Source organism: Chelonia mydas, chromosome 10 (genome assembly GCF_015237465.2).
Source record: "Chelonia mydas isolate rCheMyd1 chromosome 10, rCheMyd1.pri.v2, whole genome shotgun sequence".
Lineage (NCBI taxonomy): Eukaryota > Metazoa > Chordata > Testudines > Cheloniidae > Chelonia > Chelonia mydas.
This window is the reverse complement of record NC_051250.2, coordinates 50,415,553-50,559,731: the sequence shown is the minus strand read 5'-3', so window position 1 is coordinate 50,559,731 and position 144,179 is coordinate 50,415,553. Positions and strand designations below refer to the sequence as shown.

The 144,179-nt window shown below is 43.1% G+C and overlaps 2 protein-coding genes across 2 annotated transcripts in view; both read right to left on the bottom strand.

The window, feature by feature from the left end:
- Window positions 1–28,363: 28,363 nt before the first annotated feature.
- DAPK2 (death associated protein kinase 2) lies at window positions 28,364–113,343 on the bottom strand. Its single transcript, XM_037910753.2, is given in 11 exon segments — window positions 28,364–30,291; window positions 31,383–31,428; window positions 33,729–33,881; window positions 39,559–39,585; window positions 40,225–40,273; window positions 41,639–41,768; window positions 46,477–46,615; window positions 61,933–62,154; window positions 103,846–103,862; window positions 103,864–103,944; window positions 113,177–113,343. Coding segments are annotated over 10 exon segments (1,494 nt in total). The 5' UTR covers window positions 103,924–103,944; window positions 113,177–113,343; the 3' UTR covers window positions 28,364–29,640.
- Window positions 113,344–125,371: 12,028 nt separating this feature from the next.
- TBC1D2B (TBC1 domain family member 2B) overlaps window positions 125,372–144,179 on the bottom strand; it is a 64,052-nt gene continuing 45,244 nt past the window's right edge. Inside the window, exons 7-13 of the mRNA XM_037910886.2 lie at window positions 143,581–143,691; window positions 138,815–139,008; window positions 137,569–138,063; window positions 132,575–132,692; window positions 132,085–132,270; window positions 130,703–130,824; window positions 125,372–127,567 (exon numbers count right to left, since the gene is read on the bottom strand). Of these exons, the coding sequence (XP_037766814.1) occupies window positions 127,372–127,567; window positions 130,703–130,824; window positions 132,085–132,270; window positions 132,575–132,692; window positions 137,569–138,063; window positions 138,815–139,008; window positions 143,581–143,691 (1,422 nt within the window). The 3' untranslated portion in view covers window positions 125,372–127,371. The remainder of the gene's footprint in view (window positions 127,568–130,702; window positions 130,825–132,084; window positions 132,271–132,574; window positions 132,693–137,568; window positions 138,064–138,814; window positions 139,009–143,580; window positions 143,692–144,179) is intronic.

Here is a 144,179-nt window from a genome sequence, read left to right as displayed (position 1 = left end):
TCAGGAAGCTGCAACCAGGGACTTTCTTCCCTGACCAGAAGATCACCCTATGGGAAGTCGAAATGTCCATTGTGATCCTGGGAGACCCGCCTACCCCTTAATGCCATGGCTTATGAAGCCATACATGGGGCAACTTGACAGCAGCAAGTAGCAGTTCAACAACAGTCTGAACAAGTGCCGAGTGAGTGTGCTTTGGGCCATTTAAAGGCCCACTGGCGCTGCCTCAGTGGGAAGCTGGACCTGGCCGATGACAATATTCCTATGCTTATAGCCGCATGCTGTATGCTCCATAATATTTGTGAAGGGAAGGGTGAAAGCTTCACTCAGGGCTGGACCACAGAGGCTCAGCGCCTGGAGGCTGAATTTGAACAGCCAGAGGCCAGGGCTATTAGAGGGACACAGCATGGGGCCATAAGGATCAGGGATGCCTTGAGGCACCAATTTGATGCTGAAAGCCACTAATATTTGTTGCTATGCTTGGGAGTGCAGTGCTTGTAATGCTAGGAGGTGACTAGTGCACATGACGCAATATGTGGGTTTAACATAATTGTATGTTGCTTTGCAGTTCTCTTTTTGCTTTCAATTAATAGAATAAAGATTGCTTTCAAACCAACACAATTCTTTTATTAAAAGACAACAACTTTAGGAGAGAGTCAAACATAAAAAAACCATCAGCAGTGAGGGGGATGGGGGGAAGGGAAGGTCCCAGGAGGAGGAGGGGTCCCGGGACGGCTAAAGATTTGTGTGTGTCCAGGGATTATATCCAACCTTCTCCTTTGGAGTACAATGCAGTGGGTACTGTACTTTTGCAGGGCCAAATTGCAGAGGGATAGGTGTTGAGTGCAATGGGTAGTGGGAGTCTGCAGTGCTGGACTGTGAGGAGGGAGGAGTGGAATGCCGCAGGTATAGACTAGAGTCAGGAGGTTGATAAGAGTGTGCTGGTGGTGTGTGTGGGGTGCTTGGGAAAGAGTTTTGTGACAGCGGCTGCATGGGAGGGTGGGTGCGAAGCTGCTTGGTTTGAAGAGCTAGTATCGCCTGGAGCGTGTCCACTTGGTGCTCTATAACCTTTAAGAGCTGCTCCGTGGCTTCATTCTGGCATGCCGCATTCTCCTTTCGGTCCCTCTTCTTGCTGTCCCACCACTCCTTCAATTTCTGTTTCTCGGCGGCGGAGTGCATCATAACCTCACGGAGAAAGTCCTCCTTAGTTCTTCTTGGTCACTTTCTAATTCTGCGCAGCCGTTCCACCGCCAATAACAAAAAGGGAGGCTGGGCTCCCAAGGACATCTCTGTGAAGTTTAAACACAACATTTTACAGAAGCAGTATTGTTTACAACACAGACAGCACTGATTCAGTGATTGAAAACACAGCCAGTACTCACACACCTGTCACTAACTGACTGACCCCAGGCAAGCGCACATGAGCCACAAGACCCCCAAAATGGTGAGTAGCCACAGGGGCAGGATAAATCGCTCTTCCCAGACCCTGCTGTACACTGGGCACGTGGCTCCTGGGGAGAGCCAGCACTGTAGCGGGGGCCTGATAATCCTTCCTGTTCCCACACTTTCCACAGGAGGTGATCATTATGGAAGATATCTCGCTGCTGAGGGTAAGCAGGGAATCAAGGGAGGGTCTTCTCCAAGCCTGCAGCTTCTACCCTGGCCCCTATGCGGCTGGCCTGTGTGCAGCAATGGTCCCCCCCACCCCATGATGGCACAATGGCGCGGGAAAGTTATCGTTAATGGGGCAAGAAACAAAGCAGCTCTGCCGAAGAACATGCAACAGCAGATTGCCCAGTATCTCCATGAGAGTTTCCTGGAGATCTCTGAGGGAGATTCCCGTGAAGTGAGGGAGTCAATCAACAGCCTGTTCCGCCGCTCAGATTAGGCACGCGGCGGGAGACAAGCCTGCTTTCTGCAACCCTCCTGCCCCCAACAACTCGCTTCAGCGATTCCCAAAATCAGATCCACTTACCAGAGGCCTCCTCTCCTGTTTGCACTTCACCAATCTCTGACAGCTGTGACTGGCTAGCCTCCTCCAGGGTAGAAAAGAGCTCCTGGCTGCATGCATCTCTGACCTATGAGTCATCCTCTGCCTCTGGGGCCCCCTCCCCATCCTCATCCAAGATTTCCTCCTCCTGGCTCAGTCCACTCTCAACAGGCATTCAAGCCACCAAAGTATTCACAGTGGTCTTCACAGTGGAGGTGGGGTCACTGCCAAGTATCACGTCCAGCTCTTTGTAGAACCGGCAGCTCATGGGCGCAGCATTGTAGCAGCGGTTTGACTCCCACACCTTGTGGTAGGCATTCCGCAGCTCCTTCACTTTGACCCTATATTGCAAGGTGTCCCGGTCATGGCCCTTTTCTGTCATGCATCGTGAACTCTGTCCATAGGTATCATAATTCCTACAGCTGGGACTGGACAGCTCTCTCTCTCCAAATGCTGATGAGGTCCAGCAGCTCGGCATTGCTCCAAGTGGGAGATCGCCTGGTGCGTGGAGTAGGCATGGCCACTTGGAAAGATGCACTGACACCACTGCACGCATCACCGAGCAAACAGGAAGGGGACTTTCAAAATTCCAAAGGAATTTACGGGGTGGGGATGACGGTTGCTCACATGAGGGCAGGGCAGTTGAGTTCAAATCCAAGGCCAGAGAGGAGAGAACAGGCATTGTGGGACACCTCCCAGAGGCCAGTTGCAGCACTGTAATCGACCACGGTGTCTGCACTGGCACCACAGCGCTGTAGCCATGGCACAGAAAGCTCTACGCCTCTCGTTGGATGGAGCTTTTTTTAAAGCACTACAACTGCCCAGTTTCTGCGCACTGAGTGGCTTGGCAGTGTGTACACCTCGGGAGTTACAACGCAGAAAGCTACTTTACTGCACAGAAACTTGCCAGTGTAGACAGGGCCTCAGGCTGCAGGGAAGTTAAGAGTTCTGCCTGGAGCTAGGACATCCACTAGGAGCAGAGCTCCTGTACAAAACTCGGCGGGGGATGGGGGAGGGCTAGATCCCCCCCAGAGACAACCTGGGTTGATTAGAACTTTACACATCTAGCACAATATACTGGACAGAATTTGCAGATGCTATGGGGGAGGATGAGAAGGAATCCAAAGAACCTCTATCACAATCTCAGTATAGGATTATTCTGACACTTGTGCGCTAGCATTTTTTCACGGCCAGTAAGAATACATCCCATTTTTGCCTCTCTCTAGCCTTGAAGTTTTTTACCCTATATTATGGGGAGGAGAAAGCTGCTGAGAGCATTTATTGTTAAATCTATTATGGGATGTTGGCCCCCTCAGTCTGGAAGTCCTTTCTCAAACTGAAGCCTCCATCATGCAAGAGCAACAAATAAAGACACTAGTCAAAGGTGCACCACTAAAACGGCAACACTCAAGCCAAGGGCACATAATACTTCATCGATATGCTGTGAACCACAAGCAAAAGCCACATATAAATGTTATCACAGCAGCCAGCTGCCCTAAGAACGCAACCTCATGGACAAAGTCAAACTTTGGGGTTTTGAAAAGAAAAACAAATGCCAGCTGCTCTCTCTTTTTAATGAATGCTGAAATTCTCCTCTATGAGTTCTGAATGCTGGTGAGCATCTGCCTGCTCATCGCTGATCTGTCTAATCTAAGTATTTAGACAGATTACCATGGTGACGAGTTGAATGTGTGTTTCCCACCACTGGGACCACTTAGGGTCAGGGATTATTATGGCCATTATTACAACCCTTCTAATGGCTCCAGCAGATGGGAGGACAACAGTTCCAGGGCTGATGTTTCTGAAAACAATAGAAAGGTACCAGGCTGAAGAAGGTGCCTCTCCTATCACCTGACTATTGAATCGAAGTTGGGGCAAGGTCCTGCCCCCAGTCCCTGGTAATGATGATCTTATTCCTCTGGTAACAAATGGTCCATGTAGCCCAGTAGCCTGTCTTCCGACAGTAGCCAGTGCCAGGTGGGCAGCTATGTCAGAGGTCTCCATTGAAGAAGTGCATGTTGGAGAGCCCTTCCTCCTTTCCATGTGGATGCCTCTCCATCTCAGCTCAACCTCAGAGCTAACAGCCAGAGAGGCCTAATTGTTCTTTGGTGTCAGCCAGCCACCAAAGAATCCCTCCCTCCCATCACCCAGGGGAACTACACTGAGCATATTCAGTCAAGAGGCAAAGAGAGTCAGGTTCAATATCTGCAAGAGAGCAGGTAAGGCCAGAACTGAATTACGCAGCCATGGGCGTGTGGGAAAGAACCCAGGTTGCTGAATCCTGGAGCCTCATGGAGTTTCTGCAGGATACACAGCAGTGGAAGTTACTGTGGACTGGATAGCTCTAGATGTGAGCAGTGACAACAGCCAACCCAGGGAAAAAAGAACAAAAAAATCCTCCAGAAACCTCAGATCATAGCAGGTTAAAAAGCCTTTTAATTCATCTTTAATTACAAAGAGGGCTGTAACTGATTAACAAACCGAAGCATGAGAGGCTTCCACAGCAAGCTGCCCCTTTTAATAGCTCCACGCTCCACTGCACTTTAAATTAACAGACTACATTCCATGGGGGATGTTATAGCTTTGCTATTTCTGTCATGTTCCGTTCCTTTTCTTTCAATGCAAAACTGTCAGAAGAGACTAAAAGACCCGAAGAACATAGGAATGGCCATACTGGGTCAGACCAAAGATCCATCCAGCCCAGTATCCTGTCTACCGACAGTGGCCAATGCCAAGTGCCCCAGAGGGAGTGAACCTAACAGGTAATGACCAAGTGATCTCTTGATGCCATCCACCTCCACCCTCTGACAAACAGAGGCTAGGGACACCATTCCTTACCCATCCTGGCTAATAGCCATTAATGGACTTAACCTCCATGAATTTATCTAGTTCTCTTTTAAACCCTGTTACAGTCCTAGCCTTCACAACCTCCTCAGGCAAGGAGTTCCACAGATTGACTGTGCGCTGAGTGAAAAAGAACTTCCTTTTATTTGTTTTAAACCTGCTGCCCATTAATTTCATTTGGTGGCCCCTAGTTCTTATATTATGGGAGCAAGTAAATAACTTTTCCTTATTCACTTTCTCCACACCACTCATGATTTTATAGACCTCTATCATATCCCCCATTAGTCTCCTCTTTTCAAGCTGAAAAGTCCTAGCCTCTTGAATCTCTCCTCATAGGGGACCCGTTCCAAACCCCTAATCATTTTAGTTGCCCTTTTCTGAACCTTTTCTAATGCCAGTATATCTTTTTTGAGATGGGGGAGACCACATCTGTACGCGGTATTCAAGATGTGGGCATACCATGGATTTATATAAGGGCAATAAGATATTCTCTGTCTTATTCGCCGTCCCTTTTTTAATGATTCCTAACATCCTGTTTGTTTTTTTGACTGCCACTGCAGACTGCATGGACGTCTTCAGAGAACTATCCACGATGACTCCAAGATCTTTCTCCTGATTAGTTGTAGCTAAATTAGCCCCCATCATATTGTATGTATAGCTGGGGTTATTTTTTCCAATGTGCATTACTTTACATTTATCCACATCAAATTTAATTTCCCATTTTGTTGCCCAATCACTTAGTTTTGTGAGATCTTTTTGAAGTTCTTCACAGTCTGCTTTCGTCTTAACTATCTTGATCAGTTTAGTATCATCTGCAAATTTTGCCACCTCAGTGTTTACCCCTTTCTCCAGATCATTTATGAATAAATTGAATAGGATTGGTCCTAGGACTGACTCTTGGGGAACACCATGAGTTACCCCTCTCCATTCTGTAAATTTACCATTTATTCCTACCCTTTGTTCCCTGTCTTTTAACCAGTTCTCAATCCATGACAGGATCTTCCCTCTTATCTCATGACAACTTAATTTACTGTAATAGCCTTTGGTGAGGGACCTTGTCAAAGGCTTTCTGGAAATCTAGTAAGCCATGATCTCCCCCTTACAGAAACCATGTTGACTTTTGCGCAACAATTTATGTTCTTCTATGTGTCTGACAATTTTATTCTTTACTATTTCAACCCTGTTAGTTTTCCTCTTTTTAAAAAAAAAATATATGAGAAGGTTGTTGCAACAGTGAGTTTTATTTGTTGGGCCATCATGCAGTAGTTTGCTCTAATGTAATACCAGCTATTAATTATTAGTACCTCTAACTTCAGTGGACTCAGTCACAAGCCATTCTACATGGAGGCTACGTCCGAGATCCAGCATCAGAACAGACAGAATTATTTCAGGTTTTTCCTTGGTCTATGTCACCTTTAGGTTTTCTCTGTACTTCTGAAAAGTGGCACTTATTTGAGTGGTTTATCAGAATTATCCTTCCCTGTAGAGAGCACTGGAGTGAGTGCTCTTAAGGAGGAAAAGCAATATTTTCTTCATCGTTAAGAAAAGTTATTCTCTCATTTGTATTTATAAGAATCCTATGGGTTTCAGAGTAGCAGCCGTGTTAGTCTGTATTCGCAAAAAGAAAAGGAGTACTTGTGGCACCTTAGAGACTAACAAATTTATTTGAGCATAAGCTTTCGTGAGCTACAGCTCATTTCATCGGATGCACCCGATGAAGTGAGCTGTAGCTCACGAAAGCTTATGCTCAAATAAATTTGTTAGTCTCTAAGGTGCCAGAAGTACTCCTTTTCTTTTTAAGAATCCTACAGAAGTTTGAAACTCAATTCTACTTCCAAAACAAAGGGTTCGGTGATTTGTTGGATAATGAGCAGATAGCTTGCAGCTAGAATGAACAGATGTGTTGCTGTTGACAGATTTTATTTTTAAAGGAACAAAGGTCACTGAAATGTTGGTTTTTGGTTTTTGAGTTTGGTTTTTTTAAAGGAAAAAACACAGTTACACAGGACTTTAAAAACAGATGCAAGAAAATCAGAGGTAGATCAAATTTGGGGCTATCTGGCCTTGAGAACATCCCTTTAGGCTGAACTTTAAGAGAAAAGTGTAAATTTAAGGAATGCCCACAGCCGTTAATGTGCTTAACTCTTTAACCTCACTCTGCTCCCTGAAGATTGCTCTCTGAAGAGTCACTCAGAAACCTCTCTTTCCACTCTTCCTGCAGTGGATCAGTGCTGACCACAAAAAACAGCACAGGAAGTGAAAGCTGATGGTAAATAGATAAATTCATCTCCTCCTGCTGAGTCATTTTTACAAACTGTTTTATCTTTCATGAAATAATATGGGTGCCTCCCCTCATTTTATGAAAATCTCAGATGTTACTTTTGCTTGAAGTACTCAAAGATATCTTCTGTGGCCCCCCCATGCTACTGTATGTAGTCTATATTGTTAGAGGAACATACTACCTACGTTCAAAAGAACATGAAATCTTCTTTGTAGGAACAGAGAGATGCTGGTTTTGAGGGTGTCATAAATATAAAGGGAAGGGTAAACCCCTTTAAAATCCCTCCTGGCCAGAGGAAATCTCCTCTCACCTGTAAAGGGTTAAGAAGCTAAAGGTAACCTCGCTGGCACCTGACCAAAATGACCAATGAGGAGACAAGATACTTTCAAAAGCTGGGAGGAGGGAGAGAAACAAAGGGTATGTGTGTCTATCTATATTCTGTCTTTGCCAGGGATAGACCAGGAATGAAGCCTTAGAACTTTTAGTAAGTAATCTAGCTAGGTACGTGTTAGATTATGATTTCTTTAAATGGCTGAGAAAAAGAATTGTGCTGAATAGAATAACTATTTCTGTCTGTGTATCTTTTTTGTAACTTAAGGTTTTTGCCTAGAGGGATTCTCTATGTTTTGAATCTAATTACCCTGTAAGGTATCTACCATCCTGACTTTACAGGGGGGATCTTTTTTTTATTTCTATTTACTTCTATTTCTATTAAAAGTCTTTTTGTAAGAAAACTGAATGCTTTTTCATTGTTCTCAGATCCAAGGGTTTGGGTCTGTGGTCACCTACGCAAATTGGTGAGGCTTTTTATCCAACATTTCCCTGGAAAGGGGGGGGTGCAAGTGTTGGGAGGATTGTTCATTGTTCTTAAGATCCAAGGGTCTGGGTCTGTAGTCACCTAGGCAAATTGGTGAGGCTTTTTACCAAACCTTGTCCAGGAAGTGGGGTGCAAGGTTTTGGGAAGTATTTTGGGGGGAAAGACGTGTCCAAACAGCTCTTCCCCAGTAGTCAGTATTTGTTTGGTGGTGGTAGCGGCCAATCCAAGGACAAAGGGTGGAATATTTTGTACCTTGGGGAAGTTTTGACCTAAGCTGGTAAAGATAAGCTTAGGAGGTTTTTCATGCAGGTCCTCACATCTGTACCCTAGAGTTCAGAGTGGGGGAGGAACCTTGACAGAGGGTGTTGAGGTTTCAGGCCCTTGGTGTGCATTTCTAATTATGCCATTAGCATATTGAAAAAAATTGCCCTGCCTCTTTAAGTATGTTAAATACCGCAAGGAAAAAGAGAGAGAGATGATTATAGAAACTGATTATAAGTGTGCCTTGCAGCTTGTGTTTGAAAAACGGCTCAAGCTTAATATATGTATAATAAGAATATAGTTCAATCTAATGTGCAGATTAAAAAAAAACAGTCGAAAGAGTAATTAACAGATTATTTGCTCTGAGATATTTAAAGGGACATTCAGTGTTTTCCTCTGTTTTTAATACCTTCTTAGATGCGTGAAATTATGTTTTCTTTAGTACTTGATGGCTCAGAGATTAGTCTCAGAAAAGAGAGTTTTCCCCCACACTTAAAAAGGCCCCATCTCTTGTTTCTGAATAAAGCTACATTTATTACCCCAGGAAGAGTAAGACGGGGTCAAAGGAGATGCACTAGCTGACAGCACTTTCCTAAAAAGTCTCAAAACTCAAAGGAAGTTTTGTGCAGGAAGTTTTCAAGTGAGGGTCACAGACCACATTTACATTAATAGTTTATATCAAGGGTCAACTTGCAGCAAGTCAAGAGAACCCCAGCTGCCTCTCATCACTACCTCCTATATGAACACTAAGGAAAGTCTAATATGAAAAAAGTTCAGTAATTTAAAAAACAAACCAACCACACATGCCACCCACAGAATGGAGGATCAGGTCCAATGCACAGTACAGGACTTAGCAAATGGGAGACCACGGTTCAATTCCCTGCTTTGCCAGAGACTACCTGCATGAATGTGGGCAAATCACTTACTCTTTCTCAATTTCCCATCTGTAAAGCAGGGGTAATAGCACATTACTACCTTACAGGGGTGTTGGGAGGATAAATACACTAAAAGATGGCAAAGTGATCATATTCTACAATAATGGTGACCATATAAATTCCAAAGACCATATGAACAGGGATACAGTAAGAACTACCATATATGAAGTGTAGTTGGTGCCTGTGAACTTTTTCCAGTCTTCCTCTCACTGGCTAAAATGTGTCACTTAAAGACCTTGGGGGTGAGTTTGACCCAGCAAACAGCACCTGAATTTCAGTTTCATGTTTTGGCAGATTTCATAACAAGAATTCAAGAGAAGCTTTACTTTGGTTTTGTCTCCTCTGACACCTAGAGCAACCCTTGGATTAAATCACTCAGGTTTAATGGCACCTAATCCCAAAATAAAGCCAGCTGCGACTATAGGAAGGCCACAATCTGCTTGGCGCACCAACACAGTTTACACAGGAAAGGGTGTGTGTGAGGGGAACTTACTGGGGACTGACCCACATACAGGCTCTCACCAGGGCCAATTTCCAGTTAGGCACATTAGGCATGTGCCTGGGGCACCGGTGTTCTAGGGGCACCTAAAAATTCAAAGTTTGCTGTGCATGGTTCCCAGAAGGGTGCGGGGCCGGCAGAAGGGGAGACAGCCTCATGCAGCCCTGCTGGAGTGCTCCTGCCAGCAGGGAAAGCAAAAGAGCCCCCTGTGTAGGGTTGCCAACTTTCTAACAGCAGAAAACCGAACACCTTTGCCCTGCCCCGCCCCTTCTCTGAGGCCCCATCCCTCACTCCCTCCATCTCCCCCACCATTACTCACCATTATTTTCACTGGGCTGGGGCAGGCCGCTGAGGTGTAGGAGGGGGTGAGGCTCCGGCTAGGATCAGAAATGAGGGGTTCAGGGTTTGGGAGAGGGCTCCGGGCTGGGGAAGGGGTGAGGTGCAGGAAGGGAGGAGGGTTCTGGCTGGAGGTGCGGGCTCTGGAGTAGTGCCGGGGATGAGAGGTTTGGGGTGCAGGAGGGGGTTGGGAGGTGGGGGCCGAGGGGTTCGGAGTGTGGGAGGAGGCTCCGGGATTGTGGTGTGGGAGGTGATATGAGCTCTAGGTTGGGGGTGCTGGCTCCAAGGTGGGGAAATGAAGGGTTTGGAGTGCAGGAGGGGACTCCGGGCTGGGGAACGGGGTTGGGGCATGGGCTCTGGGAGGGAGTTTGGGTGCAGGGGGGCTCAGGGCTAGGGCAGTGGGGTGGGGTGAAGGAGGGGGCTTCTGGCATGGGCTCTGGGCGGTGCTTACCTCAGGCAGCTCCCGGAAGTGGCCGGCATGTCCAGCTCCTAGACGGAGGGGTGGCCAGTGGACTCTGTGCACTGCCCCGTCCGCAAGCACCGCCCCTGCAGCTCCCATTGGTTGCGGTTCCTGGCCAATGGGAGCTGTGGAGCCAGCGCTCAGAGGGGCAGCACATAGAGCCCCCGTGGCTTCCCCTACACCTAGGAGCCAGAGGGATATGCCAGCTGCTTCCTGGCATCTGAGCAGAGCTGGGTAGGGAGCCTGCCAGCCCTACTGCACTGCCAACCAGATTTTTAACAGCCTAGTCAGGGGTGCTGACTGGAGCCATCAGGGTCCCTTTTCGACCAGGTGTTCTGGTCAAAAACCAGACACTTGGCAACCCTACCCCTGTGGCAGGAGAAGAGCTCAGCAGCCCAGTGCAGGACGCCCTGCCAGGCAAGTGGGTCCTGAGGGAACCCGGCCTGGATAGGACCTGCTCCTGCTCCAGCCTGTCTGATCACGCCACTCCCAGCAGACACAGTCACCTCCCACAGGGGCCGGTGAGTGCAGCTGGTGGGTAGGGCATGGGAGAGTGGGGGATTTGTGGAGGAACTGGGGGGGTTGTGGGGGAGATGTGTGTGTGCTGAGGTGCTGGGCAGTGGGGGAGGCTGTGTGGGGCACTGGACAGTTGTGGTGATAGGGCTGTGCAGGAGGTGCTGGTTGGGGGGTGGGGGTGTTAGGGTTGCCAGTTCTGGTTTGATGTATTTCTGGAGGTTTCATTGCATCATATAATATTTAATTGAATATTAATCTTTAATTGCTGGAGAGAGTTGGCAACCCTACGTGCTATGCAGGACGCTGTGCAGTTGTGGTGGCGGGTTCTCTGGCCTGGGTAGCCGGGGGCGCTGAAAATGCTGTGCCTAGCCCTGGCTCTCACTGGAGAGAAATCAACGTTTAGCAATAGAAAAACAACCTTCTCTTCTGCTTCCCCTTTTCAGCCAAGGAATTTAAAGTAATTTTTACTAACCTCAAACTTAGGAATGGACTAAAACATGCAAGGAAAATCCTGATGTCCTTCTCTGCTGTCACTCCCACTTCCAGCCATTTTATCTCCACAGAGCTTTCTTTAGACTCCTCCTCCTTGCTTTGCTTTCTCTCTCCCTTTTTATTTTCTCTTATTGCCTCTTTCCCCTCCTGAACCTCTATCTAGTTTTCCCTCCCACAGCGTCTTCTCCTTCTTGTCACCACTCAGGTCAGCAGCACCCAGCCTAGTTCACCTCAAAGGCTGTATCTGTGGCTTAGCCTGTTTTAATCCTTGGGGAAAATCATTTGGAGTTTATTTGCAGCGTTTTGAAGACACTCAAATGAGCGCAGTCAGCAAGTGCCAGCAATATCATATTTCAGACGACTACGCTTAATTGTGATGTAGACAGGCTCAGCCACTCCCCTCCAAAACTCTTCATTTACTAATCAGCTACTTTATCCTTTAGAGCAGTGCTTCTCAAGCTATCTGATGTGAGGGACCAGCAATTTTTTTTTCCAGTGTGCGCACAGACCGGCAGCCGATGGCTCGCGGACCGGCACCAATCCGTGGACCACCACTTCAAGTAGCACTGCTTTAGACCACTCTCTAATGAGATGATTCGAACAACCTGTGACTCCTTGCCATCCTGGCTGAACTGATAATGAGGCTCAGCTGCCTTTCCGAAGACCCACGCAAGCTCCAGAAGGATGTGTAAAACCTAGCTAGGATAATGCAGACTCTTCAAGTCCCTAGTGCCAGCTGCTGGCTTTCAATCCATTGCTGAGTACTCAGAGACAGCACTGATGACAGGGACTTACCCCAGAATACACTATGAAGAGGGATAAGGGTTCACTTGCTGAATCCCAAAGGACTTTTTTTCTTAGAAGTCCATTAAGAGAAAGAAGCGACCAGCTTACACATCTCAGCCAAAAAGGAGGACTTAGCTCTCACCCAGTGAATCCTTATTACAAGGAGACTAAATGGCCTCAATTTTTAACAGAAGAGACTTGATCTTCTGTAGATACTGAGCATTAAGACCCAGACAACCATGAACACTATGTTTGAGCCTGACTGACCCATGCTGGGGAAGGCCGCTTGATGGAAAGAGAAGAGGCTATTTATTGCATGGGAGAATTACTTGGGGGGAAAGGGCATAGTAATCCACTGCCTGAATTCCTCCACACTCAGGATATGTCAACACAGCAAAGAGAAACCAGCAGCTGGCCTGTGCCAGCCAATGGCTGCAGAGCCGTTTCATTGATGTGCAGACTTCTGGGCTGGGGATGGCGTCTGAGCTCTGGGACCCTCCCACCCTGCAGGGTCCTAGAGGCTGGAATCCAGCACAAGCCCAGAAGTCTGCACAGCAATGAAACAGCCCCAGAGCCCAAGTTGGCTGGCACAGGCCAGCTACGGATGTCTAGTTGTGGTGTAGAGATATCCTCAGTGCCACTGACACACATGCACAAACCACTGCCATGTCCTTCAAATCAGGATCAGCCAATTCTCCAGAAGTTTCCCCAGCATGTGATTTGAAAGTGGATATATTTATAAACAGGACTGAGTGCCCAGTTACTTATGGCTCAGCATGTGTAACTGCTCTTCTTTCCCCACAGAATCAAAAGCCATTCATATTAAAATGCCAACTAGATAAACAGATGTTGCAAGCTGATGCAATGACCTACAATGAAGTAATTTAACTAGAAGAACATTAATTGCAGGCAGTACTTGAAATCAGCAAAACCACTGGGCTTCCTTAAAAGTTGTAACAGGACCCAAATGAGAGATCTAAATCAGTTTGTACAGCTCACCCTGGAAACGGTTCAAACATTTCCTATCACTTCAGGCAGATAACTCCATTTGCAATGCAGATTACACTGATTTTGCTTAAGTAGCTGCAGAAGGCTGGATGATCTACTGCATAATTCATCTCTCCTAATGTCATGCATGTTAAATCAACTAGCTCAGTGATGCAGACTCTTAGAAGGGCCTGTGAACCAATTCTGACTTTAACTCCCCTCCCCCCCACCATTTTGAAAGAACTAGGAAAGGGAACAACACCTAATCTATCCAATACCCACCACTGACTCATTGCTACAATACTGATGGACCAACAGGGAATAGCATATTATTTCATAGGAAGCAGTCATGGAAATTGAAATGGTTTGTGAAAGAGTGGAAAAAGTACATATGTAAATATGTAATTAAAACATGCATTACCTCTTCTCTCACATACACAAAATTAAGTAGCTTTCCTGACCACATCCAAATGTAAACAGTATTAACTTTTGAAAAGTCACTTACACCAAGATATGATCAATGTGTTCATGCAGGGCTCAGAGCTAGTAATAACAGAGCTTTCACTTATTTAAAGGATGCAGACTGAAAAATGTATCTGAGGATGTGAAGGATTTCCTGATGCCCCACACCTTAGTGGTCACATTCCAGTCCCAGTTCCACTCTCTTGGTCCTTGGGTTGGCAGGAGCTAGGTGCATGCTGGAGGGAACATGTGCGGTGCCTGGGAGGAAGAAGCATGCCTTGCATCATGTCACAATGATTCTGCTCTCCAATTTAAGTGTATCTCTGGTTATCCCCCTGCACATGCTAAAGGGTGGGGGGTGACTGTACCTTTTTTGTTTGCTTGTTTTTCTGACTCACGCAGCACTGCTGTGCTGTCTCCAACACACTTCCACTTCAGCCTGTCGTGTCCAGTGCCCTAGGTCCCCACAACTCCCCCAGCCAGCCAGCCAGCTGCTGGACTGCATTGGTGCCAGGCACCAGCTCTGGGGTGCAACTTTGACAAGTCAGCAGTGCACATAGAAAAGAGATGAAATTTGTTCCAGGCAACTGTTGAGGCAACTCCTCTAGGCACTGGCTCTTGAGGGTTGGGATTTCACATCCTCTGAGCCCTACCCCTCTCCAAATGGCTGCATTCTGCAGCAGACAGTAGAAGAATGCACCAGCCTGCAGTGTTGCAACATTTCTGCCACTTGCAGCTCCAACCTGACTGGGACCCTAAATCAGTCTGCTCCTCCGAGGCTGCCAGCAGCCTAAGTGCTCTTGCATTCCATGCCACGTCTTGAGCCCAGCAGGCTTAGTGCGTTAGCCTCCTCCTGCGCTGTTGCTATTTCTTTGTCAGCTGTCTGCTGGCACTGCTATGTTTGACATCATAGGACCTGTGTAACACTTGCTTCTGAGACCCACAGGATCAGCTCCATTTCCCTGCTGCATAAACATCCTGCCTCCAGGTTTGCAAAATGGACAGAAACTCCAGCAGCTTTACACAGCTCTATTCAGCATTTACAGTCAGGTAAAAATCTGACCGACTGCAGAGGAAGAGCATCTGATAGCATTTCTAATATGGCAGCAGCACAGCAGAAAAATTCTTAAATTCTCTCTCTCTCAGGTATTTATATGGCCCCCATTACTGTAATATCTGAACGCCTCACAATCTTTAATTTATTTATCCTTGCAGCACCCCTGTGATGTACAGAAGTGCTATTATCCCCATTCTACAGGTGTGGAACTGTGGCACAGTGTGGATAAGTGACTTGCCCAAGGCTTCACAGAAAGCCTGTGGCAAAACTAAAAACGGAGTCTCCAGTTAACTACTGGACCATCTTTCCCTCTCTATTAATACAAATGCACAGGGAAATAAAGAGATTACACTCATTAATATTTTGCAAAGTTTTATTCGCAAATCAGAATGACAAATATATTTCATGCGTTCTGATAGAGTTTGTATTCTTGCCAGATACTCAATAAAAATCTGAGTATTTCTCCTAGTAAAAACATAGGTACAGAGGTTAAAAACAGCACTGGTGTGTCAATAATAAAATATCCATATTATGTCAATTGATTTATAATAAAATATTTATTTATTCTTTAGTCAGGCTATCGCATCCCTCTTCTTCAGATTCCCAAGGGGCCAGGCATGCATTAAAAATATAGATCTTCTCCCAAAGAGGCAAGTCCTGTAATATGTGCAATCATTATAATGAAGTACATTCTTACATTCTACTTTCAGTATCAAGGGGAAACCTCAAGGCTGTTGTACAAGGACAATTATATTTAAGATTCCAAATCATTAAGAGTGAAATTCACCCCTATGCACAGAGCCAGGATGAGGACTATGCACCACGTAAGTCTTCTAGATAGAACTTAACTAAGTGGTGCTTATATCTTGTACTGGTCCTTCTGCACAGGAGTGAATTTCACCCCAACAGAATACATAGGTGTAGAGGAAAGAAAATATAGTAAAACGTATTAGTAAACCAGTGACTAGAGTTTGCACTGAAACCCCCAAAATATACACAGGCATTGGATTAGTATTTGAAAAAAGATCAGGAAATAGTTTTGCTGAAATATGAGTATTGCCTATAACACCCCCTGGTGGTTCCCTTGCACTGAATGCCACATCCCATACAAGTCATGTGAAGCTACAGCTCACAGAACAGTTTAGTAAGGAAAGGAGGGCAATGCTGTTTTATCTGGGAGTGACAGTACGGTTGTGGTTATTACTGCATACTCATGTTCTTAGTTGCACATGGGGTACAGCCAAAACCAAAGGGCAAAATCCTGAAAAATGCTAACTCATACTGACTTCAGTGGGAGGTGAGTGCCTTCAACTCTTCACAGGACTGGGTCCAAAGCAATGTCAGATGTTATAATCCAGGATGTTACTATAACCAGGGCTCAGGGGCCTGATTTTCAGAGGTGCTGCACACCTGCAGTTCATGCAGACTTCAAATTAGAGCTGTGGGTGCTCAGCACGTCTTTAAATTCTTTCTTTGCTTATCTCAAAATCTCAGGGCCAGAGCTTCATTTCCCATATCCCATCTGACAAACTCAGGCTAATCTGAGCACCATCACCTGGGACAGGACAAAGAGAATCCTGAACTCAGAAACTGGGAGACAAGTGGAGGAGCCATTGATTTTTCAAATATATATTTTTAGTGTTCTCTTTATAAATATTCCTCTGTAGAATGAAAAGAAAATACTTTTTCTATGCACTATTCTCTTGTTATGTATCCATTACTACAGTACAAATTCACTTTTAGTCCAATGTTTAAGTCTACACAAGCTGATGTGTAAAAAAATATAAAAATAGGTAACTGAACGATACACTGAAGACTTGGTCTCCATTAGCTTGTAAACACAGAGGAATTGGGTGAGTGAGTAGAAGAGCAAATATAATTTAAGATGTGGAACCAGGAAAATAACAATATTATTAATGCAATCATACATTAAAATATCAGCACAACAGCTAATAAAACTATATCTATATATTTGAGTGTAGTATATTACAACATATGAACACACTACGGACAGTGTTGAAAGTCCTCAGTATGATTGTACAATATAATTTATCAAAACCTAGGTTTTAATATTGAATTTGTACCATTTATGTTAAAGTAATATTATAATCCCCTTTCATCCTTAATAGTCAGTTGGGCTATCTAGAATTCTGCATAAATACAGAATTGATATTTTGCTTGGTCCATGTGATATAGGTGCATTGTTGCCAGTGTTCAGCAATTACTCACTGTCTGGATACCTTATTAGAAAAGTGATAACAGCTCAGGACTTTAGAAGATGAGAGAGATGAAGAATCGGATATAATACATACTGCTGTACAAACAGTGTAAACTAGTTAAGGATGGTTTTAAGGACATGCATATATGACCAAGTGGCTCGGATACATGAAATATCCCTCTCCTGGAAGTGAACACAAAAATAAATTCCTTGCACACCAAAATAAACACGAATTCTTAGTGACCTAAACTGTAATCATTAGCAAACTTACCTTAACTTGGGAGATATTAAATATTATACACACAGAGAACTGCAGAGAGTAAGCAAAGAAGTAAATGGGTAGAAACATTGCTCTGTTGGGTACCTGGCTGACTCTTCAATATAAAAAGTGCAAAGAGAAGTGTTTGTTCTGCAAAGTGATGCTGACAAGTAAGCCAGACCCAGCGTTCCTCACAATGCCATTCTGGTGTTCAGATGCTGCTGCAGTACCTGCTCTAACTCAGAAGGCAGTTGTCCTCAATTAAAAACAAGGCTTAGTACTCAGGGAACAGTTGATCAAAGCAGAATTAAGTTAATTTTTTAAAAAATGTAGGGAAGCCACCTCAGATTTTACAATAAATATTCCGAACAAGGCTCAAGTCCATATTTCCAATCATCTACCCTAGACTTTTCTACAGTGGCCTATCAGCATAGTATCTAAGTGCTGGTTCAGATTTGTCATGCACAATGTCTCTCTAGCTCTCAGTAATCTAACTTTTCCTCCACTATCATCACTGTTGGGAAGCAGGCACTACTGCTGTGATAAGTGAATTTTTGGAAGCAACTTGTAACAAAAACAAAGATGTAGCACTTATTTCTCTGTGGGGAAAAAGAAAAAGGAGCTAACAAGACAATGCCAGTCACTGAGGCTAATGAGAGAGACGGAAACACAGTAGAAACACTGAGGCAGAGCCTCAGCTGGTCTTAAATTGCCATAATTCCATTAACTTCCATGGAGCTAGGACAAGTTATGCCATCTGAGGCTCCATCTCAAAGAGTTTAGAATCAGACTTCTGAACAAGTCTAACAAGGTAAGGGAAGTCAAGAGCAGCTAAGAAAGTACTGTAGAAATCTAGATGAGAGATAAAAAGATTGCTGCATAATTCTGATACTCTGCAATTGGTCAGTTAGGTATTGTCTTCAATAGGAAAAAAAGGTATATTAACTTAAATTAGCTATCACAAGGCAAAATCCTAGTAAAGACAAGGCACCTGTAGTTTAAAATGAGTTAGCAGATCAAGATAAACCCTAGATAGCCATGTAGTCTTAACCTCAGCCAGCTAACGTGTGCAAACAAACTGCCTGGTCTTCACGAGGGTTTTACCTTGTGTTTGCTAACGCAAATTCAGAATACACCTTTTCATCCTAGTGAAGACAAGGCTTTACAGGCTGAGGATCACCATAGACTTAGCCCTGGTCTACAGCATTGTTGAACATGAGGTAGCCTATTTTTTACATCAACTGCTTCAGACTGTGGTCTGACATTTGGTGGAAACACTCTGCTTTCCATCCCTTTCCTTTGTAATCCTCCTAACTCTATTTTCCCTTCTCTCCTCCAGTCTTTTCTAACCTCCCCAGTTCTTTATCTACCCTTCCTAGCTATCCCTTTCAGTCATTCCTCCTCATGGATAATTTCCCACCTGCTTACCATTGTGCCTCTTCCCTCACACTTTCCTTTCTGCTTCCACTTATGCTACTCTTCCTTCCTGGATGCTGGATACTTCTTCCTGATGCATGTGCTATGCATGTTTTTATCCCCACTTAAAATTGGATATAAAGCTATGACTCAAATTTGATTTTTAATGCTTTGCAAAATGTTCACAGTGAAACCTGAAGCCAGGCAAAATTTACCTGGTGTTATGTTTCAACACAAACTTGCAACTCTAACCTGTTAAAATCTCTAGCTTGGGATGACTGATACAAAACCGTTCAAATCAGGTGAAATTTTGTAGAACAAGCAGTTAATTCAGCTGATTTTGCTTTGTGGTTTTAGCTACATCAAACCCAAAACAAAGGGTTGGTCTCCACTTACTTTTGGTACCAATTTAACTATATTGGCTTAGAAACCAATATAGTTAAAGTGGTGCAACCCCCTAGTGTGGATGCAATTATACCAGTATAGAGCTTATTTTCACAGATTTGTAGAGAATGGTCCCTAGTATAAAGCACAAATAGTCATTGGTCCAAGCAGACAGTATGGGACCGACTCTATAGCCAGTGGCTGAGGCACTCACATGGGAGGAGGAAGACCCCAGATCAAATCCCTGCTCCAATGACTATTTAATTATTTATACACTGTAAAAACTGCTTCAACAGGAGAGACTGAGCGAGCTCCACATCAGAATATTCCATAGCCCAGTGGCTAGGGCACTTTTCTGCATCGAGGGAGCCCCAAGTTCAAATCCTTTCTCCACCTCAGGTAGAAGGGGGAACCGAATCCGGGTTTGCCATGAGTGCCCTAACCACTAGGCTAAAGCTTGTAAGGAAGACAGCAACAGTAGTACCACCACTTCTCCCTGTCTTTTGCCAATGGCATCTCAGTCTTTGGGGAAAAAATTTTTTTTGCTGAAACTATGCAGCCCTTTGTGTTGATTCTGTGAATAGTTTCAGTTTGTTGAGAAATGCATACTGTTTGTTGCAAAAAAAATTCACTCAGGTCCACTCCTTACACCATTTCTGTGCCATCAGGCTAGAGCCTTCGATGATAAAATGGAAAACATGATGACTTTTCATCATGACAAGGATAGCGGTATTATTGCAGACATCTCTCAGACACGTGTATCTGTGTTACTAATAATAATGATAAAAATTATTTGTAAAAGTTTGCTTAAGAAGCAATAACAGCTTCACTGCCATAAAGGCTGATCCTTTGGTATTAATACACACATTCGTATATGTGGCTCAGAATGTGAATTGCGCTACACTTAAGAGAATGTCAGTAAAAACGCAATATTCTGGATACAGGTGATAACACAGTTCACAGATGAATTCAAAGAAGAATGAAAAGCTCTACAAGTAAAATTATTCCGACGGTGACAGTGCTGCCGCATTTCTCAGGGAATCCGGACTCCCCAGTTTTGTAAGTTTTCAGCGGATCTTGAATAATATTATGCAGGTGCTCTGTGTAATTTGAAAAGTGAGCAGCACATCATCACTGAATCTGACCACAACCAGATTTGCTCTTAGGGCTGCATTTTTAGCCAGGATGAGGTTTTCCTCCCGTGTCTCTCTAGTGTGGAATACTAGATACACTAAAATATGCTGCTTTTCCTCAGATGAGTGCCATTTCTTTGGGAAAGATCTTCTTCCTGGTCACTTTCACAATTTCTCTGAAATAAAGAGGCTGCCATGTTTCAGTCTGTTGAATGAGATACAGAGCTCCTACATAGATTAGCAAACACATACTTAATCTGTTACCTATGGGGGGATAAGCAGTAGTGTGAAGAGAAGCATCACTGAGTTTCTCTAGAGGTGTAAGGTGCATTATGGACATTTTCCCCATCAACTGGAACATTTAGTAGGCCACAGCGAGACACAGGATTCTAGACTGGTTTGTCCACTTTGGGGTGGCTGTTCCCAGATGAGATTATTGGGCCAAAACTAAAATAAGTGACCTCCCAGCCAAACTACAGCAGATGGCGTGTAGTGGGGTTGTTGATCTGACCCTACAGCAGGACATCCTTGTTCCTATTTTTCTATATTGACTAAAACTCACTGTCAAAACAGCTTGACAGAAACCCCTACTTTATCTTTGGCTAAATAGAGACTGGGAAAATGCATGTAAATAATAAAGCAAAAAATAAATAACACCCACTAAAAAACTATAGATGGTATAAGAACCTATATAGAATAGAATACTTAGACAAAAATGCATCAGGAGTACGTAAGTTGTTATACTTGCAACCTAATGAATTTTTCGAATCACGTTTCTGCAAACCTAAAGTTTAAGCAATACAAACCGTCCAGTGATGTGCTCTCATGAGAAGCCACTGAACACAAGGGTTTTCCCATTTTAGATAAGACCTTTTATATTCAAGTGCTTCCTTAGTCCATGTTTGCTCACATAGCAACCTTCTGCTGAAGTCTACGGCAAAATCTCACTGGCATCAGTAGTGCAAGATTGGCCCTTAGCATCAAATTTCCATTCCCTATGCAAAGCCCATTTATTTTGGCTTTGCACGGGGGAACTACAATACACAGTAGGGTTTGGGATGAAATCCCCCCTTCCCCACCCAGCACAGAGCAACTGCACCTCCTCGCCTCTCTCAGTTAAGGGTTTGATACCATGCTCATCACTATGGTATCCATGTACCTAGTGCAACTTTCATACTACTCCCCCATATTATAATTTTGGCCAGTGAATTCAGTTTGCAGAGCCACTGGCCACTCCTTGCTCCCCATTTATGCTGCAGATAGCACTGTTGGAGCAATGGCCCAGGGTACACAAAAGGTACAGTATCTCATGGTCTGGTTTCTCCATGGGTTGACTACCCAGAACCATGGCAGTTCAGATTTTTTTGGACCTTAAGTGCCCATGCTAGGGGAGCAAGATTCACTTCACAGTAAAATGGTTACTTTTCCCTTCCCTTTTTCCCTTATTTTTTCAATGTACCTACCGAACTTTCGTCCTGCATCAGAGAGACCTTTCTCATCCGTGAGCGAGATAAGTGGTTGCACAGTGAGACAATACTGTAAGAGAGCTGGGGGAGGAGAGAGATGAGAATTAAGTGACACTTGCAATGTAGAAATCCCTAACATACTTAATACAGTGATAGTGCTTTACATCTTCAAAGCACTATGCAAATGTTAGATTGCCCTCAAAGCCCCTCAGCGTAAGTAAGTATTACCACATCAGTATTAATGTCCCAATGCCGTACCTTCCATCGCCTTCTGGCATATTGCCTTTTGAAGTTTTCCAAGTTAATGACAGATTCTCGCCTCACCAAGGCCTGCCGCTTGTCCATTGGCTGGAAGACAAGAGATGACAAGTTTCAGAGTAACAGCCGTGTTAGTCTGTATTTGCAAAAAGAAAAGGAGTACTTGTGGCACCTGAGAGACTAACCAATTTATTTGAGCATAAGCTTTCGTGAGCTCTGATGAAGTGAGCTGTAGCTCACGAAAGCTTATGCTCAAATAAATTGGTTAGTCTCTAAGGTGCCACAAGAGATGACAAGTTGATTGCTTAGCTTTCCCTAGGGACAGAAAGTAAACATAACTCTGCTTGTGTCAGTTACACACTGAACTGAGTTAAAAACCAGAGAGAGGATGGCAGAAAGGTGCTCAGCCGAGGGAGAAGTTCTTGACTGTGCTAATTCTTCAGAGTGCTTCCCTCTGCTGACCTGTAGCACCTGTGTCTTATCTGCATTGAGCCTGAGCCCGCTGGCTTTCATCCAAGCCCCTTTCTCTGAAAGGCATTGGGAGAGCAGGGAAAGGGCTCCAGCAGGGGCTGTTGAGAAGGAGATGGAGAGGTGTTGTCAGCATACTGATGACATTTTAGCCTGTATCTCCACAGCCTTCCGCAGGGGTTTCACAAGTGTCGCTTTGGAATGATGATAGAACAGAACCCTGTGGGGTTCCTTAGTCAAGGCCCTTTAGGAAGGGAAAGAGGTTGCCTGGCTCTACCTCTGACCCCTTTGGAAGGAATGAGTGTTTAAAATTAATTCCATCCAGCTGCCATAGTTAAGTGCATAAGGAACCCTCACAATCCATGGTGCTGACAGACCAAGTAGTATTAACTTGAACATCTGTCATAGCGAGCTAGGAATTGTCTTACCAGCTTAGACCTGTGGTTCATCTACTTCAGTGTCCTGTCTCTGACACGCATTCTGTATCTGTTTAGCTTTTTAAAGCCAAGCCACTGTTTCAACTCCTGAGGGGGTTTAAGGTCCCATCAGAGGCAAAATCTCAGTTCAGCCTTAACTCTAAAGTCATTATTAGTTCCTCCAGAGTAAAGGGGAAACAGACGAGTGTACTTTTTTCATTGTCCAAGCTGAGTGTGATGCTAAAAGCAAACAGCACAGATGGTGAAGGGCAAATTAGATTGATGATCAACGATCTGAAGTGTTTAACAGAGACATTACTAAGAAAAGCTGCTTTTTAAAAAAAAGAAATATATGATTTTTAAACCTGATAGTGTTCCCTTTAAAAAATAATACCCCTTTCAGAGGTTCCATAGGGCTTAGTCAATATCCCAACTGCTAATCAGCCATGTCAGATCCTTCCCTATGTACACTGTCAGGTGGGTGGGAAATGATGCTACTGATGTCATTACTAGTACTTTACAAATCAGGGAACTATATCAGTCCCAGTGCACCAATGAAATACTAACAATGGAAAAGCTGAGTAAGCCCCCAAAAAGCCAAATCATTGTTATTAAACAATCTGGAAATTTTTGCATTACACTAGTTCAGAGGTTCTTAACCCATGGGCCATCTCCCTAGAGGAATTCAACCAACTCTTATCTGCTCCCATTCCCTCTCTCTGGTATTCTGCTGAAACTAGTTTATTCAGTTACTTGCATTGAGGTCCCCCATAAAGATGCTTCACATTGTACCGATCCTAGTGGTCCAAAACAACTGCATAGGATTCTGGGTACGTGCGAGAGGAATGAGATGCAAGGAGTTGCACATGGGCTTATGTGATGAAAGAGGTGAAAGGAGAGATAATCTCTACTTAAGGGGAACATAAAATGTTACAAACATTTTAAGATGTGATCACTAAACCTGATTCTCTGTTTTAATGCATGCAGCTTTTTCTAGAGATGAGCCTTAGTGATAAAGTTCAGATCTAGATCCTAGCTTTCTAGCTTTGGATGTGTTAATATTTAGGGTTTCCATGTTAGGCCCTTTAGAAAGATACGCTTCAGCCAAAGTTCAGAGTGAAACTTTCCCTAATTTCGTACCTCTTTTTTCCCCCCAGCATGTCTTTTTGGTGTGTTAGTTTACTAGGTTTACTATTTACCAGAAGGATTTGATAACCCCACCTCAACAGTGCTGTTTCGTGCTACCAATCGGCACAGGGAGACTTTATAGACACAAATAACTTTTTGAGGGACTTGTTAATCCAGTTTTGAAACTGGAGAATGTATAACATATGAACAAGAAATACTGAGAAACTTCAAAGAGATCTATCTACATGTCCTCTGCTACTCACACATCAAATTGTAATGCACCAACAGTGCTGCTTCTCCACTGACCCAGGAAGTAGGTCAGTAGCATACTGAAGCAATGGCAAAGACCTGAATAGGCTATAACTATGAGAGGTTTGCTGAGCAGTAAAACAGGACATAAGAACAAAGTTATAACAAAGATAGCTTTCAACTGGAAGTGATTCACATTACAAGAACTGGACAGTTATTTAAGATGGATTGCAGGAGGTGCTCATTTAGGTTGTGAAACCAATAAGTTCGATTCAGAACTGAACAGGAAAAGTAACCGAATACATAGGTTTCACTTGCATGAGGCCTGTCATGAAGTATCATTTTCATGAAATAGTGCAAACTAAAAATGGGAACTTTTCCCAAACTCCTCATAATAAAATGAGAAAACGTTAGCTAACATTCAATATCAGTTACGGTACACATGCTACATCAGTAAATGGGGTCCAGGGAACTTATGTTGTAAGTAGATGTTATGGTGGTGGGAGATCCAGAATGCTTAGATTTAATTGGACGAGAATGAAACAAACAAGGAAATAGAAGCACCAGAGCAGGATGGAAAGTGCACCCTCAAAGATTTAAACATCTTGTCAGAAAACTGGTAATATTGTTGAGCAGACAGATTCTCTTTCACACAAGCTATAATGCTGTTAAACAGCCAACACTGTTCTAAACAATACACCTATAACAGGGCACAACACCACATCTTTTCTTGTCAATAGTTCTGCAATTTGGCTTTAGCCCGTCTGCTGATGTATTTTACAGAATCTTTATAAGAAAGGGAGAGAGAGCAAGGAGGTGCCATAGGACATCAGCATCAATGAGGGACTCAGAGTTTTAAAGCTTTATGCACATGTATTCTGAGATACTTGTCAGCCCAAGGACAACCTCAGAGCCAGCAGCATCTAAGTGCAAGTTGTTCAGCTTTGGCTCTAAGATTTTAACAAATATTTTTATGCAACAGACAAAAGGTATGTAACACCTTGAAGATATGCTGTTAGATAGTCATGGCTTGATCATCAGAGGGGTTGAGATTTCACAAATCCCTTTCAAATGGAACCTTTTAGTGCTCAGCACTTCTGATAATCAGGTCATCAATGTAAAAACTCCAGAGGATTTACCATAGTATAGCAGACTACCACTCAACCCTTTCTTCAGTCTTGGCCAATAGCTGATCCTATCCCTTCTGGGCCACCAGAGGGCAGGGAGGCCATATAAATAGGACCGCGTGTTAAATGCGTACTCTTTCTATAGAAGAGGATATGAAAATGTCAGTTCTAAGAACACTTTTTGTGGGAAATCCAGGACAACTTTCACTGTTGCACAGAGAAATGTTTAAAGCCTAATGGCAAACACCTGAACCATTTGCACTGCTTCTGCTTCCCATCATTCTCCGAAACTGTCCTCAGCTTTGGAACCTGTACAAATAAATACAGAGGCTGCGATTTCATCTCCAATGACAAAGTATGTCAATACCTCTGAGAGAAAGGAGCTGAAATTATCAGCCTGCCCTCCACCTCCTTTAAAGATAGACAACATCTGTGCACAATTGACCCTGGATATTGAAGCATGAGATGTCAGTTCCCCACATTATAAGGGGCTAGGCAGCATGCCACAAATGTGCTAAGTCAAAAAGACTGGTGAGAAATCAGGTTAGACCTACAAAATGTCACTGTTAAATGTCAGTTGAATAATCATCAAAACACATTTAAGTGCTCGTTCAATGGCAGAGCCCTTAAAGCTCCACCAAAATAATTAGTTTTTTGATACTCCAGACTGTTAATAATCAGTTGCCCCATATTGCTAAGTACCTTGCAAAGTTGTGATCTTGTCATTCTCAGCTGGACATGCTCCTTTCTCAGGAGTGGTACAGCACTGTCCTCCTTCAACTCATGAAAAAAGCACAGGACTTGAGGAGTGGGTCATAATTATACTAGCCTCAGACATGCTAAAGAGCAGAGCACCTGCTCTAATGTCCCTTTTGTTCTGTGCTGGTACATCCATACACAGAGATAATCCAAAAGGACAGAAATATGGGGCCAGAAATGGGGCAGACAGATTCTGTACATTGAGGGTCTTTTCTCCAGATTTTGAAACTTACTAGATTTTCTTATTTTTCAAAATGAGGGGAAGAGAACTTAGATTCTGAAAAAGTTGTCTAGTCCCTCTGGACAGTGTCCTCTTCAACGTACCGTGCAGCACTGGGCAGAGCTCTAGGCTTGGACTCTCAAAGAAGCCTGACGCTCAATGGCAGTTGGGCACCTCCCTCCCTCTCTCCCTCCCTCAGGCACCCTTGAAAATTACAAGCAAGATATAAGATTTATTAGGTCCTTGGTAAAATTTTCATTTAAGCACGTAAGTGACTTTTGAGCCTGAGTCCCTTTTTCAAAGATATTTATGCACCTTACTCTCATTGATTTCAGTGGGAGTTAGGCACCTAAATATCTTTGAGGATCTGGGCCTTCGGCACTTAGCAGCCTCAGTCTCACTGAAAGACAATGTCACTTATGTCCCTAAGTCACTTAGAAACTTTTGAAAATTCTACTTCCATCCTGTCTAATGTAGAATGTGTCTCAGGATAGGGTGCGTGCCTATTTTCTGCCCATCACCAGACACAGCTATTGTGCTTCAGATAGGTGTAAAACAAATATATACATTAAGCATGGTTTTTCACTAGTCTCCCAAAGTCACTATGAGAACATGGCACTTTCTGATTCATCATTCTCTGTGAACTGAATGAGAGTACACTGGTGCTTTGTAGATAAAAATAATAAACAGGATTATTCTTATAACCTTATGAGCAGCAGCCCATTACATTTAAATTATTAGCTTTTCCAGAACAGAGGAGTGGGCTTTTTGAGGGAGGGCAAGGGCGGACGAAGAGAAAAGTTTGACATATCATCTCTCCCTTTGTCCTCTTCTTTGTTCAGAGCATGATTATCTGAAAAGGGGGATTTTGGCCACTAAGACTGGAGAGTTTGCCTGAAGCTATACAGAGTGACTCTCACTTTTACCCTTTTTGGGAAAGCAACTGCATCCATTTCCAAATGGGCTGCTAGAAGCAGCACTGAGAGCAAACATTGTTATTTGACAGGTTTCAGAGTAACAGCCGTGTTAGTCTGTATTTGCAAAAAGAAAAGGAGTACTTGTGGCACCTTAGAGACTAACCAATTTATTTGAGCATGAGCTTTCGTGAGCTACAGCTCACTTCATCGGATGCATACAGTATGCATCCGATGAAGTGAGCTGTAGCTCACGAAAGCTCATGCTCAGATAAATTGGTAGGTCTCTAAGGTGCCACAAGTACTCCTTTTCTTATTGTTATTTGACTCTTCTCTCATGGCCCATGCCAGAGCTAGAGACCCCAGGGGGGAGGGATTTCTTGCTTGATCATGTTGTTTGTATTGTGGTAGTGCACAAAGGCCCAATCAACAGCAGCCCCATTGCAATAGCTGGCTGTGTACAAATCTGTGGGCCTGGCCCCAAGAGACTTCCACTAGATGCATCACAAAACTGGCCATGCAGATATTCTCTGACAATCTGCAGTCTTTATGTCAGGTCATTAAAAACATGGGTTTGATTCCTGCATTGGACCCCGCTATGGCATGGTCAAGTTCCCACTCCCTGATTCTCTGGGCTTCCAGGCAGCTCTATGTTGCACCACTGGTAAAGACTCCTTGAAAGGACCTATGTCAGTCTAGAACTGCCATGTGACACACAGGTCCACCACACTCCCTCCTGACCCACGACACACCCCTCATGCCAAAGTGGCAGGCAGCAGAGGGAGAGAAAGGAGGAGTGTGTGTGTGTGGAGTGTGAGAGTGACAACTGTGGTACAGATGCCCCAGCAGGCAATTCATTTTCTCTGCAGGGCATTTACCACTGGATTACAGCCCCTTTGCAGTACCTCAGCCTCACAAAGGAGCCATAAGCCAGCTAGAGAATCTGGCCCTATAATTACTTCACTAAGTAGATGTTTAAATATCCTATTTCAGTCACAGACTTCCCCATCAGAGACTACAGCATCCTGAATAAGAGACTATTTATTGTGTCCAAAACGTGAAATGGTTACATTTGTGTACATAAATACAGCCCGAGCAGTTAACCTTTCCTTTGAAAGGCAGGAAAAAGGTGCATTATTCTGTTTAAACATTGACTTTTTTTCCTTTTCCTTTCTTGTAAGTTTCAAAAATGACCTTTGGAACAAACACACCAGTCTCAAGTTCCACCACACTGAATCAATGAATTGTTTCCTTTGAGAGACCTTTCTTATTGGGGAATAAAAGTCAAAGGTCTATTGACACTGCCTGATGGATCATCATCCTCACAAATAATTTTGCACAGCAAAATATACATACACAGTTCTCCAGTCATTCCATTACAGATTTATCATTCTGTCTTTCGAACAAAATATTTCCGGTACATAAAACATAAGGTACCTGTTTTTATGGCAAGAACTTCACATTAAAGAAATAAAAATGATCTAACACTGGTCCCCAAACTTTTTGCCTCGGGCCACCCCTTACCCCTGTCTGTGCCCCCCCGCCTCCAAGCTGGGTCTGGGAGCAGGGCTGCTGTACTGGGAGGGGGACACTGACAGGGTTAAGGGGGCCAAGGCTGGGGCCACAGCTGGGATCAGTGACGGAGCCTAGGCTGGGGCAAAGGCCGGCAGCTGGGGCTCAGGCACTTGACCGGCAGCTGGACCACTGGGAACAGAGACCTGGGCGTGGGGGCAGGGCCAGGAGCGGAGCTGGGGTGGGGCGGGGTGGCGCTCCTACCCCAAACCCTGTGGAGGCTAGCCTGAGCCCCAGCTGCATCCCCCAGACATTCCTCTGCACCCCCCTAGGGGAGCATGCCCCACAGTTTGGGGACTTCTAACATCTGATGATAGTGAAAGAGAGACTGTACCCTGAATAACTAGCCTATAAAATAACCTTAACTTTCCTTCATTAGCTGTGATTTTCATGGTGTGAAATGATAAATCACTGCATCATTTGCTCCGTTTTAAAGGGCTGCAATAACCTTCATAAGTGTTTTTAATTATCTGCTGTGCAGAATTATCCCCAGCAAGTCTGCAAGACTATTGCCCTCATCCAAACTAGAATGCTACCAGGTGATTTTATAGACTTCAAAGCATGTGTAAGCTGCTAAAAAAGGAGTGACATACTTTTTCATTTCAAGTGAATTACCTAATAATCTTCAGGACCTGTATGTTTACGTATTATTATAATGTTAGTACAGAATAACTGCAGGGTTACACATGCCCTAGAACAAAGTGATTTCTAATTCTAAGGGTTCAGAAACTGGGCTGGTCACAACATCAGCACAAAAACCACTCAGAGTATAGGCTTTTGGTCAATAGTTTGTGCAACATTTCCATATTTCTATTTTAATGCATAGGTGCTGGTTTTGTGGTTTTGTGCTTTTGAGATGATTTCTTACAGCTGCACGTTGAGACAGGCAGACAGCAAGGGGTTCTAATGAAGATTTTTGCCTATTAACCAACATTACTGTCTTGATTCTGCAACATCAAGATTCAAGCCTGCAAGGAATTCCTCACAGCAAGATCTATTTAACAGCTCCATTAGTGATTCATTAATATCTTTGTTGAAAACAGAGCCAAAGTTTCCATTCACACGTGCTTCATTTTCATTCTCCAGCTGAAAACTACTCATTAAATCCTGGATCCACGCGAGTTCCTCAGAAAGTTCCTGACTCAGAGATTCATACTGAGATTTTAGATCAATGTATTTCCCAGTGACATTTGCAAGACTAGAACCTACAGTCTTGATGTCATCCTGAAGATGTTTCTTCAGGGATTCAATTTTACGGTGCTCATATTTCAGCTGTGAAAGCTTGTGTCTCACATTTTCATTTTCTTCTTTGTACCAAGCTTCTTTTTCATTATATATGGAAACCAGAGCATCGATGTCCTCCTGCAGGGAATCGTGGGACATAGCCAGAGTGCTGAAACCATGTTCCATCAGAGAAATGTCTTCTACCACCCGGGCAAAGCGCTCAAAGTTGATGTAGGTGTTATTTGGTGGCATACTCGAATGGCACTTGATGGTGTACTCTTTCAGACGTTTTGTCTTCAGCTGACTGTTCTCAGCCTTCTTGTTTTCTTGGACTTTTGTTTCTTCTATCAACTGGTGAGTCTTCAGACAGAAGAACCAGTATTACTGATTGTTTATCAAGATTGCAAGATATTGCACAAATTCAACTCTACACAGCAGACAAGGGATGCAAAACTGCATTTCCACAATGCTGGGGAGAAGCGTCGTTTCCAGTCATTGTTCATGCATTTGATTAAAATAAAAGGGGTGATGTGACAAGCATTGAGCATTCATTCACATGGGACAAGTGTAAATAAATTAAAGGGCTGTGAACTATTTGCATGCTACAGTTTGTGCAGTTAAATTTGCAAAACCATCAACATTTGTGGGGGAAAAATAATCCTGAAAACACTCCACTCAATGTTTTGTACAATACATAACAAAATTAGAACGATCCAGTGTTTAAACATCTACATTTGCCATGCTGAGATTGCTAAATTTATTTTCATTAAGAGATTTATCTACGGAGGCAAGCTTTGCTTAGAACAAAACAACACACACAAATCCAAATACCAAGCAAATCCAGACAGCTACTAGCTCACTACACCAATGACATTTTGAGGGAGCTGATTTGTTTTCACATTTGGTGTGGTCAGCTCTTAACACCCAAAAGCACTACACCAGAGGTATGGTTTGTGTCCATGCAAACACTGATTAGAGATGAAAACAATACAAATTGTGTTCTAATACAGAATACTGTATGCCCATTTATTTATAGTCCAGTCACCTCTCCTTTGGCGTTTATTGTAATAACAGAAGTCATAATTAAGGCTTGCAGAAATCCAAGATTTTGGAAGGAACTGAAGCAGTTTTTACTACTGTTTGTCTTGCACCCAAGGATCTCAGAGTGTTTAGTAGCCAGTTATTTCTCATAACTTACCTGTGAAGAAGGGGAGTATTCTCCCTGCTTTGCTCATGAGTGAAAGTGAGACATGGAGAGGCTAAGGTTCACTGTCTGGTTCAAACTGATTTCTGAAAGCCGTAACCATGATGAATTCTCTTGCCGTTTAGGCACATAGCCTTTAGTGTGGAAATATAAATTCCCATAAAAATTCTATACTAGTTTGTCCTGAAGCAACTGTTCACCTGTTACAAAATCACCACCCATATTCTGTCACTATCTTTGGCCTTACCGTTATCCAAGGATGAGTGAGAGCTTCTTGAATTGTGAGCCGTTTCCTGCAATGAAACACAGACTTAAATGAGAGCCAAGCTGCTTACCATGCACTTCTTTCAGGGTGTTTATGAACCAACATTTTAATATTGTACTTTGTATCTATAACACTGTCACCAGTAGTGACAGGATTACTTACAGTGAGGTACAACTTTCAGGCAGAAGGGTTCACACACAGTTTTCTGTCTTCAGTGTTAATACAGTGCTATCCCACAGCAGAGCTGTCAGCTCTACTTAATTTTCATTTCCACACAATCAAAATCTCTCCCTCTCTCATTGTTCTGTTAAAAAGAGGTGAAACGCTACTAATGTTTCATGATATGTTCTGTCTTACTAATCTAACGTGCCTAATGAGTGAATTCTTCCTGCACACACTTGGTCTGCCTTTTTCTCTATATCAATTGATATAAGCTTAATGTAATCAAAAATGTCTTTAATGCACGAGCTATTAAGTCACCCCAGGAGCTCTTGCTTCCTGAAAGCAGTATTCCTGGGCGGGATGCTTCAGTACTAAATCATAAAATCTCACTTTCTCCTACACCCTAGCAGCACTGCAAACAGTACACTATCACCTTCAGGCAGGATGGACATAAACAGGGTACTGCCTTCACAGCTGGTTATGGCACAGATATCAATATGCCTGATCTGACCTGCTTGAAAGGCACTTGCTAAACCTGTGCAAAACATTCACATCAGACTCTAACATACCCCAACATATCCTGGGGTCTGAAGTTTGGAGAAATGTTTGCTGATGTGTTTGGACAGATACCCTAGCTGGCATCCTTCTCCCAACAACCCCATTATTTACCTTCTCCCCCAGATGTCTTTAAAGGGCACCCTAGTGACCTGCCTTCCCACACCTTTCTGCAAGTGGCCCCCACTCTGTTTTCAGGGGACAACCGATGACCACTCCCACTAGTACTAATAGACTCTTCAGAGGGCTCAGCAGCACATAACCCACAAGGATGCCCTTTCCTCCCTCCGCCCACCCCAACATAGTGCAGGAAGTGTGGCAAGATAGTCTTGGTGCATCCAGCTCATTAAAAAACTTCAGAAGCAGAGATCCCTCTCCTATAATCCCTACTGCAGTAGCTAAAGAATCTCTGTGATTCCCTAATCACCACGAGGTAGGAGAAAAGCCCCATATAGCTGCTAGAGAAGTGCCAGGTGTACCTAGCTGATGCACAAGAGTTAATGGGCCATATTTGACACGAAGACAACTGAAGAGCAAGGAGTTTGCAGCAATAAAGGGTACGAGCTGAGTGCATCTCACTTCCTAGAAGGTTCCTAATGGCTTGAGATGTGGGAGCAATTATCCAACATCCACGACAGACCAGGGATAAGAGCCATCCTGCCTCAAATGATGGACTCTGTTAGGACAGTGAAGAGAAAATGGTGGCCTACAGGTGTGAGTAGATAGGGTGTCCCTCTGGAGGTTTGAGACTGATGAACACAAGCCTCCAAGTGAACACACAGGAGCTAGTTTCCTGACAATCTCTGCAAGCCAATCTGCAGGCTTTAGCATGTGATTAATAGATTCCAAGGCCAGAAGGAACCATTGTGATCATCTAGTCTGACCTCCTGTGTAGCACAGGCTGATAGAACTTCCCCAAAATAATTCCTAGAGCAGATCTCCTAGAAAAACATTCAACTTTGACTTAAAAATGGTCAGTGATGGAGAGTCCACCAGGCCCCTTTTATTCATAGATACTAAGGTCAGAAGGGACCATTATAATCATCTAGTTTGACCTCCTGCACAACGCAGGCCACAGCATTTCACCCACCCACTCCCGTTCCAATGGTTGATTACTCACTATTAAAAATTTATGCCTTACTTCCAGTCTGAATTTGTCCATGCAGAGCAGCTGCTTTTGAAACACTGAATATAAAATCAACTCTCTCTCTCATTCACACACACACACACACTCACTCACCCACGACATGTGAATTGAGATGTCATTAGAGGCAATAAAAAAAAAACATTTAAAAATTACCAGACACAAGGACAGCTTCTAAAACCCAATAAACTCCAGTAATTTGCACTTTACAAAAAAAAAAATATCCAACCCTACTGGTGAAAGAAAATCCATGCCAAATTTTGGCACATTTGGTGAATTTTGGTATAGGGCGTATTTGTAGGTCCTTTGTATATAGAGATTTACAAGAGACACAGCAATACACCTGTACTTAATGCCTCACTCTGGGACAATGACCAACTCTGTAATGAAACTCTGAACTGCTCAGTGTGCTCATTTTTGCCTGGGTGGCGTGAAAGGCAGCCAGCCATTTTTGTACATTCACTTACCGCGTGTCTTTCACCAGGAGTTTCCGGATAAAGTCTTTTGCCAGATCACTGGTGTGACTGAAAAATTCCTCATCAAATTCGTAATTCACGGCTGTGATGTTGGCGAGAGTTTCCTGCTTCGTTTCTCCAAGGAAAGGGGATGCACCACTGAGCCTGAACAGGCCAGACAGGAAGATCATGTTTTGATTGGGGAAAAATAAAGTTACTTTGACGTGATTCTAAGATTGTGAAATGACAGTGTTAGCATGTGGGTCTCTCTTTCAGGGCAGCCAAGAAGATTTGGAAATAATAGGCTCAAATCTGCGTCACCATATATATAGCTACAAAACAGACTCACAAAAGCAGCATTAATGCGTTTCCATGTGCGACAGCAAAGACCCTATTCTCAGACACCCCCATCCCTGAGACACACACAGGTTATTGCCCCCCAGGGTAAGAATAATCCGCACTGGAGGAGAGGTCCAGTTGCTATGAATGCATCAGGGGTACACACACAGATACTCACAGGCTATGTCAGGGAATGTCCCCCCATAGTTCCCATCAAGGAAGCCCTGTTCAGTGGCCTCTCTGTAGGCTTTTTGGAAAAACTCCTGCCCTGTGCTGTTTTTCCGCCTGCAGTTCACTGGCAAGCATCTATGCACAATGTGCACCTAGGGTTGGGCCCAAGAGGTCCACATAAATAGAGAAAATTAATTGCTCAGATTTTTGTGGCCTTGCCCTGATTTCTGCAGGGTGGGAAGGGGACATGGCATTGATTAAAACTAGTCCCCAGGATAAGCCAAGGGACTTACAGTGCAATAAAATAGAACATGAAGAGCTAATTCTATCAGAGCTCAGCTCCATGCTTAAAACTGCAAAGATACATTGCAGTCATCATCCTCATAAAACACCATTCAGCAATCTTTTAGATGGAAAGGGCTGTGAGCCTGCCTTGCATCTCTCTCAAATATAACTGACATCCTTCATCTGAGACTCATATTTACCTCAATCCCACAAAAACCTGGGGTTAAAGCACTTCTATTAGAGTTCCTTTTTTAATACCAAGAGAGTTAGATATCCAGCAAGTGTTCTTTATACTAAGGAAACTGATCTAATCCCATTAAAATAGTACTACTATTCTTGCCTCCCCTGTTTGGACTTTGGTAGTGGAAGTTCAGGATGCAGTGGGTTCAAAACAGAAATGCAGCAAACCGTTCAGCTCTAGGGGGAGTGACGTTGCTTGTTTAAGTGATTCTGCTCACAATGGGCCTTTATCATCCAACACTGTCACACTAACCAAGGATCTTTTGCATTACACCTTAATAATGGTGATTACGTCTGCTCAGTGAGGATACGAGAAACACGGAGGCACTATGCACAAAAACAGGGAGCTCCGAAACGCTTTCATAGTGTGGACCAAATCTCAACAGAGAAATTGCCATGTAACAACCCAGAACTGCCACAGCTGCTGACATGGGAAGGTAATATTAGAGCACCGAAGAGCTAAAAATACTTCCCTAAGTATTGCCCTATTTGACTACAGTCAATTGTTCTGACTACTTACGCTCTTCACTCATCCCCCACTTGTCCCTTTGTTCCATTTCAGTCAGCCAGAAACAAGGAGGAGAGCAGGCAACACGTGAAAAGCCAGCTCTTTGTGGCCCACCAGTGGTCACAAAACAGAGCTGGGGAATCCCTGCCATAATGTCTTTGGCCATATTTTTTCCCTTTCCTCAAAATCATACTGTGGGGCACTTGGCTTCTCTCCTCCATCCACTGCCCCCTCAATTTGTGTGTCATATTGGTCCTTTGTGACTTTGGGCAAGTCACTTCACCTCTCCATGTCTCAGTTTGTACATACATAGAATGGAGATGATGCTCTCCCAACTTTAAATCACTAAATGATCCTTGAAAGGCACTGTATAAATGCTGCTTTAGGACCTTGGCTCTATGAGAGTAATCATGAGGATGTAGAGAAACTGGAAAGGATCCAGAGGCAAGCAACAAAGGTGATCAAGTTGATGGAATGCAAGCCATATGAGCAGAGGCTGAAGGAACTGGGTATGTTTAGTTTGGAATAGAGGTGATTAAGGGGGGGCATAATAGTGGTCTTCAAATACTTGAAAGGCTGCCATAAAAAAGATGGAGAAAAGTCGTTCTCTCTTGCCACAGAGGGCAGGACAAGAGGCAATGGGTTCAAACTACAGCATAGCAGATTTAGATTGAATCTCAGGAAAAACTTTCTCCTTGTAAGAAGAGTAGGACAATGGAACTGCCTAGGGAAGTCGTGGAAGCTCCTCACTGGAGGTTTTCAAAAAGAGACAGGATTGCCATCTGTCCTGGACGGTCTTTAGACACAAGAAATCCTGCATCTTGGCAAGGGGTTAGACTAGATGATCCTAGTGGTCCCTTCTAATCTTATGGTTCTATGATTCTATGTCTCCATCAAGAGGCTGGCCCCAGTGATGACAACAGCTTACTACTTAGAACTAAATTAATTATTCCTTTAGCTCCGATGGTAGGGGCTTGTGCTCCTGGGGCTGAAAGACCTGGGTTTGACCCCTGCAGTGACCTTGGTGTCCATAAGAACGTGGTCATGTGTGTTACAGTAGGTGATGGTATATATACACTCAGCGTTCGTTAAGCATTTTGGGACTCCTTACAATGAGAGGCACCGTACAGTATCAACAGAAGTTAGTATCAATAAAATTAAGAAACAACTCTAGAAAAATACAAAATGGGTTTAAAAGTATTATAGTGTGTGCAGGGTCATACCCCACCCATTCAAGGACTCACACAATCGTCTCCATCCCTTTTTACAGAGGGCTACTGTTTTTATGCTTGTTTACTATGCTAACCATTGCTACATGTATTAGCCTTTCTGGAAGCTACTGTTAGGGTGGGGAGAATATATATTCACAAGAACCGGGTAAGATGTTTTGATTTGTAAATGCTGTCAAAGGATTTACGTCAGGTTAACTATGCCACTAAGGATGTGGATTTTTCACACACCTGACCAATGTAGTTAAACTGACCGACTTGTCTAGTGTAGACCAGGCCTGAGAGAGGCAGATATGAATGTCACCTAGCTGTCTGCGCCTTAGTCTCCATATCCAAATACCAGGACACTGACACCTAGCAACCGAAAGCCCAGAGGGAGACAGACATCCCTACCTCTCAGCAGGGAAGCTGAGCAACATACCCCTGCTCGAGAACAAAGGACTGGGGAATAGTATTCCCTCTAATTTTTTACGTCCATGTGCGGAATGAATTTTGTTATGTGCACCAATACGGAGGTGTTGTGAGACACATCACCTTCCTATTGGTGCACATATTAAAATTCATGTGGTGGGGGTTTGGAGTGTGGGAGGGGGCTCAGGGCTGGGGCAGAGGGTTGGGGGGGGGTGTGGGCTCTGGAGTGGGGCCAGGGATGAGGGGTTTGGGGTGCAGGCTGTCCCCAGTCTGCACTGGGGAGAGAGGACTTCTCCCGCCCTCTCTTGCTTCAGCAACTCGGGGCCAGGGGAGAGGAGCCTTTCCCTGGCTGCGGCAGCTCCAGTGAGGCTGGGCTGGGCTGGGCCGGGCCGAGGGCGGGGCACTTCTCCCCACTGCAGCAGGTCCGTGCTTTGGCTGGCGGGCAGGGGCGCCTCTCCCTGCGGTGGCAGGTCTGCACTGGGGCCGGTGGGGAGGGGCACTTCTCCCCGCCGCAGCCCTGAGCCCCTGCGTGAGGCTTAATAGGCAGCTGCATGGCTGCACAGCTTAAACGGAACTTAACTGGGGAGGTATGAGGTGTGCGTTGGGGGGGTAAAAGTTGGCTGCTGGAAGGAGTCAGGGTTCTCACCTGATATCTGACCAAAGAGGTCGGTCAGACAGACAGACAGACACACACCTTGAACAATGGAGTTCACTAGAGCTCGGCTGGGCTCTGGGCTGACCAGAAAGGTCTTGTTTTAAGTACTCTATGCTATTCTTTAAGTACCGTTCTGTATGCTAACCTAAGGACTTCCTATGCTATGTTCCAGTTGACTAATAAACCCTACTGTTTTGACAACACTGTTTGAATGTCACTGCAGAGGCTAGCGGACATATATTGATCCCTGGAGAACGTACAAGTCTCTACCAGGAATCTATCTTGGTTGAACTCACAGAACAGAGCTCATGGTATGAAGCAGGAGTGCTGCAGGCCCAGAGATCCAGTCTAAGGAGGTGGAGAAGCTGTCTGATTTACTCTGGAGGAAGAGGGAGACCCCTAGCAGGTCTGGCACACTGAAGGGGTTCCTCCTAGAGCAGTGGTTCTCAACTTGCGGCCCAATCAGCGCACAGGGTCGGCCCATGTAACATCCTCAGGGCCATAGTTAGTATTGATGTGGCCCACAATGGTAAACAGGGGGAAAACCACTGTCCTAGAGACTGTTCCAAAGTTGGGGGTATAGCACTAATGCTGTGGATCCGTGACACACCCCAAATATACTGCGATACAACAGAGCCAGGATTAGTAGTAATCTAAAGGGACACATTGTTTGCATTTCTTTTTTTTTTTCCAGTGGAGATTTTAGGTATAAGTAGAGATGGGTCAGACAAAACTCCTGTTCTGAACCACCTCCAAGTTTGGGGGAATTTGGATCTGGAATTCATGGGGCAAGCCCATCTCTGAATACAAACTTATTATTGCAGAAGGTTTCTAGGTCATTTCAACCAGATGGAGCAATGCAAAAGCAAAATCAATGCTTCTATCTCTCTACAGAGCAAAGGTATATAAGTAGAAAAGAATTGTCCTATTGGAACAGAGTACTGCTCTACTCCCTCTATTATCCTGCCTCCAGCAAAGGCCTGTGTATGCGACACTTCAGAGGAAGGTGAAGGGCTCTCAGAACACCTGACTATCTGTGCATTACTGTCATCACAGGGTAAGCATTCTAACCTGTTTCTTCTCAACATCCAGTCTCCCTTCCCATTAATCTATAAACAGATGTAAATAGCAATTTATGAAGACATTGATGTCCTATCACGTTCAGATGTATCAGCTGATGACATGAGGAATGCAAATAAAGATCAAGGATCTGGACAATTTTAGAATTGCTCTTTAGCTGCTGGTGGGCTACCTAATGTGTCTCGGACTGTATCCATGTGCCCCTTACTGTACCCCAGGGCATAAGGGACTTCATAGCATCCCGGCTATGTTGTCAGCTTACAGCCCTTTTATAGCGGGCGGGGTCTAAGCTCAGGGAACAATCCAAAAGCTTTCAGCATGGCCTGTGGGTGTGTTTAATTCTGCTCCACTTGCTTTGCCCACCAGAAAGAGATTCCTCTTTTAAGTGTCTCTATCTTTGTTGGGCCTGATGCTGCAAAGATTGCTAATGCAAAATTCCCAAAGAGGCCAATGGGAGCTCTGGATAACGGCTGCAGCATGTAGCCCATTGAGCCCAACCAGAAGAACCCCAGGGCTAGAGAGGCTGAGATTTAAGTGGGATTTTCAAAAGTGCTCAGTGTTAGCCTAACTCTGTTCCCACTGAAGCTGATGGGTGTTTGACATCAATAGCAGCAGCGGTCGGCCAACACTGGGTGACCACTTTTGAAAATCCCACTCCCAAAAATATAAGAGGTACAGGTGCTTCTGGTCCTATGTAGAGGCATTTGCTGGTCATTGGTCCTATCGCCTCTCTTTTAGTTTCACTTAATTTTCTTTGCTTTCTCTATTTTAAAAGGCCTCTGGAGATCACTTGTCCATCAGTCCCTTGCCCCATTCCTGCTGTGCAGCTCCTTCCCTAAGGGACTGATGAGAAGAGCTGCTTTTCACTAGCTTGCTACAACTTTTACAGCTGTTCCATACAAGTGGATCGAATTCTGTACTTACAGTATGTAGGTGATGACTCCTATGCTCCTAGAAAACAAAAAGAGCCATTGATTGTAGGTTTTATACGTGTGTGACATGAGTCAATTATAGCTGCTAGATTGGCAGATGAACTATGATATTAGCAGTCAGACAAAACCTATGTAAAAGTCAGTGCTTCATAAGAAGGAACATGAATTTTGGATACAGGCTCAAATGACATGGATATCTGGGGTTTCTTTATATGGATTTCTTAAGTCATGTTGGTTCATGGTAGCTAATTAGCTATGGTACATGTCAGAAGCATGGAGGAATATCCGCACGGATGTTTTAGCCACCATGACCATTTTGGGCAGAACAGCTTGGTGTCGAAGCTTTCTCTATTCACAGCACTTTTATAAACAAAGCTATCACAAGGCATTGCAGGGACAATGGTGCCTTTCAAAAGGCTCTCTCCAAAAGGTGACAGCTAGTGGCAAATTGTTAACTCCTATTTTATATAATTCAATTTTTTTTATATCATGAGTAGAAGTTTACTATAAACAGCAGGTAAAAATGGAAGGATTGAAAGAACAGCTATTTACTGTATGTCAGCATTGTCTCATATGTAGAGAATGGATTTTACACAGAGCACCCTTAAGAAACTAGCAGTATAACATCTTGGAAGAAAAGTTAATGCCGAGAACTTACCACATATCTGCAGCTAGCCCAAGTGGTTCATAGTTCACTATTTCTGGAGCTGTAAGAAGCATTTATTCAAACATCAGCAACAGATTGAGTAATTAATTTTAGCAACATGAATTGTATGTGTAGGTCAAGAATTATATCAGTCCTTGGTAAAAAGCATGCCAGTAGTTATATGAGGTCATTTCTGTTTAAAGTTCTACAGTGGTGTGCACGTGTGGCGGTAGGAATTTAATCTCCCAAACAGAGGGAGAGCTAATTTAGAGTCAATTGAGCATGAAAAGGGATCAAAGAATAAAGGACAGGAAGACATTACAATCCATCTACAGTACGAATTATACCTTCAACAACAAATTATTTCATGTAACAGCATCCCTAAGCAGATGGATCTAAGCATTTTCTCCCCAATTATTTCAGAATGGCAATAAACTGATGCCATTAATGCCCGGTCTTTACTTAGTAATTGGCCAGTCAGGGGCTGCTCTAGCGCAACTTGCCCAAGGTTTCTTTCCAGCCAACACACCATTCATTACTATCGTTGTCAGCTGTTACTGTAGCATCTGTAGAAGAAACACCTTCTGGATGAAAAATATCCATGTAGAGGACTGAACAAAGGAAGTGATAAACGGCAGTGTATCGAGGTGTGAAGAGGTGTCTAGAACAGGGCAGCAGGGATCAGTGTTTATTTAACAGCTTCATTTATGATCCAGAAGAGGAAGTAAATTAAACTGAATAGATCTCTGATTGGCAGGTGTAAAAACCAGTAAGGACCAAGAGATAATACAAGCAAACCTAGAGGTTAGAAACATGATCAGGAAGTCACAACATGACAGTCATCCTGGAGTAAAAAAAGGATGGGAGCTATAATCCAAACAAAAGGAGTACTTGTGGCACCTTAGAGACTCTGGTTAGTCTCTAAGGTGCCACAAGTACTCCTTTTTTTTGCGAATACAGACTAACATGGCTGCTACTCTGAAACCTGTCATAATCCAAACAGGTTCAGTGGGAGGGAGTTATACTTAGAAAGCAGTAACATCAGAGACCTATATTACTCCATTTTACAGATGCAGAGTGGCTCTGACTTGCCACAGGGAGAGTAAGTAGCAGAGATGGGATTAGTGCTCGGGGGGGGGGAGGGGGGGGTTCCAAAATTTCAACCCTGTATTTATTTCTCTAGCTCACTAATTAGATAGCACCCTGATCTCTTCAGCTCGACACCTACAGTTTACAGAAGGCACCTTTTGGCTGCTCCACTGAGACGATTCAAGCAAGCCCTCTAGATGCAGTGCACCCAAATGGGGTGGCAATTTTAGGGGACTGAAAAGGCAGAGATGTTGCTGGCTTCTCCCTGAATTCAGGAAGGTGTTGCTGGCTTCTCCAGTGAAAAGCTGCAACACAAAGAAATTGCTTGAACACTCACCTACGAACTCGGGTGTCCCAAAAATATTCTTAAATTCAACTCCATCTTCTATTTTATGGGCTAGGCCGAAGTCAATGACTTTTATGTGTGGAATAGGAATATTCTTGTCTAGAAGCATAATGTTTTCAGGCTAAAAATAATGAAACAAAGATTAGTTATATTATTTGTGCGGAAGCTAACAGATCAAGAGCCCAAGCAGTATCCTTTGAGTCACCTTTTCATGCTTGTACATGTTTGCAATACTGCAGAACAGGTAAAAACCACAAACCTACTCCTGGCAATGCAGATTTCATTGTTTTGATAAACTGAACATATTTATGTAATGTGACATTCATTGTCAAATCATACTTGACAGCAGCAAAATTAATACTCCTCAGTGTCTGAAGCCTCCCTCTCAAAAGCAATACTGTAATTCACTTCACTTATTGCCTTTATTCTTTTCTCTCACAAAAGCTGCAGCATGTCCTGCTTCCTAATAAGTCAGGACCTTCCTTGTTCTCTTCACCAGTTGCTTTCTCTCTCTGCCTGCCTATGTTTATTTTGTTAATTATAGTTGTTGTGGCAGGATGAAGATAAAATACACCTGGTTTCCATGGAAATGATGAGACACCAGAGTTATTCACATAACTGTAAATAATTGCTTGGCTCAACTAGATGCGTTACGAGATATGTTATGAGACTGACATGCTGAGCATGGTGGTACAACATAGAGGGTGAGCTTACCATGGCCTGGTCCCTTCCACCACAATGGGGTACGTTCAGATCCTGGGATGAGGATCTGAATGGCCCTGAAATTAGAAGGGGCTAGGATTGGAGATTCTGGCCCACCTCCAGTAACAAGCTATTCTAAGAACACATGGAGAATTTCTGACTGTTATGCAACCAAAAGCACCAGGCCAAACCTGATAGAATTGTGAAAAGAGAACCATTAGCAATCCCTAAGCAGCAGGTTCGACTCCATACTCTGTGCTGTATCTATTAATTATTTTTCCACTAACTTTCTTAGCCCCTGTCATTCCTCCTTTATTTTATAGTTTTTAGAGCAACATGGCTAGCACAGCTCTGATGAAGAGCTCCAATGCTATTCAATTTTCATTTTTTAATCATAGCCTGGAAGCAATAGTCAGAAAGTTTGATTCCCTGTTGGCAGCTTCAGAACTAATTCTCGTGTGCAAGGAGCTACTGCTAACACACACTCTCACTCTGCATTACACTTGCAGACAGGCTACATGAATAATTTATTTTCACAGCCATTGGACTAAGGTGATTTTAGCTCCAGGCTAACTATGCTGGTTTTCTTCTGAAGAGTCAGTGCATACAGCTGCCAGCAGTGTATGTTGCTGACGTGATGCAGGCCTATTTAGAAAAGACTTGTGCTAGAGGCAGTACAGCATGAAACAAGAAGTTATTCAACAGTCATCTCTATTCATCGTCTCTGCATCTCGGTGCAGATCCTCACCTGATGTAAATAGATACAGTTCTGCTGCAATCAATGGTGCTGTGCCAATTTACACCAGAGAGAGCTGATCCCTGGTATTCTCAGGCCCGCATCTGAATTTCAGCAAGTGACAAGGTGCAGACTATACCAGCTGGAAGTAGGTCATAAGAACAGACTAGCAGGAAAGGGGGAGCTATCGGAAAAGTGGTTGCCTGGTTAATATCATAGGAATAAAACACAAATCCGTATTTCACTTCTCTCTAGTCACATAACTGGATACATGTACATGTCTGCCTTGTTCACAGTATAATTAACATTTTCATTATGTCACATTCTCCACCCACCATCTAATCCTCTTTACTGCTGCAAAACATCCCCCAATATGTCCTGCTACCCCACTGATTTCAGCAGAACATTAGCAGAGGCCTGACAGTGAAATTAATATTGATATTGCACCAAGCTCTTCAGGGCAGGGTCTAGTTCTATTGTGGGTCTTTGTACAGTGCCAAGCCTACCCTCAGTGCTTGTAAGGAATTAGCAAGAAACGGTTATATATTTATTTAAGCTTCCTTTACCCCCAGAATCTCTGTGGGGAGTGCTAGGGTTTATGGGCCACTTGGGAGAAAGGAATTTTCAGTTGTTATAATGGCTATAAAATATTTTAAATGTGATTTCCCTCTTTTACATCCCCCTCCCTCCTTTGGTGTATTGTCCATCTCCAGCAGTTCAGTGGCACTGGGTTTTGAGTTTTGTTTGTTTGTTTGGCTTCAACAGCCTTTGTTTTTGCAGACACTTCCACAGTCAAATCTCGGCAAGGCCACTAAAAACAAACAAACAAGCCTCCCCCCCAAAAACCCATTTCAAACTAGTTCCCATTATATGTTCCCCAAACTTCTGTTTTTTTATGGCAAGATTGAAGAGATTGATAAGAGTGACAACATAATTATGGATCTCCATTTCCCTAGTTGGATTATTGCTTAAAAATAAATGCCTAGCTTAATGCTGCAGAAGCTCTAAAAATAGTCCTATAAAAGCCAGATGAGTGATATCTTGAATCCTGCTTTAAATCGCTTGTGAGTGATTTATTTACTGTATTTATGAAATGGTATCTCTTCTGCCCCACGTGCACATTTCTTTTTGCTCTTTTTCCAACATCATTATTGACCACTGAACTTTATTGACATGGGACATGTGGATTTCAGTAGCCAGAACTCGCCCTGGGAAGTTTTATTCATGTTCACATAATTATATTCCATCACTGAATGGTATCATATTTTTCAAATGCACAGTGTAAACCTTTGTTCTTGGGCTACGTGGCTTCAGGGTAACCCCAACATACTCATACCCATAAACAAACAAACATATGGACAGAAGTTTGATGAAGTGTACTATATTGCTGGGATATATGCAATTGCAACAAGAAGAATATATATTCAAGAGAAGAACTTGGGCATACATCTGCCCATGTAATACTCATCACTGCAGTAACTAGGCATCACACAATTCTAGAACCAAAATTATGATGAACAGCATGTGATCTACTCTAGGCCCCCCGCTCCCATTTTAAAGTTCCTCATATCTCCTCTACTTTCCACCTTGCTCTGAGGAGGGATGGAGCCATGTTTTGTACATAGTCCTGAAAATGGCAACATTTGTGGAAGCAAATTCCATAGCTGCAGGCCTGCTGCTGAGAATGCTCAGTCTCCCAGCCTCAAGTTTCATCCTTGTGGATGACAGAATCCTAGTTCCAGAGGCACATTGTTGTCGAGGCAGATCACAGTCATGGACAGAGACAGTCTCCCAGGAAGTCTGGGCCAGTTCCATGAAAGGCTCTGAAGATAAGGACTAAAACTATAAATTCACCTGATAGTACATGGGGAACACTGGGGTGATGTGCTCTCAGTGACCTGGATGACTAAGCAGGCCAGCAGCCATATTCTGAACCAACTGATATTTGGTGTTGGAATGACAGTGCCCACTAAACCAGTGATTCTCAACCAGAGGTATGTGTACACCGGAGGGTACAGAGAAGTCTTCCAGGGGGTACATCAACTCTTCTAGATATTTGCATAGTTTTACAACAAGCTACATAAAAAGCACTAGCGAAATCAGTACAAACTAAAATTTCATACAGACAAGGACTTGTTTATAGTGATCTATATGCTATATGCTGAAATGTAAGTACAATATTTATATTCCAATTGATTTATTTTATAATTATATGGTAAAAATCAGTAAGTAAACAATTTTTCAGTACTAATGTGCTGTGACACTTTTGTGACACTATATTTATGTCTGGTTTTGTAAGCAAGTATGTTTTAAGTGAGGTGTAGCTTGGGGTATATCAGACACCTGAAAGGGGTACAGTAGTCTGGAAAGGTTGAGAGCCACTGAACTAATCTACCTCTTACTTCCTGGTCAAACATACATTGCCGAAGCTGTTTGAACTCTGTAGTTTCACAATAATGTTCCTCATTCCTCACAGAATTCTAAACACAATCACTGTTGTAGTTTGTGCTATGTTTGGTAAAGAAATGAACTGGACAGGACTGGAAGCAGCATGTAGCACTCACAACGCACATACTATAACTTGAACCCAGATCGAGTGGGTCTCTACACAGAAAATGCTTGCCAGAAGTGGGAATATGGATTAAGTCTAATATTTACAAGGCAAATGTTATATTGACTGTTATTAATATTTAAAAGTTCACTTAGACTAATTTGCTTTGATGGAGTTAGCATTCCAAAGGAAAATTACTTAGAAAAGGACTCATGATGGTTACTAGTTTGTGAGTTCTCTGGGGCAGGTACTGTACATCTTCCAGTATGTTTGTAAAAGCATCCACCACGTTTTGGGTGCTATTATATAAACAATAAATAACAGTAGCATTAATTAAAATATCTGACACCCACAAGATGAAGGCTTCTTTGATTTCTCATTCTCATCACTAAAAAGAAATACAAGGCTGGACATTAGGAAAAACTTCCTAACGGTTAGGGTAGTTAAACACTGGAATAAATTGCCCAGGGAGGCTGTAGAATCTCCATCGTTGGAGATTTTTAAGAGCAGGTTAGACAAACACCTGTCAGGGATGGTCTAGATAATTCTTAGTTCTGCCTTGAGTGCAGGGGACTGGACTACATGACCTCCTGAGGTCCCTTCCAGTCCTACGATTGTATGATTCTAAAATCTTGGGAAATACCATTTCTGCTTTCCACTGAGTGCTGTCATGTTCATCCATCACAGGAAGCCTCAGTCCAAAAAGCTAAGCATTCTACGCTTCCACCTTCTCTATTATCCAACATATTTTATATACCATCACATTTAAATGTATCACATATGCTGCATTATAGAATATATGCTATAATTATTTCTTTTAACTAGGTCAATGTTTTTTACCTTTAAATCAAAATGAGCAATTTTCTTGGCATGGAGGTAGTTTACACCATCTAAAATCTCCTTAATGAATCTGGTTGCTTCCTCCTCACTCAGAGACTCTTTCTGTGCCAGAAAGTCAAAAAGTTCTCCTCCAGACACTCTGCAAGACATACAGGGAAGCCTTGGGTTAGCTACAGCAGGGTAAGGCACACAAACATCAATATAGTTAAAATGGCAAACAAACAAAATGCCACTCAGATCAAGCCCACTCTGAAGTGTGAGCCAGGATATAAGAGTTCTAGTCCCAGTTCCGCCACAGACTTCCTCTGGGATACTGAACAAGTCACAACCTCCTTATGTCCCAGCTTCTCCTACGGTAAACTGGGGATAATAATCCCCTACCTTCCTGGTGCTGAAAGGCTTAATTCATTAACATTTGTAAAGCACTTTGAGTCTCACCTAAAGAGTCCTATAAAAACGCACAGCATTATTAATATATAAACACATATATATGTGTACATACGTACACTATAGCACTGTTAACAAGTGACTTTTTTACTGTCCATTTTAATAGGGATGGAGGAAATAGAACAAACTGTAATATTGTTGTCTTGATGAAAAACCATTTTCCTTATCTTTCACCATCAGTAGTATGATGCAATGAGATCTGCCAACAGAATCTGCTTCCTATCCCAGGACATAGATAAAGACCTATTAATGCTCTTATGAGAATGCTTGTTTGACATGTAACTGACAGAGAAACCTTTATTTTGTGCCAGATTTTAAATAAGCAAATAAACTAAGCCTGGAAGATACTGTAAGCTGTTTCCCCCAAACAAGGAAATGTGAAAATAATAATCTACTTACAATTATGACCTTTCAGACCAATAGTAAAAAAATATTTACCCCCAGACAAGAATTCTGTGGCCATTTTTGTTTTCTTATATTATGAGCTTCGGGACTGTTTTCTATATTGCAACATGGCAGAAGATCAACATGACTTAGCCAACATCTCTAGTGCTATTATTTTACAGGTCTGATATTTATACTATGATATTCCTCTTTCAGCTCATCACTTGTAGTACACAGCACAGTACATACTGAGTGCCTTTGGGCCTGCCTGATCCTGTCATTACTCACTCAAGGCTTCCTACTGAGGACGCAGCACTGAGCAAAGATTTCAGGATCCAGCAGTTACTATGGAAAATAAGCCACTGGCATCACTGATCAAACAACATATCACTAAAAGAAACAAGGGCTGGAGGCTTCAGATGCTTGAAGCTAAATAATGCTGGAGCAGCAGCACAGAAGTAGCTTGATTGCAATATGATTTTTATAGCTGTTCCTGCCTACTGCTGATTTGTTTAGCAGCAGGGTCATATGCAATCACCTGTCTGAGCTCAGGTTTCAGAGTAGCAGCCGTGTTAGTCTGTATCCGCAAAAAGAAAAGGAGTACTTGTGGCACCTTAGAGACTAACAAATAAGCTTATGCTCAAATAAATTTGTTAGTCTCTAAGGTGCCACAAGTACTCCTTTTCTTTTTGTCTGAGCTCAGGTTCCTATGCAGTATTTTTTGTTATGTGACTATGACTCCCATTCCACCCTCTTCCAAATGAGCAAGTGATTTTCTGGGCACGGCTATATAAGCTGACCCAGAAAGTCAAGTGCAAACAAGAACTCGATGAAAGTACTGTTAAAATACACAACAGAGAACTGGGCGTGAGCTCATTTCTTAGCCTGTGCGGTTGCTGTGGGCAATGAAGTGTATTCAGCTCTTCCAAAGCCAATGACCAGAGCCGTCCCTGGGGTACGGCGAATCGGGGTGACTGCCCCGGGCCCCATGCTTTGGGGGGCCCTGCGAGCGGGGAGGTGAGGTGGGAGGCGGGTGGGCCAGCGGGGTGAGGAGACGAGCAGGGAGGTGAGTGGCAGGCGGGGGGGGGGGGGGTCGAGGAGGAGCCTCCCCTACCAGAACCTCCCCCTCCCCGCAGTGCTTCCTGCCTGCCAGCGGGCCCCATCAATCAGCGCCTCCCGCTTCCTCCCAGCACCTACCGCGGATCAGATGTTTCACAGCATCAGGAGGCACTGGGGATGAGGGCGGAGGAGTGGGGCACAGCACGCTTGGGAGAAGGGGCAGAACTGGGCAGGGAAGAATCATAGAATCATAGAATATCAGAGTTGGAAGGGACCTCTGGAAGTCATCTAGTCCAACCCTCTGCCCAAAGCAGGACCAATCCCAACTAAATCATCCCAGCCAGGGCTTTGTCAAGCCTGACCTTAAAAACTTCTAAGGAAGGGGATTCCACCACCCCCCTAGGTAACGCATTCCAGTGTTTCACCACCCTCCTAGTGAAAAAGTTTTTCCTAATATCCAACCTAAATCTCCCCCACTGCAACTTGAGACCATTACTCCTTGTCCTGTCATCTGCTACCACTGAGAACAGTCTAGAGCCATCCTCTTTGGATCCACCTTTCAGGTAGTTAAAAGCAGCTATCAAATCCCCCCTCATTCTTCTCTTCCGTAGACTAAACAATCCCAGTTCGCTCCGCCTCTCCTCATAAGTCATGTGTTCCAGACCCCTAATCATTTTTGTTGCCTTTCGCTGGACTCTCTCCAATTTTTCCACATCCTTCTTGTAGTGTGGGACCCAAAACTGGACACAGTACTCCAGATGAGGCCTCACCAATGTCGAATAGAGGGGAACGATCACATCCCTCGATCTGCTGGCAATGCCCCTATTTATACACCCCAAAATGCCATTGGCCTTCTTGGCAACAAGGGCACACTGTTGACCCATATCCAGCTTCTCGTCCACTGTCACCCCTAGGTCCTTCTCTGCAGAACTGCTGCCTAGCCATTCGGTCCCTAGTCTGTAGCAGTGCATTGGATTCTTCTGTCCTAAGTGCAGGACTCTGCACTTGTCCTTGTTGAACCTCATCAGATTTCTTTTGGCCCAATCCTCCAATTTGTCTAGAGGCGGGGTGGGGGCAGGATGTGAAGAGGCAGGGTGGGGATGGGATCTTGGGGGAAGGGGTGGAGTTGGGGTGGTGCCTGGGCAGAGCAGGGGACGGGGGAGCACCACCCGGCAGATATGCGCCGAGTTTCTAATGTCCCAGGCCCTGCACCCTCCTAGGGATGGCCCTGCCAATGACTTACAAATGTTAACTGGCGCTGAGCAGGGATGATTATCAGTTGTATTTCAGAGCTTCCTCATGGTCGGAATCATAAGCAGTAGGACGCAGGACATGGAGCATACTGATTTGGGAAGGAGTCGCGCAAAACTTTTGCTTTTATGAATAAATTGCTGGCAAACAAAAATTAACTTCACATGACCCAGGAGTCTGATACAACTATGGTTTCAAGAGCTGCATTTGCTCCTTCTTCCTACTAGTCTCAATCTCCTCACCATACAGTCTTTTCTCATTTGATCCTCTGTCTTCCTTTTAGGTGATGTTTAACAAAGCCAACCTAAGCACTGACACCATGCCAGGTAGGTTCTATAAACAGACAGTTTTCCTTCTACATTGAACATTTCAGGAGCAGGGGAACGTTGGCAAGTGGTAGCAGATTTTAGGGCCTTGTAGATCAGTTTAGAGGGGCCTGGAATAGATCTGCATAGATGGTGGGAGGAGAAAGGAATGTCACGTATTTTCTTGGAGCAATTTGTTTGTTTACCAAATGTACACAAGTCCCATTTCCTTGAACAGAGACAAACCGCACACAGGCAATGCCCTGTGGCAGGCACCACTGCCCTGTCACCAGGAAGTAGCTGTTTTGGGCCTCTGTCGTGAACTCTCCTGGAATTTGACAGTCTGAACACACATTCTTCCTGTGGGCTTTTCTTCCGTGAAACCTGCTAGTCCACTCACCAAGGACGACTTGGCCTGGAAAAGTGAGCGTGGGCATCAGTCCACCTCTGGTGCAGCTGCTTTGTAACAGGGTGCCCTTGCCTCTTGTGAGTGCCCCCTTGGCAGAGTGCATGCCTGCACACCCTCTCTCTCTCTGACCGTCCCTCCTCTGGGACAGAGCAGCGCCCCAGGGCTCCCTTTCTGGAAACAATGTCTTCACCCTCTTGGGGCTTCCTGGCTCCAGTCCTCCAGTCGGGCCACTATAGTTCAGTCCCCCCCTCTGGGGTGTCTCACTGTTCAGGCCAGTGGCTAATGGGGGTTGGGGGGGAACCGAGGTCCACCCACTTCTCTGGGTCCCAATCCAGGGACCCTGTAGATAGCAGCTGTCTGCTGTGTCCCTTTATCTAAGTCACGCTGCCGCTCTAATTCCCTGGGCCACTTCCCCGTGGCCCTGTGCCATCTACAGCTTTACCTCAGGGCCTTGTCCTGATGGAGTCCCTGCAACCATCTCAGGGCTCCTTCTCGCTCTCCCTGGCTTCCGACAGGACTACCTCATGGCACTACTGTGTCCCACACAGCCACTCTAGGAAGCTTGGACCTCTCCACTGCCCGCTTTTGGGGGCAGGGTGTGGCAGGGCCACGAGGCCTCCAGCAGTGAGCCTCAGAGGGTCTGGTATACCCCATCACAATAATACAAAGGAATCTTAGAAAAGGGTTGACTGCCCACACAGGATACTTTATTCCGCATGATCTCCCCACTAGCTCTCACTGCACCCATCCTGAATGTTTATGCATCAGTGACTTAGAACACACACGACATTAGCACAGTCTGCACTAACAGGAATGTCAGTAATATCACGATCCATTAGCAGAATCTTGGTTGACACTGAAGAAACTGCCAAGCTTTTGAGAATGGGAACTGTAGATGTATGCTGAAATAATTCCTCTTTTCTGGATTTTCCTTTTTCATTGTAATTTACACTGAGCTTGGTTCAGACTGTGACTTTAGCGAATTAGACTGTGGAGAGAAAATTTCTGAGGTAGAGCATACAAAGGCAAAACAAACATTTAACGGAAGATTTGTGAGGTAGTTAAAACTAAAACCCCTCACAGAGCTACTTCAACACAAAAAAAACACCACAGGAATATAGCATCCTCTAAGAAGCAAAGAGTACTTTATAAACAGTAATGATTTAATCTCCAGCACCCTGGTAGGGTAGGAAAGAATTGTCCCCACATTATAGAGAGTTTAAGTAACTTGTCCAAGGTGATATAGTAAGTCAGTTGCACAAGTGTCACTAGAATCCAAGTCCCCGGACTAATAGACCTGTGTTTTAACCATTCAGTCCATGTTTCTCTAAGGAAAGAACTGTACCTTGAACCCAAAGATTACCTGAAGGGGGAAACTACCTCTGTTAGTTCAGTAAGAGATATATCACCTAACTTGGAGCTCAAAGAGACACAATGGCAGAAGAACCTACTCCTTCCCAGCTGCACCTGATTTCCCAAACATTTCTGAAAACAGTGCCTTTAGACAGCCACAGGTGAACGCACAGCAAAATGCTCTCAACACACTTACTCTTTTGTACCACAACACACAGATACACATTACAACATTTGTAAAAGTGGCAAAAAGTCCTGTGTCACCTTATAGACTAACAGACATATTGGAGCATAAACTTTCGTGGATGAATACCCACTTCATCAGATGCACGTAGTGGAAATTTCCAGAGGCAGGTATAAATATGCAAGCAAGAATCAGGCTAGGGATAACGAGGTTAGTTCAATCAGGGAGGATGAGGCCCTCTGCTAGCATTTGAGGTGTGAACACCAAGGGAGGAGAAGCTGCTTTTGCCGTTGGCTAGCCATTCATAGTCTTTGTTTAATCCTGAGCTGATGGTGTCAAATTTGCAAATGAACTGAAGCTCAGCAGTTTCGCTTTGAAGTCTGGTCCTGAAGTTTTTTTGCTGCAGGATGGCTACCTTTAAATCTGCTATTGTGTGTCCAGGGAGGTTGAAGTGTTCTCCTACAGGTTTTTGTATATTGCCATTCCTAATATCTGATTTGTGTCCATTTATCCTTTTATGTAGGGACTGTCCAGTATGGCCGATGGACATAGCAGAGGAGCATTGCTGGCACATGATGGCATAGCTTACATTGGTAGACGTCCAGGTAAATGAACCAGTGATGGTGTGGCTGATCTGGTTAGGTCCTGTGATGGTGTCACTGGTGTAGATATGTGGGCAGAGTTGGCATCGAGGTTTGTTGCATGGATTGGTTCCTGAGTTAGAGTTACTATGGTGCAGTGTGTAGTTGCTGGTGAGAATCACAGGACCTAACCATCACCGGTTCATTCACCTGCACGTCCACCAATGTAACCTATGCCATCATGTGCCAGCAATGCCCCTCTGCTATGCACATCGGCCAAACTGGACAGTCCCTACATAAAAGGATAAATGGACACAAATCAGATATTAGGAATGGCAATATACAAAAACCTGTAGGAGAACACTTCCACCTCCCTGGACACACAATAGCAGATTTAAAGGTAGCCATCCTGCAGCAAAAAAACTTCAGGACCAGACTTCAAAGCGAAACTGCTGAGCTTCAGTTCATTTGCAAATTTGACACCATCAGCTCAGGATTAAACAAAGACTGTGACTGGCTAGCCAACTGCAAAAGCAGTTTCTCCTCCCTTGGTGTTCACACCTCAACTGCTAGAAGGGGGCCTCATCCTCCCTGATTGAACTAACCTCGTTATCCCTAGCCTGATTCTTGCTTGCATATTTATACCTGCCTCTGGAAATTTCCACTACATGCATCTGACGAAGTGGGTATTCACCCACGAAAGCTTATGCTCCAATACGTCTGTTAGTCTATAAGGTGCCACAGGACTCTGCCGCTTTTACAGATCCAGACTAACATGGCTACCCCTCTGATACATTACATTTGGATATCTGTATGATTGTATTTTTTAAACTGGTGCCACACACATCAGACTAAGTTCCCTGTCTGCCCTAAGAACCCTAGCCAAGAAGAACATCCCCAGTCTTTCCCTCCACACAGCTTCTTCACTCCCACATTTAGCAGCTGGCACCTTATCCTTGTTGTGAAGGATGAGGCTATTCCAGCAAAAGCTAGTAAGAATGAAATGATGCTATCCGCTTATCCCTTGGAAACAGCTGATCACTTTGTTGTATGTACACAGACTTCAACACCCACCCCAAACACAGACTGTTGTTTCAGGGCTGAGAGCTGGCAGGACCCAAGAGGCCAAGAATGGAGGAAACGGAACAAAGAGCTGCAGCCCCAGGGTGACCTCCAGGTGCAAGGGCATGTTGTGGAACTGCTGAGCTGCACGTAAAAAGGATCAGCTGCCGACTTAGCAGTGTTCTTCCTGTCCCCTTGTCTTCGATGGAACATATTCTGCAGAGGAGGAACGGCAGCAGTCACATTTGCTATAGGAGGGGGCCATGGCCACAGCTGAGCCAGCAAGTTTTGGTTGGGGATAGGTTCACCTCTCTCCCCAGGGTACTGGAGATCCTCCTGTAAATACCCTGTCAATAAATCAAACGGGGGGATGGGGTGGGGTGGAATTGGGTGGAGTACAAGGGAGAGCAAGGGGAGCTACTGAGACTGGGTGGGGACAGCCAGCTTCAGGCTGGGAATGGGCATCCCGGCAGTTCCTCCTGCCATTCCTATAGCAGTTCCTCAGCAGATGGTGCCTTGTGGACCCCTCCCTACTGCCCTGTACACTGAAGCCCCCTCCCCATGTGCCAGTGCACTGTCCCTCACCCCATCCCAATGGCCTCTCCAGCCCCTTCTCTGCATCCCGCTCCCCCTCCAGCCCCAGTGCATGCATGTGGGGTGGAAACGTAGCCGGGTCCTGCTCTTCCCTCCATGAGATATTGTGTGGATGGAAAATATTGTGGCGGCAGAAACATACATCAGACCCACGCCCAACATTTTTATGGAGGGGGGAGGAGCTAGTCCCCTCCCCCAACCACTGTCTCCCCCCCCGCCAGCCCTGCAATCAAGGATATTGGAGTCAGCCTTTGAAGCCAAAGACCCACAGTCCCTGCCCTGAAAAGCTTCTAATCTCGGTAAATTTGGTCATTGTGTCTCAGTGACAATAAAACTGAAAATAAAGAAGACAAATTACAATATTTTCCAAATACTCAATAACTACTCTTAAAGTGGAAAAGGTGTTTGATGCCCCCAACAATGTGTTATTTCAGTTTATTTCAGAGGCTGATGGGTAGGTGGGGGAATGGCCAACTTTGTTCGTTGTTCGTTTTAAAATTTTGTTGCAGTCAATCACGCAACTCAGAGATGGGAACGATACTAACTTGCCCCCTTGCGCACAGCTGCTCTCTACTGCCATGGACTCCGAGACACAGGAAGCCTCTCTCTCCCTCCATGACTCCTCCACGATTTCAATCCAGGACCTTGCACAGCAGGTGAAATTCACTCCAGGGCAAAGGGCCGGCGCAAGACCTATGCAATGAGCCTTAAGTAGTGTTCTTTGTGCTAGCCCTCTACATGTGGTGAATTTCACCCAGCCACCTACTGAGCCTCTACCTGTTAAAAGAGCTACTTCCACTCATATCATCCTTATGGGTCTGGCGTGCATGCACATTCAATTCTTCCACTCTCTGCTTTCCCCTGCTTATCATTTGTCAGCTTCCCTAGATCAGGAGCATGGCCAGACACTCATTACAGTTCCCCATTTCCCTGTGGGATAAGGTCTCTGCTTCCTCAAAGTGGCACCTTTTAGAATAGATTTAAGGGGCTGGCCTTTGACATACTCCCTTGTTGCTCCATTGAACTCTGATGATTCTGAGGGCTTGTCTACACACGCACACCAGCTCTGAATTAACTACATCTGTTTTACCAACTTGAGTTACACTGAAATAAGAGGGGCCACTCACAGACTTGCACCCAAATAACTAAAGGTCTGAACTCAAACTGATTTAGTTATTGTGCCTCCAGTTTGTGTGTAGACAAGCCCAGATGCTTTGAGCATCTCCCATCCCTGTTGTAAAAAAACAGAACATTTTGGGAGTGGGGGATTTCTTTTGGCTCAGTAATTGACAACAAACAGTTGCAAAATTTTCTTGAAAATGAGATTGAAACCAGCAAATTGATAGCAAATCTCTTAAATTTGGGGAGAAACAGACATGTACTGTGCTCAGCTCAAACAAAGGCAGTACAGCACGGACTTGGTGTTTCTGTGGATCTTTAAGCTGTGATGACTGGCTTGTTCTGAGTCAATGTCATACCATTTACAGCACGTCAGAGTGGCTGACGAATAGTAGTGAGATGGAACAGACACTCCTGGAAGCCACTAAAATCAGCAGCATGTGACCACTTAATGCTGCTAGTTGTCAGCTTCAGTCCGTGGAGAATTTCACACCATTATGCGGTGAGCTGTTTGCACAGTCACAGGATGTATCTGAAAAAGGTCACAGTGACACATTTAGGGGATGATTTTCAATAGTACCCAAGACTTACGTACATTTGGTCAGTCAAATTGCTTGATCAGCTACTTATTTTAATACCCTCCCCCAGCTTTGTACAGTGGGACTATCCTGGACAACATTGTCGCTGCTGTATGGACGTAGCTATATTGTGTGTCTGTCTGCCTATGCTTCCTCAATAGTACTGCAAGAACAGTACTGTGCTCTGCTGGGATGTCATTGGCAGGCCTCCTACCAAACCTCGGCCTCTGTTCGCCTTCACAGCAAGCTGCAGTGACACGGGGAGAGAGAGTTCCTGCTGCTTAGGTCATTTTGCATTACGTGTTACATTGCCCAGACTGGGTTGGAGGGGCGGACATGCTGTACCGAGTAGTGAATGCCCAAGTCCTCCCCATTGCTACAAAAACTGAGCTCCCGTGGCGTGGCTGTGGAAGGACATTTCTCCTCTACATGGTCTTCCTCACCTCTCTCCCTGCCCTGTTTTGTGCTATACAAAGGGAAGGAAATCCCTTATGTTGACATTTATTTGCATGTATGTGGTGCTCACCTTGAGATTACTACCAGCTTCACAAACCAAACCACCCACATACCCAGCCCAAGTATATAACCCAAACAACTTAATCATTCCTGGAGCACTGTAAAATTACCTGGCACCTCACACACCGTGTAAGACAAGTTCCTAGCCCTGCAGAGTTTATAATCTAAGGCCAGGAAGCCGAGGCATTTCAGTTTTAAATTGTCACACATACAGTGACAATGTCACTGGGAAGCAGAAATTAACCTGGGCAGAAGAATGTGTGTCATAGAAAGGCATACAATACCACCCAACCCATCTACAAAATGGGGCTACATCAACTGTTTGGACTCATTTTCCATTGGTGTAGGAAGGGCAATGCAGTGTTAGAAATAGCTGGCTGGATCCCGCTGTCATTTTGTATCCAGAGATGTTGCCTTGGGAGAAATATTTCTAGATCAATGGGTAAAGCACCACTAAGGGGAACAGATTGCAAGTGTGAAAAATTGGGACACTCTTCCGGGGGGGGGGGGGGGGGGGGGGAAGTCGGGGGGCACAGCTGCGTACATAAGATAAAGCCCCTAATATTGGGAAGGTCCTAAGTGCCACTGGATCAGAAGATGTACAGCTAATTTATTGGTTATTTATTGGTTACTGTTGGAACTAGGAATTTTGATACTATCCTGAACGAACCCCATTAAAATGACAATTCTTTAATGAATAAAATCCCATGAGAGGGATTTTCGCACTCCGTTATTGTCAGCAGTATTAACCTTACATCGAGGGATTGCTGATGACATTACACATAAAGGCAACTCCCTGAATGCAAACTCAGAGTTCCAAGCCATGCCACATGAATGTTTCCCACTCAAGGCTTTGTTAACAGGATTCCCAAGCGCACCGCCAGCTTGCCGCTGCTGTACATTGGTAAAGCATACAGACACACAAGTAAAAGTTTGTTGTTATCCAAGCCAAGAAGCAGGTGAAGAAGTCAAATTGTTTTCAGTCCTTTTAAACAGCACAGACTGGTCTGCATTAAAAAGCAAAATCTGAAGCCAGATGATGCTTAGCCTTGTTTTGCAAACCATTCTTTCCTTTTAGGTCACACACTAGATGAAGAGTACGTTCTACACAATCTGTGCAACTGGTTCTTGGGGGAGGAGGTTGTTTGTGTGAGGAAGCTGCAGAACCCTAAGGATCTGCATTTCCCCCCTGCTGTTCTGGATATTATCCTTCTGGCTAAGGACAGAAACAACCACAACCTCTCTTGCCCATTACCTTCATCCTCACCTGTACCCCAGTCAGACACAGGCGTTCCCATTCATTGGCCAGAGACACTTTCTCTGTAGCACTACCAGCTCCTGCTGATTCAAGGAGCAAAAGTACATGTCACACTCAGGTCTGCCACATGGTGGGGCAGAGCACCACAAAAGGCTAATTAAATCGAGCTCATTGGCAGTTTTCAATTGAAAATGCAATTTCTGCAAAATCAAATTTTTTTGTGGAAAAATCTAAACAAAATATTTTGTTTTGGGTCAATTCAACATCAAATTGGTGTTTGCTGGAGTTGTTGCAGTGCATCATGAGAGCTTTAGTGCAGGCACCTTATGGTCTCCATTTTCCTCTATTGGCCAGGCTCCCTGGCAGGACTACAGCTCCCAAGATGCACTGCAGTCTGTCCTCTAGTTGAATCATCACAATGCATCATGGGAGACCAGCTTTACTTATTAATAGGATTTCACAGCAATTCTATTGTCCTTGATTCGTCATCAGGTTAAACTTCAGACACACTGCAGCAGTTTACCCAAGGATTTGACTCCAAAGCCACATGCATGTGATACACTGGAGGCGATGCAGAATTGGGCCGTAAAATAGTTAAGGCATCTAATTGTCTCCTTGAAAATAAGGACAGACACCTTAAACTTGACTTAATATTCTTTGAGAAGTGTCAATATAGAACAGAGGACAGTTTTGAGGTGCTTGTGAGAGTCTGAGTTGCTGAGGAGACATGCTGCAGCGTTCTGTACTTGTTGGAGTTTCCTAATTGCTGATGGCTTCATGCCCAGATATATCGCGTTTCTGTAATCCAGCCAAGAAGTGACTAAGGCATGAATAACTGAGGCCAGGTTGTCATTCTCCAGGATGGGACAGACTCTCTTAGCCAACTAGATGGTATTAAGTGTTACTCTCAGATGCTGCTATGCAAGGATTTAGTTTCAGCAAGGAATACAGGAGTACTCTTAACCTATGGACTGAACTGACCAATTGTGGGTGTGAACCTTCAGCTGAAGTTGACTGCATTGTGGCTGCAAACCTCCTCAGAATGCTTTCATATGCCCACCAGCATCACCTCTGTCTTGTTGTGGCTCAGCTTCAACCAGCGGTTCTTCATCAATAAGCTGATCTCATCCAAAGCATGGGGCTATCTTGGTGGTACTGGTGTGGTCATACATGGTGAAAGATAAGGAGCTATATGCTATCTGCATACTGTTGGCTCTGCGGTGCATATCATCTGATCAGTTCATTTAAGGGATGCATGCAAACAGGATCTGTTGTAATGACTGGGCCTACCCATTTGCCCTAATTGTGAGTTCTACTGTAAGGAGTGAACGAACATTTAGTAAATGACACAATGACTTATAACAATACATTTTGATGGGAAAAAGTACAAAAGGGAGACAAAGAAACTTAATTAGTCTATACAAGAAGGCCTACAGATATAATTCAAGGACTGCGTTAAGACCATGCCTGGTAAACCAGAGAAGCAAGGGACCAGAAATTAATGGATCAAAATTGGTGTGTCAGAAGCTAGGCCTTACTGATGAACAAAACAATGAGAGGATGGGCTATCCTGCCCATCATTCCCTTTTGGGATCCTCAGAAAGATATTTTGGAGGGAAAAGTTGGCTACCATGACACTGGCTGACTGAAAAAAGGAGAAGGAATGAGCGTCACCATCATGGCTGCCACCCTCACCATTTCCTGGGACCCTGGACCTTTGTTCTAATCTTGAGAGATGTTCTGACCACTCCAAGCCAGAAAGAGGGACCCAGATGAGCACTGCTCCGGCTAATTCCTGAACACCAGCTGGGACTGACTCTATGACAACAATGCAAAATAAAAGAACCACTGCAGCAAGTCTCAGAGACCAGGTTAACTGACTTGGGCTTGTGGGGCTCATGCTACAGAGCTAAAATATTAGTGTGAATGTTTGGGCTTGGACTACAGCCCAGGCTCTGAGATCCACCCCCTCACCGGTTTCAAAGCCCAGGCTCCAGAACTTCTACACTGCTATTTTTAGTCTTATAGCACAAACCTTGAGAGGCTGAGTCAGTTGACCTGGGCTTTGAGACTCACTGCTACGGACTCATGGACTTTAAGGTCAGAAAGGAGTACTGTGATCATCTCGTCTGACCTCCTGCATATTGCAGGCCACGGACCTCACCCATCCACTCCTGTAATAGACCCCTAACCTCTGGCTGAGTTACTTAAGTCCTCAAATCATGAGCCGCCTTTTACACTAGTTTAAACCTGCAAGTGCAGAGGAAGGTAAACCCTCCCCCCTACCAGGGTCTCTGCCAAACCAGCTCCAGGGCAAAATTCCTTACTGACCCCAAATATGGCGATCAGTTAGACCCTGAGTATTGGAGAGGACCCACCAGCGAGACACCTGGGAAAGAATTCTCTGTAGTAACTCAGAGCCCTCTCCATCTAGTGTCCCGTCTCCAGTCGTGGGGGATTTTTGCTACAGGCAGTAGCCAATGGGCTATTTTTGCAATACCCTTTAGTTCCCCATCCCTGGCTCTCTCTTCCAGTGGGTTCTTTTCCTTCCCCAATTTATTTCTTCTCTTTCCTATCCTTCTCCTTCTTCCTTCTGCCTATTACAAGTCTAGCTTAGCTGGCCAAGACTGCAAATTTTGCAACATTACTGCAAGCCTGTGACCAAAAAGACAGCTAAAACAAATGCCCGAAACAGTCCGATACCAGTACAAGTTTGCCAGGTCTCGAAGTGCATAATAAGACCGGGTGCTGTGTGTGTCTTTCTCCAGCAGCAAACTTGCAAGTGAAAGTTAACATCAGAGGCAGAAGCTGCATTTTCTGTCTTTGCTGTTCTTTTTTCTCCCCTTTCGTGTGTGTTTGTCTTGTTTTGCCTTCTAGGAGACTGGACTAGACTTTAACAGCAGCAGCAGCAGTTCCAGCCCATCTCAATTACCTTCTTTTTTCCCCACAAAAGGACAGTTACCACCGTCTTTAACACCACTGTCAGACAAGGGTTTTTCCCCTCTAAAGACTCTCTACAGCTAACGGAAAAAGGAACATGGGATGGTGTTAAATGAAATAGTTATTTAACGCTTTACATTTCAGATGCTTTTTCTTTCTGTTTTTCTTTCTTGTATCTTTAATAAAAGGTTAAAGAGGATTTCTAATAATGTTTTTGCCATGGTACTAAGCAGGCTGAGGTCTCTGTCTACCCAACCCTGAACCTTGTTTAAAACTGTTTAATGTTGGACAATACCAGGATCATGTTAACATTTTTGACTATTTGGGCACCTTTATTTCATCTAAATTAATACAACAGATCCTTGCTTTACCCCGGTCCATTGGGTTCCTTATAACCTTTGAGATGATTTGTTTATTAGACAATTCTGCTTTAAGAAACCTTTGAAAGAATCATCTAATTAAAAAAAAGCCAAATAAGGCAAGTGACACAGTGCTACCCGGGGCACTACAGCAGGCTCCACCTTATCAAACCAGTCAGCAATGGGCTACAAACACAGTACCAAGTGTGTACTGCTGACAAGGCTGGGATTATATCACTACTGTGTAAAACCTCAATAAGGCATGCGCTAACAGGCTGGAGAACATTACAAACTGGTTCAAACTTCTGCCTGTCTCCCTAACAATTCTGACAGGTTTAGAACATGTGCCTTACTCCATGCTTCAACTCCCACCATACCCACAATTAACTTCCTCCCTCCTTCCCCGCCCCCAACTCTCCAACCAAGGGAGAAGCAGACACATTTGTCTATAATCAGATTCCCATCACCGGCTCACCCATTCTCAACTCCACGAGTGAAAAGAGTGAAGGCAGAGCTGGTGCTAGGGAGACGAGAACAGTGCCAGGCAATGCTTAGTGCCCCAGAGCCATCAGAGCTCTAGGCATCAGCTGTAAACTAAAGTTTTCTTTTGTAAAGCCTCAAGAGGATGCAGAGCATTTGAGGGGTGGATGAACATTGGATGTTTCTTGGGGTGGGCAGAGCAGGAGAGGAACTGAAGAAACTGGACCCTGTTAGAGATACTTGCACTTCCTCTAAATGTACGTGTTAGGCCAGCAGTGAGCAAACATGAGGTAATCTCTGTGTTCACAAACCAACAGGACTCCATGGTTTTGCAGCAGTGACCCGAGAGGACTAGCAGGCACATCTGTCTCTAGAGCGTGTGCTGATTTATTCAGGGGAGGCTGTTTACTGGTGACCTCATTCTATTTTCCTGCCTAGGTCTGCTGTTGGTTTCTCTAGCCCTATGGCCCAGCAGTTCCATTTTAAGAACACTCCTGTGCTCAGGAGGCCTCCACAGCTCTTTCCTGTTCCCATTTGCCTCATCCTACAGCGGAGGATAGGAAATCACTCTACTCACAGCTCGAGGATAAGGACCATATCTGTCCTGTTCTCGTAGACGTCGTGCAGCTTGATGATGTTGGCATGCAGGATCTGCTGCAGAATGTTCACCTCCCGCTCAATTTCCTCACGTCTCACCCCCCGGCGGCTGGCCCGGCTCTGACGCTTCTTAATGAATTTGGCAGCATATTCCACTCCAGTGCTTTTCTCTCTGCATTTCTTCACTATCGCAAACTGGCCACTGTAAGGACAAAGTTATAACAGCAATTACACTAAAAGCTTTCACAAATCCCATGGGCAATACCATGAAGCTCCCAGAATTAGCTTGCATAGACAGGGTCTGAACCTGCAAATCCTTTCGTGAATAACCCTTATTCTTACTAAAAAGAAAAGGAGTACTTGTGGCACCTTAGAGACTAACAAATTTATCTGAGCATAAACTTCCGTGAGCTACAGCTCACTTCATCGGAAGCTCACGAAAGCTTATGCTCAAATAAATTTGTTAGTCTCTAAGATGCCACAAGTACTCCTTTTCTTTTTGCGAATACAGACTAACACGGCTGCTACTCTGAATCCTTATTCTTACTGCTACAGTAACAATTTTCAGGATTGGGTTAATAAATTGTACACTCTGCATTCACCATACTTTAATGCAGTGCTTTAAACCATGCAAAACAAAGTAACCTGTCTGAATGGAAGGGAGGGTCCTAGATACAATCATCAAAGAAATTTTTTAAATCATCAAGGTCTGAGAGCTCAAGTCATCAAAAACTAGAAAATTTAAGGTGAGTCCAAACTGCCCTTCATTTGCTAAGTGAAGTTCAGGAACTGAAGTACACAAAATACAGAATGCCATCTGATGCTCTGGAGGGGTAGATAATACCTACTACACACATTTGTGTCAGACCTGTAGGGTGTAATTTTCAGAAGGCTCAAAGAGTACACCAGCCTTTGTAATTGGAGAGTTAGAGACAAGTGCCCAGTTTGCATGTACAAGTGCAAGTTTGTGTGTGGAAGATGCTGGTCCACACACATTATTGCACTCGGCTTGAAAATCTGGCTCTCAATGTTATTTGAAACTATGCAAGTTTCTTAATGTCAGTTTAAACTAAGAAGAACATTTCCCTAATACTTAGCAGGACAATAGTCTAATTCACTGCATCAAACTTTTAAACGGCAGACAATTGTTTGCAGTTGCAAGCAGACTTTTCCTGACAGCAGCTGTTAGATGTAGAGGTCATCATTCCAGTCCCAAATTTAATATTTTCTCCCATCCCATAAAAAGGAAACACTTGGAGATCAGATCAGTAATACAAAGTATAATGTCCTACATGTTTCAGTCTCATTTACGTGATAGGAGCCTTGTGAAATGAGACATTTCCTTTAACAGGAAAGTGCAGGGGAACTCCTCGTTTTAACCTGCATGAGGTCATTATCACTGACTCTGTTCCTCAGTTAGCTCCCGCAAGACGCATTGTTAGATCACAGAGCTGCCACTTTGGGTGCACAGCTGATAGTTGTTCCATTTCGTTTCTCTTTATGAGAGCTTCTCATAACCGGACAAAGTGAAAGATCATGTCCAAGGCAGGAATATTGCACAAGATGGAGGGGTTATTCATGTGATTCTCTGACCAGTTCAGTTCTAACAACTTATTCTGGACAAAGAAATCAGTGGTGTGTGAGTATGCGTGTGTGTATATATATATGTTTAGCCATGCAAAAAACATAATAAGTTTACAAAGCAGGATAGGAAGGCAAGGGGATAGCCTTGGACTATGCAGTTAGTCTGTACAGGACATGTACATAAGCCACTGATGTTTACTCAAAGTTTTTTAATAGAGAAACATAGAAGGAGGATGGTCTTGTGGTTAAGCCAATGGAGGGACTCCGGAGATCCAAGTTCAATTCTCGGCTATACCACAGATTACCTGTATAACCCTGGTCAAATCACTTAATCTTTCTATGCCTCAGTTTCCCCATCAATAAATGGGAATTACACTTATTTTCTCCTACTTGTCTTCTCTATTTAGATTTTATGCATTTAGTGCAGGAACTCTCTCAATATGTGTTTTACAGTGTTTCACACAAAGGGGTCTTGACTTCATTTGGGTGCTACCAAAATAGAATTATTATTCATAATCTATAGATGTTTTCAGGAGTGTCACTCCAAAGCCTAGAATGCCTGTTGAATCAGTGTGAAGCAATGAAAACAGCTACAGGCATGGCTGAGAGCTTTTTGTTTAGAATATCACCAGGGTCAATCGTCACTGGGACTCTCAGACTGTTACTATCCAATTTTTAATTTCTCAGCTGTTTTTGGCACCCCCCCCCCCCCTTTTTTTTTTTTTTTTACATTTTACAAATTCCACCCATACAGCACCATGGGCTTTCCCCTAGCAACAATAATAAATGGCATTTGGCAAGCTAGCAAGATTCCTCTTAAAATCGGCTGCTTTTAATTACTAACACAGCTTATGTAGGATGTAGCAGACTGTCACTTCAACTGGATCTGAAAAACAGACTAAAAAATGTACTGTGACAAAAATGGGTTGCTTTTAACCAAAGATAATGTAGGGGATTTAAATGGAAACACTTATTACTTATTATTATTTGGCTTGATGGAAATTTGCACTATTCATAGTAAGCAGAGAAAGCAGCAAGCACATGTGTATGAGCATATGTTAACCTTGTGCACAAAACCATGGTTGGTAGGTAGATCCGTGAAAAATATTAACAACAACAACATCTGAAACCAAGTGAACCTTGCCCAACTTTAGCTTTCATTACAAGCTTCAAATTCAGACAGGTTCATCAAAAGGGTCCCTGAAGTTCACAAGCCTGGCCAGATTTAAGGTTCCACACAAAATTTGTGCAAAGTTGTTCAGTTTGGATACAAATCTCTCACATTTCAGGTTCTTTCACTCAGATTTTGTGGAACCAAAACTCAAAGTTGAACTTGGGGCAGGAGGGGGAAGAAAGAGCAGGATAAAGCCAGATAAAATGCTGGCACAAACCTCTGCCAACCAAAAGGACGAGGATTCACACAGCTCTTCTAGCCAGTACCAGTACCTCTGTTTAAATTACAGTGCTAAATAGGTATCATTTCACCAGATTCAGATATACCTCCATATTAGGCTGCAGGGAATTCAGCCACAATTAGAAAGAGGAAGTGGTCAGTCTACTCCACTCATCGTGAATTTAATTCGTTTACTGGCATCACTTAGTTCAGCAGAGAGTTAAGTTTTCTCTACTAGTGAAAATGCTGATCTTTTATACAAATCGACAACACCTAAACAAAGTTCTTTTATAACTATTAAATAGGCCATCTCAGGGTCTTCTCCAAGGTGATGGTGTTTTCAGGAATATTTATTGATCTTTTCATTATCAGCAACACATTGCTGTTACGTGGAGACCTGGTGAGACAATGCAATCATGTGGAAAGTACAGGATGAAATTCACTTCCCAGTATTAGCAGCTACCTTTTGTTACATAATTGCATCCCCACTGGAATTCACAAAATACTGATACTGATTTATGGCTGGGGGAAAAGTAGAATGAATGTTTAGACAATGTGCTGTTGTATATGTGCTGGGATAGTGACAAATGAATCCCATTATAGGGATACAAAATATTAAGCCACCTGAGGCTTGGATCTGTGGTTAACATCAAAGGCTTGGTGTTCCATCCAAGCACAAGAGGCATAAAAAATGGTGACTTGTATAGAAAGCCGAGTTGGTTGGAACATTTTTGGCAAAACTAAGTTTTAAAATCTTGAAAGTTCCTATGAAACAGAATTGTCGTCCTCAGGTCCAGTCAGCTCTAATAGTGTGTGCAGGGGGAACCTGATCCTGCATTAATGAGAGCACTTCTGTGAAGACAAAATGATTACTCATGCTTAATAGACTACAGAGGAGTTCAGAGCTATGGTCTCATTAATAAGAGGAGGATCAAGCTTAAACCTGTATCTTTTCAGAAACTCCCACTCTCTGCTCGTGCCCTGCCCCATTTTCATACTGTGTACTTGCAAGAGAAGGGATGCAAGATTTCGTACTGCACAGAATAAAAGACAATGCCCAGCACTTCACTTCACTTATACCCATGAGCAGCATCCACTCCCCCTTGTGCTGGCACACTATAACTTTGAGCAACCCACTGAGCACAAATGGGTAGGATCCTGGCCCAAATGTATTTGTTCAGTATCAGGTATATCCTCATTCAGGGCACTATATCCCAAGCTTGCAGGTAGTTCCATAGTTTCTACTATGAGCTTATAGACTACGCTCTATGCAAGGATCTCCTGATAACAATCACAAACATACTCATTAAATGCCGGTTTGAGAGTAGCTGCCGTGTTAGTCTGTATGCGCAAAAAGAAAAGGAGTACTAGTGGCACCTTAGAGACTAACCAATTTATTTGAGCATAAGCTTTCGTGAGCTACAGCTCATTTCATCGGATGCATAAAGTGGAAAATACAGTGAGGAGATTTATATACACACAGAACATGAAAAAATGGGTGTTCATCATGCACACTGTAAGGAGAGTGATCACTTAAGATGAGCTATTACCAGCAGGAGAGTGGGGGAAGAGGGGGAGAAAACCTTTTGTAGTGATAATCACGGTGGGCCATTTCCAGCAGTTAACAAGAACATCTGAGGAACAGTGGGGGGGGGGGGGGTAAATAAACAAGGGGAAATAGTTTTACTTTGTGTAATGACTCAACCACTCCCAGTCTCTATTCAAGTCTAAGTTAATTGTATCCAATTTGCAAATTAATTCCAATTCAGCAGTCTCTCACTGGAGTCTGTTTCTGAAGTCTTTTTGTTGAAGAATAGCCACTTTTAGCTCAGAAATCAAGTGACCAGAGAGGCTGAAGTGTTCTCCGACTGGTTTATGAATGCAAACACCTAAGATTACAGGCTTTCACTTACATTGGAGAAGCTATGAGCTGCAGTGATTTTCAACATTATTATATCCTTTACTGGGTTGTATGCAAGTGCAGTTGGGAATATAAATTATGCAGCACACACTGCAATTGTATTCACTACCTGATAATGAAACACTCTAAGAACCTTACATAATTAACACAGAAACAGCTATTTGGAGTCAGTCTTAAATCTACAAAAGGCAAGGAAACCAAGAGTTAAAACCTTCCCTTTACCCTAGCTTGCCCTGGAATGCCTCGGTAGTATGGGGTAAAATCTCACTCACTAATTTCAGATTCTTATAAAAACATATTGATATGTTTATGAACCTTAGAGCCATGCCAAACATTTCTGGTGTGGGCTAGAAGATTTATTTATTTAGAAGACTTTTAGTGCATTAGACCTGATGTATGATTAGACTAATCTACAACCACCTGCTTAAAGAATTTTGACAACAGACTACTAGTGTTAAAGTTCTCCCTTCTTTAATTTACCATTATGCAAAATCCTTACAACAGAACTTAATAGAGAATGAGATTCCTGCTATAGAATACCATAGATTACTTTAAAAATTCTATTACAAGATTTGATCCCCCAATAAACCCTGTAGGTTGTCTAGAGTGATTTCTATAGAACCTGATAGTTTTAATTCCTATTAAATCCTCCAGGAATCATCTACCAGAGTATTCTTTCCCAGGCAGGATTGTTTGATCAAGTGTTTCTAAAGGAATTTGAAAGTAGCACTAGTTTTGTTTACTTCCTTGTCTTCATGGCTGTGTCATCAATTTTATTAGTACAATTCTGGGAAGAGAAATCACTATGTTGCATCCGATGAAGTGAGCTGTAGCTCACGAAAGCTTATGCTCAAATAAATTTGTTAGTCTCTAAGGTGCCACAAGTCCTCCTTTTCTTTTTGCGAATACAAACTAACACAGCTGCTACTCTGAAACCTATGTAACCACTGATTCAGGTGTGTACACACCACACACTCTTGTACGTATCCTAAATAAAACAGTGGTGTTGGGTAGCTTGGAGTTTTATTTTTTAAAAAAAATCTTTCAAGTTATCAGTTGCACAGCATAAAAATTGTTTTCCAATAGGTATTTATAATCCAGGGGGGTGCTGACTATTACAAAAAAAAATTTAAATTATGGCTTCCTGAGACATGGACTTTATTGAGTATAGGGACAGTCCAAGGGCTTGAGACAGTTGAAAAGAGGATGAAAATAATGAAGAGAGAGCATAAAGGAGCCAAATACACCATTGGTTAGCCAGAGATGTTCAGAAAAAGTTGATGTAATAGCACTGACATTATGAATAGTCCATATACATACACTGACCCGGAAACCTTTTCAGGTTTTTTCTTACATTAACATCAAGTGTTAATCCCCTTCCCCACTCCCTGCTTCTTGCTATATGGTGCAAATATATTCACTTTATATATACTTGTTGCCAAGATCCCATGTGTCTTCATTACAGTATCAGTGGACAATCAAAGCATTATTGGACCATTCTTGAAGATGAATGGCCCAAAATAGCAGCTAGTGTTTAAAGATTTTCTGCACCACCAGTTCATTCTTTTATAAGGAATAGATATTCTTCAATATATTAAGGCAAGATATAAGAGTTGGAGGGAGGGATGGGGAAGATGAGAGCACAATAATCTCAGTCAATGGTTATAAAAGCCAGCCTGTTGCTCTCCTTACACACTGACAGGACCTGTGTCTCAGTTACCCAAAGTGCATATTTCTTGCAAAACCCCATAAAATTATCTTTTATGACATCAAAGGGATTTCCTCTCACCATATAGCAGTTGACATTCACTGCCAGGAATGTGCTCTAGCTTCCTTGTTAACGATCATAAAAAATGACAGCATACAATCAGAAAAAAAACCCGGTACTACAGTATTTCCTTGTGACCCTGACCAAAATAACAGCCCCTCCTCCCATGCACCATGTAAGAAACAGTTGCCTGCCCCAAACAGCTTGCAATATAGACAAGACAAGGGCTAGGAGAAAGGAAATATGACCTACATATGTGGAATTGAAGCACAATTAGATTAAGCCATTTACTTACATTAACACAGAGTCTTTAGCAAACCTGATAAATGAATCCAGATCTCCCAAGTTCTAACCAAGAGCTTTAACACAAGCCCATGCTTCCTAGTGCATCAGTGAAATAAGGATGACTGAAGTCCTACATCGCAATATGAACAGCACACACGCAATATAATCCCAGAGACAGACATTTGCTAATGTTTTTTTAAACTAGTGAAGTTTGTTGCATTCCTCAAATATTTGGACAGCAGTACTGCAGTCTTCTCTCCCCATCACAGCCCTGGGGCAGCCTGCACCCAAACCCCCTCATTCCTAGCCCCATGCCCCACCCCAGAGCCTGCACCCCCAGCCGGAACCCTCACCCCCCCAAACACTCCAACCCTTTGCCCCAGGCCTGAGCCCCCTCCCACACTCCGAACCCCTCAGCCCCACCCCCACCACACATCACCTCCACATAACAAAATTCATTCCGCACATGGATGTAAAAAATTAGAGGGAACATTGACAGTGCTTAATGTATTTAGATTCCATTTTAGAAGCAAAATTTAGATGAGTACAAAATGCAGTTTATTTTATCATCCTATGGTTTATGGGCAACAAAAAGACCAGAATGATTGACACCACCGGTTTGGTTTGCTCTTTTTTAATGGTTATTTTTAATTCTGGTCTCGGAGGGGTAATCTTAAACCGAGTGGAGTGAACGAAACGCTTTGTGGCATCCCAAGAAGGCAGACAGCAATGCTAACAACAGTAACATCACCATGAAACATTAGAATAAAAATAGCCTTTCTAATAAGATGTAAATATACATATGGGATGGCATCCCCCCCCCTTCTTCTTCTATTCCAGGAATACTGCTTCCTAGAGTGGCCATCCTGAAATGCTGCAAAATGCATGAATAATATTGAAAAGACATCGTGAGCTACGGTATCCCAGCCAGACCCTCTTTCCCTGTTTGTGGGATGGGGCTGTCAGGCAGCTGACTCCTCCTGTGATTTGAGAAGAGCAGATAACTTTTTTAGTTCAAGTATCACAAACATACATTTGGAAGTGATTAAGTTACTGTTTTTATATTTTGTTTTTTAAAAATGCTACGATTTGGAATATCTGTAAGATAGTCGGGAATCCACTGACAGGGGCTTCTAGACATTGGTATACCAGTGAAAGATGTGATATGAAGCCAAAAGAAAACACCTCTTACAGTTTGACTGTAGTCAGAAAATGACAGATTGTGCAGTTAAGGCAATGGGACTCAGGAGAAGAAGGATAGTCCAGTGGTTAGGGTGCTAGTCAGAGACTTGGGTTCAAGCCTCTGCTCCCCCACAAACTTCCTGTGTGACCTTGGGCAAGTCACAGCGTCTGTGTGTCAGCTCCACATCTGTAAAATGCAACTACTACTAAACTCAAACTAAATGATAACATAATTATCATTGATTATAACAAAGGGGCCTGGATTTCAGTTTGGGCCCCCAGGCACTACTGTCATACCAATAATAATTGTAATCACTCTCATTTTTATTTTCTCTCAATACCTTTCTATTCACATATGCCCAGCCCAGCCTAAAAGTCACTAAGCTGAGTTCTCGTATCATCCGCCCTGCAAACTCAATCTTGGACCCAAGCATTGAGCTGGGCTTCCTTCCGCTTCCACTTCTGGAGTCAGAACATGGCTGACAATTCTGTCGTTGCACGAGGCAGACCAGAACTCAGCTCGCTTTTTTATTCAGAGATGTTAACAGCAAGTAAGCTCAGCAGAGGGTCTGTAAAGAAATGTTAATAGTAATTTAGTTCAGCAGAGGGTCTGTAAAGCCAGCAGATAGAGCTCAGGACGTACGTAGAGAGCACACAAAATATGTTGAGCAAAGCACAATTTTCCAGTAATTTTTCTGACCCTTCCTCCATCTGAATGGCACCACAGGGTAACCCTACTGGGTCTTTTAGTGACAACAGGTGCAGAAAGTTGAACGTCCCAGTTTCCCTTGACACGCCTGAACAGGCTGTTCTTTCCTTTCCACTTGAGGACAAACAGAGTGCGTCAGACTAAGGGACAGAGGTATGATAAGCAGCAATGTGTAGTTGTAAGTAATTTTGGCATTTTACCTCTGCCTGATGCAGTGATATTACACATGGTAAAGTTCAATAAACTGTGGTAGAGACAGAAAAACGTGCCTTTTTAGGGAAGCAAAGATGACCTTCCCCCACTTACTTTTTTGTGTGTGTTTTGTTTATTATGTTTAGCAAGGTTACACTTAACTTCCTACTGTGGTCCAGTTCCTGCTCAGATGTGCACTTCTCTAAAGATAGAAGCTGAGTTAAAGTAATTATGCTTGGTATGCCAGCCAGCTGGCTTTAACACAGTTCAGTCACATTCTGGGCCAAGGGACTTCAAGTGAACTTCGAACATCAGAAGAATAAAAAACTTAAACTGTAGATTTAAATGCAACAGAAAGCTTGGGAAGGGATACCATAAATATATACGTCTTTTTCTTTGCAATTTCTTTACACATTTATTCTCCAAGAGAATATCCCCAAAAGATAAAGCCGCCAAATCAATAACATTGAATGGGAACGCTTGACCAAAGATCATCTGTAATCAAAGAAATGTCTCTACTCCATATTATGGATCTCTGTGAAAATGCAAGGACAAACCCATTAAAACCAAATCACCTGTGCCAGAACACAGTTATTTTTACATAGGCTGTACTGTGCTGTTAAACACTTGCTACATTTCACCCCAGCAGTGGCTGCATATCTGCAGTTGTCAAAGGAATTACACAGTGATACAGTGTATGCAGTTTTTAAAATGTAATCTGAGATCTGTGTGGATGGAGAGGAATTATATAAATTTGAATAAGATATTTAATCTTTTAGAGAGAAAATACTTATGATTTTTTACTTTAATAACTTAACCTCTAGGATAGGGGTGGGCAAACTTTTTGGCCCGAGGGCCACATCGGGGTTGTAAAAAGGTATGGAGGGCAGGGTAGGGAAGGCTTTGCCTCCGCAAACAGCCTAGCCCCCACCCCCTATCACCCTCTCTCACTTCCCACCCCCTGACTGCCCCCCTCAGAACACCTGACCCATCCAACCCTCCCTGCTCCTTGTCCCCTGACCACCCCCTCCCAGACCCCCCAGGACCCCGCCCCCTACTTAATCCCCATTGTTCCCTGCCCCTGACTGCCCCAACCCTAGCCACACCCCAGCCCCCGACCGCCCCCTCCCGGGACCCCCATCCCTAACTGCCCCCCAGGACACCACCCCCTATCCAACCCTCCCTGCTCCCTGTCCCCCCCCATTCCCGGGACCCCCCAACCCCCTGGGACCCCATCCCAATCCAACCCTCCCTGTCTCCTGACCGCCCCCCTCCCCAATCCTCTGCCCCATCCAACCGCCTCCCTGTCCCCTCACTGTCCCCCGGGACCTCCTGCCCCTTATCCAACCCTCCCTCCCCCCACCCCCTTACCATGCTGCTCAGAGTGGCAAGACAGGCTTACTGGAAAGGCTGGGAGGTGGGCAAGCACAAACCGCACTGCCCGCGCAGCAGCATTACTACAGGGGAGAGGGGACAGTGCGGGAAGGGCCGGGGCGAGCCTCCCCAGCTGGGAGCTCAGGGGCCAGGCAGGACGGTCCCGCGGGCCAGATGTGGCCTGCAAGCCATAGTTTGCCCACCTCTGCTCTAGGACAAAGAAACTTCAGAAACTATCTATTAGGCCATTGTTTTACATATTTGTCCCTTTAGGGGAACTTTTAAATTTTTTTCTATTAGAATACTGAATACATTTTAAAAAGACAACCACTAGAAGCACTGAAGAATGGAAAGTATGTATGGACTTCCAACTGTCAGTTAGATAACAGTACCATAAGATCAACGTACATGTTAGCTTATTTCCAAGAATCATCTTGACTGTTGGCAGGGCATCCATATGGCCCTGGAAAGCAGGATGCTCTGATATTTCAATACTGTGCATATTCCCAAGAATGTGTCAGGCAGGAGAGGCCGTTGATGCAATTCACACTCATGCTTTACCCAATGCCTGTGACAGGGCTAATTTTAGGGTTGCCAGACTTTTCAGGATTTGCCAGTTGTTGGCTCTCTTACTATTTAATGGAATAAAAATAATGTTTGGTCTCTTGACAACCCTGATCTATAAAAATTTTAAAAAATAATCCCATCCCATGCTATATATCCTCTGAGCTAGGCGATACTATATTTTAATCTGAAGATAAGCATAGCCATCTATGCTTACTGACAGCAACCAATTCGTTCATTTTCTACTGTACATTATGCGGAAGATTTTCAAAGTCAGTTGCAATCAGGTAATTAATACCTAATAATATCTAGTATCATGTAATGTTGAGAAGAATCCCATCATGGCTATGCAGCATTGCTTATAGTTGAAGGGTCACATTGCATAGTACCTAGTGAATTATATATAATGACTTCTAGTTATATTTTGTGTGTTGTTAGAATAATCTGGAGATCTATCAATAGCATGGTATCCATTCTAGTAGATATAAAATGGTTCACTATGAATGTTTAACATTTTCCTGTGAATTTAAAAATAACAGATAATTTAAGTGAACTTAATGCTAGCGAATGATGCCAGAATGACCTAGAAGTAGGACTCATCTGTGTGACTTGAAAAGATCACCACTAGAGGGGAGAGGGTAACTCAATCTTTATGGCTCATTCACTCCTTGCCAAGCTCAAATAAGGGACAATTAATATCAATTATGGTGGTAGTTTTGATGCCACAGACTTCAGATATGGACTTTTTGTTTCTACTGACCTGGGCTCAATTTGAACCAGTGACTTGGAGTTGAGAAATTTCTATATCCTATTACCATTTCCTCAATGTATCAGTCTCCATCTCTTTGTTTCTCCTTTACTTTTTTAGGAGGTGGGAAGGTTTACATAGTTTTATACCTCAGTAATTACTATAGTTGCCTGGCTTTCAAAGGTAAGCCCTTTGTTCAAAGCCTTTTTTTAAAAAAGCACAGGAACTCTAACACTGCTGTCCTCTCACAGTTAAGTAATTTTTCTTAATGGAATTTGTCTTATTACTCTACTGCTGGTCAGAAATTGTCCTCTCTCTTTCTCTGTACTGCCTGAAAGTTGCCTACCCAATTCTGCTGGTAATTTTAAGTGGCATGTTTTTCCCAGCAGAGAGGCAGCCACATGTTTTGATAATTCCCCATACTAGCTGTTTTTTTCAGTTTTTGTTTTCCTATGACGCGTGGCTCAGACATAAATCATGCATGGTTCACAAGCTAAATATGTAAAAGGACTTTCCTGGAGGATCTCTGTGGTCAAACTTACCACTTTCTGAAAACAGAATGCCACAGTATTTTTAACATGTTTCACTTCTAGTGATCACAGACAGCAAACTATACAGTGAGGTCCAGCAGTCCATTTCAGGCTAAGCTACTTAGATTGCAAGCTCTTTGGGGCAGGGACAGTCTTTCTCCACAACACCTAGCACAATGGGGTTCTGCTCCACAACTAGGGCTCCTAGGAACTATGGTATTACAAATAATTAAATAAATAAATAAATAACTGCTTCAATGAGAGTTTAATCTGACCACAGTACATAGTAACAATCTATATCAGTGGTGGGCAAACTAAGGCCCGCGGGACCATCCTGCCCGGTCCCTGAGCTCCTGGCTGCGGAGGCTCGCCCCCCTGGCCCCTCCCCCACTGTCCTGCCTTCCCTGCAGTGACGCCACAGTGCGTGCAGCACGGCTTGCACTCGCCCACCTCTCAGGCTTCCAATAAGCCAGTCCTGCCGCTCTGAGCGGCATAGTAAGGGGGGAAGGGGGGGGGGGGTTGGATAAGGGGCAGGAGGTCCCAGGGGGCAGTCAGGGGACAGGGGACGGTTGGATGGGGCAGAGGTTCGGGGAGGGGGTGGTCAGGAGACTGGGAGCGGGGGGGGGGGGGGGGGAGTTGGATGGGAGGGTCACAGGAGGTGGGGGAGCAGGGGGGTTGGATAGGGGGTGGGGTCCTGGGGGAGCAGTTAGGGATGGGGGTCCCGGGAGGGGGCGGGGGTGTGGATTGGAGCGGGGCAGTCAGGGGACAGGGAACAGGAGAGGGTTAGATAGCAGATGGAGTCCTGGGGGGCGGTTAGGGATGGGGGTTCCGGGAGGGGGCAGTCAGGGGACAAGCAGCAGGGAAGGTTGGATGGGTCGGGGGTTCTGAGGGGGGCAGTCAGGGGGCCCTCCATACCGTTTCGCAACCCTGATGTGGCCCTCGGGCCAAAAAGTTTGCCCGCCCCTGATCTATAGCATGGTATTTGAGACAATGGAAAAGAAATCTAAGTAGTGGAAAAGTCGTTGGAGAAAGTGTCACTTTACTCCCATGCAATTTTATGGAACAAAGACCTTATAGTAAATCAGGGGTGGGCAAACTTTTTGGCCCGAGGGCCACATCGGAGTTGTGAAATGGTATGGAGGGCACGGCTGGGTAGGGAAGGCTCTGCCTCCGCAAACAGCCTGGCCCCCACCCCATATCTGCCCCCTCCCACTTCCCACCCCGACTGCCCCCTTCAGAACCTCCGACCTATCCAACTCCCCCTGCTCCTTGTCCCCTGACTGCCCCCTCCCGGGACCCCATGCCCGCCCCTAACCGCCCCCCGGGACCCCACCCCCCTATCTAAGCCCCCCCTGTTCCCTGTCCCCTGATTGCCCCAACCCCTATCCACACCCCTGCCCCCTGACCGCCCCCTCCTGGGAGCCCCGTCCCTAACTGCCCCCCCCAGGACTCCATCCCCTATCCAAACCCCCCCACTCCCTGTCTCCTGACTGCCCCCCTCCCCAAACCTCCGCCCCATCCAACAGCCCCCGTCCCATGACTATTGAACCTTCCATCTAAACATCTCACAGTATTTAATAGACAGTGAAATAACCCTCTGAACAGACCTTTGAGATAGGGAAGGAAAAAACACCTAGGTAGGCAGTAAGTGATTAATCTCTTTTTACTTGAGGTGTCTTATAGGCATGAGGCAGTCAGAATACTTCTAGCCAAATAAGATATGGTGACATTAGGTTGTGTCACTGCACCCTGAATTGTCTTATTACTCTTCTAAAAATGGACTGGCTTTTTATTCTGTTAAAGACACTTTATTTTGTTCATAAAGATCAAAAATGTCAGTTGCTAGTCAGTTCAAAGTATGGCATGGCATTTTCACAGACACGTCATATTTTTACTTTTATTAATTCATTTTATGATGCCACTTCAAGTCTTCTTGCTTTAGATTAAGATTTAATATAAATTATTTGAAATTCCCGGTGCCATCCAATAAACTTGGCGTCTGATAATACTGACTGCCGTTTCTATAACATCTCTCTTCCAAAGACCTTTACAATCTAAGCAAAACTATCACAATCTGTATAAAAAAAGGGATCACTCTGCTCATCACCGAAATGTAGCTACTGTTGTGGCATACAGAGCCTTTAAAAGAGAAGTACTGAAGTAAATTGAATAGGAGAATGTAAATTACTCATTTATAGGGATACGATTTTGTCATGGAGGTCACAGAAATCGTGAATGTGAATAAACGCCACACAATCTTGGAAATGGCTGTAAAACCCATTTGATTAGGCGTTCCCTTCATTGTCTTTCCAAAATGCAGTCCATATCATATGCTGAAGTCAATAAAAATCTGTACTGATAATTGTCTAACTGTGTACACACACAGTGGTGCCCGCAGCCATGTACATATTATGAATGGTGTGTAGCACTGGCAGAGGTGCCAATTGGGAGGTAGGGCCAGCCGGGGGGGGGGAGAAAAGGGGTAGTTTACACTGGACCCCCGTTTGAGAGGGTCTTCCAACCGAGTGGCATGGCAACCTGGCACATAAGGTTGCAGTGCCACTCAGATTTGACCCACTGGTCCCTTGATGGGGGAGCTGCTGACACAAATCTGAATGGAGCTGTGCCCCTGTGCCAGGTCACACACCGGCAGGAGGGGGGGGAGAAGCCAGACCACACCCCATTGGAGAGAAGCCATGCTACCACTGAGGTGGCAATGTGGTTCAGTTGTGCGTATCACTTGTTTAGTTGTGTTCTTATGTATGCTGATGTTGTGTACGTTGATGTAGCAAAAATTACATTGTTTGGTTAACTTTCTGTGACTTATCACTTTTTTCCACACCTGTGCTGTGAAATTTACTAAAAATTTCCATGCCAAAATTGTAGCCTTACCCATTTGTAATTTAAATCAGGACACTGGGGCTAATACCGCCACTCTTTTGAGCAATGCTATCGTTATTAACTGCCATGGATTAAGTGGTCGAGATATTGGCTTTACACCTCTCAGCTACACAACACCACACTGGGACACTGCCTGAAGAGTGACTCGGAAGGAACAGTGCCACCTACTGAATCACCAGCAGCATTTTCTTTAGTAGCCAGGCATTTCTTGGAAGTCTCCCAACCAGGTAATGACCAAGCAGATTTGGCCCTTCTGAAGTTGCAGGAGTAGATCACAGGCTCCAGTAATATGCTCTAGCCCAGCAATTCTGCCCATTTCCTGATAGTCTGACAAGTATTTTACATAGTCTCAAGCACAAAAATAAAACATGCATACTAAAATATTTTTCACTTATCACAGTAATTGATGAGGCAGAATGTCAGCAACTGGAATGACAACTAATAGAATCCAGAGAACTTTGGAAGGTCAGAGCTGACACTTTTAGAAGTAATGGATGGATTGATAGGGGTAATTGCTCTATGCTGCTAGGCTGAGCATGCTAGTGTATAGATAATATTTGTGTAGTGGTTTAGTATAACCTTTCTGTACCTTCAGTTTAAAGGTCAAAAACTGTTTAACACGTACAGGCTCCATCACTTATATAATGCACCCAAGAGCAGGAAAGATAGAACTTATGCTGTGCTATGAAAAGACATTGAACTATCAACAACTCCTTGGTTCACATGGGCCAGAGCTGGCTCAGGAAGAAATGAAAGGAGAGGAGAAATTTTTTTTTTAAAGCTAGCAAACAATTCAAGTCTTTAGAAAAATCCACAAGGCCTATAGTGAGCACGTTTCTTTAAGCCGCCAATTTCTTTGTTCGTCAGGGATTTTTCTATTCTTCAGTGTAACTTTCTAGTCTCATTTAAAATCTGTGTTACAAGTAGCTGATGAGAATCCACCCTAGGTAGGAGGACAGCACAACGTCTATGCTGTTTATTCCCTCTGCTGCTCCAGTGCAGAGGGGAGGAATCTTAAGGGGGCAGTGGGGGAATAAATCTCTCATTACCACTGTTCTGAGCACATAGGATGGGACATTCAGATCAATATTGAGTTCGTTTCCTGGGAAAACAGCAGGTTCTGCGGTGGGAAAGAATTGACAAACTCCTTAGCATCCAATTACAGAGCAACACTGAAGCTTCACTGAAGGCCACCTGTCATCCAGTGGCAGATTATTGACAGGCAGAGAAACAACGGTGAAGAGAGAAAGGTAGCCCTGAACAAAGAATGGAGAGCTCCATAATGCATCCTTTAGTTAATGAATTGACGAGGACCCCTTTAAAAAGGAAGATACACTGTGTATCTTCCAGTGTAGGAAATCCTATGACTGAGGATTCCTCCATGCAAGAATATGGCAAACAGTTATTCCAAAAAAACACCTCCTTCAAAGTCCATGGGTAGCGTGGTAACTTGTTCCCCATACATCTGAAAGAGGAGGGGATGGCTTTCAATTGCATCAGGTACACAGCCTACTGATCTCTCCCTAAACATGGACCAGTTTTACTCCAAGCAACACCTCCAAGCAGTAGGACTAGTTTAGCTATTTGGATTATTTTAAACTCCTTTCCCCTCTAAAGTGTCAAAATGCTTTAAAAGCCCACAGCCCATACTGAGTTCGTTAGAAACAAGAATGAATGAAGGAAAATCCAGAAGGAACGAATGTTGTAGACTCCTGATCACAACCACACATATGGTGGTGAAAGATCCAAGTGTTGGAAATGCTCCAGCACTAAATTCAATCCACACCTGCACATTCCCTTCACACATATGTAATATTCTTCTGGATTTAGTAGCAAAATATTAGAGAGGTGCTGGTCACAACTAGAGTATGTCAACACTGCACATTAAGCCTGGGCTCTGACTCAGGTTTGAAACCAACCCCCCTTTCCGTCTATGTTCAAATCAGACTCGGGTCAGCAAGCACTTAGGTCCCAGATCATAGGACCCTGCAAGGGGTGGGTCAGAATCAGCGTCCCACTGTGACTGACTCCAAGCCCTGTCATTCTGCTGTGTGGACACAGGTGAAGCTGCAGACCCAAGTCAGAAGGTCTACATAGTGCTGTATGGACGCAACACGGCTGTGAGATCAGGGTCCAGCAATTGTAAACTCAGGTTTACAACACAGTGTGGACACTCAGGCACAGTTTCGAAACACCCAGTCCCACAGACCCAGGTTTAGTGTGAAGTGTAGATGTATCCATAGAGTTTAATGCCAGAAGAGACCAACATATAGTCTGACCTCCTGTATATCACAGGCCACCAACGCTACAACTCAATAGTTAAGGTAGAGTTCCATTATGCATTTAAAGCAGGGAGTCAACCTCTGTGCTTTGCATGAAAAATACAGCATAACCTCCCCAAATTTAAGCACTCACTCTGAATACTGAATGGATTTAAGGGCAGAGTTAAAGGTATTTGGGTGGCTTAACTGTGAATTTTTTATCTCAATATGTCTGAATTTCTTTTAAGTGTAACCTCAGCTCTAAATTTCCTGGGTTTGTATTGCTTGGCTTTGGGATAATTACAACATCCCGAAAATGCTTTTTACCCTTACGTTCACAAAATGTACTCTCAACCATAACACCATCTTGACAAATTCCTAGAAAAAAACTGTAGAAGCATTAAGGTCTTTGCTGAATAAATTTTCTTGTGAGGGTGGCACAACTTAAGCCGATTTAAGCAGTACTTATTTTATTGGACTTTTTAAAAACATGATTTTTTAAAAATTGTAAAGCATTCACTCTTAACATTTCTCACCATAGCTTAATTTGGAAGAAATTAAACCAAAATAATAAGCACTCTATCTTCAGTTCTATAGTATACTAAAGATCAGTAGACATCTCATTTTCTACTTCCTTTGAACCAGATACAAAAATATATCTAGTGTTCAGTTATCTTTTAAAATCAAAAAGACATATTCTAGAAAAAATCCTCTCAGAGAGATAAAAATATTCTTTGGAACCTTGTTTTTTCCTTTAAAAAATTACCATTCCTGCCTCTTTCATGAACAAGTGTCAAAATCTGCCTACATCACAAATTTTCTGGCAGAACAAAACAAGGCCCCTAGCAAAATGTTGAAAAGGAGCCATTTTAAAGTCTTTCAATCTCTTAATTTAATCAAAGTTTTAAGAAAATGTTCTAGTTTGTTAATGAGAACTAACCCTAAATAATAAAATTAGGACTTCTCTTTTTGTTAAGATGATATTTTGAAAATACAAGGATCTGTTTTCTTCTTAAATGTCCGCAGGGTGACTGGCCCCTTTAAGATGGAGCAGGGCACAATGCCCAACTGGGCTTAAGGGAAGGCACCTGGACCTTATAAAGGAGGACACCACTGCAGGCAGGTTTAGGCAGATGCCTTCAGGGAGTAAGAAGGCTCCTGCAGGGCCCTACACCAGCAGGGCAAAGATACCAGCTGGAAAGGCCAGTGGAGAAGGCCAAACTCCAGGCAAGAGGTGTTGGGAGAGAAGCAAAGACAGACCCTCAGAGAGGTGGGGTTGTGCCCAGCTTGGAAGTGGGGTGGGGAAAAAATTAACTTAAAGGGATGATAGACATGGGTTGGGGGGTGGGGAAGCTGGGCCCAGCTAAACCTGGGATGAAGACTTTGTAGGCCTGTGTTCTATTCTGAAAACTTTGTGCAGGACTTAATAAATTGGACCCCAAAGAGGAAACATTTTGAATATCTAAACTATGTTGACATTAAAGGGACCCGAGTGAAGGGAAAACTGAGAAAGACCTCAGTTGAGCCATGCTTGACCATCAGGGGGAGCTACAGGGCAGGCACACCCATTTGACTCCTCATCAGATCAGTCTTATAATGGGACACTGCTGGTTTTAACATCAACCATGGGTAGGCTATTACTTTCCCCATACTAAACCACATACACCGACAGAGTTGAAGTAGAACCTGGTTCTACTGCTCCAAACACACTGGTCTTTCCCATGTGAGTTAAAGGAACATTTCAGTTTCCTCCAAACTACAGCACTGCAACCCACCAATGGAAAGAAACATGCTCTTTCATACACAGCACCCTATTTTGTTCCCAGTAAAGCCATCAGTGATGAAAAAAACATAATCCACTGATATCAATGGGAGTCCAATTGGGTCCAAGACTATTCACACACACACACACACAAAACTTATTTTCTTCAAATATAATCACTGCATGAGATTTCAAGGAATTGTAAGTGTCATTTGCACTGAAGAGGCATATGAATGTTTAGCATATCTGGCACGTAAATACCTTGCAACTCTGGCTACAACAGTGCCATGCAAACGCCTGTTCTCACTTACAGGTGACACTGTAAATAAGAAGCAAGCAGCATTATCTCCCATAGATGTAAACAAACTTATTTATCTTAGCGATTGACTGAACAAGAAGTAGGACTGTGTGGACGAATAGGCTCCAAAGTTTTACACTGTTTTGTTTTTGAGTGCAGTTATGTAAAAAAAAAATTCTATTTTTGTAAAATGCACTTTCACGATTAAGAGATTGCACTACAGTATTGTATGAGATGAATTTAAACATACTATTTCTTTTATCTTTTTACAGTGTAAATATTTGTAATAAAATAATACAAAGTGAGCATTGTGCACTTTGTATTTTGTGTTGTAAAGGAAATCAATTAATTGCAATTATTTTTTAAAATTGTTTGACAGCCCTAAAAATAATACTGACCTGTAACTCAAAACCAGCTTGCTGAATTCTCTTCACACTTTGCAGAAACGTTCTCCTTTGCCTTCAGAGTAAATCTGACTATTTTCAGGCCAAACCAGTTTTCCAGGCCAAAGTTATAGGTGGGCTAAAATAAGATGTCACAGTGGAAGCTGGCTGCTATCTTAGCCACTCCCTAATACACAAACACACACAAAAGATATATTTTTCATACATATATGTATGTGTACACACACACACACACACTCACACTCACACTCTCTCATTCCTAGTATTTGTTTGGCTGGCTGTCCAGAAAAGACCAGTGTTCAAAGAATTAAACATTGCTTCGAAGGATTTTCGCAGTTAGAAAAAATAAAAGCCCTGACCTGAAGCTATGACCAGTCCACACAAGAGATCCACCTCCTGGACACTACAGTGCTAATAAACGATGGTCACATAAACACCACCCTATACCGGAAACCTACTGACCGCTATTCCTACGTACATGCCTCCAGCTTTCTCCCTGACCACACCACACGATCCATTGTCTACAGCCAAGCTCTGCGATACAACCGCATTTGCTCCAAGACCTCAGACAGAGACAAACACCTACAAGATCTCTATCAAGCATTCTTACAACTTCAATATCCACCTGCAGAAGTGAAGAAACAGACTGATAGAGCCAGAAGAGTTCCCAGAAGCCACCTACTACAGGACAGGCCTAACAAAGAAAATAACAGAACGCCACTAGCCGTCACCTTCAGCCCCCAACTAAAACCCCTCCAATGCATTATCAAGGATCTACAACCTATCCTGAAAGATGACCCAACACTCTCACAAATCTTGGGAGACAGGCCAGTCCTTGCCTACAGACAGCCCCCCAACCTGAAGCGAACACTCACCACCAACCACATACCACACAACAGAACCACTAACCCAGGAACCTATCCTTGCAACAAAGCCCGTTGCCAACTGTGCCCACATATCTATTCAGGGGACACCATCACAGGGCCTAATAACATCAGCCACACTATCAGAGGCTCGTTCACCTGCACATCTACCAATGTGATATATGCCATCATGTGCCAGCAATGCCTCTCTGCCATGTACATTGGTCAAACTGGACAGTCTCTACGTAAAAGAATAAATGGACACAAATCAGATGTCAAGAATTATAACATTCATAAACCAGTTGGAGAACACTTCAATCTCTCTGGTCACGCGATTACAGACATGAAAGTTGCGATATTACAACAGAAAAACTTCAAATCCAGACTCCAGTGAGAGACTGCTGAATTGGAATTCATTTGCAAATTGGATACAATTAACTTAGGCTTGAATAGAGACTGGGAGTGGCTAAGTCATTATGCAAGGTAACCTATTTCCCCTTGTTTTTTCCTACCCCCTCCCCCCCCCAGATGTTCTTGTTAAACCCTGGATTTGTGCTGGAAATGGCCCACCTTGATTATCATATACATTGTAAGGAGAGTGATCACTTTACATAAGCTATTACCAGCAGGAGAGTGGGGTGGGGGGAGAGAAAACCTTTTGTAGTGATAATCACCCATTTTTTCATGGTTTGTGTGTATAAAAAGTCTTCTGTATCTTCCACAGTATGCATCCGCTGAAGTGAGGTGTAGCTCACGAAAGCTTATGCTCAAATACATTGGTTAGTCTCTAAGGTGCCACAAGTACTCCTTTTCTTTCTGCAAATACAGACTAACACGGCTGTTACTCTGAAACCTATGACCAGAATGTACATTACTGGAAATTTCTCTCAGCAAGTAATCACATCGCTGGGGAGTATCTGTGCATAACACATGTTTAAACTATGACATCTCTTCTTATCATGGGTTGGCGAGCTCCTCCCATGTGTAGAATACCCCAGTTATCTCTGCTTTTCGGTTTCACTACAGTAAGTAAATATTTGCAAGCCATGTTACTAAAACACTGATTATATGCCAGGCTTCAAGGTCTTATTGCTGGTAGTAAAACACTGAGTTTGATATCCTTTTAAGTCTATTTAATCAGTAGTAAATTCCACTGAAAAGGGCACTAAGGCAGTGGGAGTTGAAAACTCAGCACCTTGCAAGACAAAGCACACTGAAGTCAATGGGAATTGAGATTGATCAGCACTTCACAGGAGGCACTCAGCAGCCTGAGGGATTGGGCCTTTCAGAGACTAGCATTTCAGTCTTCAGCATACAAATCAATCCTGTTGATCCTACCATAGAGTATGGAAGGAAACAATATTGGCCAAAATAAATACCTACAGTAATTATGGGTATATTTTCAGAGCATACTTCCTGTTTTATTCTTCCGTGAAAGATCAGTATCATCTAGTTCTCACACATTTAAAAAACCCACAAGAACATTTTATCTCCCATCAAAAATCTTACAGTTCAGAGACAAGTAAAAAAAAAAAAAAAAAAGAGAGAGAGAGAGAGAGAGAGATTCAGAAGCAGCCTTGATAAAGTAATGAAATGACAATTCCCAGCTGGACACCACAAGAACAAAATCTAGCTCATGCACTGATTGGGCCTTATAAAGTCGGCTACTGAGCATGGTGACATAGCCAGTTTTTCAGGATATTTAACAATAGGCGACTGCATAAACCAAGAACAAGATCAAGCCTTCGGTCTCAGACCTTTTCAAATAAAGCCAAGTAGGTTTCTCTTGTGAAGCAGGAGAAATAGCCACTGTTAGTTCACCCAGAATGACCTTTTACTTAGCTCATCAGAGTAGCAGGAGGCTGATAAGGGTTTCCTTTTTCTTCCGACTGACAGGAAAGCAGATTTCCACAGCACTAAAGATATGGACATTCACTTGAGTCTTATTCTTTTCCTTATTATTAATCATTTTATTATGATAGTGCCTAAAGATGAGGGTCCCATGGAGCTAGGTGTGTATATCAGCAGAGTAAGAGACAGTCCTGGCCTTGAAGAGTTTATAATCTCAATAGACAAGACATGCAAAGAGTGGGGAGAGGAAATATTAATATCCTCATTTTACCGATGGGGAACTGAGACGCCAAGCAGTCCTGCCTTAAATCTGCAGAGAATAAAATGCAAGATAACAAGGCAACATACAGTGGTTGTAATTTTTAAAGCAGAGATACTGTACACTGAGTACAGTACATTATATTGGGAGCTTTATTATAGGGAGTGAACAGCCCAATTCATTAGCAAATCATGACTGATTTTTTGTAGCCCTGTATTGTATTAAACTCCTTTGTTGTTCAGACATTTGGAGAACTGGATGTTGGAATCTATCTTTTGTCTCATTTCCCGCCCCATTCAGGACTGCCCAGAAGCGGGCATACGCTTTGATCTGTGAAGGACAAGGTAGCATAAACTGCCCCTTCCACTACACAGAGCCCCACTGAAAATAATAGGTCTTGAAGATACATAATGGTCCATTCCCCAAGCTCTGAACAGAAATACCAGGACAGACAGATGATTGAGTAAGAAATGAACTAGCTGCAACATGCAGTTAGTGACATCTGAAATAACTTCGCTCCGAAAATTAAAACACAAGAAAAATGAATAAAAAGAGGATCCTAGCAAATATGCAGGAAGTGAGGATTTCAGCCAAAGTCTCTCTTCTCCAACCCAGTTTGAAACTCTCCAAGAAATGCACAGAAATGGCATGCATGTGCAGCCAAACTTGATCCCTCTAAGGTCTACAGTCTAAGCACAGCACTGACTGATGATAATGCAGGAAAGACCAACTTGGATTCAGCACAGCTTTTGTGACAAGTGAGCATTGCTCTGACTAACCCATTCCTGGCCTCTCTGGGCAGTATGTAGTAGCGAGGAACAAGATGGCTGTGTCACCACACCGATTTCCATACCTTCAGAAGGCTGTATGTGCTTCTCCAGACACAAAAAGGTAACTTGTACCGTGAAGGTACACCTGTCTGCCCCTTTGTAGGCCAGGGTGCAGTATCAGAAGCCACATCAAACAGCCAGGTGTTTCCTGCTCATTCCTATGGCCAAGAGGATTTCAGACACGCCCGAGTATTTACTAGCCCTAAGTTGGCAGAAGCGTTCCTTGCTTCTCACACACACTGAGCAACTTCTGGTTTTGGTTCCCTTCTGACATCAGCTCAGCTCCTGCCCCCTAGATCTGTGCAAAGAGGGGACCTTCCCAGAGGTGAAAGTAAGCTGTTACAGTCCAGTATGGCATACCAGCAAGAGCTGGTACACAGCTGACCGTACCGGCAGGGGGCAGCTTCCCCAGGAGGCAATTTAAAAGGGCTCCCGGACACCGCTACTGCAGCCGGAGTCCCAGACAGGGTGATCAGATAGCAACTGCGAAAAAATGGGACAGGGGTGGGGGAGGGGGGGTTAAATAGGTGTCTATATAAGAAAAAATCCCCCAAAAAGGAATTGTCCCTATAAAAACAGGACATCTGGTCACCCTAGTCCCGGGCCCTTTAAATCGCCACCCAGGCCCCAGGGTAGCGGCGGCAATTTAAAGGGCCCGGGGATTTAAAGGCCCCACCCCTTCTGCCCAAGGTTCCCCCCCGGCGCCCTTTTAGGACCCCGGCCCTGCGTACTGGTAAGTCCCTAAGTTACTTTCACCCCTGGACCCTCCATGTGTGGATCTTCTCCCTCCTGCACCAAAGGCTGCTCAGCCCTCTCCAAAAGAGGAGGCCTCATGGCCGACTCCGGACCCACACAGGGCGACAGGCTCAAGACAGAGCATGCAGGGTGAATGCACATTATTCCTCCCCCAGTGCTATAGACTTGCCTGTCACATATCGCCTAGGGCTATACGAACATCATTTTCACAGCCCCTAGTGGCTGCTATGGCCAGGGAAGTGGGATGGTCCAAGCCAAGAATGACAGGCCGCTGGAAGCACAGGGTCTTTCAGAGAGCTATCAGATTTGGAGGAGGAAGTTGTTGCCCCACTATCATGACCGGACAAGAAGGTGGGAAAAGGAGAGGGGATCTGCAGAGATTTCTTCCCCCAGAATTGCCTCCCATGGTAAGGATATCCTGGGCCTCTGGATGGAAGAGGAAGATACTGTCCCAGGGACCCAACTCATGCCAGGCACCGCAGAACAGCACCTGAAGTTCCTACCTCTGCCGTTCCTGCAGCGCCCTGTGTCTGACGTGCTTTCTTAGGGGAAAGACTTCACGCAAAGCTTCCCCGTGAGCCACATAACACTTCCAGACAGCTCCATATGTGTAATACACAAGGTGGAACAATACTGTCAGGAGGACAAAAATGACAACATCAGCCTGTGGATGAGACTATAACATATTTAGGGGACAGTCTAATGACTCTAAAAGATGCACCCTTCCATTGATGATGATGATGTTAGTAAAAAGCCATACATACTGGAAAGCCCTTGTCACCATAAATCCATTAATCAGGGGAGCTGTGGTCTTTAAAATTAAAATACAAAACACTTAACATAGCTACTCCTTTTGCCTGCATGCAAACTTCTTTTAGCTGTTATTTTTGCTTTGAAGACAATGAGACTGCAGGCCTGCCACATTTAATAACCCAGTGTTTTATGTCTATTACTAAGGTGGGGAGGGGGTGGGTGTGTGAGAAAGAGAGAGAATGTGTGTTGTGGTGTTACTGTGGCTTTAGGGGGATGAATAGAATCTTCAGGGCGTGGGAGCCGACAGTGGGAGGACGCTGTTGGTTTTAATTTAGTTTGATAGATTGACTGAGTTAAGATGCTCGGTATATAAGTTAACTCTATATGTAATACAGATTGTTAAATTACTAGCAATGAATTATTATTAAGATTTGTGGATTACCTGAATACAAAGCAATACATGTGTATGTCTGTGTGTATCTATCTATCTATCTAAATGTGTGTGTGTGTGTATTGACGCTAGGATAATTATTGGAATGATTTTACCAAGAGATGTGGTGGATTCTCCATCGCTGGAAGCCTTTAAATCAAAATGGGACCTCTTTTTCTTTAAAAATGTGCTCTAGCTCAACCACAATATAGGAGTTTAATGCAGGGATTACTGGATGAAATTCTGTGGCCTGTGCTATGCAGGAGCTCAGACTAGGTGATCATAATAGTCCCTTCTAGCCTTAAAAATCAATGAATAAATACTGCAAACCACTCTAGAAGGCTGCGCTGTCAATGCTATTAATACCAGCCTTTATGCACCTTTGATACTGCACAGTGTTAACAATATAATTTAAGAAGGACAACTTGGCCCACCTTGCTTCAGACAGAAGTGTCTGTCAAGCCCTGTCTCATTTATGTGGGCTCTGTGTGGTTGGAATGATCTGCCACTGCACTGCAAGCACATCTGTTCAACACTTACAGTAGGAAACAAAAAAATGGACAGGAAATGCTCACAGACAGCCTGTAGTGGACTGTCACAAACTGAACAACCAAAAGGGCCACACAATTTGCCATTACGTGAATAACAGTGACATTAAGAAGTCAAAGAACCTTTTATATACCCCTGAATGGGCTTTAGGGGGTTAATGCTAAAAGACATTCTGTGGAAAATACCCTTTGGAATTTCCATTCTCTAGGAAACATCCCTGCCATCACATAGGTACATGGGAACTGGCTCCTCTAGTCTGGTTTCCTGTCTCCAAAAAAGACCGGCCCCAGATGCTTTAGAGGAATGTGTAAAACTCCCATAATGGACAATTACGCAGTTGGATACCTTTGGGTTAGGAGCAAGATGGGGAACCTCTGTTCCTAACCCTGGGACAGGCAAAAGTTAGCGTATGCCCTGAAGTAGGAGTGTTGATTAGCTCTCATACAATTCTGCCCTAGCTAGTAGAACAGAGGATATTTTTATTATCCATATAAAAGTCTAGCCTTTTTTCTTGCCCTCAGTAGTAACAACAGTGGCACAAGACCCACTTCAAATCTGCTCATCACAAAGACTTCTGGCAGGACTACAGTACTGCAGGATAGCAAGAAAGTGCCATGTCCTCTCTTTCCACATCTTGGCCAGCGGAGCTCTTGGGAGCAGCAAACCAGCTAAGCAAACCTGAGTGTTTGAGGTAAACATCAGACCCAAGCATCAACCTCTGCAAAAGATTTGTTTTGCCCTTTTGAAGATGGAAAGGGAAGTGTGACAAGTGCCAATGTTTTGTCCATCAAAAATACAGTTATAGCTGTAGTCAAACGCACTCAGTCAAGAGCAGCCATCCCCTAAGCAGGAATGTATCTCCAGGCTGAATCTCTGACCCCAGGGCAGAACAATGCTGGGCTGTAATAAGAAATACTGTGAGTCTGTGTTTCTTGCCATATATTTGGGTAAGCTTTCACATTTCAAGGGTCATGATCTTCTCAGGCTGATCAATTGTGATGGAAGAGATGGCTCCCAACCCCTCAGCTGTAATAGCATGTCTGACCAAGCCCACCTACGCCATGGAAATAAAAGCCTAACATGAATCCAGTCTCTCTGACTTTAACCAAAAGCCCAAACCCTGAAGTGTCCACTGCCATTAAATGGAAAAGGGTCACAAGAGCAGGAGAAAGAGGCTTTGTACATCTAGCAGGAGATGGTCCCATTGCTTGCTCTTCATGTACTCTCACCTTGTGCGAACAATGTTTAAGTTGATGCTCAGCTGTGTCCTTGGCAGTTTCTTGCTGCTGTCCTCCAAACTAGACAGATGACAGTGTCCAGCAATCCACCTGCCACCCCATGTGTTTGTCTCAGAAGTGTTAAAAAAAAAAAAAAAAAGAAAAAGGGTGGAGAACTAACAACCAGGCATCTTCTGGCCACCCATTTGGGGATGAAGCTGTGGCTCTTTTCAGACTAGGAGTAGGCAGCAGTATGCCTTGGCTGAAGTTATGTTTGGATAGCCAGTTCATTTCTCTCCTATCTTAATTTCTCTAAACTGCTTCTTATATACTATGAGGGGGAGGGATTCATGATGCAGCTACTGCAAAGTTTTAACTCTGTTTCCCATGTCGGCACCTCCTAAGGATTACAGACAGGATCACTGATACATGGAGTCAGACCTGGCTCCAAATCTAGCACAGGAGCCTTCCCCTCTTCCTCATGACAGCATAATGCAGTCCGTAAAGCATGCAAAGTAAATATACAAAATTTACTTGGACTAGATTTGTAAAACAGCAATGCATGGACAGTGTGCATGAATATGCAATGTTCTACTCTATCACTCGTGTGTGCAGGAAAGAGACTACATTGTCAGCTGCATCAGTTTAAATCACACCTCAGTGTCTGATAATGTTGCAGTGGATACATATCCTGTTTCCATGTCTAATGTTGTTGTCAGCCCCATGTTTATGGTGGAGAATGGGTGCCAGGAGCTTTGAACCTTCATGTCACATTTTGAAAGATTACTGCTGCATTTGAGGGGTTCAGTACTGCAATCTCAGATAGGTGACTGTGCATAGCCACAGCGGTTATAAAGTTTGCAGTTGTTCTTGTCTTACAGCTGAGCTTATCAGGCACATGATACCAAGTCAGAGTAGGGCTGAGTGTTAGCTGATTGGGAGGGATGATTAAAAGCTATATTTCTATATCTTAGACACTGCTTTCCTCTGACCAAACTGCACCCTGCCTGTAAGTGTCTCATAGCCAGAATGTAGCTACTCCAGAATGTAGCAACTGGCTCCGAAGAGCTGCAATCCTTTCAAATACATAACTGCAAGGATACCTGAAATGAATCCCAGTGATGAAACTCTGATTCCTGGGTGTGGAGGCAGGGATCCCTCCTCCAGGATTGAAAGGACATAGAGCATCTCAATTAACTCCTATTTCTAGCTTCATCTTCAGAGCTCAAAATAGAAATGCAGGCTTTGCTTTGCATCTGACTGCAAGAACCAACTGAATCTCGGAACTGAGGACTCAAAATGCTGACTCTCAACTCTGCAGTATGTTCTGCATGGGTAAAAATAGATACCTGAGTAACCAGTAAAAGTCACATTCTCTAGAATAAGCAAATGTACTACATTTATACCTTGTAGGTGGCACAAGGCTAAATCTCTGTGTGTCTGTAATATATAGATACACACACAGATTTTTTATATATATATTTTAAAAATATGACTTTGCAGACTTAACTCAAAGTTGCTTTTGCTGGCAAATAGACAAGTTCAGATAATCATATATTGAAAGCTTCAAAGCTTAGAACTGAAGTCCCAAAACATCTCACTTGATCCAGAGTTCTAGAATTAAAGTGCAATGCACCCTCATTAAGCAGCACCTGTCATTTTGCTTTTTCCAAGTTACGGAGGTATTGGTAGTGATAGTGACCCTAGAGTTGAAGATGAATTAAGATTTACACTTAGAGCATGACTCAATTTAGTTTCCATTTTATACACACTAACTCTTCCTAGAACAACTGAATGTTCTACACATTCTTCCTCTCTGCCCCTGACAAAACCCCATATTTTCTTTTTGAAAGAGGAAACATTTAAAGACCAGCCCTTCCTGAAATTTGGTCCTGAGACTCTCAGTTTTCTAGGGTCCCTTTGAGCTAAAGAGCCATAATCACCACAAACTCCAGTCTTCACACGCACACTCTGATAACATATTGAAGGCAGCCTCTTTGAAAGTATTTCTATCAAAATAAATTATTCCCCTGGCATAATCTATTCTAGCTTCGCCAGGTGTAGCTGATGGAACTATCAAGTACCACCAGCTCCTTCAATTTTCCAGTGCTGCCTGATGGACCAGATGTGTTCTGCACTTTGCCCTAAGGAGACAAGTTGGGCAGCACGGGTGAAGCGGGTGTGACAGCTTTCACACGGATGCACAAGAGGCCAAGGAAAAGGGAAGGAGAGGTTCTGTGCACCGGAGCTGGGGAGACTGGGACACACTATGGAACTGGGAGTGCGGGAAGCTCAGAGCCTTTACTGCTACAGCACCCGCACATGAAGAGTTCCACTGATATTACTGCATCTGCAGGCTGTTGTGATTTGTACGTTGTGAATGGTTCCACGTTAGAGCTGAAAGGGATTTCGCTGTGGAATCAGCAAGCGTATTTGGGCAGAAAGAAAAGGAGTACTAGTGGCACCTTAGAGACTAACCAACTTATTTGAGCGTAAGCTTTCGTGAGCTACAGCTCACTTTATCTGAATGCATCTGACGAAGTGAGCTGTAGCTCACGAAAGCTTACGCTCAAATAAATTGGTACTCCTTTTCTTTTTGCGAATACAGACTAGCACAGCTGCTACTCTGAAACCTGTCTTTGGGCAGAAAGTTATGCTTGGTGAGGTTGCTGTGGCTGTGAACATCCTCAACTGCGGGGTTATAGCCAGTTGCTGTGGATGCGCTGATTGATGACTGTAGGGAGGGGTCCATATCACTAGTACATATTTATGGCTTGTCAAGAAGCGCCTAGAGCAAAGGACAAATGCTCCCTTTTTAAAATGGATGTGTATATAAATAAATAAATGTGTTTGCTTTACTAGCGACATCCTGGATTTTTACTGAATGTGCTGGTTGAATCTGAACTGGAACAATCTTAATCCTAGGTTAATGAAGATTTTTGTTCTGAAGTAATAAATAATAGAGTCAAGGAGATACAGTTAGAAGTTGAACAACTGCCAAAGCATGGAGATTACATTTCATACAAACCTCTTTGTTTGCCAATTACTTACCTGGTCACTGCTCCTGTAAATCAATCTTTTTATCCACCTGTTTCTGCCAGCATTGAAAGCTGCTGCAAATACGAAATAATTAAAAGCAGCTATTGGCAAAGAGCTCCATCAGCCAACATTGGACGAAAATCTTCTCTTAAAGTTGCTGGAACATGTCTAGTATGTTACTTTACTTACACTAAAGCAAGTAATCACTTGTCACAGACCCTGTAATTACTGCTCAGAGATCAAGGCATGATAACCAGCTCAAACTACAGATTCAATGCACAGCTGGAACAAGAAGTCTGTGAAGCCCTCACAAGATCCGAAAGAGTGAAAATAAAGCCAGCATAGGAAGTCAGTGTGACATTATATGCATTATAATTCCGACGATACATCCTGAAATTGTTAAGAATAAAAAAGCAATTCCAATGTGGATCTCCCCTGCTATAACCGTTTACGGGTTAAAACTGTTTACTTACAAAGTCTGAACTGGTAACAGAAAAGCAAGGAGTCAGAGTCTAGGCTTATCCATTAAAGTCTTTCATTGAACACGTTTTCCCTGTTGCAATCCTAGATAAGTAGACCCAAATTGCTCATCTGTACAGAGAGAAGATTTCCTCCCCTGGTAACTAATCATGATCATTCGGAACACTTGGAAGTCAGATGTAAAAAATGTACTAAAATGTTAGCTAGAATAGTTTTGCAGTGTGCGTTTCTTGGCTCCAGAGGATGAAATCTCCTTATGGTATGCTGAGAGTACTTGTGCACATACAGGAGTTCCTTCTTCTGGCTGATCTAATGGAGCAGTTCCTGTAGCTCACTAGGAAACGACCATGTTTCTGGATCCAAAGTCTAAGTATTGCATATGGTTGTCAGATAATCATGGTGCCACTACGTGAAAGGTCAAGGGATTGCTACACACCAAAAAGGAATGCTGATTTTTACCCACAATGTTGTGACAATTACAGCACATAATACTAGGATATAAAGTGACACTATATAAAAGATACAGTAAAAAATTCTGTACTGAGTAGAGAACTAGAAGATATTAAAGCAAAGATGATACTAATGGCTATAATTCAGGTTACCTATGCATTTTCATTACAAATACACAGACACAAATGTCATTTCAGTCACAAATTTTCACCTTCCAAGCTGAAATATCCCAGACCCAGTCTCTGCCCAAAGTTAATCTGTTTCAGAATGTTTGAGCATTTCTGAGCCCTGGTCTAAACTAGGACTTTAGGTCGAATTTAGCAGCGTTAAATCGATGTAAACCCGTACCTGTCCACACGATGAAGCCATTTATTTCGACTTAAAGGGCTCTTAAAATCGATTTCCTTACTCCACCCCTGACAAGTGGATTAGCGCTTAAATCGGCCTTGCCGGGTCGAATTTGGGGTACTGTGGACACAATTCGACGGTATTGGCCTCCGGGAGCTATCCCAGAGTGCTCCATTTTGACCGCTCTGGACAGCACTCTCAACTCAGATGCACTGGCCAGGTAGACAGGAAAAGAACCGCAAACTTTTGAATCTCATTTCCTGTTTGGCCAGCGTGGCAAGCTGCAGGTGACCATGCAGAGCTCATCAGCAGAGGTGACCATGATGGAGTCTCAGAATCGCAAAAGAGCTCCAGCATGGACCGAACGGGAGGTACGGGATCTGATCGCTGTATGGGGAGAGGAATCCGTGCTATCAGAACTCCGTTCCAGTTTTCGAAATGCCAAAACCTTTGTCAAAATCTCCCAGGGCATGAAGGACAGAGGCCATAACAGGGACCCGAAGCAGTGCCGCGTGAAACTGAAGGAGCTGAGGCAAGCCTACCAGAAAACCAGAGAGGCGAACGGCCGCTCCGGGTCAGAGCCCCAAACATGCCGCTTCTATGATGAGCTGCATGCCATTTTAGGGGGTTCAGCCACCACTACCCAGCCGTGTTGTTTGACTCCTTCAATGGAGATGGAGGCAATACGGAAGCAGGTTTTGGGGACGAAGAAGATGATGAGGAGGAGGAGGTTGTAGATAGCTCACAGCAAGCAAGCGGAGAAACCGGTTTTCCCGACAGCCAGGAACTGTTTCTCACCCTGGACCTGGAGCCAGTACCCCCCGAACCCACCCAAGGCTGCCTCCTGGACCCAGCAGGCGGAGAAGGGACCTCCGGTGAGTGTACCTTTTAAAATACTATACATGGTGTAAAAGCAAGCATGTGAAAGGATTACTTTGCCCTGGCATTCGCGGCTCTCCTGGATATACTCCCAAAGCCTTTGCAAAAGGTTTCTGGGGAGGGCAGACTTATTGCGTCCTTCATGGTAGGACACTTTACCACTCCAGGCCAGTAACACGTACTCGGGAATCTTTGTACAACAAAGCATTGCAGTGTATGTTTGCTGGCGTTCAAGCAACATCCGTTCTTTATCTCTCTGTGTTATCCTCAGGAGAGTGAGATATAATCCATGGTCACCTGGTTGAAATAGGGTGCTTTTCTTCAGGGGACACTCAGAGGAGCCCATTCCTGCTGGGCTGTTTGCCTGCGGCTGAACAGAAATGTTCCCCGCTGTTAGCCACAGGGAGGGGGGAGGGTTGAGGGGGTAGCCACGCGGTGGGGGGAGGCAAAATGCGACCTTGTAACGAAAGCACATGTGCTATGTATGTAATGTTAACAGCAAGGTTTACCCTGAAAGAGTGTAGCCAGTGTTTTATAAAATGTGTCTTTTTAAATACCGCTGTCCCTTTTTTTTTCTCCACCAGCTTCATGTGTTTCAATGATCACAGGATCTTCTCCTTCCCAGAGGCTAGTGAAGATTAGAAAGAAAAAAAAACGCACTCGAGATGAAATGTTCTCCGAGCTGATGCTGTCCTCCCACACTGACAGAGCACAGACGAATGCGTGGAGGCAAATAATGTCAGACTGCAGGAAAGCACAAAATGACCGGGAGGAGAGGTGGCGGGCTGAAGAGAGTAAGTGGCGGGCTGAAGAGAGGGCTGAAGCTCGAATGTGGCGGCAGCGTGATGAGAGGAGGCAGGATTCAATGCTGAGGCTGCTGGAGGACCAAACCAGTATGCTCCAGTGTATGGTTGAGCTGCAGCAAAGGCAGCTGGAGAACAGACTGCCACTACAGCCCCTGTGTAACCAACCGCCCTCCTCCCCAAGTTCCATAGCCTCCACACCCAGACGCCCAAGAACGCGGTGGGGGGGCCTCCGGCCAACCAGCCACTCCACCACAGAGGATTGCCCAAAAAAAAGAAGGCTGTCATTCAATAAATTTTAAAGTTGTAAACTTTTAAAGTGCTGTGTGGCATTTTCCTTCCCTCCTCCACCACCCCTCCTGGGCTACCTTGGTAGTCATCCCCCTGTTTGTGTGATGAATGAATGAAGAATGCATGAATGGGAAGCAACAATGACTTTATTGCCTCTGCAAGCGGTGATCGAAGGGAGGAGGGGAGGGTGGTTAGCTTACAGGGAAGTAGAGTGAACCAAGGGGCGGGGGGTTTCATCAAGGAGAAACAAACAGAACTTTCACACCGTAGCCTGGCCAGTCACGAAACTGGTTTTCAAAGCCTCTCTGATGCGTACCGCGCCCTCCTGTGCTCTTCTAACCGCCCTGGTGTCTGGCTGCGCGTAACCAGCAGCCAGGCGATTTGCCTCAACCTCCCACCCCGCCATAAACGTTTCCCCCTTACTCTCACAGATATTGTGAAGCACACAGCAAGCAGTAATAACAGTGGGAATATTGGTTTCGCTGAGGTCTAAGCGAGTCAGTAAACTGCACCAGCGCGCCTTTAAACGTCCAAATGCACATTCTACCACCATTCTGCACTTGCTCAGCCTGTAGTTGAACAGCTCCTGACTACTGTCCAGGCTGCCTGTGTATGGCTTCATGAGCCATGGCATTAAGGGGTAGGCTGGGTCTCCAAGGATAACTATAGGCATTTCAACATCCCCAACAGTTATTTTCTGGTCTGGGAATAAAGTCCCTTCTTGCAGCTTTTGAAACAGACCAGAGTTCCTGAAGATGCGAGCGTCATGTACCTTTCCCGGCCATCCCACGTTGATGTTGGTGAAACGTCCCTTGTGATCCACCAGAGCTTGCAGCACTATTGAAAAGTACCCCTTGCGGTTTATGTACTCGCCGGCTTGGTGCTCCGGTGCCAAGATAGGGATATGGGTTCCGTCTATGGCCCCACCACAGTTAGGGAATCCCATTGCAGCAAAGCCATCCACTATGACCTGCACATTTCCCAGGGTCACTACCCTTGATATCAGCAGATCTTTGATTGCGTGGGCTACTTGCATCACAGCAGCCCCAACAGTAGATTTGCCCACTCCAAATTGATTCCCAACTGACCGGTAGCTGTCTGGCGTTGCAAGCTTCCACAGGGCTATCGCCACTCGCTTCTCAACTGTGAGGGCTGCTCTCATCTTGGTATTCATGCGCTTCAGGGCAGGGGAAAGCAAGTCACAGAGTTCCATGAAAGTGCCCTTACGCATGCGAAAGTTTCGCAGCCACTGGGAATCGTCCCAGACCTGCAACACTATGCGGTCCCACCAGTCTGTGCTTGTTTCCCGAGCCCAGAATCGGCGTTCCACAGCATGAACCTGCCCCATTAGCACCATGATGCATGCATTGGCAGGGCCCATGCTTTCAGAGAAATCTGTGTCCATGTCCTGATGACTCATGTGACCGCGCTGACGTCGCCTCCTCGCCCGGTAGCGCTTTGCCAGGTTCTGGTGCTGCATATACTGCTGGATAATGCGTGTGGTGTTTAATGTGCTCCTAATTGCCAAAGTGAGTTGAGCGGACTCCATGCTTGCCTTGGTATGGCGTCCGCACAGAAAAAAGGCGCAGAATGATTGTCTGCCGTTGCTCTGACGGAGGGAGGGGCGACTGACGACAAGGCTTACAGGGTTGGCTTCAGGGAGCTAAAATCCACAAAGGGGGTGGCTTTAAATCAAGGAGTAGTTCAGGCAGGAGTTCATGGAGGGTTCCAATAAGAAATGGTGCACCTAAGTTACTGTTCTTATTGGAACAAGGAGGTTAGCGTGGCCTCTGATTGATACATGGCTAGATTTAGCTCGCTGCACCTTCTCTGTGAGTGACTGCAGTGTGACCTAGAGGAATGAGTCCCCTAGACAGGGGAAGAGGCAAATGAGTACAAAACAAATCTGGTCTATTTCTTGTTTCGATCCACTCCATCTATCTTTTACATCTTTGGCTGGCAGCAGACGGTGCAGAAGGACTGCATGCCATCCACATCTCATGGCTGCTCGGCAGAAGATGGTACAGTACGACTGCTAGCCATCCTCATCTCTTGCCTGCCTGGCAGAAGATGGTGCAATATGACTGCTAGCCATCCTCATCTCTTGCCTGCCTGGCAGAAGATGGTACAATACGATTGCTAGCCATCGTCATCTCTTGCCTGCCCGGCAGAAGACGGTACAATACGACTGCTAGCAATCCGTATTGCCTGCCTGATCACCATAAGACGGTTCAATAGGACTGACTGCAGGACTAAAGAGAATGACCTGGTCAAGTCACCAAAAATTTAGTCCCTGCGCCCATGTCTGCCCAGGCGCTCCCAGCCGACGTGGCCAGGAGCACCTCGGACACGACGAGGACGGGTAACAGTCATACTGCACCGTCTGCTGCCAGAAGGCAATGGGTTGCTGCTACTGTGTAGCAATGCCGTACCGCGTCTTCCAGCACCCAGGAGACATACGGTGACGGTTACCTGAGCGGGCTCCATGCTTGCGGTGGTATGGCGTCCGCACAGGTAACTCAGGAAAAAAGGCGCGAAACGATTGTCTGCCCTTGCCTTCACGGAGGGAGGGAGGGAACGGGGGCCGGACAATATGTACCCAGAACCACCCGCGACAATGTTTTAGCCCAATCAGAGTGCTCCATTGTGACTGCTCTGGACAGCACTCTCAACTCAGATGCACGATTATTTGCCGTTGCTCTGACGCAGGGAGGGGCGACTGAGGACACGGCTTACAGGGTTGACTTCACGGAGGGTTCCAATAAGAAATGGTGCACCTAAGTTATTGTTCTTATTGGAACAAGGAGGTTAGCGTGGCCTCTGATTGATACATGGCTAGATTTAGCTCGCTGCACCTTCTCTGTGAGTGACTGCAGTGTGACCTAGAGGAATGAGTCCCCTAGACAGGGGAAGAGGCAAATGAGTACAAAACAAATCCGGTTTATTTCTTGTTTTGATCCACTCCATCTATCTTTTACATCTTTGGCTGGCAGCAGACGGTGCAGAAGGACTGCATGCCATCCACATCTCATGGCTGCTCGGCAGAAGACGGTACAATAGGACTGCTAAGCAATCCATATTGCCTGCCTGCTCACCATAAGACGGTTCAATAGGACTGACTGCCGGACTTAAGAGAATGACCTGGTCAAGTCACTAAAAATTTAGTCCCTGAGCCCATGTCTGCCCAGGCGCTCCCAGCCGACGTGGCCAGGAGCACCTCGGACACGACGAGGACGGCTACCAGTCGTATTGTACTGTCTGCTGCCAGAAGGCAAGGGGTTGCTGCTACTGTGTAGCAATGCAGAACCACGTCTGCCAGCACCCAGGAGACATACGGTGACGGTTACCTGAGCGGGCTCCATGCTTGCGGTGGTATGGCGTCCGCACAGGTAACTCAGGAAAAAAGGCGCGAAACGATTGTCTACCCTTGCTTTCACGGAGGGAGGGAGGGAAGGGGGGGACTAACGATATGTACCCAGAACCACCCGCGACAATGTTTCAGCCCCATCAGGCATTGGGATCTCAACCCAGAATTCCAATGGGCAGCGGAGACTGCGGGAACTGTGGGATAGCTACCCACAGTGCAACGCTCCGGAAGTCGACTCTAGCCTCGGTACTGTGGAAGCACTCCGCCGAGTTAATGCACTTAATGCACTTCTGTGGGGACACACACACTCGAATATATAAAACCGATTTCTAAAAAACCGACTTCCATAAATTCGACCTTATTCCGTAGTGTAGACATACCCTGAGAGAGGAGAATGGGAGCAATGGAATAGCTGGGGGTGAAGATAAAGATTTGGCAGGTGTGACTAAGTGGGATTTTTTGTAATATTTTTATGAACCCTATGTGTGTCTCAGTTTCTTCTATATGCTGCATTGTTACCCAGTGGGGAGAAAAGGACTGTTTGCTCTTAGGACAAGCTAGGAGATAGAGGTGTGGATGTTGCCCACCTGTTTGGCCCTTAATCCCCGTATCAGTGGACCTCTTGAGAATACAATGGCAGATCCAATTGCCCAGACACTTAGCAAGCAATGACCCAAAGGGACATGGACTTCACTGCCTGTCAGCAAGAAGACTGAGCAGTATTTCCCCACCTGGAGAACAAAGGACTGGAGAGGTGTGAGGTGGGGGTTAACGTGGACTTGGGAAGCAGTCAGGCACACCAGGGCGTCTGACAAAGAAGCTCAGATAGACAGAGAGAGATGGAGCTTGAACAACGGAGTTCACTTCAGCTTGGCTTGGCTCGGCTTTAATGAAGATTAAAGCATAGAACGGACTATGCTTTAATCTTCATTCTTCTATGCTAGCCTAAGGACTTCCTGTGCTGTGTTCCAGATGACTAATAAACCCTGCTCTTTTGATAATGCTGTGTCAATGTCACTGCAAATGCTTGGAGGGGTGCACTGATCCCTAAAAACTCTACAAGTCTCCATCAGGGGTCTGTTGGACTCACTGACTGGAGTTCACAATATGAAGCAGAAGTGCTTCAGGTCCAGAGGTCCAGTCTAAGGAGGCGGTGAAGTCGTGTGGCTTATCCTGGAGGAAGAGTGAGTTCCATGGCACACCAGAGGGCTTCCTCCTAGAGACCGTTCCAAAGCTGAGGCCATAGCACTGATCTGTGGATCTGTGACAGCAGGGAAACAGCCCTTAGTGAGGAGTTTTAATATGACTAACTTATGGGCCTTTGAAGAACACAGTATGTACATGCACAGCCATTTATCAAAGACAACTGCCTGATGTCCAGCAGGCGATAACTTAGCTGCATGTTAAAAAATTATTGGAGGTGTGATCTTTTTATGGGTATGGGCCTTCTGCATTCAGTGCACTGTAAAGTGCAAATTTAGTGGAGGAGACTTGCCTCATTCAGTCCCCAAATCCAGCAGAGCACTTAAGCATATGCTTAACTATCAGCATGGGAGTAGTCCCATTGATTTCAAAGGTAGTAATACTTCAGTGGTAGTTAATACCCGTAAAGCCCTTTCAAGACTGCAAGTGATATGAGGGTGCTAACTACTAAAGCTTAAAATTTGATTTTTGCAACACTTTATTGTTTTAAATGTTAGAAAGCAAATGGAGGATTGGAACAGAGAAACTTTCTACAGACTGAAAATAAATTTTATGCTAAAGAATATGTTTCTGTTGTAATATATTGGGAATAACACCAGTTATCTGGGACCTGTGCTGTTCAACTCAGAATGGACAAAAATCAATGATTTTAAAAAAAAATCTGATTTTTTTTTATAAAATGCTTTTTGAGGAAGAAACCTGTCTAAAGATAGTTTTAATTAAGATACATTATAGCTCAAAGATATCTCATCATGGAATAGGCATTATAAATTCTAATTCTACAGTATGAGACAATATATTCATGTAATGTTTAAGAAAGGTTTTGTAAATGAGTTCCAATAGTTCATGGATTAGGGACCCAATCTTATGGGGTTCCAGGGGCTTCTGTACAGAGATGCTTAGTTTTGCAGTTCTCAGACTACGGATTTGTGTCTCCAGAGAGAACATGCTTGTTAACAGCAAAAATGTTTTAAAATAAATAAATAATATATAGAGGTGAGAAATAACAGACCTCAACCCTATTGTCCCTTTGCAAATTTATGTACACAGAGTCAATTCCTTACCTCTCTCTAAAAGTGCAAAGTTTCAAAAAGTTCAATGAATAGAAGATTGTTGGGGTCAGAATAGATCTGGACAAAGAAGAAGTCTGAAGATAATGTGAGAAGGGAGCCACAGGGAGTAGAAACAAAAGTGAAACTGTTTGAGCAGCAAGAAGAAAAGGAGTACTAGTGGCACCTTAGAGACTAACCAATTTATTTGAGCATAAGCTTCCGTGAGCTACAGCTCACTTCATCAGGTGCATTCAGTGGAAAATACAGTGAGGAGATGAGGCTGTAGCTCACGGAAGCTTATGCTCAAAAAAATTGGTTAGTCTCTAAGGTGCCACTAGTACTCCTTTTCTTTTGCAAATACAGACTAACACGGCTGCTACTCTGAAACCTGTTTGAGCAGCATATTCCAGAAGTCTTGAGGTCTTTCTGAGTGTAGCCTTCATTGATTTGAGATCTACCGTACCATTCTCTCACTAGAAGGGAAAATCTATAATGGCAGCAGGCTGTAAAAGAGACCCAGTTTGGGAATAAGAACCATTCAGTAAAATATGTTTGCTGATGATGTTTTAAAGAAAGTCACACCAGTAAACTGGAGGAAGTCATTTAAGCACTTGGATTCAGAGACCCTTGAAGTGATAATTTCACTTTTAACATCAGTAGCTTCTTCTGCCGGTGTAGAAAGAATATTTTCTTCCTTTGGACTAAGTCATTCCAAACTGAGAAATCATTTGGGACCTGAAAAAGCAGGAAAGCTTGTTTTTCTTTTCCAGATTATGAACAAACAGGAAAATGAACAAGACGACGACTGAGTTAGCTCAAGAAGCCAATATTTTAAGTTTCTCATGTTGACCTGGCGCACATAGTCGATTTAATTTTTTTAAATATTTCATTTAACTATTTTAGTTCAAAACAATTTTAACAAAAACAAACCTGATTTTAAAAAACTTGAATGTTTAACTAAATTCAAAAATTCATATGCTTGTTTTGTTAAAATGTTATATGTTTGCTGTTGAAGAAAAAAATCCAGAATACATAATGTTGTTGTTTTAGTTAAATAAAACAATTTAAATGTCTGTCTGGTGATGTTCTCCTCCTAATACAGCATGGCAAGAAATCCTCCAATGTTAATGATTAAACCTGTTGAATTGGAGATAGTTCACCTCCCAATGACTTCATAAATATCTGCTTCAATTACCTTTGGTAAATGAAATAACCAAACAATCATTCATTTTCTGATACAGCTGTAAAACTAATCTGAAAAGTTTTCAAAATAAGTCACTTAAAAATGTATAGTGTGTACCTTCTAAAAATGAAACCTACATCTATCTCCAAGTTGTGAAGAATATTTATTAAGGTTATAACAACCAACAAGAATGCACTTTTAATGTAGAAATCCATGATTAAATCAAGTCTTCCAGACTAGTGATTTAAATCAAATCCACCCTGGTTCAATTTATTCATAAATGATCCAGAAAAGTGGGTGAACAAAGAGGTAGCAACATTGGCAGACAATACAAAATTACTCAAGACAGTTAAGGCCCAAGTTGACTGCAAAGAGTTACAAAGGAATCTTACTAAATTGGGTGACTGGGCAAGAAAATGGCAGAAAAAATTCCATGTTGATAAGTGAAAAGTACCACAAATTGTAAAAAATAATCCCAACTATACATACAATATGATGGGGTCTAAATTAGCTGTTATCATTCAAGAAATAGATTTTAGAGTCACTATGGATAGTTCTCTGAAAACATCAGCTCAATGTGTAGCTAACTATGTTAGGAACCATTAGGAAAGGGATAGATAATAAAACAGAAAATATCATAATGCCACTATATAAATCCATGGTATGCACACACCTGAAATATTGCATGCAGTTCTGGTCACCCCATCTCAAAAAAGGTATATTAGAATTGGAAAAGGTGCAGAGAAGGGCAACAAAAATTATTAGAGATACAGAACAGCTTCCGAATGAAGAGAGATTAAAAAATCTGGCACTGTTCAGTTTGGAAAAAGACCACTCAGGAAGATATGATAGAGGTCTATAAAATCTTGACTGGTGTGGAGAAAGTGAATAAGGAAGCATTATTTATCCCTTCACATAGCACTAGAACTAGGGGTCAATTGATTAAATTATTACGCAGCAGGTTTAAAACAAACATAAGGAAGTACTTCTTCACACAACACAGTCAACCTGTGGAACTCCTTGCCATGGGATGTTGTGAAGGCCAAAAGTATAACTGGGTTCAAAAAGAAAGAGTAAGTTCATGGAGGATAAGTCCAACAATGGCTATTAGCCAAGGTGATAAGGGATTCAACCCCATTCTCTGAGTGTCCCTAAACCTCTAACTGCCAGAGACAGGGACTAGAAAACAAGGATGGATCACTCAATTCCCAGTTCTGTTCATCCCTCTGACGCATCTGACATTGGCCACTGTCAGAGACAGGATACTGGGCTAGATGGACAATTGATCTGATCCAGTATGGCAGTTCTTATGTTTATCAAGAAGAACACCAATTAAATAGTTCATTCATTCTTACAAGATATTGCAAATCTGTCACCCTCTGAAGTGTGTTGGTGCCATCTATATGCACTTAACCTTCCTAGCTCTTCCCCCAATTTCATAAACGTCTTCCACCTTCTGTTGTTTGAACACAGCCATCCCTGGACTCCTCATTGATGCACCTAGATAATGTGACTGGAATATAAAATACAAAGATGGTAAATTAATTGTGCAGTTTAAGAGTAGCACAAGCTCAACCACAGTAAACAAAGAAATCATTAAAAACACACTTCATTGTGACTGTTCCAGCTCATTACGTTCAAAGTTACCATCAGCTGATGGCTGTTCTGTGGACTGTGTGAAATAAATGTGGTGGTGTGAGTCCAGCTGCCAGGACCTGATCCTGGGTGGTGCTGAGTACCCTCCACTCCTATTGGCTTCCAGTAGTGTACAGCACCATGCAGAATCAAGCTTTTGGGTCCTCACCCAACAAAGTGCTTAAGCACATGCTTAACTTAAAGCATAGATATAGACCTATTGACTTAAATGGGACAAGTCACATGCATAAAGTTAAGCACACGCTTAACTGCTTTGCTAGATCAGGGACCCTAAGTGACCATCTCACGGAAAAAAAACACCATCAGAATCAGCACAATTGGTCTCCACGTGGGGCAGTCTCAGCAGAGAGGCTCAGGGATAGAATGGGCCAGGAAACTGAAATTCCTTCTTCCTGATTGAGTTGGTCAGTGTTGAAGCACATTGGTGGGGCAGCATGGGCAAGCTTGCACTACTGCTGTGCAGATCAACACAGGGATTTGGTCTCCAGGCACCTCTCAAACATGAGTCATTTCAAACAAGGGGAAAAAGCAGCAAGGGGCAGCTCAGCACTTGCGTACCTATTGCACTGCACAGCCATGAGATACAATCAGGTCATTTCCCAGGCCTGCTCCCTTCCTGGGTAACAGTGTCTGAGAGATCTGCAGAAGCAGGGCCCGACACTGGAGGTTTCAGGATCAGGAGCGTATCACATTTCTATGTAGTGACTGCCTCTGACTATTTTAGGAGCAGTGATGGATTTTGAAGGGTGTCTTGCCCAAAGGAAAGTTATGGTAATATAAATCACAGGGCCTGACAGGGTGGTAAGCAAGAGAAGTAAGTGGCTGGGTGCCTAGGAGGAATAGTCCTTACTTTCTGTGCTAGAGGTATTGGGTCAAATTCGGGGGATGCTCTGGTGGACAGGAATTACATTTTAGGCTCCCAAATTTTTGGGGCGGAGGATGACACAAAGAACAAACCACAAGTGACAGATTTTATTCACATAATTTAAGACACTATTGGAAGGAAATCAGACGCTACAGGCATGAGGACAATGTAAGAACCTATACAGAACAGAATTCTCCAACGCAGAGCTCCTAGGCTTTAATTTTACATTACAACATTTTTGAGGCAGCTGCTGTGTGAGAAGGAACTAAAAAGCCTATCTGAAAAACTTTTTTTTTAAGTGTTCATATTCATTCAAATTCCTGTGTAGCAGGTGTTTTATCCCAAGGAGTTTTCATAATAAAATTAAAAGGATAATGCTAATGTGAGTGACTCTCAGTAGGGGAAAAAATTTAGGCCCAAACAGGCGTATCAGATGTCCTGATTTTATAGAAACAGTCCCGATATTCGGGGCTTTGTCTTATATAGGCACCTATTACCCCCCTCACACACACATCCTGTCCCAATTTTTCACACTTGCTATCTGGTCCAAGATCCGAAGTGTGACACTGGAGTTGTTAGAAACTGGTCAGAATGCCCTATGGATTCCATTTTTAAAAAATAACCCCCCAAAAGCTGACTCCTCGACTAGATCTCTTTTGTGAACAATGTTGCTTTTCATTCCTGTCCACTTAGTTCAGAGACTGCTACCTCCTGAGCGGAAGTACAAGATCATGGACCCTGTTCCTTAGGGCAGTGATTCTTAACCAAGGGTTCACTTACCCCAGGGGGCAAGCAGAGGCCTTCCAAGGGATACACCAACTCATCTAGCTATTTGCCTAGTTTTAAAACAGGCTACATGAAAAGTACTAGAAGTCAGTACAAACTAAAATTTCATACAATGACTTGTTTATACTGCTCTATATACTATATTAATGTTTGTCAACCTGGGGGGGGGGGTTGCAATTTATTTTATAATATACAGTAAAAGAGAAAGTAAGCAATTTTTCAGTACTAGTGTGCTGTGACACTTTTGCATTTTTATGTCTGATTTTGGAAGCAAGTAGTTTTTAAGTGAGGGGAAACTTGGGGTATGCAAGACAAATCAGCCTCCTGAAAGGGTTACAGTAGTCTGGAAGGGTTGAGAATCACTGCCTCAGTGCACATCCCCACAGTAAAGATGGATAAGTTTTAAAATGGGAGCATGCTGAGCAGCTTACAATATGGTTTGGTCTTTCCTGTGTAAACAGGACCCCACGGTTATACTCATGTCGTGGACCCATGCTATAGCTACTATGCAGTTCAATATTTTTAAGTATGTTTGTACATCCCTTACAAATATTTATAATGTTACAGTAAAAATGTAACTACCCCAAACTTATCTAACAGAAATTCTAGTGCACACCTGAGAAATATCCCTGTGTATTTCAGGCACAGCTGTGATTACCACACCTCTCAATTCAATTCTCATTTGCCCATGTGGATTAGCCCCAATGCTTGCAAGCAATACATTAGGAACTCCCAGTTTCTGTATCTCTGTACAACTCTTATGAGCTTTTTAAAGAATGTCTTTCACTCTAGAATACTTTTGCACACTGGAGAACTAGGAGCATAAGCACATCAAAACCTATTTTGATCCTTTAAAATTATGTTCGATCTAAATGCTGCAACAAGACATGGCTATTTAGATAAATTAGTAGACTTGTAATGTCTTTAGACACTGTGTTAATAGCTTTGAAATACTGAAAAACCATTGAAAAGGACTCTGCCAAATTGAAACTCATGTTCCTTTAAAAGATTTCCCTGTGTTCCCAACACTATCTTAAATCATAGCACTGAAAGAGTTGTACAAATCGAACTGCCTTATCACAATTCATGCTGTTAGTTTGCTTTTTCCACTGCATAGACTAGCCAATTTATTCTCACTCTTTTTTTGCTGGGGGGGGTGGGGGGGGAGAAGAAGGGAATTGTCAGGTTTTTACACTTAGGAAACAAACACTGCGGGTTACTGGGATTCCTTTCCAAGGATAGTGTTTCCATTTAAACTAAGAAAGAAAATCAAGGAAACATTCCCCCCACTGCCACGTACTGCTTTTTGAAAGCCTGTTTTAACAAAGCTTATATGTTGGGCCTACAATTACTTCTCAGTGACCCCTAGTCTCAAGAGGAAAGATTCCTGTCTGAATGTCACATCAACCCTTAACCTGAATAGTGAACTATGACTAACATTTACACTCATAAAACCTTATCAGTAAATGAAGGGATGCAAATAAGATTACAAATCCCTTTTTTAAAAAGTCCAACTCAACTGATCCTTGCAAAGGGAGGAAGAGAACCAGTATCTGGTACCCTCCTCTGCTATTCCAGCCTTTTCCATAACTATTTAATACATTCCAATAGCTCTTACTAGATGCTACATTTAACATCTTGTGCATGCTTTTGTACAATACCATTTTCTTAGCATTTTGAGATCCAGATGAATTTTGTGATCATTCATTTTCCTTTTCTTACCGTTTCAACAATATACGATAAGCACTCCAGCTGTCTAACTGATCATGATTGCCCTGTTATATGCCCATGCCTAATGTCCATTATCCATTCATATTTTAGTAAATGCTCTACAGAATTGCCTTTCTGCAATTCCCAAGTTTGAGATGCTGAAATGCAGCTCATTTGTTCCCTAAATCCTCTTTTGACCCTTTCCCAAATAATGATAGGTTCTACTACACTGTAAAATAGTGACCCAAGGAAAACAATGGAAATCCCAACACTGAAGACATTTAAAACTAGAATGGATAAAGCACTAGCAAAATATACAGCAGGGAACAATTCTGTGCTGCTGACAAGGGTGGACTAGATGAGCAAAAAGGGCTTCTATCTCTTATTCTCCCTTTCCATCTCCATTCACCTTCAGAGATCTTAATCTCCCTTGTTGATTACCGTTGCTACATGTTGAGCATTCTGAAAGGTTCAGTAATCTGTTATTTTGTTCATTGTTTACTATTTTGTTTTCTTCTCCCCAAATCTAATCCCACTACTGGCATAAAAACCTCTCCCTTCCAGCTGAAAATAAACAGCTCACTAGCAGCTTCACCCAAACTAGTGTATCCCTCAGGCAATTCTTTCATCTCCTCAAAAAAGTTCTAAGATCAGCTCTGCTTAGGGCTTAAAGAAACAAGTTTACTACCTTGTGTTGGATATCTTAAAAAAAAGCTTGTAAGGCATGCAGTGCAGAACAGTACATACTTCCATTCCGAGAAAATATTTTATTCATAGATGTTAAGGTTGGATTTTCAGAAGTGCTCAGTGCTTACCTAACTCAGCCCCTCCTGACGTTAATAGGAGCAGAGTAAAGGCAACTTGAGGACTTTTGAAAACCCAACCCTTATACCATGTTCATATCACTTTTCAGGAGAAAGTTCTAAGTGTGTGCAGCAGTTCACAACTAATGGCAAGGCATTTCTGGGAAGAGACTTATCTATTACAGTACTAAACTCTGCTGAGACTTGTCAAAAGAATGTAATTCCCTTAGGTTGATTGCTCCCTTTATCACAATCCAAGACGTAAGCCTAACAACAACATTACTGCAAACAACGCTAAAAAAAAAAAACATTGCCCTGAAAGAGACACGGGACTGTGACATGGAGGGAGAAGTTGAAAATACTGCTCTAAGAATGAAGAACCTGCCCAAGACACCTCTGGGGAAACAGCTAGGTCCTGCCAACTGACCATTTACTCATCTCCCCTGAGGTTATCAAGTGGAAGTTTTGCCTGATTTGAACACATCACAGTGGTAGCCACATACAAAAAGAAAACCCAGACTTGCTGTTTAGAGCTTCCTTGTTTCTATAGCTTTATAATTTGCTCATCTATTTCTGAAGTGACTAAAGAAACCAGCTTCTCTGTTGATCTTTGAAGCACATCTTTCTTCCAGAAGGTCAAACCAGCAAGCCTTCCCACAGGTACTATATACTGTAGTAGCATCCAAATGTCTCAGTTAGGACCGGAGCTCCATTTTATAAACTGCTCCAAAGAGTTTATAACCTCCAACCTACAAACCTTACAATCTTTGATATGTTGGTGTTTCCCATTCTATCACTACAGCCTATTCTATAAAACCCTCCACTCCACATTACTTCTGCAGATAGGCCTCACTGGCTCTCACCCAGCTGTAACTGTAGTAAAAGCCCAAAATAAATCACACACTTAGGAACCAAATTGCCTGTCATTAGCAAATATGGAGGCATGGGGTGGGGGGGGGAGCTAGCATAAAATGACCTTCATGGTGTTAAAATGCTTTTGGAATGAAATATTCCATTCTCAAGTGGCAGTTACTGTTCATAAACAGAACTATTTCCAGACATTCTGTGGTAATTCTAGAAAATTAGGAAGATTTCTCCCATACTCAGAGAACTAGATTATGCCATTTTTGTTATGATGCATTCAGAGGTTTGGAGCACAATCAAACCAAAGAAGGGATGAGAACCTTAATACTTTTTTAATCAGGTGGTCAATTTTTCCTTAGGTCAACTAGTGAAACCAAGTCAGCTGAATCAGGGTTGGGCACTGAGATTTGGTTGATTTAAACACCAAGGCATACACAATATCCTGGAAAAGCAGAAATAATCTATTGTATTTTCTGCCAATCTATTTTTATTCCAATATTTCTTAGGCACTTCTACACAAAAACCATTCGTGATGCACTGGGCTATGATCATTTTATTCATTTTGGCTCTAATCCAAAGCACATTTAAAAGTTGATGGGAGTCTATTGACTCCCAGTGGGCTTTGGATCAGGGCTACTTTTAAACTAAGATTCAATTACTGATGTTTGAAAGGATTTTATTGTGAGAAAAAGGTTATCCAGATACCTCTGCTGCATCTAATGTGCAGCAGTGACCTCAGCAGAGGATGTAGCCTTCTTCATTTTTCTCCGCTGGTTTTGTTGGACACTGTATGTGCATAAATGCATTCTCTTTCAGATTTTCTTTTCTGTGCAACAAGTAGCACCGTGTGTCCTGATATTTAGGTAAAAGGCGTTAACTAAAATAAATACCAGGAACACTTTTAAAAAATAGATTTTAATCTGCAGAATAATCTCTATTCAGCAGCATCAGTATTGGTAATAAGAAAAGGAGTACTTGTGGCACCTTAGAGACTAACCAGTTTATTTGAGCATGAGCTTTCGTGAGCTACAGCTCACGAATACAGACTAACACGGCTGTTACTCTGAAACCTGTCAGTATTGGTAATGGAGCTTTAATACTAGTTCAGAGTATTATAGTACTTTTTAACTCAGGAATTCAAAACACTTTACAAACAAATAAGCCTCCATATCTCAGTGAGTCAGAATGGTGTTATTCTCATTTTACAGATGAGAAAACCAAGGGAGAGAATTTAAGTGATTGGCCTATGGCCAGCAAGTCAGTGGCTCTAACCACTAAAAGGTATCCCTTGCCTTTTTTATTTTACATTCATGAGTTCTATTATATCATAAAACAGGCCTTGTCCACACAGGATAGCTTTTTCTGTATAACATAAGGTGTGAATTTGAACAGATATTGTTATATGAGTATTATCCCGGTGGGCAGACACTAATACTCCAGTATGCAACTCATTTTCCAGTTTATCTAATGTTGCTTGGAAAGGGGTTTAAACTAAACTGAACAATGCACTCATACCAGAACAAGTGACACGAGGGGGTTATATCACAGGACTATCCTGTGTAACTGGGGAAACTTTCCCATGTAGACAAGGCTTCTTTCTGTAGTCACTTAATTATTCTAGGGATGTGACAAGTAATGACTGGCCTGCACATGATAAATCCATAATAAATGCCAACCATTCAATCCTAGTGGGATGATAGAAATTAGATCTGGAAAATGTCTAAACTCTATTAGATCATTTGGCCTGACCCCAGAGGGTGCAGGTTCTTCCCTTGGATATGTTCTCCATTTATTTGCCAAACAATTTCACTTTCCCAAATACACATGACATGAAGTCTCTCTCTGAACCTAGTGCTGAAATCAGAGAAGCTACTTCTGTGGCCTCATTTTACATTATATATGGTAAACAACCACAACAATTAGAACTAGATTTTTCCTGCATGGAATTTTTCACAGGAAAAATATCTTCATCAAAATTTTGGGGCTGAACACATATTGTTTCAAACTGACATACTGAAATAAACATAAAATTTCATTTAGATTTCAAATGTCATCTACTTCTGGTTTTTTAAACTCCAGAAATAGGATTGTAACATTTGAGTTTTTGGTGTTTATGTGCTTCCTCCACCTCCATTTATTTTTCCTCCTTTTTTCCACTGGAAAAGGTTGGAAGACTGTAACAAACTGAGAGAAAATGGGGAAAACCTATTTAAATACAAGAGTAAAAAGGTGTGAAAAAGTAGTTTTTCTCCACTTTGCCAGTTTTCTAACTTTTGCAAGTCAAAAATGTTTTCCCATGAATAATCTAGTTTTCACCAAACCCCTATTTTTCTATAAAAAAAAACCTTTGTCAGGAAATTTTCAGCCACTTCTACTACTTATTATCCAAACATCTCTGAATGGTACATTCCAGATGTGCCAGTAACTCAATGTAACCAAGTCTTGTTTTAGAATCACCCCTATTGTTGCCACTAGTTCTCAAGAGACCCCCCTTTCCATTCTCCCAAGTTACTCTGGGATATTTAGCTCTGTGGTGGCTGACCACACACTGCAGTTCAAACCCCTTCCACTTCAGCAATGAGTGGCTATCCTGTCCTCTCTGCAGCTAATTATGGGTCAACAGAGACAAGCTAATTGCCTGGATTGCCATTGTAACTGATCCTAAGGTGTTTGGATGATGCCATAGCAATGAGCATGGATATAAATGCCTAGACAGACAGCAGGGGAAAGCTCTTGATACATAATGGGTCTTGGAATGGACAAGCATGGAATTGCAACCCACCTCTCTATTCCTGAGTAGGCTGCCTTCAAGCCTTTTGTTATCACAAGTGATAAACATCACGGGATTTTGACTATTAAATTTTTCTATCCTGAAGTCAAACAAGATTTGGCTTGCACGCTCTATGAACTTTGGCCACATGGACCAGTGAAGGCCAAATGAAGCCTGGGCCCACCTCTGGAGGACTGTCAGGGCATCTCAGACAAGCTCTTTACCCGTGTGCCCATGAACCCGCTGCTGAGTATGTTACAAGTCTCCCTCTGTGCCCAGTCTGTAAATGATAGGAACCTGTTATAACCCCAAGCTAGCGTGCTTTAGCTCTTCATCTGTGAAGGTCCCCAGTTCAATCCCTGATGTATAAACCAGGATGGCGCCATCACAACCCTAGATGGGGAAATCTCATTCCTTTGATCTTGATCTTCCCCTAAAGCGAGACAGCCTAGGGTGTTCAGTCAAGTGTGCACTGTACTGCATCCTGATATTCTGTTTCTGACTCACTGTCCCAGATACCAACAATCCAATAGTTACTACCCCTGTTTGTATGGAAATAAAAAATGAAGGGATCCACCCCACATTCCTGCAAGTCATAAACAAACAAGGCTGAGGACACAAGTAGAATTTATGAAGAGGTCTCAATGAGGTCACCACCACCCAATGGGTTAGAAACAAAGCCAGTGTATTAAACCAGCCTAGCCTACAACACACTTTTTAACACAGTTCTAATCCCACCCCCCACTGGCTAGCCCATCAGCCTATGCTAAAAACAAATCTAGGTGGAACAACATCTATGTTTGGGTCCTTAACTCTGTTTGAAGTCCAGTGTAGATGGGATCTAGTAGCAAGGATGTCATGAACCTGTACAGAAGTGCTTTTCCACAATGGCTGCTTAAAGGAAAATTAAGTAGCGAAAAACCTCTAATTTGAGAAAAAGCCAAAGAAGACAGAGGAAAACTATAAGGGGCATAAGTGAAGTGGGGCAAAAGCCAGAACAAGAAGGATTTTAGTAGGACCTAGCTGCATAATGCTCATTCTGAGAATGCATGGACTACCAAAACATTTTTTTTTTTTTGGCCAGCCCTTTGGATTACCATGCTGCAGATCCATTTTTCACCCATTGCCATATCCTGGAGTTACAGCATATTGGCATAGTAGGTGCATTCTAAGTGTGACACCTGTGCAGAGATTATTAGGCTGATGTTTTAGCCCAATCCTGTAAGCTGAAATCTCTTAATTTGGGAAGCTAACAGGATGATAGGAGACAGGTGTTATGATGATCTTCCACCTTCTAGGAAGGGCTTGATAAAATCCAGCCTGTTAAGGTCCCATGCTTTTCCTTTCTCGGCTTTGTCAGCTATTGCCCATTCCTGGGAGCACCACGTGCACAGCCAACACAGTGTCCCCTGGCACCTCTGCAGAGCCCACCGGTCACCTATTTCCTTTCCTCCCTAAAAGCCACAAGCAGGAGAAGGCACCAGATGGATAAACCACCCCCACCCCTGCCCTGGGTCCAGCCTCACCCCCCGTACCTGGGAAGGCACCGCGACCAGGGCAGGGCAGACGGTCAGGAGCCGAGCCCAGCGCTGCGCTGCCAGCAAGCTCGCGGGAGCACTGGCGGGCTGAGCCCCGCTGCACCTCCAGAGCCACCCAGCGAGAAAGCCCAGCAGCAGGTGCCGACCCAGGCCGGAGGGGCAGCCCGCCACGCCGCTCTCAGCCCGGGGAGCAGGGCGCCCTGGGGACGCAGGCTGGACAGCCCCCGCCCGGGGAGCTGTGCCAAGGAGACCCAGGGGCGAACCCTCGCTGCTTCGGCGGGGGCCAGGCAGCCCAGCACTAGGACTGCACTAGGCACCGGCCGGAGGGAGCGGGATCGGCTCGCGGCGGGGTCCGGGGCGGGCGCTACTCACCCTGGGGAGCCGCAGTGTCCAGGCGCTGATGCTGCCGGCTGCTCCCCCTGCGCGCCGCTCCAGCCGACTCCCGCTGCCGGCAGCGGGGAGGAGCCGCTCGGCCAGTGTCAGGTCGCGGCTGCGGGCGAGCCCTGCGGGATGGTGAGCTGAGGGCGCCCCCTGCCGGACTGCAGCAGCCGCGTCCCACCAGCCCCCTCCTAGGAGCGCTCAGGCCCCGCACCCCCTCACTGAGCTGAGATGCCCCAGAAAGCCCATTTGGGCGGCTGGGGGAAGGGCAGTGCCAAGAGGTTTGGAGCCCTGTGCACTATGGAAATGAGGCCCGCACCCCACCTTTCTGCCGGGGCCTGGGAGCTTCTCTTTGGGGCCTGGTTGCAGTAGCAGTGGTGGGGCCACGTGCCAGGCCCGAGGCCACCCCTCCATCCGCTGTGGGCGGCCAGGCCAGGTCCATGTCAGTGGTGTTGGAATGTGGCACACGGGGTCGCAGCGCCACTCCAGGCTTTGTCTTGGAGGCTTTTCTGGTGGTCAGGAGTCACCTGAGCTGGGGGCCCTGTGCAAGTGACCCAAAGGCACACTGATCAATCCATGCCTGGGGTAGAGGGGGTGTTAAAGGGTGGCACCAGGCTCTAGTCATTTAAGGGGTTTTTAAACATCTAGATGATTAGTTTTGAAAGAACCTATTTTGTGAGTGAGTTCCTGACAATTAGAGGAAGAAATTAAACTATTCCCCATCTACTCCCATTAGCCAGGTTGGTGAATGTCTGTAGATTAGAGAGACAAGGTAATATCTTTTCTTGAACCAATTTCTGCTGGTGAGAGAGACAAGCTTTGGAGGAGCCACACAGAGCTCATTCTCCCAGGCAAGGATTTTCTCTGGATTTGTGCCTTGTGCAGCACAGAGCACTTTGTTGGTGCTCAACAAATACCAAATGAGAATAAGGCTAATACAACTTCTGCTTAATGTTGTAAATAGGCATGTGTAGAATTGCTATGAAAATTCATCAATCCAGACAAACGTGCCCAGGCCCTCTCAGATTATTATCTGCTGTCCCTGGAACGCCTTTCAGCATATCTGCAATGTGTCATTTCACCCATCAAAACATATGGGTTGCTTTAGAACTACAAAATGTTTGTTCAGGATGTATTGGTATAGAGAGTAGCATTTTCCCTGTTTGCTAGGAACAAACAACCCACTGGAAGGAGTGCTCAGTGTGGGAACCATGCTTGTAGGGAAGAACAGAGACAAATGACCATTGACCCCATCAGAACAGTACTTTTGCTCAAAATGCAGTGTTTTGCGATGAACTCACTCAGAACACTCATATAGTCTCCCTTGAGGAATATGCCCATATCACTTGTGAATCTGAAGCTGCAGTAGTGACATCATACACCCTTTCTAAAAAGAGCCCTTTTGTGTGACTATTTTACAAGTGTCCCAGTATTGCTGATTCCATGTGTTCAAAAATCACGAGCCAGGAAGCTCCACAAAATCACGAGCCAGGAAGCTCCACAAAATCACGAGATTGGTTTAAAAATCACAAGATTTGAAAAATCATACATTTTAGGTTCTTTTTATTTGCCTTTTGGTTGTTGAGCATTTAGGGTTAATGTTTTCAAGCTTTTCTCTGCAACCATGAGAGCCAGAAGCATTGTAGGTTAACATCTAATCCCAGAAAACATTAATAATACATATGCATCATTTGTAATGAACAAGCTGGAACTGAACATCAATGCCAGTTTGCCTTCATTTCCAGTTGGGTACATACCAGTTTTAGAGAGAAACTTGCATGGGGCATGCTGGCTTCTGTCTCTCCAAGCATTGGGCTTATTCCCCTTCAAGAATTCCTAGGATCAGATATAATGAATTTCAAAATCATTTCACTCTGTCACATTATTGAACTGGAGCCAGCCTCGAGGCAGTGCTCTGCATTGCACTTCGGAAGACTTGGCTTCATTCCCAGTCCCAGCCTCTCTCCTTCCTCCAAGTCAGCAGAATTCAGCTGCGACCTCTTCTAGCTGATTAAGGAGTGGTGTTCATGGCCTTTGAGTAAGTTCCACCCAGTTCCCCAAATCCAAAACGAAAGTGGCTGCATCAAACTAGGTTGGAATGGGGAAAGATGGAGGGGGAGGAAATGGGGAGGGATTCTAAAGGCTCTAACAGGCCTCTGGAGGAATCCAGATTTCTTCAACAAGGAAAGTGTACAGGCTCTTTCTCCAGCCTCAGTGCTGAGGTTGTCATCTGATAGCTTGAAACACCCTTATGACAAAAGCCATGTTAGTTATCAGAGGAATAAAGACACTCATGGAAATCCTTTGCGTTTTGTTTGGACATAGCTGGAAGGGAAGATGACAAAATAACATGCCTTGTACTGACACTTAAAATTGCAATGGCTTTTCAAACCTGGGTGAGCTTTCCCTACCCACTCTATTACATTGAGGAGTGTAACTCTGAGGCCTGATCAAGTTGACACCTATAGCCTACATTGCAAGCAGGGGTGGACTGGCTCTAAACAGATCTTTTCCACCTCTAACCTCTACACTTTAATCCAAAGCAATAAATATAAAAGATTAAGGGTTAGAATAAGAAGGAGCTCCCCTTCTCTGGGGCTTGTATACACCCCCCTTCCTTGGCTGCTGCAGTAAGAGCTTCTGTTCCTATTTCAGTCAATTCTGACCATTGCAAAGGGTACATTTCTGTGCAGCACATAGTATTAATCTTAATTTAAAAGATCACTGTGCAACCATAGCCTTAGATCGCAATTAAATTTATCTTTGACAGCCTGCTGGAAATAGATCCTATGCAAAGTATGGTCCAGTGGGTTTGTAAAAAACAATCTAGATCTTACCTCAATAGAAAAACTTGCCCTTTTATCATTTATATAAACCCATCAGAGGCTCTCAAAGCCCTTAGATCAGAGATCTTCAATCTGTGGGGCACCCCCCCCAGGGGGGCATGGAGTAATGTTCAGGGGAGCCCATCTGGGGTCCAGACCAGCCCCCACATGGGGCAGGAAGGGACCGCCACGCAGCTCTGCTCCTGGTCCCAGCTGCCAGCCCTGCACCCGGGCTGCCCGGGGAGCTCAGCCTGGGGTCCTGGCTGCCCAGCCACAGTTGCAGGCCGAGGGTCCACTCCCACCCCCAAATTGTGGCCCCAGCCTCAGACTCCTTACCACTGTCTGCATCCCCTCTCCCAGAGCCATGGCCTCACTCCTGGCTGGGGGAGCACCGACAGGGGTAAAAGGAGGGCATGAGTGTAAAAAAAAAAAAAAAAAAAACCAAAAAAAAAAAAAAAAAAAAAATAAAATTTGTTTGTTGGGGACCACTGCCTTAGATAGATATTAGCAAACTACTTTAAGGTCCAGAGATGCCTCTCTGTATGACACATTATTCTACTCTAATGTTTCATGGCAGTTATGGATCCTGTGAAAAAGATTTAATTGTAGAGATCATGCTCCAATTGCAGAGATAGTGTTCCAATTGCTGAGAGACGTCATGTGCATGCAAGACAGTAAGACAGGAAAGAGAACTCTGCAATTTGAATGGATCTCAAAAGAGGCAGCACATTTCTGGAACTGATCAGCCCCATAAAGCATTGAGCTTTGGAGGTCAGCATTTGCTCTCTCTTCATTGGCCATGCTCTGTCACACACATCCCTTATCTCATCTCATTTAGGAAGTGACAGAAAAGGAAGCACATATCCTACATTCCTAAAGGAGAGTTCAAACTTGATATGGACTGACCAAGAAAGCACCATCTGTGTGTCACTTACAGAATATTGACAGTGCCTTTAACTATTGCTTCAAGTGTAATTTCCCTCTCGTATTTGAAGGGGTTATAAAATATTATGTTGCCGATGTTACACGTTACACACACACACATATGCACAAAAGCTGTGTTAAAACATTATTAAGGTTGCAAAGTCAAGGACTCAAAAGTTACGAAATACCAGAACAAAGGTTGCCTTTGCAATCTTATTTTCGTCACCTTGTACATATGCATGATGATACAGCCTTTAATTACACAACCACATTCTAGCTTTTCCACAGGTCCCTGCAGTGAAAGTCCTGCTCAGCCCATCTTTGTCTGGAGCATACTCAATGTGGCTAGAATCTTAGGGAATTAAGATGCAAAGCTCTAGCAAATCTCTATTGAGCCTTAGAACTAGGCCAAATTTTGGCAGATTTTCACTAAAACAACAAAAGGCACATCTTGGACACAGAGGCCCTCTTTCTCCACAGCCAAATTTCAAGTCCCTACCACACCAAAGCAGGGGTGGGGTGGGGTGTGCTAGAGTTTTTTTAAAAATAGGTCACCGGAAATTTTTAATATGGGTAAAACAATGTATTTTCCCCTAGTTTGTTCTCAGAAATGGCTGAATCTGAACCCTTTTGGCTGAAATGATTAAAAAACATCAGCCTGAAGCAGACACCCAGCATGGAAAATTTTAGCCCAAATGGTTTAGAGACTGACAAAATTAAAAGCAACTGAAAACGGGAAATGGGCAACATTTAAAGCAGGAGATGCTAGCTGCCATGCTGCAACCAATGGGTATAATTTTTCAGAATACCTCCTTCCCATGATGACGAAATACCAATTTGGTAGCTTGCCTTTGGATTTTCTTTAACCTTTAGTCTTTCTGCTTCCCTGGGGAAAATATTCAAGGTCCAGTATGCCCTTTGTTTGTACTGAGTGAAATAAAGACTTCCAGTACTGAAGACTTCACTATAATTAATATGATCACACAATTGTTTTAGTCTTTTATTTTTTTATTGACAGCCTGGTTTGATAAGGTTGGGTGGGCTAAGGGGTGGGATTTTCTAAAGCACTGAAGTCAAGTGGGAGCAGAGTTAGAACAGTGCTAAATGCTTTAGATTAGAAAATCCCACCCTAGGGTGAAATCCTGGTAAATGAGATTGGTATAACGAGGTCCCCAGTGGACTTCTGTTCTTCTCCAGTTAGAAGTGACTCTTCCCTTTCACCCAAGACACTGGGGCAGATCCTCGGGATAACTATGGCTAGTTTGTGCCACTCCAGAGGTTCAAAGACGCCACAGTGCTTTTTAACTGGGTTACCTACAATTTTTAGACAAAAGTACATAACAGAGGGCATATGGATAAAATCATATAAAAATAATTCCTATTAAGGGTACAATTATTTGTCACATATGATTTTTCACTAGTATATTTGCTTTGCCCTTTTATTAGACATGTTCATGATAAGAGCTTCAAGGCAAAGTATTTGCATATGTAAACATGAGCATCAAACTGCAGTTTTGTTTTTTAACTGAACTGGCTAATTGAAATTATACATGCTCATTTCACTTACTGTCTTACTGGCCTACATGGCTCCTTAAAGCACTGCAGTTCTTAAACAATAATGACAACTCTGGCTGCCTATTAAATCTAAAAAGACTCAACTTTTCAACATGAAAATTTGGTGTCTCACTAAACCAGGATGTTTTCAGAATACAGGTTGTATCTGCCAGACTTTCCTAATACAGAGCACCCCCAAAATTCTGACACTGCATTCATTAGCTCTCATGACACTAATGCTCATCTGTGTCCACTCTTCTTGTAAGTTCTTTTGGCTGAAGGTTTTTCCCAGCTGTTTTACTTCCTCTTCTTTCCAAGTCTTTTAAACCAAGCTGTAAAGCTAGTCAAAAAAAATTTTCATATAAAAATTTTGTCTGTACAATGCCTAGCACAATGCAATCCTACCCCAACACAGGGGCTCATAGGTGCTGCTGCAATACAAATATTAATATTTTTTTTTTTTTTAAAAATGGCTTTTCAACTAAAGAAAAAGAAATGTCAGAAAATGTTTGTCCTGAGTCAGGACATCACCTCTGTGCACTTTACTGAAGCATCTGAATGCCAGCGCTGGTTACGCCTTATCCCTTCAGATTACCATCTTCAGCACAGAAGGTCCTTAGGCCACCTACAGCCATGTTCTGTCTTAGATGCTCTTCTTTATCCTTTACCGTGTCTTGTAATTAGCAGAGATTTCCCAGTTGAATGAGCTCCCACACTTTAAGAGCCTACTGTGCTCTGACAAAGCTAACATCCTATCAACTGCCAGTGATGTTTGCTATTATATCACTATGAAATAAAGCGATCATGCTAGCCATAAAACTGTAACTGGTTGCATAACACTGTTGAAGGGGACAGCCCTAGCAACGGGTAACATTTTCAAAACTGCCTGAGTGACTTTAGGCTCCTAAGTCCAATTTTCAAAAGTGGCATAGGTGTTTCAGAATTTAAATCTCATTAAAAGTCAATGAGACTTAGACTACTAATTATTTTTCGAAAAAGGGGCTTTGGGACAGATTTTCCAAACTTATTTAGGCAACTAGTAGTATTTTCAAAAGCACTTAAGCAGATTACGCACCTAACTAGCACACACTTAAATGAGAGGTTTCAGAGTAGCAGCCGTGTTGGTCTGTATTCGCAAAAAGAAAAGGAGTACTTGTGGCACCTTAGAGGCTAACAAATTTATTTGAGCATAAGCTTTCGTGAGCTACAGCTCACTTCTGTAGCTCACGAAAGCTTATGATCAAACAAATTTATTAGTCTCTAAGGTGCCACAAGTACTCCTCTTTTTTTTTTAATTTAAATGAGAGTTCGAGTCAGACTTTCAAAGATATTTAGGGGTCTATGGAATTTTCAAAGCCCCCTACACAAGGTAGGTTCTTAACTCCCATTGAGATTATGGTATTAGTTAGGTGCCTGACCTGCTTAGCGGTGTTGAAAATCCCATGGACTCCTAAATATCTTTGAAAAATCTGGTCTAACATACACGTGTGCAGTTTGGATCTTCCAAGTTCAAATCCAAAATTTCATGTTTGTTCTTCTACAGAAACTTTTCCATACCCCACTGCATCATGCACAAAAAACAGACTTTAAATACTGAACTTTTCAGTTCCAAAATAGCTTACCTTACAATCAATGTAAGAAACACAGAATAAACTGCATTATTCAAGGAAAATTAGATTACTGCAAAATAAAGTTCTCTTCTTTCCTTTCTGCCCCCTGGATCATTCACAGCCACTATAGCTGTTGGTTGCAAAACAGTTCCAACTTCAGGTAGATGTTTTTCAAGCTCAGACTCTGCCTGAAGATGAATTTTTCTGGGAAGCTTGAGCAAAAGCCCTGTAGCCATTTTAAACTTAAGGGAAAGTGAAAAGAGTCTAACCATGCTTACTGCAGACAGGTCAACCGAAAAAATAGCTGTTCAAAATATTTTAAAGAAGCAAACCGGGAAAAAAAGGACACAAACCCAATTCCACACTCTCCTCACACATACACTTTGTAGGTCTTATATATTTAAGTTTATAAAACTAATTTAAGGCTGTAGATTGGTTTAAGATGCTTATGCAGCTTTAAAGCCTTCCATTAGTGTCACTGTAAACTGGCTCCAAAACGTAATCTGGGGAGGAAGCTACAGCCTTGAAAGTTGGTTAAGGACAGAAGATACTCATTCTGTCTTAAACACTGAATGTATTGTACCAGTACATGCACGCTCAGGCATGAAAATACATATGCAATCTACAATACAAACATGCCTTTGAATGAGTAGTACCTATTATGCCCACAGGTGCACATGAGCGATAATCACATCACATTGAATGTTTGAAGTCTATCTAGGCTTCAGACTTTAATGTTGCATTGAGGTTTGTCAGCTTCTTGGCTGACAGAACCCTTCCCCCCCACCCTCAGTTCTTAAGGCAAGAAGTTTTCACAGCAAAACTAAAGAAGTGGGAGTTTTTTTAATTAGCCAATACTGATTTAGGAAGGTCCATTATCATGTTATGTATGTGTGTTATTTTTAAAAGGGTGCAGAGGCACTACTGTTAGAAAAGCTCATGTTCCTATGATCAGGAACGGATGGTCAGACACCGCACAATTTATAAAATGCCATCTAAAGCCAAAATCGGAGTTGAATGTTGATTGTGTATGATTAACAAGTTGAGAAAAACAGTAATTTGACTGAATGCCACAAAAGTCCTTCTGTCCCCTCTCTGTTCTTTCACTGAAAAAAGAAGAGCTCAAGAGTGGCTTATTTATTATGAACTAAACTCACAACTTGATGGAGACATCTAGTGTTATATGTCATTTGTATTCCAACCATAATCAGAAGAGACCGAGAAAAATCAGATAGTGACCTTGCATGACTGGGAAAAATTAACAAGATGGTACCAGCTTAAATAAGGTACCTATCTTAAATAAAAAGTTTCATGTTAAGAATCTCACCTATTACAAGACTTTATTTATTTTATTTTTTTTTGGAAAGTGTGCATATATTTACCCCTGGAACCTGCAGGCCACTGGCTAAGGCCCTGATTCAGCAAGGTATTTTAAACAGGTGTTTAAAGCATAGCACATGCTTAAGTACTTTGCTGAATCAGCAAATACAAAACCAAATCATTATGTTCTAGAAGTGTAAAGCTAGTGTATACTAGTCTAGATATATAACCGTACTGCACATTAAGCAGGAGAGGTCGTTGTTGGGCTTATCAGAAGAAGGTGTGTACCTCTTTAAAGGGTTAGAGAGGCATGGAGTGATTTTTACAGCAGCCACAGAGCAGGTCAGCATCCCTTCCCCCGAGGTGACTGGAAGAGAGGAGGTACTATATAGGTCCACGCTGGGTAGGAAAAGCTCTCTTTTACCTGGGCTAGGCAGAGCAGCACCCACCGTCCCACCCATGGAAGTGGTCAAATACCAGGTTGTCAGGATGTGCTGTGGGCATTACACTAGTTGCTCCTTTCTCAAGCAGGCTGGGAAGGAATTTTTCCCTCACCGCCAGATTGGCCAAGGCAAAGTGGGGGTTATTTCACCTTCCCTAGAAAGTATTCAGGGGAGCTTAGTTGGGGCAAACATTAAATGGGAGTTAGGCTATGATGTCAAAACTCATTATGTAAAGGTGGGGCAGACATCCAGTGAAGGTACTGCATAGGGAAGGGATACAGCACTCAGATAAAATGGAATGATAAAGGAACAGAAACAGGCGGTTCGGGACTCCTATGACTGGCACGGCAGAGAGCCAACCCCTCCTCCTTTATAACTTCCCCCAATTCTCATTCGAGGGAGGGGATGGTGAGGTCCCAGCAACAGGGTGGCTGGGGTCCAGGATGGGTTAAGGAGAGAGCTGATGGAATCCCTCCCCCAGGGACAATAATGGAATTACTTTCACTGTACACTTTTATCTGCTGGGTATTCCCACACAGTTAAGAATAAAGTTGTGGCCTAATTAAGCCACATCCAGTGCCTCCAGTACTTCTGGCATAGGTGAACAGTCTTCAAAATTGCATCAAATGCCAGTTGTTTTGATTAATTCAGACAAGAGAAATTTCATTAAAGAGAATTCCTGTAATATGATTCTCACACTCTCATTCCCTTGTTCTGTTTGCTTTCTTTTCCTTCATTCCAGAACAATTACAATCAGACAATACTTGCTCCAGCCCTAGACGAGAATGTTCCACTAAAACTCAAAATTGATGATCTGACTTTTAAAGAACTTAGAGTGTCAAAATGTATTCCTCTTCTAGATGTTTTAATGGCTCCAGCACATACGTCTATTAAAAATAAACTCAAGCCAAATTATAATGCAAAGTAATAAATGGTTTATTTTTCTTTCAATCTTACAATAATCTTTAGCAAAATAAGATCAGTTAAGTTTTGTGATTGAAAGTGATTTATTATACCATGTACCATTGATTGTTTATGAAATATGGGTACTAAGTTTTATTTAAACATCTGTATATAACTCCAGAGTAGAAAAAATGACTAGTTTCATTTCTCAACAGTTTAACAGAACAAACTGGCATGGACTGTGAACATGACTTATTTGTCAAATTCAAGAATGCTCTTACTCTAGCTGTTTCAAACCACAAAATCCTATTCTTATTGCTCAGACACCCTACTATGTGTACATACCTGTACACCTACAGAAGAACAATGAAAAAGCAAATTCTTTCTCCTTAACTACATATATACTTTTAATTGGTAAAAGAACCTATCCAATAATACTGGATTATAATACTGTAGGCATAGGTGGAAAGGGAATACTGTGCAGTCCTAATAATAGCTAAGATTTATAATGCACCATATTTCTCTGTATAATATAATAGAAGACAACATTTTTTACAAGTTACTTTGTATTTTGAATCATGCATAATGGCTGAGGGAAGAATAGTCTGCAGGATTTTAATTTAGTGGCTTGGTTTACATAAACACACAATGTGAGCCATGCATAACAAATATTTTGCACATATGTACATAACCTTGAAATTATTTTTTAAAGTCTGTAAAAGTGTTGTAGTGAAGAGACATGAAAGCACTAAACAAGATGTTAAACACACAAAAAGATATTTGGTCATCAATTTTTAAGTTGATCTTTATTATTTTCATTAAGGGGTTTATTTCCAAAACAATGTCAGGGATGCACACTTAAATCCTCATGCACTGTTTTGAAAGTTGGCCCTAAATGTTAATATTATTTGTTGACACATTCCAGCTTTTGAAAGTCACTCCGTATGTGTCTGATGTCACCTGATGAAGATACTGAATGTGTGTAACCTTGCGTGTTCATTTAAAAAGGTGAACATTAGTGCTCTTGAAAGCCACCAGATTAAGCAACACTCAAAATCCTTTATTTGGCCACAGAGCAGGATGGACAATAGCAAAGCAAGCTTCCCCTGCCACTGCCTCCTACTATATGCACCTCGCTCCTGTTCTGCAGGGATTTCTAGGAATGAGAGTACAGTTCACTCTTTATTGCCCATTTAAATTTTTGGCCCTTCTGCCCAAGACAGCAGCAAGGATGCCAACTGAGATGTAAGCACCAGGCTACAGGGAACCTGACTGAAGCCACCAACTCATTTCACATATGGTACCCAACAAAACAATTTGAACAAATGGTATCTGTGTATCAGATTTTACATACTTGCAGTTCAAAACAGTAAACAGTCATTCAATGTTACTGTACAACTTTTATACCCTAGCAATAACATTTAATACAAACTGCAGGAACACAAGAAATTAAATTTAACCATCAGCAATATCATTTCTTACAAGGAAGGGGCCTGCAACATTGCAAGTCATCTCTACTGCTCCATAAACTTGTCAGCTATGGGGAACATCCTGAACAGCGGTTCAGAAGTTAACAGTTTTCTCTTCATCACCTGAGGGCTTTTTTGTGCATTCAGTTTGAAAATGTTTGTAACATCACTTAACTGGTCTGTAATTAAGGCTCAAAATAGCAAGATCTCAACAAATAGTAGGCTAGCAAAATGTTCCAACCTAGTATTTTCAACGTTGCTATGCTAAGGAAGAACTTAAACAAGTTTACAAAAATGGACGGATTTCATTTAATGCTTGAAAAATTTTTTAAAAAAAGTAGAGACACAGATCTGGTTAGAGACCAGCTCCTCCAAGACACTGACAGCAAACAATCAGAACATTTAAAAAGTTGGTCTGATTTGTATATTCAAATACTCATTGTAGTAGTAAGTATAACAGAAATACAGAACATGCAATAATATGAAAAACTTGCCTAGTAAATTCAAGTATAAGGCAAGAGGTGCAAGTAAGAAATTTACTGCTTGTACTATTCATGCTAGAAATGTTTTAAAACACAACTGAAATAATTCTGAAGATCATTCCAGTTTTCTCTAATAAGCATAAGGGCTTGTTGCGTATTTGAACTTATATGTTTTGCTAGTTAAACAAACAAGTCTTTCAATATATATCTAACCAAGATTTTCAAGTTACATGATATGCGTTGATCTTATTCTGTTCAGGCTTAACACTGGACAATTTCTGTATAAAGGAAATATTTGTTGAAAAGCAAAATATCTTTAATCAAGTTTCAGCAAAGCCAACAGAAATTAAAAAAAAAGAAAAAAAAAAGAGTTGTGAAATACCACCCCACTCCTCCCACAATATTCTAACCTTTTTTACACGAATAGGACTGAAATAGAAGAGTAAATAAATATACCATCTAACGGCTGAATGGAAGGTTATTGAAATCTGATGATACTTTAAACTGGTACTGCAATTCTCACTGCTTTATTGCCAAGGAAAGGAAAACACCTTTGAGAGAGAGAGAGAGAGAGATATTTAATGACTTTTGTTTGACTTCTTATTTTATGTTGCCCTCACAAAGGTAATGTTTAGATCAAACAGATGATTGAATTCTGATGATTGAAAAGCTTGGGAAAGAAGACTATCAAACAAACCTAAACAGAATAAGAACAAAGCAAGAAAAATCCATCAGGTTCTCTACCTAACCTTCTAACAGCGTACATCACAAAGTGAAACAACAGTGGTACCCAACAAGCTATTCATAGTCACAATGCCAGAGACAATGCTAGGGGAATAACACTGTCTGTTTCCTGAGCTCTCTCGTGGATACATATGCATACAGCATTCACAGCAGCATGTTTTTGGAAGTGTGTTATAGGGTTTATTTCCATAAAAAAAGAATGTTAACCAACTTCTTCACAGGCTCTGTGGCCTTTAGATTGCTCTGATGCACTTCTAAAATTTGTTTTCCTTTCTAAGAATACTGTAATGTAAACATTGCAATGTATAGTTTTTATTCATTAAAAAAGTTGTTCCCTTGGGTGCTTTTCTAAAATCCAAACATCATCCTAGTATAGACCCCAAACAGAGAGAAGAATAGGACTTATTGAAAAACAAACGTTACAACTTAAGCAACAGAAAATCTGCTACATGTTTGTGGGACTCCTGTGGTGAACTCCATCTCCTTAACAGCTGCTTGTCATTTTTTTGAGAAGTTGTGGCCAGAAGAAAAACAAAAAGATTAAATGGCAGAACATGATGGACATTTCCCTCTGCATTAAGGGGAATCTGATAATATAAAACAGCTGTTCAAAATAAATACAACCATTATGTTTTGCACTGTAATTAAAGTAGTCTGAAAGATAAAATAAAAAACAAATACTCATTTAAAGTATATATATACACACACACTTTCTTTTTAGCTATCCCATTTTCATGCTGCCTTTAGAGAAACAGCAACGTGAAAGCTCTTGCTGTGTTCCATTCCATACCCTCTCAGCTGTAACACAAATAATGGTTGATTTATTCATGACAATACTATGAAAGCCAGTTTTGTGCATCTGCCTGAAACTGAAAAATGATGTCTTTTCATGTTGTGGGGCTGTGCTATGCAAATTTATAACTACGTTCAGTATAATATACAAGTTCAGAAATGAGACAAAATGGTAGATGCCACTTCTTCACATACAGGCACTGTGACGAGGCACTTCAGAAGAACAACTGGCAGCTCAGCTGTTTAACTGATTGAAAGACTAATTTTTAAGTGCTCTATACAGTTGCATGAACACAGGTGTAAACAGAACTGTTTGGCCTCCGATACAAAACAATATTTTTGAAAGAAAGTGCTGAGGTTTGGAAATCTGTCCTGCATATTTCCAAATGCTACTATTTAACATTCAGTTTTAAAGGATTAATAAAATAGAAGTGTATTGAAGTTACCCCATTCAATAAGCTTTGGTCACGATTCCAAAAAGAGAGCGTAAGTCAATGAATTCTCTCAACTATCTTCTTCGTCATCACTAATAAGGTCCCTTTTGTCTAGGCTGGTCTCCCGTTCACGCAGGAAGTCCTCACGAATGGCTTCAAGTTCAGTTAGCTCCAAGCGCACTTTCTCCAGGTGGTAGGTCCTCCGGTTCCTGATCTGACGCAGCGGGAAAGGATTCAGATCCCCAAAAGCAATGCTGATCAGTTTCCTGAAAGATTACTTAGCATTAGACGATCACAACGGGATCTATGGCTTTTAATGGCAGTTTTAAGCTTCATTCACTTTAGTGCTTTATACATGGTGCAAAATGAATCTCTGGCATAGCTCTCCCCATGTACCTGGTGTGTCTTGGGTGAAATGCTGAAATTTCAAGGTAGCTTTGGAAAAGAAGCAGTTTTAAAATGACCACTTTAGTTACAGAATCTCCCCTTAAATGCTGGCCAGACTGCAGAAGCAGCTGCCAAGTCTACACTATGCTATGGTTTTAATGACATTGAAACATTGTGGCAGGAGGTGTAACCAAGCTTTGATTAACAAGAGTTTCATCAACCAGGGTGGTTACTGAATATTTATTTCCTAAATATTCCTTATTTCAGATCTTCTGCTTTAGTTCTGCTGAAATTAATTCAATACTATTGCCTTGAGAAATCTGACATTAGGTTACTGTACAAGTCCAAATGCACTCCACTTTCAAAATAAATGGGCTACAACAACAGTTGCATTCTGCATTTCATGGCTCCGGAAAGTACTGCACCAGTTTCCGTATTAAAAAAAAGTACTATAATTCTATTTAGCCTATTCTTGTAGGAGAATAAGCAATATTGCTGATCTGCAACTGTGATAAAACATCTTTAATGATTATATCCGAAGTTCTCATTTTCCCCACAATAGCTCATTTGAGCACCTGATAAATTGATCCCAACTGTTACTGAAATTAGTTAGCTTCTCTTAAGATGGTCTGCAGTTTATAGATTAGGAAAATCCCAGCCTTTCACATTCATATTGTAGAAGACTCAGAGGTCTTATAGGTTGAAACAGTAATTTCCTTGCTTCTATGCACACAAACATCAATAACCTCTCACTAAATATATACTCTAAAACAGGTCATCTAAGGTACAATTTTATCATAGTGAGACAATTAGGTATACAACTCTTATTTCCCTGTACATTATTCTGAAGCTGCACCAATGCACACATTAGTCGGGACTTTTCCAATTAGGCAGCTTAAACTTCAGAAATGTGTTAGTGCCCATTAATTATTCCAGCCTCTTGAAAACGTCCAGGAATCACATAACTGAATGTCTGTCTTTTCTGTATTATGAATAGGATGATGTGTGTTTTTTCACAAGACTGGAATCACATCTAGAATAGTCATTTTTCTACATTTTTTAAATCACTTAGCTTTACAAGTTCAAAAATATTTTTAAAAGTAAATTGTAAAATGGTGAACTTGAGAGGCTAGAAGGGCATGAATCATGTATCTTATTTTACAAAGATTGATTTTTAAATTAATCAATTCAGCTTAAATCCACAAGGTGGCACTGTACTACTATAAAATATTTTCAGAGAGTGTCCATTTTAAAGTCAAATACAGAATGGGATTTAAAAAATAGAACACAGTGCGCATGTATTACAAAGCTTTTGTACACCAATATGTGCCTTAACTTAAACCATCAGAGAATGTCAGTCTGCCATCCCTAAAATAAAAGGAATATAATTTAAAAAAAGTAAATAGTTGGGGCCCCAAGTTTTCCAGACTTAAGCCAATCTGGTTTAGTAAACACGCCTTGGTAATACAAAAAGGTTTCTGTGGGAGCTGCAGTAATCCAATTTTAAAAATCAAAATTGAATTCCATCACTAGGTGTTATACACATTTGTAAAAAAAAGAAGGTCCAGCTTGACAAGTCTTGTAAGCTTCAAGATTGACATTATCTCAAAGAAAAGAGCACGACTGTTTAAATTAGGGAGGGACAACAATTCAGTCTGCAAACATCAGTTTCTGGCAGTGTTGTTGCGGAAAGTCATTTTAATTCAAAGGAGATTATAGGTTAAAAATTCCTGGAATACTCAAAAGGCTCAGGTTTAGTAAGCACTAGTTCCATTTATCTTTCTGTTGCTTTGTATGTTTAAAAACATTTCCACCCACACACACTTTTCCCCACTTGTAGGTTGGGAGTCATGAGCAACATTTTCCTTTGGCCAAGAAGAACTAAACACAGCTCTCCGCAATCATTTCTTAAATCATCATTATCAAAGGGGTGGGGGGAGGGAGTCAATGCTCAGGTACACAAAACAGTCTGGGTTCCATCCCCTCAGAGCCACTTTATTCTGGGGAGCCAAAGGCAAACTTCCCTCTCCTATGTGGAAGTGCAGAAGATTTTCACTGGGTCAGCCCCTCACATTCATCTTTAAGCACTGGGTGAAACTATACAGACAAGTTAGTCTTTTCTTCCATTCAGAACTCCCAAACCATACAGGGAGCTCTGAACAGGAATCAGATTTTAAAGCCTAATTCACATGCAATTTAGTATAGTAAATACCACCCAACCTGCACCCTGAGTTTAGCTGTTATCAGAGAACAGCCAAGAATGTTAAAGTTTCAAGTGTATTACTGTTGTGCCGAATTCTAATCCAAACAAACTGCTATTTTATGAAAAATAATTTTTTTGCTATTATTTAACTTACCACCCTCCCTGTATCAAATATTTAAGAACATTAGATGCTAATTTATGCTGAACACAGTGCACATAAACTGCACTCCCTCTGCAAAGAAGAACGAAGGACAGAATAGCACTTATAGCACTGTCTAGTTCCCGTCATCTCAAACACACGCATACCAGAATATAAAATATTCTGACAACCCAATGCTTGCCTATGTACCTGTATTAGTAGTACACAAGGTATCCTTGATTCAATAGGACATATCCATATCTCTTACTTTATGCTCAGATTATAAATTGTTAAGGGCAGGGACTATCATTTTGCGTGGTTCTACTGCACCTAGCACAATGGGGCTCTAGGTGCTACTGCAATACAAATATGAGTAAGAGTAAATGGCAACACTACAAAGTAACTATAGTAATATGGGGTTAAACTGCCAAATTGCTTAGAAGATGATGCTTTTTATCATTTTATCAGCAGCTACTTTTTTGCTTTTGAATTCTGAATGGGGGGAGTCTTTCATATACACATTTTAAGGAAGAGGATAGACAAAATTAAACCAGTGACTAGAAATCTCACTAGGTATTCTTCTGAACAGATGCCACCCATCTAGGGGAAGTGTCTCATTTGTGCCCCAACATAAAATATTGTAGATATTGAATATGTTTTTAAAGTACTTACCTAGCATCAAGAATGGTGCGAGTGAAGTATCGGAGATACTTGAATATGGACATTGAATCTTGCAGTTTTAAGATCTCCTCTTCTTTGTATTTAAAAAGAGCCAGGGCAAAACGGAAAATGACCTGGATATTCAAAAAAGGTTTATATATACACATTACATTCTGAATACAATGATTCACACCTTCACTTTTATTATAAAACTGATTTTTAGAAATGTTGTGATCTTTCTGCATTAGTGTGTGCTCTTTAGCCTAATGGCAGCCTTCTGTAGAGGAAGCAGCTCTGTTTGTGATGCTCAAACATTTTTTTCCCCAGGTACAATAATAATTTGGACACCATCTAAACTAATGTCCAAAGGCTTCTGAGCTCCTTACAAAAACTAATCTGTAAAGCAAAGACAATATGGCCTAATAAACCACAAAAGCTGTTTCAGAGTTGAAATTAAAAAAAAATATTTTGCATTATATTAAAAAAAAGTAATTGGTTTTTCAAAGCCAATTCAACTTTTGCCAACAGCTGCTCAGTCAGTCACTGGTAGGAGTTACAACAGTCTTGACACTCTCTCCATGATAGAATGGGTTCAGCAGGCCTAGCACTTTGCAACTCTGTACAGGTATATCTTATCACAGTATTGTGGTCTTTTAAAAGTTATTTTAAATAAACACACTAAAAAAAAAAGAAAAGAAAAAAAAGCCACACTGTAAACTGGAATGTTCACTTACGAGAAAGCTATGGCAGTGAACTTACTACTCTTGCCTATTTTCCCCCATCTCTTTCTCTTCCCCCTTCCCCTATTTGCTTAAGTGCTGTGTTCCTGTTGTACCTAAGTGTCTGAGAAAAAAAAAACCTTTTAAATAAAACTGTCCGTTTTATTCAGCTACCATTTCATATGTGGGTTTCTGCTGAGGTGGGTACATTTATAGGCAACTGTTTGTAGTCTCTTTTTAATGCTAAAATTCTTAATTAATGGGTTAGGTGCCCCGAGCACTAGATGGGTGTCTACAGAAAATTAAAAAAAAATTTTTGTTGTAGGGTGACAGGAAAACCACCGCCACCTCCATACTCTCAGCCAAGTCTTGCACTTTCCTACACCTCTATTTTAGAATATTTGTAACCCAGGAAATACTGGTTAGATATCTGCTTATTTCTCAAAAAGGACTTTGATGCATCCAAGTCCCAAAATTTAGACTTAAAATGGAAGAATTTGTTGGCTGGAAAAGCTGTTCTGTAAATTTCCTCCTCACTCCATTTTTTTGAGCAGCTCTTAAAACTAACATACTCTTGCGAAATACAACCATCCCCCATCTTGGATTTCTCAACACCACAGTGTCTTGTTACAACATCTGATATGAACTGAAGAACATCTAGCTCATACAACTCACCTTTGATCCCTCATATAGGAAAGAGTCCCATATTTTAAAGAGGATGTCACTGACCACGCTGTCCACAAATACTACCAGAAACCAGTTGAAAGTTATGAGTGTGTAGTCAACTTTGTATTGTTCAAAGTGAGCATGCAACCGTGGCAGTTTCTCACTCATCAGATCCTTGAACACTCGCTGGTCAACCTAAAGAGGACAGACATGTTATTACTGCTGCTAAGCACTTACACAGCTCTGTACGTGTTTCAAAGCACACCACTTTTTATTAGACATTTATACTGTAGTAGTACTTAGAAGTCTCAGTCAGGTCTGGGCCCCCATTGTACAAGGCACTTACATATACTAACCAATCTAATCTCACAATAGCCCCATTGTTGGAGGCAAGTATTATTACCCAATTTCTAAGAAGTAGCTTTCAAAGTCAGGATTAGATTGAAACCATATTTCAGCGGCAGTTTTCAAGACTGTTTTATTTTGGCATAATGCATACCTGAGAGCCTAGCAGAGTTTTAGTATAATAATCACGAGGCATGAAAACTTCCACTATTGTAACCAGACACCAAAAAGCATCTTCCTGTTCCAAGTAGAGAAGTGCAATTGCTACCAATCTAAAAATAAAAAGAGAGAGTTTTGAAAAGAAGCCGACTAGAACACCAATCAAATCTATTAAAACAAAGTTTTAAAATAAAACAACCTTACTTTTTGTTCAGCAAGGAATAATGGACTGATAATGGGCTATACTAACCAATTTACTAAATACATTTAAAATTATTAGGCTAGCTCAAACAGGAGGCATGTCTTGGGTGTCAGTACTTCTATTCAGCTAAATAAGAGGACCAATTAAGGCAAAAGGAAGGCAGCTGATTTGCTGGAAGCCATTCAGTCAGTGGCTTGGCCAAATTAAAGTAATGGGAACCTGTTGGTTCCAAGGCCATTGCTGTGGTTCCTAATCCTCACAGCCTCCTTTAATGGCAGAGTTGAAAATAAAGATCCTCCTATACTTTATACAAAAAGGAAGTCCCGTGCATTATTTAAATAGCTATCTGTAAAAGAATTAAAGGAGTTACAAGTTCTTAAAGCTACGGTTTTATGTATAACAACACTACCAACTTGAAATTTATCATAATTTTAAAAATGAGCAAAAAGTAATTCTAAGGACTATGCATGCCCGAGACCCCATGCCGATATTTATGATCTTACTTTACTTAATATTTATGATCTTACTTTACTTAAAAAATATTTATGATCTTACTTTACTTGAAAAAATTCTCCCCCCTTTTGCTGTGTTTCACATAAATAATCATTAAAAACTAACGGACTACATAGGGGAAACAGTGACAATGATTACACAATTTATTTTGTGAGTTTGCTGCCAAACTAACAGAAAAAAGGTAAATCAATATTTCTCACCAATATCTTCCAAGTTATAGTAATTTTAGGTCTTAGTTGAGATATTAGGCTACAAAATTTCAAACTGAAGCATGATTTTAAGTTGATATGTTCCTTTAATTTCCAAGTTATTTAGTGAGCTTTCCAAAAGTATCTAGCCTCTAAAGTGAAATTACTGTGCAGCTTTTCAAGGTATTTTGTGATATACTAAGGCTGCTTTGGCACAGGAGAACCTTGGCGCCTGCAGTGAGCCCCACTGAAGTCAATGGAGCACCATGCGCTTGCAGGGATCAGCTCACATAAAGCATCTTGTAGGTTTGGTGCCTTAGAAGTTTATTTGCCAAAAGCTATTGGGAAAAAAAATACATTGATTATATTTTGTTGTATAAAGTAATAATCGTCTCTCTTTTCTGGTAACAGAGAGAACTGAATTTCATTTTTGCTTTTTGTGAAGAAGATGGGATGGCCACTGAATCAGAAAAAAAACAAAATTGAAGAGTGAACTGTTTGAAGAAAAATTCCCCTAGGGCTCTACTATAAAGCATTCGTAGTGAAGGAGCTTTCAAGAATGTAACGGCAAGTGTGGCATATTCAGGGCTTCCGAAAAAGTAGCTGGTTGGGCTGTGTAGTTTGAAAAATAAAATAAAAATACTAATGTGTCAGTCTCACTTTTCCATTTCATGAAAACCATAACATGATCAAAGGACATTTAGCTGCATTTCTGGTCTTCCTGTTTGCACAGTCAAGGGGAGCGATGAAAACCAAAGTTACATTAAGTGCATATAATATCAGACTTGACTTTTCTTTTTCAAGTCAGATTGCCTTAATCTAACATCACTTGCTTGCTGAAACTTCTGAATGTGGAAACAGTAACTACTTAGGACATCATAGAACTTAGACAGCTTCTCAGATTTTGCAAGGTGAAGGAAACTACAGTAAGGGCATAGATACTAACTTTTCCTTAAGTTTCGTGAATCTGCCGAAGTCTGACAATTAACGTTCAAAAACAGCAAAAACATTTTATAATTATTTTAATAAGTTAGGTCACACTCAGTCTGAAATGCTTATTCAGACGTGAGGTTTCTTGCATTGTCTCCTTAATCACCCTGTGTTGGCCAAGAGCATGATGGCTCTGATCCAGAATGGCCATTCCTTTTGTGATCTCCAAGGATAGTTCATTTTTTGGCATAGTACAATTATCTTCAGGACCCACGTTTTTCTAAGCATAGGTGACTGATAAGCAATCAAAAGGGAACACTTCTGTTTCTTGTACCCTCTACCCCTGTGTGTAATCCTATAGACCTTGTTTAGGCTCCCAATTCTTGGACAAGTCCAATGGCAAAGTTGTTTAACTAGTTATTTCTTTCATCTATCTACCACAGTAAGCAAAACTGACTAACACACTTCATTCCGCCACTCCACTTTTTGCTAGGTTCTTATGTCAGCAGCTCTCTCTGTACAATTTAAGCATTTCAAACCAAGAGATTCCTGGGGTCTCCAGATAGCAACCCGTCTGCCTTGATTTGGGCACTTTGTTTTTTAAATCTAAAAAAAGCAAACTATACATAATTCTCTCTAATGTATGAGGATTTCATTTCATTACAAAATATCTTGAAAATTTCTGTGTCACACAGCGTTATTAGATTCACCTACATGTGAATCAGATTGGATTGCATTTCCGCACTCTCTTCTTTTGCCCTCTCTCTTTCTTCTCTTTACCAACTGCCAGTACAGCAATATTCCAAACAAGTGTCTCAAAACAATCATCAAGGAGAAGTGACAACTTTAAAAATGGTGGTGGTGGAGACAAAAGAAAACCAGGAAGGAAGTTACAGAAGAGAATATTACTTCCCGCCTCCCCCCCACGCAGCCCGAGCCAATCTCCCTTACCACCAGATTCCTGCAATCCTTTATTTTATTTTATTTCTGGGTCATATTCTCTTAGTAAAAAAAGTAGAAGTACCAATTGCATAGTGAATACTAAACAGAATGTTCTTGCCCTAGCTGAGGCTTATATGAAAATAACTGGGGAAATTTTGGAAATATTTTGCACACATTAAGAGACAAGATTAATTTACCACAAATTCCTCTCAGAGAGGAATCCTTTTGGGCTTGTCTACACTATTTTTTGTTGTTTTTCTTTTATGCACACATATGGCCTCACCAGATTCATTTGGCATAGATTTCAAATCAGGATAAAGCTGCACCAGTGCAAGTCACTCTACACCAATGCAGTAAACCTACTAAACTCCACAGGTGTTCACCAGTGTAATTACATCAGTGAAAAACTGTATCAATGGGGGAAAAAAGTTCAGACAACCCCCTCTTTTATAGAGGCCTTTTATGGATCCTGAATACTTTTCTGTACTTAAGTTAGAAATGCTACAAACTCTTGAAATGTTTTTTAGAATAGAAACACCAGAGTCAGGATTTCCTGACCAGATTTATTAGCGTAAGATGCACTAGGCAAATGATAGGATCTGTGGCCCTTGACTCCTGGGAGAATTCTGTGCCAAAAAATTAAAAATTCTGTGACCAATATTTTAAAATTCTGCATAGTTTTGGTCAAAATAATGCAATATAATCCAGCTAGTTTCAATTATTTTGGTCATTTATTTAAACTACAATACAATGGATGGAGAATGGGAGTGTGGAGCATTGGAGGAAATAATCAAACCCCCTCTGTCTAATAGTAAGGTAGCTAGTAATTTATTTCTAATTATTAGTCAACAAATATATGCAGCCACATGCTCAGTGTTACATCATAGGCAACTGAAGAGCAAGTAAGGGCCAGGGACTCAAACTCACAGTCTATACTGACTACAGACCATCTCGAAAAAGGTCAGTAGCAAACAGTTCATGGAGCACATTTTGATAGGAAATTTTTTCAGTCCAAAAATGTATACCAATTCTAATCACTAAAGGACCATAAGCATTTATAAGACTATACTGTCCTTTACAATAAGGCTCCTTTACACCACTCTGGCAATGTAATAGAGCCTTAAAATTTACACACCCGTTTTATACTCCTGGGGGAATTCACTAAGAACAATTAACTAAGCAGACAGGCTGCTACATTCTCCTCTGCCAGAGGGAACAGAGCCTGCCCTACACCTACCTCTTCAGAAATACCCCAAAGCCCTGCCCCTCCACGCTGAGCGTGCTGCAATAATGTCCCTCTCGCACACAACTACCCAGCCCCTGCCAGGTGGTGATTTACATCTCTACTGGCTGCTTTGGGTGTCCAAACCTACCTGTCTGCATTGCCAGAGAGTGGGCGCATTACCACTCTTGCGGCTTCCCTTTGCTTCTCTGTCAGAAGTCATTTTTTCTGCGGGTAAGCAAATAAATCTATGGGAGCAATGAATTCTGCGCACACGCAGTGATGCAAAATTCACCCAGGAGCAGCCCTTCTAGTGCCAAATGTTTTTAACCAATCAGCCAGAGCTTTCATTTTTTTATGTTTTAAACTAAAGACAGACATTAAAGCAACACAAAACTTCAGCTCAGTTAAACACCACGTTAATTGTATGAGTTCCCTCCAATCCTACCTCCTCTGCAAAAATCTATTTTTACAGGTTTCTGTCAGTCTATGTTTATGGCCCAAGCATGGATTTCTCTCCTCATTAAAAAAGCCAACAAATCAAAGCACTTGATCAAGTCATCAACTCTTCTGAACAGAAAAAACTGTGATCATCTAGTGCATGTCTTTGAAAAATGAAGAAGTACTCCAAAATGTGGCCCTTAGATTAACTTGTTCTTCATATTATAGGAGGGAGAACTAAGCCCCTTATTTTTCAGGAAATTATTTATCAATTTTATGATCACTGTCTTAAAACAACACTTTTAAACATTATTTTGAATGACTTTTTTTCTTGCAAATTCTTCCTGTTCAATAATTCAACTATTTGATACATTTATTCCCAAACTGTTACAAGGTTTGAAACAGCTTCCAAATTATCAAATCAGCAAGATGAGGAATATCTCTAATGAAGGCAACAATAAAAAAAATTCATCTTCAGGGCACAGTGCTATCCTTACTGTACACATCTACCAAGTGTTTCACTCTTATTAATCAGATTTGAAATATAATACCTGTTGAGACCTTGGCAATATCCTATATCAGGATTTCTCCACGAAAATGCCAGAAGGACATTTCTTAGCTTCTGGATCCCTTCAGAAGTGGGGGAAGAGTAATGCTTGTTGTTTGGCAAAGTTCGCAAGAGATCCAGCTCTATTTGTTTGGATGCAGGATTCTGTTTTTCAAGGGCATTCTGAAGCAGGGTTTGGAAATATCCAGGATCAGTACTGTCCTTGCACTTTTTAATGTGGAGGTTGATGCACCACCTCCACATCTTGGAACGATGTTCATGCGGGATTCCAGAGCGGATAAGATTCTTCAGTTCTGGACAGCATATCATCTCCCTGTTCATTGTGCTTGCAAAATAGTTTTCCCATTTTACCCCTGTGGAAATCTCCTGGTTTTCAGTGAGAGTAATGGATTTCAGATCTAAGGCTCGCACCTTTGCTACTAATTTCTCTTCCTCATCGTCTTCTGGGACTGTCTGAAACCCATAAATATCATGTTCACTGTAAGAAAAAAAAGAATATGATTTCTACAAAAAGTTTGCAGTCTGGTATGTTCTAAGGAAATTCCAAGTAGTCATTCTTAAGTTACTTTGGTAATAGTTTATACAGCAATATCCTTAAACCATGCCAGAGCTTTCATACTATTTTAATAAAAGTGTCAAAGTTCCCTATTTAGTTTATTACAAAATATATTTTACTTTTTGAACAATTCTGTATTCAGAGACTGTATCTACATTTGGAATTAATGTTATGTAAGTCACTGCAAGGAGTTTAAGCCATAGAATTATGTACACAAAATTATGGGACAACCCCGTTACATTAATATCTGGAATAGTTAAATGTATTGGATAATTTTGCCGATATTTAATTGGATACCAAATTATTTAATATAATTGAAACAAAGTATTGTGCTTACAAGGCCTGTTATGTGATTTCACAGATATAGTTATGCTATTATTCATGGAGGGAAAGTAAACTAGAAATTAAAAAAAAAAACTATCAATTTTCATATGCAAATACCTTTGGCCCAGCAATACACATCAGCCAAGATGCCTAGGGTATAAGTGTACTGTTCAGAGGGGAAATGGAGGATGAGAAAACATTGTATATTCATTCACCTGAAGTACTTTTAGGATACTTAAGACTTTACAATACATATGAAGTTTCATATCTGAAATCCACTCTCCACCCACGCCTCCCTCCAAATACAGACTGGATTCCCTCAAAATAATTAAATTAGCCTCAGGTTTACCTGACAAGGAAAGGTTTAAAGAAAGCTTGTTCTGGTTGCTCACTACTGTCCACTTTTAATGCATCTTCGAGCAATCGAGTAATGACATCATGAGTAGGTCTCTGTTCCTCAGAGCAAACAGGAGTCTTCATTTCTTGAAGCAAGATCAAGTATTTACTTTCTATCTGACAAAGTTTGGCTTCCAGGCTAGCACACTGTAGAGAATAACATGCCAAATTACTGTACTAATTAGAAACACAAATACATGTCACACTAAGTATTTCTAAACATCTGATTCAAAATTCACACAGCCTAAAGATCAAAGGGATACAAATCTATAACCTGAAAATAGTCAGTTTTCCTTTCCTATTTTTACATGTCCAGATTGCACAAAGCGACTCAAACATTTGAACAAACATTCCGAAATGGATTTTATTTTATTATACTGTTTATGATAGCAAATACTATAATTAAATGCTTCATGCTTAGACTGGAAAAGACAGTTACCTCTTCCGTAACTGGTGTTCTTTGAGATGTGTTGCTCATGTCCATTCCACAATAGGTGTGTGTGCTTGACATTTATGTGCAGGGCTAGTTCCTACACAGACCACAGACTTTAAGTCTGGAGATTTCCCATGTGGGCCTCCCACCCCAAGTCTGACGCATAGGACACCAACTCCACAGTTGGGGACTGGCCCCTGAACAGGACCCCTTGGAGCATGTTCACCGGGGTGGACCACCAGCGGAGGGAAGTTAGTACAGGTCCCGGCACAGTGAGGAATTTTGTCCATCCTGTCTCTGGACTGGGAGAAAGCCGAAGCCAACTGGAGCTGAAGGGGCCACATCCTGAGTCTGGCGTGACGAACCACATACGTGCATGCCAACATACGACCCAGAAGTTGGAGGCACACTCTGGCACCCGTCACGGGAAACCTCGTGACCACCCTGATGAGTTCCCTCAGGGTTTCGAATCTGTCTGTAGGGAGGGAGGCTCTGGCCGATGTCACGTCCAGAATCACTTCAATGAACTCTATGCATTGCATTGATACCAATATGGATTTGGTGCTGTTTACCAGCAGCCCTTGTGGAGCACGTGGACAGGAGTGTTACGTGATCATGTACCTGTGATCTGGAGCTGCCTTTGACCAGCCAGTCGTCAAAGTAGGGAAAAATCTGACCCCCCCCCCACAACGCCTGAGGTAGGCTGCTACCACAGACATACACTTTGTGAAGACCCTGGGAGCCACTGATAGGCCAAACGGGAGGACAGTGAACTGGTACTGTTCCTGCCCTACCGTGAAACGGAGGAAATGCCTGTGGCTCTCGAATATGTGAATGTGGAGGTATGTGTCCTGTAGATCAAGGGTGGTGTACCAGTCTCCAGGATGGGAATGATGGAGGCCAGAGAGACCATGCGAAACTTGAGCTTTACCATGTACTGCTTCAGGCCTCGCAGGTCCAGGATGAGCCTGAGGCCCCCTTTCACCTTCAGGATAAGGAAATAGCAGGAGTAGTACCCCTTGTATTTGAACTCCGCCAGCACTACCTTCAACGGTCCTAAGTGAAGGAGCCGCCGCACCTCTTGCTCGAGTAAGCCCTCATGAGAGGGGTCCCTGAAGAGTGACGGGGAGAGAAGGTGGGGTAGCAAGAAATTGGAGGGTATAGCCCTGGGAGATGGTGTTAAGGACCCACTGGTCCGAGGTCAGCTGTGACCACTCTGGGAGGAAAGTACATAGGTGGTTGGAGAAGAGAAGGTCGGGTGGATCCCTGGTACAAACTGTTAAGTTGTCCCTGGGCCTCCCATCAAAACTGCCACTTACCTGCCTGCTTGCCCTTGGAGGGCCCAGGCTGAGGCGCAGGCCAAGATTGTTGTTGTGGGTGCTTTTTATAGTCCCTTGATTTTTTTTTAATAAGGGGGCTCATATCTGGAGTGTGTGGCCTGACTAGGAGCCTGCTGCGGTTTGAATTTGGTCCTGGCCAAGGCCAGGACATAGAGCCCAAGAGTCTTTAGGGTCGTCCGAGAGTCCTTAAGACCGTGTAACTTCACGTCTGTTTGTTCCGCAAACAGGACCTTGCTATCAAAAGGGAGGTCCTGCAGGGCGTCCTGTGCCTCGCTGGACAACCCTGATAACAGGAGCCACGACGCTCTCCTCATGGACACGTCATAGGCCATAGAACTTGCAGCCGTATCCACAGCATCCGAGGCTGCCTGAAGGGCCGCCCTAGCGGCAGCTGTGCTCTCCTCGACCAGAGCCTTAAACTCCTTTTTAGCATGCTCCTGGAGGGAGTCTGCAAACTTGGGCATTGAGTCCCACAAGGTGAAGTCATATCTGCCCAGCAGGGCTTGGTGGTTTGCCACCCTCAGCTGGAAACTTGAGGACGAATAAATCTTCCTACCGAATAAATCTAGTCTCCTCGAGTCCTTATTCTTAGAAATAGGAGCTGGTTGGCCCTGGCGCTCTTTGTGGTTGACGGCCTCGACCACTAGAGAGTTGAGGGCAGAGTGGGTATACAGATACTCGTGCCCCTTCGCGGGCATGAAATACTTTCATTCTGCCCTTTTAGAGATGGGGGCAAGGAAGCTGGGGTTTCCCACAGGGCATTTGAGATCTTTGCCACCCCTTCATGGAGTGGGAGAACCACCCTGGCTGGCGCTGTAACTGAGAGGACATCAAAGAGGGAATCCGAGGGCTCCTCCACCTCCTCAGCTTGTAGGCTGAGGTTTGATGCCACCCTTTTCAAAAGTTCCTGATTGGCTTTACTGTCCCCTCCTGCGGGACTGGAGGAGGAGGGGCCGTGATTGCCTCATCGGGGGAGGCCGAAGAGGGGGTGCGGTGCTCTGCGTCCCCACCAGTGCCGCAGGACCCACCACTTGGTCCCCTTCGGACTGGGGAGAAGCACTCCACTGACCCCTTTCTGGGGGACTGCGAGAGGGCGGCTGACGGTCTTTCTGAGGCTCTGGCCACCAAGCGAGTCACCGCTGGGGGCTGTGTCAGGGCCCACAGGGCCCACTGGTACCACTGTACCTGCTGCGGCACCAACGGAGCAGACTGTCCCGCCTGGCTCACTGACTGTCAACTTTGAAGGGAGGCCGGGCTGGCATACGATCTACTGCTATCCCGGGATGGGGATGAGTGATGGTGTCAGGAGCGGTGCTGATCTCAGGACCGTGATCCCGGCGTGGAGGAGCGGGAGTACTGTCAGTAGCGGCTGCTCTGCAAATGGCTACGACGGGCGGATCCGCAGTGGCTGGGTGCTAGCAATCTACGCCTGGGGCTGCAGGAGCGGTGCCACGGCAGGGACCTTGAGTGGGATGAAGAATAGGAGCAGCACCGACATCCGTACCACGAGGGACTACGATAGCTTCTTGGAGTCAGCAATCTCCAGTGCTGTCTGTCCCGGTCCCGGCAGGGCACGCTCTGGTGCCGTCTGTCCCGGTCTGATCGCAAGATCTGCGTTCTCTCGAGGCGAAGCGGTGCCTGGAACCCCTGCTGCTCAGCACCCAGCCAGACAACCTGGTGGGGGTCTATGGGGACCGGTGCGGGCTGCATGCAGGACGGTCACTGCGTGGAGAACAGTGTCGGGAACTTTCCCTCGACTGCGAGCGGCACCATCCGGAAGGCGACTATGGAGGTCTGAGCACCGGTTTGCCTCTGGACTGGGGAGCCGCTGGCGTTGATGCAACAGGTACTGGTAGAGACATAACGTCTCAAGCTGCCTGCAGGGCCTCCAGAGTGGGCCGGGCTACTTGGAGTGGGCTACTCCGCTTGATTTAACTAGGAGGCCGCGAGGTCGATGGGGATCAAGAACTGCCCAACGCGGGTCTAGTCTATCCCCCAGCCTTGCCCCGGTGCCTTGGTGGAAAAGGCCTCTTCGCCTTTTTAGAGTGTCCCGTGGATGGGGAGTGGTGCCAACTAGTGGAAGGCACCGATGGCTTGCCGCGCACCGATGCCATTTTGATGGAGTCGACCCTGTCCCAGACACCGCTGCACCACTCCAAATAGGCACCGAGCACTGCGGCAGTGTAGTTCCACGTCTGGACATGTCCTGCTCAAACAACATATCCACATACATAAACATATCTAATTAGCCCCAAGCAAACCATAACTTGACCACTTTCATTCAAATACCCTACTCACCTGTACACAAATGTGCTCTAAATCTACATACACTGACAAAGGCTACAAAAAAATTTATTCGCCCTTCACACTCACTAAAGCTTACTGTACTCAATGTGTCATATTTAGTGTACTATTGTACATGACAATACAGTCTCATCCTTAACTGCATTTCCTGACTTGTGTGTAATGAAAAGCAAAATGTTGTAGAAACAGCTTTTTGCATGAAATATTCCTGTGCTCATAAATTAAGACTGCACTTTTTAATTCACTGGTAATGTCAAGTCATACAAATATCTGAAAAATCATTCATGCAGTAAGATTAAATAGATTGTAAATGCACAGTGGCACTCATCAGAGAGTCACCATACAAAACATACCTAAACAGTTCCATTTCTACTGTTTAGTGAAGTTTCTTGGGCAGATTTACAAATGAAATTGCAACACGATGGAATATAAACAGCATGTGTAGGGGGTAAGTCATGCCCACATTACCATGTGTCACACTCTTCAAGACAACTGAGAAATAAAACTTTTAAAAAGACAATGGATTTAAGGAGCTGTGCAGTTCTGAGTGGTGAAAGGATCATTTTCAGTGTTTAAACATTTCTCCAATATCTATTTTAGACATTTTCAAACGGAAGTATAGAAAAGCTGGGTTAATCTGACCTTTGCCATCAAGTCTCTCTCCCTTGTTTCTGCATTTCTTCGTAGAGCAGAAAGTTCCAGAATCTCCTTATTTAAAAATTTATTCTGGGTTTTGTACCCCTGAAGATTGTCCTGTTAATAAAAATTGAAGTTTATCATCTATAGATATTGACATTTAAACTTCTATTTGAGAATATACAGTAGAATACAGGACAAGCAGTCACTATTAGATCTTGACCCGACCTGAAGAAGAGCTCTGTGTAGTTTGAAAACTTGTATCTTTTGCCAACAGAAGCTAGTCCAATAAAAGATATTATCTCACCCATCTTGTCTAGCTATTAGATCTTGTCAATTAAATATCACTATCAAACCAAATAATATTCTTTTCTAGCCTTGCACAAAAAAAGCCAAACTTACATTGCTAGTACAAATCAGCAGGAATAGGTTCAATCAATTGGTACTATATATATGATTACTTCAAAGGCTATGTCCATGATGCAGAAATACACGTATCTAGCAAAAAGCTCTCTCGCGTCAACCTGTCTCAACCCTGAACTCCAGAGCTTCGGGGATGAATGAGAGAAAGATGATACTTTTCAAACAAAGTATCATCAAACATC